We start from the raw sequence: 144179 nt of genomic DNA on the forward strand, positions 1-144179 counted from the left end.
TAAAGATTAAACAACATGTTGTCTGCAAAATTTCCTTAATTATATAGACACATGTAAGTCAAAAGTAAAAGGCTGAAAAAAGATACACCATACAAATACTGTATAAGAATGCTAGAGTAGCTTTTTTCATATTAGCAATATAGACTTCAGGGGCAAGGAATATTATCAAAGATAATAAGTAATCTTACAGATGATTAAAGTGTCAATTCATCAAAGGGACATAGTAATGAAATAAGCATGCACCTAATAACCAAGGTTCAAAATCCACAAGGCAAAAAACTCATAGAACTTAAAGAGATGTGAACAAATCCATCAATAGGTTGAAAGCCTCAACACTACTTGCCCATTAAACAGTAGGGCAAATATAAATAAAATAAGTAAAAATATAAAAAATTTGAACAACATTATGAAACAAACTTAGGTAATTGACATATACAGAAAATTTCAGTGAACAATGGCACAGGCACATTGTTTTAAAGTGCATATGGATTGTTCACCAAGAGAAATCAAATGTTTGGTCATTTGATAAGATTCTTGAATTGTATAGAGGTTATTATCTGATCAGAGTTGAACTAAATCAGAAATAAGTAACAAAATAAAATATCTAGAAAATTATTAACAACTTTGAAATACAAACAATGTGCCCATGGACTAAAGGAGAAATCACAAAGAAAATTATAAAGTATTTATAATTAAATGAAAACAAAGCACACCACAAATCAATATTTGTGGGATTCAGAGAAGGCTGAATAGAGCAGAACTTATAGCTTTAAATGCTTATCTTAAAAATGAAGAGAGATTTCAAAGTAAACTCTATGTTTCCACTGTAAAAATACTAAGTAAAAAAGCAAATTCAAACAAAATCGAAGAAACAAAAGAATTTTTGAGATCAATGAATAAAATAAATTTTAAAAACCAGAAAAATGTAATAAAATTCAAAGCTTGTTCCTTAAAAAATTTAATAAAATTGATAAACATCTAGCTATACTAATTAGTATAAAAATCTCAAATTACTAATATCAAGAATAGAGGGTCTTCAAACCTTTAGTGGACATGAAGGAAATATTTTTAATAATTTATAAGAAATGAATAAATGTCTTAAAAGATACAAATTACAAAAATTGAAAGAAAAATATATTGCTTCAGAAAATGTGAATTTTTTTATCTCTCTTAAAGAAGTTAAACTTATTTTTAAAAGCCTTCAAAACTGTAAGTTCTAGATGTATATGTAGTCACTGATGAATTTTACAAAATATTTAAGGGATAATTAATACCAATCTTATATAACATCTTTCAGAAAATAGACACAGAGGAAATACTTCCCAATTTACTTTTGAGGCAATTAATATTATAATATGAAATTGATACAAAGAAATTACAGGAAAAGACAATTACAGAGCAATAACAATTCTGAATGAAATCGTGTAAGTACTACAACTAATGTTTAAAATTTAAATCTGTAACATATAAAAATGGTAATGCATGTTGACTAAATGAGATGCCAGGAATTCAAGATAGGCCTAGCATTTGAAAGTCAATTAATATTATTCTCCATACTGAAAAACTAAGGGAATGTATATAATCATCTCATAAGATTCAAGAAAAAAATGACAAAAATGCAAAACCTATTTGTGATAAAAACTTTCAGCAAACTAGGAAGAAAATAAAAATTCACAAATTTTGAAGAGCAGCTATAGAAACTGTAGCTGGCATCCAGATTAATTGTGATAAACCAAACACTTTTTCTCTAAGTCTTTGAACAAGGTAAAGACAACTACTCCCACCACCTCTGTTCAAAGAGATATGCAGAACCCAGCCATTGAAATGAGGAAGGAAAATTAATCAAAGAAATATACATTGGAAAGAACAAATTAAACATTCTTTATTCAGAAAAACATGATTGTATATGTAAAAATTTACAGAAAAGCTACTGAAACGAATCAGGGAGTTTCATAGGTCACATGATACAGGCCAATTTACATAAACCAATTGCATTTCTGCACACTAGCCATGAAACATTAGAAAGAAAAATTAAAACAAAAGCTGGCCAATCTGAAAAGGCTACATACTACATATGATTCCAATTATAAGACATTGTGGGAAAAGACAAAACTATGGAGACACTGAAAAGATCAGTGGTTGCCAGGGATTAAGAGGAAGGGAGGAATGAAGAGGGGGAGTAAAGAGGATTTTTACAATGAAACTACTCTGTGTAATAAAATGATGAAGGATACATGTCATTATACATTCATCCAAACCCACAGAATGCACAACACTAAGAGTGAACCCTGATGTTAAGTATGGACTTCGGGTGATAATGATGTGTCAATGTAGGTTCACCAATTGCAACAGGTATACCACACTGGTGGGAGATGTTGATAATGGAGGAGGCCATGCATGTGTGGGGGTAAGGGAAATATGAGAAATCTCTGTACCTTCTGTTCCTTTTTGCTATGAACTAGTCTAAAAAATAAAGACTTGTTTAAAAGATAAAATTTTAAAAAATAAAAAATAAAATTTGTTCTTAGGAATAAATTGTTTTAAATATATGCAAGTATATTTTCTCTAAAATTGTCTATAGATTTCATGCAATCTCACTAAAAATGCCAGGATACTTTTTTGTGGATATCAACAATCAAATTCTGAAGTTCATATGGAAATGCAAACTATTTAGAAAATGAAAAACAATTTTGAAAGGATAAAAAAATCCACACCCACTAGAATAATGAAAATTAAAATATGTAGCAATTTTAATTAATTAAAGGATATTAATTAATTAATTATGAAGCAGTGGAAACTCTCCTGTATCACTAGTGAAAATGTGAAATGCTATTTTAGAGCGCTGTTTAGCATTTTCTTACAAACATAAATTCATCATATGACTCAGTAATTCCACTCCAATTTATTTACACCAAAGAAGTGAAACCAGCTGGGCGCGGTGGCTCACGCCTGTAATCCCAGCACTTTGGGAGGCCGAGGCGGGCGGATCACAAGGTCAGGAGATCGAGACCATGGTGAAACCCCGTCTCTACTAAAAATACAAAAAATTAGCCGGGCGCAGTGGCGGGCGCCTGTAGTCCCAGCTACTCGGGAGGCTGAGGCAGGAGAATGGCGTGAACCCGGGAGGCGGAGCTTGCAGTGAGCCGAGATTGCGCCACTGCACTCCAGCCTGGGCGACACAGCAAGACTCCGTCTCAAAAAAAAAAAAAAAAAAAAAAAAGAAGTGAAACCATATTTCTACACTTGTAAATTCATGTTTATAGAATAATATTTAGTTGTAATAGCCAAAGAAAAAGGAAGACCTCAAGTTCCAAGAAGTGAATAGACATACGATAGACAAAGCATGAATGAATCTAAAAAATATTATGCTGAACTAATGAATTCAGACACAAAGGATACATACTACATAAACTAATTTATGTGAAATTCTATAACATCAGATCTAATCTATAGTGACAAATAAAATTATCAGCAGTTGCCTGCACTCAGAAAAAGGGGATGAGAATTGACTTCAAAGGGGCACAGAGAAATTTTTTTAGAGCTGGAACTGCTCCAAATGTAAGGATATAGATATAGCAAAACATTGATTGTCCAATTCGTTGTGAATAAATTTTATCCGAAAAAATTAATTGAAAAAGATTTTTTTAAAAGAGAGAGAATGAGTGATTTCAGATTGGAGATGTTCTTTAACATTGTCCCTCATTCACCCCAACCCTGGATTTTACTGACTCATGCCCAGAGGATCTATGTTTTAATCTAGATTCCGCAATTAATTAGCTTTGTGACCTCAGATAACTCACTCACTTCTCTTAGCTTTCTCCTTATTAAATGAGAGAACTAGACTAAACAATCCCAAAGGTCCATCCACCACTGAAAAATCTAGAGTGAAAGAACGTACAGTTGAAACGGTAATAGGGTCATTAAAATGTTCTCTTTAGTTTATTTTGTATTTGCTTTAATAAATAAATCACATAATTCTTAAAATGCATTTATGTGACTGAGAATTCAGTGCTGGAAGATTTTTTCCAACACTGAATAATGTTACCTGAAAGGACGGGGGGAACCTCAAAAAAAAAAAAAAAAAAAGAAAAAGAAAAAGAAAAAAGAAAAGCAAACATGACTTAGGGTTCCAGTGCCTTAAGCGAAGAAGGCAGGTATTGCATTCTCTCTTTTGGGTTATTCACCATGGATCTTAAAGATGAATAAAAAGCTTACTTTTCCTTTCTGATTTTTAGTCACCAAAATGAATCATTACCAGATTTAAAAATGTGATAATTACATTATTCAGTTCTTCTAAGGACACAGAAACTTCTATTGAAAAGCAAAATAGAGTCCCTGGCCTGATTATTGTGTCTGAAATGTAATCTATAATGTGATTGTATAATCAATTCATCCCTGACTTCCCAACAACCACAATAAAAGCTGCTCAAACTGTGCAGTGCACTCTCTATATGGTTCTCTTTTCTATTTTATATCAGTAGGACCTGGATTAACTCCAGGTACTGCTCCACCTTTTTTTTCTTTTTTTTCTTTTTTTTCCTGGTTTAAGAACTTACATGATTCCAGTATGTGTTTTAAGGAATTGAAACACTTCCAATTAAAATACACTTCAGATGCACCCAAATACCAAATAGTTTTTAAACGTTTCCCTCTCTTTGTTATACAACTTTATAGTACAGGACAGTTTTAATCTGTAAAAAGCCTAACCCACTATCTGGTGGAGTCTGTATTCAAGAATTGCTTGAATTAGGACTGGGGCCGAGGGAAGGAAAGTGTGGCACTTGCCTTAGGTGCCTTATTACATGAGGTGCCAAATCTCATAATCAAGATAAATAATATTTTATACAATACTCTCTGTATCTGCAGGTTCTGCATCTGTGTACTCAACCATAATACAAATTTTAAAAATACGTATCACAACTGTTTACATAGCATTTACATTGTAATAGGAAGTATAAGTACTTTAGAGATAATTAAAAGTATAAGGGAAGATGTGCTTAGGTTATGTGCAAATACTTTGCACATTTTATATAAGGGACTTGAGCATCCACAGGTTTTGGTATCACAGGGTTCCTGGAATCTATCCCCCATGGACACTGAGGGATAACTGTATTCTAAACATCAAATTTAATGGAAAAATAAGATATCAAAATGTATTCATTCCCACTGAACAAAACTCTATGGTGAATGAGCTGCTTTATATTACCTTATTCTTACAAGTATATTTCAGATAGATCTTTTAGAAACTGGACTAGAAATAAGAAAATAATTCTATTTCATCTCCACTAAGAAGAAACAAAGTTTGAATTCCAAACTCAGAAAAACAGATTCCTATCCTTTTTTGTTAGTGTCATATTAAATCATTTGGGGGCAGTTCTTACCTGTTGATACGTATGGTATTTGTGAAACATGAATAAATCCTCTAGAATTGTTTATTTCAAAAGATATTTGAATTGCACTGGCATTTATTTACTGATGGTGTTAAAAATTACATAGTCATCCTTTTATTTTTTAGTAACATGCAATCTAATCAGTCCAGACAGACCTCTAATAATGCTTTAGTCCCACTCTTGAGTCTCATTAAGGAAGAAAAAACTGTCAGGGAACTTGTGCCTGTGCAAAAACTATAAAGGGAGGCAAAATATTACAACACATTCTACCTTCTGAAACCTACAACTGTATTTCTTGTATTCTAAATTAACTAAAACTTGGAAGTTTAAAGGGTGCTCATTACAATCATATTTCTTCTATATTTCAACATAGTTGCTTTCATTATGCACATTACCAGGGAAATATAATACAGTATAAGAAGCTTCTTTAAAATCCAATTAGATAAGAACTCAGGAACAATTAATGTTATTTTACCCCAGTAACCAAAGTAAATCAGCCAATGATAATAAATTCGGATATTTCAACTCTTGATCATTAACTATCTCAATATGCATTTGCCTCTGTTTTAAAAATAATTAATATATATGATGCACTCAGGATATTTTAAATAGTACATTGGTTCTGAGGCCAATAATTATAAAATAATGCCTAAGGCATAAAGTTACTGAGATACTGACATTGTGTCTAAGGCTGAGGGCATAATATCAAAATAGAGGTAACTTATATGAGCAATATTGTTTTTATATTTTGTTTGAAAATTTTATTTTTATGTGCAAGCCTGGTAATATTTTAATGTGAGCTTTAAATTGAATGTATGATCTTTATTTTTTAAATTGAATGTATCATCTTTATTTTTTATATTACAGCCATATACACAAAGTGACCTGCTGCTAACACAATATGTTTTATGTATGTAACCACCAATAAGCAGTAAAAGTACTATTTCAGTAAATATACATCCAGAAGCACATACATAGGTACAGCCTAGGTAGAGAGTTTATTCACACAATATCACTACATAGTTATTGAATCTACCCACAGCTATATTCTATCTGGATAAAGATACATTTTAAAAAACAATGAGAATAACTGGTGCAGCTTTATAAATTGTAGGCTTTTAATAGCCTAGGGGTAAAATTTTCCTGTTAGGGAGGTTAGTTGGTGAATATTCCATTTGTCTATAGACACTTGTGTGTAAGCATAATAGTGGATATCAATTCAAAATCTCCCCTGTCTGGCAGGCATAGATGGACACAGAGGAGGTAAGAGTGAGAGAAAATATCTGTATCTGCCCAGCCCAAAACTCGGTAAGGCCAGGTAACTGCTTGGCCTTGTCTCATGTTATTTCATGATTATTCCTCCTACAAAAAAGAAAAAAAGAAAAATGGTGAGTAGTACCAGGCTTTCTCCACTATAACTGTCACTGGAATCTGTTTTATCTATATTGTATTTGATGTCTTCTCTCTAGGTTTTAATACATTCTTACAGGTAAAACTCCCAAAATCTGGGAGATGTTTTTCTTGAACATTATCACCTTTACCCTGAGAATAATTTTTGGACTATACTGTCATATGTAACCAAGAGGTAAAGGATTATTAAATTTCTCTGAAACTTGTGTAATTTCATATTATATAATTTGACAGTGATTTGAAGTTCAAATTTCTGAAGAAAGCAACAGAGACCTTACATCATAAGGTGGAACCATGTCAGCTCCATAAGAGCTTCATAAATGTCATCCCTCCAAGATTAGCAGAGACTCACTAAAATAGGCCTCCTTCCTGTGCTTAACAATAAATTTATACCTTTTTAAATTACCTCAAGAATGATTCTTCAAAAAGAGTATTGTTGACCATTCAACAACATGGGTTGCAGTTCAGCATGGATCCACTTACATGGGGATTTTTGCAATAAATACAGTTGTCCCTACGTATTCATGGATTCCACAACCACAGTCAAATGTGGATGGAAAACAGAGTATTTGAGGCATTCAAAACTCACAAATACGGAGGGCCAACTTCTTATATCAGCAGTTCCACAGGTCTGACTGTGGACTTGGGTATGCATGGCTTTTGGTAACCAAGGGTAGTCCTGGAATCAATCCTCTTGGGATAACAAGGTACCAATCAAAATACTTACACAGCAAGTAGGGTTTATTCCAGGTATTCAAGGCTAGTTCAGCATTAGAAAATCAATCATGTAATGCATCATATCAATAGATGAAAGAGAAAAAAATCATACGATCACATCAATTGACAGATAAAGGATTTGACAAAATACAACACTATTCAGGATAAAAACCCTCAGCTAACAAAGAATGTAGGGAACTTCCTCAATATAACACCTACCAATAACCTACAATTAACACCATATTTAATGGTAAGAAACTAGACATGTTCTCCCTCAGATGAGGAACAAGGCAACTATGTCCTTGCTCATTAGTCCTATTCAACACTGTAGTTGAAATTCTAGCTAGTGCAATAAAGCAAGAAAAATAAACATAAGTTTATAGATTGGAAAGGAAGAAAGAGGACTGTGTCTATTCACAGGTGACAGGATTATCTGTGGTAAAATTCCAAAATCAACAATAACCAAAAACTCCTGGAACCAATAACTGAGTATAACTAGGTCTCAGAATATAAATTTCATATAGGAAAGGCTGGTAAAGAACAATTGGAACTTGAAATTTTAAAATTTTCGATACTTAGATATAAATCTGATTTTTAAATGTAGATACGATATACAAAAAATACAAAACTTGTGAGAAAAAAGAACATTAATATATGGAGAGAGATTCAGTGTTCAAGTCTTATTATTTTCATTCTCTTCTATTAAAAAAATTTAAAACTTAGGTCTTATTTTACATACAGTTTAAAACTGAAACCTGAGTTCAAATGCTGACTCTTCCATTTTGGTATCTGTGTGATTTTACTTGAGTTATTCAACTCCTGTTTCCCAATTTTCACATCCTTAAATCAGATAATAGTACCTTGTAGATTTATTTTCTGTATTGAATCAGTTAATATATCAGAAGCACATAACTGCCACCTGACAAATAGCAAATGCTCTATAAATATTGCTGTTACTTTCATTCTCATCATCATAACCATTACAATGGGAAACTATTCAAGAGTTTTAATCAAGGAAGACACTCTCTACTAGGTAGCATATTGTGTCTATTTGGAAAGAGGGTAAGACAAAGTATAAACAAAGTATGGTTAGGGCTCACCACTTTTAAATGAATCTGCATCATATAAGTTTTGTGAATCAGAAGTAAAGTCTAAGTTTGGTTGTTACACGGGCAGTAAAATAAAATGAAGTAAAAAAAAAATTATACTTTTACAAATGAAAATCCTGAATCATCTGATGAAGAGACTAATGTTTCAGAAACACAGGGGCACAAAAAATAAGACAAATAGGAATGCTTTATTATTTGATATTTCCAGCAAAAGAACTACAACATGGAAGAAAAACAAAATGTCATTCAACTTTCTTACACACATTTTACAATTTAATTTTTTTTATTACCTATGGGAAGGTGGAGACAGAAATCTCCATAATGGTTTCTATTGCTTTCGCCACTGAAGGTTTTAATTCAGCCCTAGTTCTGAAGTTATCATGTGGCCCCTGATGAGGAAAACTAAAAGTCCACTACACATTTTCCCATTTAAAGCATATCGCACCCATTGCTGTACATGGACCTTCATGAATCAGAGGGAAGAAAAACATTAGCTGAGAGTTCCAACCATTGAGTATCCACACCTCATTCAATTATTAAAAATTAAAAACTCACTATGTAGGCAATTTTGCTCATGACATTCATTTATAAAGATGAATAAGTAAATGTTACATCCAGCTGACTTAGGAATACAGTTTGAATTTAGCTATCCCTAAAAACTAAATAAATACATATTCTGTATCAACAATGTTTCAAAATGTGACCAACAGCAATTTGCCTACTCTGTCTTTTCTTCATGCACAAAATGTACATTGTGGCTGCTCATATGACTGACACTAAGCCAGTTTTAACCATCCAGTTTATTTTTACACCATCCAATTTAAATTATTTTTATGATCCACAGTCCATTAATGAAGGGGTGCATCACAGCCTGTGATGTGACATCTGGCAGTGTAGTAGGTGTCAACAGAATAATCAATTACTCCTGTGGCTAATTCCTGCCATGCCCTCTCCAAAAAAGTGGAGATAAAAGGAAGGTGATATTTAATTCACAGCAGAAAGAAAACCCATTTACTAAGATTCGCTGGCGTCTCCCTTTCATCCTCTTCCCCTTACCCTCTCCTCTCAACAACCCCCTGAGCCCCCTCAACACACAACACACACACACAAAACGGAAGTGACAGGGTTTGGCAATTACGCTGAATACAGGAGCTAATTTGTTGTTGTTGTTGTTGAGACAGAGTTTCGCTCTTGTTGCCCAGGCTAGAGTGCAATGGCACGATCTTGGCTCATCGCAACCTCCACCTCCTGGGTTCAAGCGATTGATTCTCCTGCCTCAGCCTCCTGAATAGCTGGAATTACAAGCATGCACCACCACGCACGGCTAATTTTGTATTTTTAGCAGAGATGAGGTTTCTCCACATTGGTCGGGCATGTCTTGAACTCCCTACCTCAGGTGATCCGCCCGCCTCAGCCTCCCAAAGTGCTGGAATTACAGGCATGAGCCGCCACGCCTGGCCTACAGGAGATAATTTTTAAATGAACTGATCAGTTTGACTGAAGAGGACTGTGATCCACCATGCTTCACTCCTCAGGGAGGACAGTTTTGACAGATGTAAATGCCACCAATAAGATAAAACAAAACAATGTGGTCCCTTCACCAACTGCTCCATCCTGTTTCTACCTGGACAGTGGAGATGCTGTAGGGTCAGCTAATAAGGCACTTTTTGCTGGTAGAATTGTTCAACAAGTTGCCCGTCTGAAAGGTCGGTGCTAGGTAGCAGTGAGCACTCCCTGGCTTTCTCCTTTAGTCATATTTAAATTTTACTTGGCTCATAGCATGCAAGTAATAACTCTAGTCTTTATATTTACACAACATTCTTGTAAATAATGAAAATCAGCATGCAATACTCTCAGGTGAACCATGTTTTTAAATAAATGAAAATTGAAAATAGGTTTCATTTCTCACTCAAACGGTTGCTGTAGTCTAGTACCTTATTATATCACCAGCATTATTGGAGCCAGAGGGGTATTATCTAGTGTAAAAATTTCAAGCTCACAATCAAGAAATTTGTGTTCTATTCCTACACCAGGCAGCGAAGATGACAACACTATGGGACATTTATTGAAAGGCACTATTCTAGGTACTTCACATGTATTATTTTGTGCACAAAATCCCGTGAGCTAATTCATCTTATTATTACATTTTACATAGGAAGTAACTGGGACACAGAGCAGGTAAACAACCCACCCAAAATCAAGCATTACTGAGTAGCGGAACTCAGGATTCAGTCAGGACACTCTGATTCCATTGCTTCCCATACACAGAAGCTGGGGTGGCTTTTACAATATATGTGTAGCGTAGGCACCAGCCAACCAGAATAGACGCTAGTCTTGGCTCAGGAATAGAGCCCAAGAAGCTCCTTGTGTAAAGGTATTAGCAGGTGCTGAAGTAGGAAGAAGAAATGGCAATCCTGGTGTGGGACCAGAGCAGCAGGAAAAGACAGAGAGACATTTGTCTGCAGCAACAGCTACCTACCAATCTATACAGAAATTTCTCAGTGTTTAAATAAGAAATATAGCCATATTGGTGACACAAAGTGAATATCAACCCTATGATATGTGCACCCCAAATTAATTTACCAACACAGATTCTAATAAAAACCTAGCAACAAATAGAAGTAACAGTCATATTCAGGCAATTCCTTTTAGTTTCACTGCCTGCCTCTTTTTGGCCTCAAGCACCTGGGAACGTGTTCATTTGCAACGTCAAAGTTGCTATCATCTTAAGAAGGTGACTGATCATATGTTAAACACAAGATGGTATGTCAGGATCTGGATTCGTTCTAATACCTTTTTAAAAAAAGTATATAGCTGGAGACTATATTACGTGAACCCTATTTAGAAAATTCCAAGATCTTTTAAAAATATCTGAACTTTGATAAAATCACAAAGGAATAAAAGACACGCTCAGGAATGACTCATAGTAGCACAAAAGATATTTAGCTATATAAGAAAGTTTCATGTTTGAAGAATAGTCACTTCTTTCCACTGATCAATGGAGAAAAATGTGCATTCATTTGCTGAGAGCAGAATATGCCCCCAAACAGCAAACCAGGTTTTATATAAGTTACTTTTCAAGTTAGCTAAGATTTTGTCAATCATTTGATGAGTTTTAGCTTAGGGATAAATTTGAAGCTGTTATTTTTCTGGTGAAGCCAGCAATAGGCAAATGTATGCTGAGGGAAGGAAAGAAACTGGAAAATTCAGCTAACTTAATAGAAATCTAACATTTGCTATTGCATTGAATAATTACGTTTTTCAGATCCTTTGAAGATGAAAGGTTTTGTATTAAAATTTTTTATTACCAGGCTATCATGAAAAAACAAATCCCTACAATGTCTGTGCATTTCTTGTTTTAAAATACGCAAGTGATCTGTTGCCTATCTTTATAACAGTGGTTTCTGTTCCAAAGAGCCTTAATCTGGAAAATATATGACATAAACTTAAACGACTGAGAATATTTAAAAATGAGCTATTCAAAAAAAAAAAAAACACGCTATTGATACTGTTAGACGTTATGGTAGTTTGACCACTTAACAAAGAGAAAGGCGGTGTTTTGTTGTATACAGCTCTGGTAACTTGGGCAGATGACTCACTCAAAGCCTTTGTTACACTCCTTATGACTCACACTTAGTAATGCTCACCCAATTACCTTTGCTAGTATATCTTCATCTTGTTAAAGTGTTTGAGAAATGCTTTGGAAATTCTAATAAGTTCAAATGAGCATTAAAAATGAGAGAGAGTAGAAGTATCTCTTGAGAAAGGTGAGTCCTTCCTATAAACTCTGTGTTTTATTATGGACTGGCAAGCAGTACTAGAATCCGGTGTAACACATGATGACCGGATCTATTTTGTATTCAGGGAAGTCAATGAGTTCTCTAAGTGGCACGAAGCTAAGTACACCCACATAGTTTCTGAGTACATCAGTTCTTCAGTGTACATTAAGCCTTTCCAGATTTAGCCACAGAGGTTGGCTGTTTGCCAGAATTCAGACTCTGTTCTGTTGTGCAGTGGGCTGAGTATTCCCAGGTGCCAGCAGAGTTTTATGCCTAGTCCTTATTTACAGTTTTTCTTAGGATTGCTTTGAAGTGTGAACAATCAAGTTGCAGCATGCTGTAAAGTTCTTTCCACATGAGCCCTTTATTTCATTTTCTGTTATAGCTCTGAAGCCTTCTCAAAACAGAAGTATTTATCTACAACCATTAAAATGCATTTGGGATGATAAATTCCTTATAAATACTTTGTACATAATTTTATTCTCTTTATGAATAAGACAAAAATATAAACAGCCAATTGTATTCTTTCTCTACTGCTTCTCCTCAAAAGGCGTAGTATTTAGCAAGGCATTTGACTATCAGTTATTAAAATGTATAAAATATTCTGTGGCTTAATACCTACAAGATGGGACTTGCAAACACCTTGTGTATAATCACAATTGTGTATTATTTGGAATTCTTAACAAAGCTTCTAATACTAATATGATAACTAATTTGTAGCACTAAAAAACACCTTTTTGGAAAGGAAGTACCTATCATAGCCTGCATACAAACCATGCCTAACATCCTTTTTCCTAACTACTATCATCTTCAGATATTCCAAACTGAATGCAGATTTGTTTCTAAACTCTATATTCCCTTAAGATCAAAAGTTCTGACTTGAATTGTACGCAAGGAGGCCAAAAAGCAGCCCAGCTCCCCAATGCTCTTTCCAAACACCACTCAGAGGTGACCAAAGCCTCAGCATCTGTGAACAGTCATTTGGAAAGCCTAGTGGGGTGAAACAGCCCCAGAAAAAAATGCAAACAAGGGGCTCCCCTAGAAGCCAGGTAATGAATAGATTTTTCAAATATATAAAGAACTTGGCATTTCCATTTAAAAGATGCTTTATGCAAGATACATTTTATCTTTTTTAACCCTGGATTTTGTGTTTGTTTGCCAAAAAATCACAGTCTACACTGGGAGAATAGAACTCAAAAATAGAAGTGGTCTAGTAACTGGTGGAGACCAGTGAGTTGGATAACCACATTAAAGGTTTGCACCTCTGCGTTATGCTCTTCCAATTTGCAGCTCTAACAAACTTTGATTTATGGTGCCAAGAGGGCCCTCTGTGGATGACTTCTGCTCCTTTCAGAACTTTTCATCTTTATCTTTAAATGTCACAATTCTAAATGATTTTTTCGGAGTTAGCCCCAGATAAATGATTCCTGGGAAGACCGCGGCGACGATCCTGAGCCCACTTGCACTTGTGGTTGATGGCACATTAAGCAATAATGCTGATAACGTGCAGCGATCAGTACCTATAGCATTTTCACCTGACCTCAAGATGAGGTTAATGCAGAAGACAAATAGAAGGGAAGCACATGCCCTATTTTTTCATCAGGCTGTTACATAAATAGCAGATAAACATGCCTCTGTTCACACCACATCAGAGCCGAAGAAAATGCTGCTCTGATAACTTCAAGCCATCAACGACTTAAAAATGCTGTTGTCAAATCAATTTTTTACAGCAGACTGACCTGTTTGCAGACCATTTTTAATAGCAGGAGAAGAGTTTAGGACTTGGAGTACACAAGTGATTTCCAAATGACATTTCAGATGTAAAATTTCAGTCTGCCAGCCTTTCCCTCTCTCGCGCCCCATCCACCCCCACATCCATACACATGCACACACGCCCCATCAACTTCCACTGACATTTCTTCATTACCATGAAAAAGCTCGGGCAGTCTTGGGGGATTTTGCAAAGCATCATTCCTCTTTTATACGTAGGCTCTCACTGATACCTCTACAAATGGTTTTCAAAATTTTATGCCCCAACAGGAGGTAGGGTTTGAGTTTTTAAAGTTGTAGAGACAGTGGCTTCTAAGTTTATCCCTTTGACTTCTCTGGCCATTATTACCCACCTAGTGTGTCCCCATCTCAGGAGCTAAAATGCCAAGTGACCTTTTTGGGTGAATGGTCACAAAAACTCATGGGTACATTTAATAAGAAGAAATGCGGGCTCAATAACATGGTGTGAGAAGATTGTCAGGAGTGTGTTCTTTTTTTTTTTTTTTTTTTCTTAACCCAAACACAGCCTCTGTAGATTTTTTTGAATGTTCAAGTTACACCTTCCTCTTCAAATGATAAAAGAATTCAGTGTGAAATTTGTTTTCATAAACTTTTGTGAAAGGTTCTGTCGTTCTCATATAATACTTCAGGAGTATATATAGAGAACACATTCAGCTGTTTCCCTTGATGCCTTAATGATCGAATCAGAGGAAAGGGCTGTATGGGTTTCGTTCTTATTTCTTACTCAATTCTCTCCTCTGTACCATATGAACTTGGCATATATGGACATCACCTTCTTCAGTAAAAATAAAAGCATGGAGTTATTTTTATTACAAAATTTAGTACCATGACAGCCAGCGAAAGTGTAGCCCACAGAAATCTGCCGTTAGAAAATCAGGAATCCTATAAAATGACACTAACTGGGGAGTTCAAGTGGCAAATAGGGATGGTGATTTTTCAATTCAACATCCAAATCTATTAGGATGTGGGATAAGCACTTTGCTGAAAATATTTTTACTTACTTTCAAGATATGAGAGGTAATGTCAGAATCATATGACATATTAAGAAAACCCTAGGTTACTCTAAAGCTACCTCCTTTCATATTTTAAGTTCAGCCTAAACATTTCTCTGTATGTAGTGAACTGATACCTAACTGGATATGTAAACCAACTAACCAACTGTTGTGTCAGTCTCTGAATTTTGGCCAATTAAAGGTGACCAACTGTTCAAACCATGTTCAAATAAGGCAAATACTGAGCTGTAACCAATCCACTGTTTGTGTACCTCACTTCCATTTTCTGTGCATCAGTTTCCTATTTCTGTCCGTAAATCTTCAACCATGTGGCTACACTGGAGTCTCTCTGAGCTTACTCTGTCTCAGGAGGCTGTCCAATTTGTGAATCATTCTTTGCTCAATTAAACTCTGTTAAATTTAAGGTTTTTCTTTTAATACCATATTGTGACAATATCAGCATTTCCATTAAAAGACGTTTTTCCCCTTGTAGGATGTATTAATGTCTAGTAAAAATTGGAGATATTAAAAAGTTAACACATAGTCTTGAAACTATATTTATTGCTGAAAAGTTCTCTTGGCTGTTTTTAAATGATAGTATTTCAACCACACAAAAAGTGTTTTTTGTTTTTTGTTTTTGTTTTTTTTTGGCTATTTTATTTTTTATTTCTGGCTTCATATGACTCAAGAACAGCTTCATTTTCAACTGTTAGCCCATGATGTTGGCTGGTGCCTTTAGACAATTTGGGGATAAAAATAAAATGACTAAGTTATTTTGTTTGGAAAAGCAGCTTCTGCACATTTGCTGTATTTTTTTTCAATAAATATTTCATAACTCTTTTTAAAACATGGCCTTATCCTTTAGCACATATGGGAGGCAGCTAAATCTAAATCAAGTGGATGTTCTAGAGCTCAGATTTCATCACTCAGGACCCAAATCTACTTTTCTGAAGTAGCTCAATACAGAGATCGGCATGACAATCCCCTTAATATCAGAAATTACTAATAGACACTTTACATTTTAAAACATTAAATTATTGTGTATCTATAGATCATGCTTCAGGGAAGGGCTGAAATGCCTCTGTTTTGCTGGCTGGGATATGTCTCTCAGTTTCTATTCCACTAAGCCATACTTCCAAATTATTGGATCAGTCCATCCACCTGGCAGTAAAACACATCATTCCTGTCTTTCTAGATTGAGCCAATGTAGGAAGATAGGGGGCATGTACAGAAGAATTTTTTTAAAAAGGAAAAAAGTGTGTGTGTGTGTGTGTGTATGCGCGTGCGTGCATGCGCATGCATACATATAAAATGAGAGATAAAGCAAATATAGCAAAATGTTAAATGTTAGTGTTTCCGACTAAAGAGTACACAGTGGTTATTTGCACTATTCTTGCAGTATTTCCGTAAACTTGAAATTATTCCAAAATAAACATTAAAAATATAAAAAAGTAAAAATAAAAAAGAATGAGAATCAAAGCTCCAATGATAATAACATATGCTTTCTGAAAATATCAAATAAAAATTGCAACAGCCAGACTTAAACAAAGAAAGAAGGCTTTACTCAATAGTATTTCAGTAGGGGTCAAGAATATTGCAATTGGAGAGACTAAACTCAACTCTATTGAAACAAGATGGGAAGGTTTTTAAGCTTTGAGGCAATGTAGTAGGAAAGTACCTGGGGGAATTGAGAGGAGGTTTGTCTGTGTGATTAGGCCATTTGTGTTTGCTAACTGGCAATTATCACTTAGGAAAGTTAGCTTCCTGCCCTCTTACAGAGAACGGGGGTAGGGACCTTATCTTTCCTGATGATTCCATTTCAAAGGGATGACTCCCAGGTCTTTGAGAAAGACATTCCTAGGTAGTAAAACTGGCAAGAGGCTGAGAGAAGATTTACATCTCAAAGGGACGGAGAAAGAATTTGCAACTACAAGCTTTCTAAAGTAAATATTCTAAGAAAAGGGTGATGGGGGGCTTAGAGGCAGGAAGAAATTTGTCTGAAGTGTAGTCAAGCTGAGGGGAATGTTAAGGCCTTCTTGGCCTTAACAGAAGTCAAATGTATTTGCCTGTTTTGCAAAGATGATAATAAGTTTGTCAAAAGCCATACTAATCTTGAGGGAAGAAAATCAAAGATGCAGTAGCCAATCTTAAAAGATTTTCAAGTTTCTGTCCATTTGTATTACTATGTCCCTCAAACCCACAAGTTCCCTTCCTTTCTCTAGCGGGCTTAGATGTAGAGGATAAAGGCGGACACAAAGAGTACCTTGAGTTTCTGCTGTAACACTTCCTTGTTTGTTTGTTTGTTTATTAAATGGCAATTTCTGCTTCTGTCTTTGGCAATCCCACCCTGTATGATGCTGACCTCATCTGTGCTAACACACAAGTGATTATAGCTTTCTTTATTACTCTTCAGCAAAGACAATCAAGTGCTTTTGGTTTATATCCTCTCCACAGGAACCTGACACAAAGACACTCTGCAAAGCCTGAGCCAAAAAAATATTTGGGAGTCAGCACACTTAAAACTGTACATCTCTCAAGAGACACTTCAAACTGATATCCCTGAAAATCCATCAGCAGCCTTCCACTCTATCACCTCTAAATCTGAAGTCTCTGTTTCCTTTTTTGATGCACTATTCAACTGCTAACAATTTTACTTGATCTACTAGCTCTACCAACACCTCTGCTAAAAAGCATCAAGTACCTTCAGCGACCTCATAACTACAGAGTTTTTGTTTTGATATGTCACCCTTAGCCTTTGGACAGAATTAACCACCTGTTTAGCAACCAGCTCTTCTTTGAGGCTTTTTCTCCCCCTTGGATTCTATGATAATGTGCTTTCTGGTTCTCTTCCTGCTTCCCTAGTTTTTTCTTTTCTATGTCTGTCATGGACCCTACTTTCTAGGTTTATGCCCTAAAGGTAGGAATACCCCAAGGATCTATCTTTACCTTCCTCTGGTCTTGATCTACACCTTCTTGTTGGGTTAGTTTGTCCACTTTTGTAGTTTCTACTACAACCTTTCTGCTGATGACTGTAACTACCATTTTCATGCTGATGACTGAAACTACCACTTTTATGGTGTTGCAAGTCAAACTGTCTTCAGTTTCTTTTCCTCTCAGCTCTAAACACTCTAGCTGCCTCTTAGACAAGGAGAACCTAAAATTCTGCTAACACTTCAAACTGAACATATACAAAACCCAATTAGACCATTTTCACCCCTCCGCACCTGCCTCTCACCTCATATTCTCCAGTCTACATGGAACATTCTATTCAAGTTTATCTGATAGGGCTGCACCTGTCTTAGAAAGACTCTGCTCCGGGTGAACTGCTCCAGCCCTGCCAGATGATTGCCCGCGCTCCAGTCATATTGTGCTCTTTCCTTTCACACTCGTGATGTTTCTTCCATGCTGAGCACTTACACCCAGGGGTTGAACTTCTACATTTTATTCCTGGTCCAGGGATGTAAGCTGCTTCCCAATTTCTCTGATTATAATTAATACCTATTCAGCACAACATTGCTTCTATCCTTTATAACACAACATTTTTCTTTGTGAGTTTTCTTTTTTTTATGTACATGGCTATCTCTTTCACCAAATGAAAAATTTCTTGATAGCAGAGCCTACATCCTACTCTTGTTTTTATCCTTACAATTGTCTTTCACAGAGTGGGTCTTCAGGACATGTGTGCTAAATGAAATAGTGCATTTTCCATAGGCAATTTGAATCTGTTCTGAATCCCTCATGAGGGTCTAAATAAGTAGGCTGTAGATACTAGAGAGCTAAAAATTAAACAGATCCACCAGATCTGTTGATTGGGTGGGGTTTGGGGACTGATAACTGCATATCAGTACATTTTCTGATATTTTCAACTGTTCTGATTCTGCTGACGATAGTAACTTAGTATTTTATGTTTCACATTATAAACCTCTAAGAGAGAGGAGGTGAGAAAAGCACTCTGCAATCTCTCCTGGTCAAAGGAAACTACCTAGCTATCCTAAGATTAGTTTTCAAAGCCCATTTAAAAGATGTAGCCAATGTAACGAAAATGTATTCATAAATGCTTTACCCAGTTGGCTCTAAGTAGATACAACTCACGAGAAGGGCTGCCCTCTCTTTTCATGTGGAAATATGTGGCAGAGAAGAAAATTAGCAAAATAATGTCACAGAAGTATCTCCTCTCAAATATGAGCAAACCGGACCAACGTTCAAGATAGTTTTGGAAGGTTTATTCCAGCCTGGCTGGATCACACAGGAGTGACATCATCACCCACTGGAAAAAAATGGGACGAATTACCATGGAATATTATAATCTGAAGTGGCTCCCAAAAGCTCTGCCATTGCCAGTGCAGGAAACTTGTCACAAATATAGCACACTTTAGGAGCCACAGATTTTCCTTCCTTTTGGGAAAACTGTACATATAAGTACTGGTTAATCTTAGAAGTTGATAATTATAATTCTTGCCCAAGTAAAAGTGCAGTACTAAACCAAATAATACTCTTCCTAAAGAACAGGATGTAGTTAATAATAGCTTCTTTTTATTGAACACCCACCATGGGCCAGATGCTTTATCTACATTTGTGTTTATTTTTACAAAAGCCCAGCAAAGTAAGTATAATTATCTCCATTTTATTTTTGTGGGAATTGAGGCTTACAGAGCAAAATAATGGGTAGACAATAAATTTGAACTTGAACTCAGGGTTTCCTGACTCCAGATTTTATGCCTTTTCAAATCTATTTTGCTGTCATAATAGAAATGCATCAAGGTACTAAAGGATTATTTTCAAGAGAAGATGTGAACCTGCTGCTGTCACTTAAAGCTCTTCAATTCTTATGGATGTAAAATGGAGATACATCCAAAAAAGGCTTAGAAAAAATAATGTACTGGGAAGTATCAAAGATAGGACAACTGCCTTGTTCTTCTCAGACTTTGTAAGACACCAATGTTGGTTAGGATGAACTCAGGACAAGTCCAGCCTAAGACAGCCAGAAAACAATAGTCAAGTTATCTACTTAACATTGTTTCTCCTCTATGAAAACCTGAGATGTCAATGCTATGGTAGGCCTGCCTAGGCCTATCCTATTTCTAAATGACACTAACAGAGGTAATACATTTTAACCCTTTATGTGTATCTCAGTCAGTCCCTGGCCTCTTGAAAGCAATATGTGATTGGCTTTTGGAATGTTATGCAGAGAAAGGTCTGAAAAGAATGTGCAGCTTCCTTAACCACTGCCCTTATCCCTCAAGAGTTCATAAATCTACTAGATTACAGTTTGTCCAATGTGTGGCCACCAGGCATGGCAAGTATTTTTCATAGCTCCTCCTTCCTGGGTGACCACTCTTTCCTATGACTCCCTCTCTGCGTGAGAGATCATCCCTGTGGCTCTTGCCATCCTTTCCCTTGACTTATCCTTCTTTCAAGATCTCCTGTGATCATCTATAATGCTTAGATTCATGATCCACATTCTCACCTGGAAATTAAAACTTGACAACTTTTAGAATTATTTTTTGCAGATAAACTAACTTGACTCATCACAGACCAGACACCCCAAATATTGAAATTAGCTTATTCTGGATTTGAGTTTTCCCAACTTCACATATGCTTATGACACTGGAAGGTCAAAAATTGATCTCTCCTATTCATGTCCTATAAAAAATGATTGTCTACCACCTACGTTAACTTCAAGTTTTTTTGGCCCAGGCTCTTTCTGTCTTCATCCCTCATATACTATAGCACAATTTCCTTGGGATATAAATTAATATATTTGATATATATTTAATAATTTTCATTTCTCAAAAATTATTTTCTGGTATGTTTTAATCACTACCAGCATTCATTTTATTTTTCAGGTTTTATAAACCCATGCAAAAATTTTTTAAAAGACCTTAGATTTTACAACCTCTGAAATAATTCATTATCAATTGGACAAGAATTTGAAAACAAGTGAATTAGGATCTGTATTCTAAATTCCTCAAACTCATCTTTTTTTTTTTTTTTTTTTTTTTGCTTTGGCTAATTAAAAATTTCATTCACAAAAGCTATATGATAACTTGTGACTGGGATTAAAATGATTAATCAGTCCCCTAGTATTGCAGGAATTACAAACTTTGGCTTGGAAAAGCATAAAACATTCTTAGAAAAGAAAAAGTATAAGATACAAGGAAAACAATGATCAAAACGTTTGCATGGATTAACAATGCTTTTAAATTAGGAAGACAGGAGGTGGGCGGGGGGCGGCGGAGAGTTTCCAACATCATTTTGCTGAATTAAAACTAAAATATTTAAAGTCCTAGAAGCAATGAAATCAGTTCATCTGGATTTCTAACTAAATTTCAGAAAAAGCCAAAAAGGCAAATAGGTGTCCAGTAGTGAAGAGTTCCTTAAATCAGTTCTTAGATCAGATGCACTGGATCACCATCCAAATTTGTTAAAACTTGTGAGAGCTCACAGTTTATAAAGTGTTTTTCACAGTGCCTACAGAACATGAGGCAACAGTAAATCGTGTTCCCATCTCTCTTATCCTTCATACTTCCTGCTGTGCATGAATGCGTGTGTGTGTCTGTGTGTGACGAGGGAGTGGGCATTTCTCCCTACCCCAGTATGTGGAGAGCCTTTCTTTAGTTTCTTGCTTTTGTTTAGTTTGCCCTAGAAATTCAATTTCCACATTAATATTGTACAGTTTCCACTGGCAATAGAACTCTCCTTCAAGGAATAAGCATCCTTTGAGAGTGTGGAAGCTATAGAACATAGATCAACAATCATGCACACACAAAGCACCCTCAGAAATGATGTAACTTTAAGGAAATATTGTAAATAGAAAGATATGACTTCATTAAAGAGTACTGGAAGTACTCATTTTTCAGGAATTTAGCTCTCCATAATTCTTTTATTTCTTTCACAAATTGGATAATTAATGTGAGTTAGTCAAAATCCTCTATGGTTACAATCTCTGTGATTCTTTAATATTATAACTCTATGGGCTCATTTCTCATTTTTCTCCATACCTCATTTAAGGCTTGAAGTCAGTGGGAATTACCTCAGGCAAGATGAATTAGAGACTATCTGCCTAATCACTTAAGGCAGACTGTCAATTTTTAGAAATTATTAAATACATCTACACCATCATATGAAAATGTGAGTTTTCATAAAAACCCACATTCTTATATTTCTAATACAGATAGGAAAATGCTTTCTAAAAACTTAAAGCCTCCTGGGATCATAGAATTTTGAAACTAAGAGTTTTACAAATTATTTATTTATTACTCATTTATACAAAAAATGTTATGAGAACTTTATGGACTAAAAACATAACCTCTTTGTCAAGTTATTTAAACTTTCCAAGCCTCAGTTTCTCGGTTGGTTGGATGAGAAAGGTTAAAAGGATGACATCTCATGCAACTCCAAGCTGTAATATTCCACAGTTCTGGGCTGGTAACTTGTCAAAAGTTACCTAGCTAATTAGTGGCACAGCCAAGGCTACACTCCAGAAGCTAGAATTTCCTGGTTACTCCTCTCCTGTCCTTTGCACTATAATACACTAAGCTTCTAAATTAAAAATAATAATAATTTTTTAATTCTCAAAATGCTGTCCTATGTCTATAAAAGGTCATGTCCAGCTCTGTAACTTAGCTTGAATAGTTACATATAAGCTCTATTAATTAAATGGCAAATGTTGCATATTATGTCTAAAAATTCAAAAGCTAAACTAATACTAGGTTAAGCTATGTACAATTCATATTTTCTTTCCTTATTTGTTTTACAAACGACATTTGGATATCACTTATAAATCCCAACCCTTCAAGTACAAATCTAGTAGAGTTTGAGGCTTATAGACAGCTCAGGGTGCTTCTGAGCTCAGGTCAGGGAGCATTTTGCAGGCCAACATATTGAAACCCTCTTTTATACTGCTGCCAAATTGAATGCTTGTTAGTGAACATGAGACACAAACTTGAAAGGGGAAACTCTTTCAATGCAGCTTAAGCCATATGCCATCCAATTGTCTTATGGGCAGTAGTGGGTCCCCTTTTTTCTGAGTGTGTAGAGAAGAGCATCATGTCTTTTGTGGCACCAGCCTGCCAGGCCCAGAGCCTTCTCCTTCAAGTGCCTCATTCAGTCTCCAAGTTGGCTGAATAAGGCACTTTACTGATGTTAACAGAGGGACAGACACATATGGAGACAGTCAGCCATCCAATCACTGCATTCTAAGAATAATTCTTTCTATCAGTATCATCCTATTCCATACAAATACCTCTCAAACTCATGATATACTTATACATATAGTAGTGTAGACTAGTGGTTAGGGTTTAGCCTCTGGGGGTAGACCACCTCCACTTAAATTCCGAATCTGCCACTAGTTGAGTGTCCTTGGAAGCAAATCGCATGACCTTCTGGGAAATTCATCTCTGCATATGCAAAATTGTGATAGTAGAATCCACCTCACAGGGCTGTCGTAGAGATTAAAGGATTTAGTTTTTGTAGGCTGTTTAGAACAGGCTTTGTTAGCTTTTATCATTAATGTTTTCTATATTGAATATTTTTCTATTGTTCGTTACCAGTGCTGTCATCCTCACGCTCTCTCACATCTAAAACTTAACATGTCTTCGCAGTTCCACCTCAACAATATCTTGTTAATGCAGCCCTTTCTTTATACTCCAGCTGTCTTGTATAGTTCTTACTGTCTGTATCACTCTGGTGGAATTTATTATATACTATACTCCTTTGTATTGCTCACTGCTCATTCTTTTCTTTGATGTTTTCATTTTTTGGTTTCCCCTTGAGATCTTTTCTTACTCTTCTTTGTATTCTTTTCTGCACTTAGTATTGATACCATGTGGTACATAATAATACGTAATCAATATTTATTAACCAGAGTTCTATTACATTTATTTATTCAAAATTCAAAATAGGTACGTTATTGGTACCTATTACATAATAGGCATCAGGTAAAATAACTGCAATACAGCATGAAAAAAGCAACAATCAAATCATGAGGAATTATACTGGCAGAAAGGAAGCAGCAATAACTCTGCTTGCAAGAGTCAGGAAAAGCATTGCAAAGTGTATTCTTCAATGGGATATTGAAGGATAACTAGGAGGTTTCCAGATTTATGGAGAGTAGTAGGATCAACAAAGAGAAAAAATATGCTTATTGGCTTAGAGCTGTGAAATAGTGTGGGGAAACTTAGAGGAATCACCAGGCAATGGAAGAAATGATGCTGGATAAGTAATGATCATAAGTTAATCTTAATTGAGAGCTTCCTAAGTTTTCAAGCACTCTGTGTGCATTATTTCTGATGCTCACAGTGGCTCTAAATAATATATTAACCCAGTTTTACAGATGAATGAAGTGAAGCTCAGAAGAGTAATAGGTTTGATAATAAGCATGGGTAGAACTGGAATTCCAGCCCATTGGTCTCCATTCCTGCACTGATTCTGTTGTCCAGCCCCCTAATGTGCCATGAGCATGCAGATGTATGTATTTCACCTTGCAACAGAGAGAGAGAAAGAGAGAGAGACAGAGAGATCTCAATGGAGAGCAAGGTCCCAGAAGAATCTCAGTATGCTAATAACAATTATAAAAAAGAACAAAATTGTCCTATGTTTCAGATAGGCAAATTAACTTTAGATTCTAGATTTGATACAAATGATTGGTTAGTGCTTATAATATTCTGCTTTCCTAGGATCCTTTCCTTCTATCAGTGACCAAAAGTCACACACAGTCCTTCAAATAACTTCAAGTCTTCTACAATCGATTCCTAGATAAATAATGAGGGAGACCTGTATTCTAATTTTATTCTGCTACCCACTTTGAATCAGCCAAAGTTTGAACATTATTGTGCCTACTTTTTTCAAAAATGTATAAGGAATTGTAGCCTGTATTGTAAAGATGGTTTCTTTTTTTTTTTTTTTTTTTTTTTTTTTGAGACGGAGTCTCGCTCTGTAGCCCAGGCTGGAGTGCAGTGGCCAGATCTCAGCTCACTGCAAGCTCCGCCTCCCGGGTTCACGCCATTCTCCGGCCTCAGCCTCCAGAGTAGCTGGGACTACAGGCGCCCGCCACCTCGCCCGGCTAGTTTTTTGTATTTCTTTAGTAGAGACGGGGTTTCACCGTGTTCGCCAGGATGGTCTCGATCTCCTGACCTCGTGATCCGCCCGTCTCGGCCTCCCAAAGTGCTGGGATTACAGGCTTGAGCCACCGCGCCCGGCCTGTAAAGATGGTTATTTCATTTTTTTTACAAACAAAAAAATTCCAGAAACTCATGGATATGCTTCAAAAGTATTATAAGAAACTTATCAAGCTAGAAATATTTTTTTCAAGAATCCTGATCATTCTAACTACAGAAAAAATTCTAGAATATTATAGCATTTAAAATCTTCAATAAATTCATAATAAACAGCACAGAGTAGATTCTCTGTGTTATGCTGAGGGTAATCTGACTCAAGCAGACAACAACAATTTCTTCTTAAATTAGAAGCTGCAAAGACATAGAACAGCCTTTGCTTGTTTCCAGAACTTTAGCTTGAGTGTAAGTTTTGGAGATATATGCCTGTGTTTATGAGTCTTTGAGTTATTCACTCATTCAACAAGATTTAACGTGCCATATACTTCCAGATATCATCAACTACTAGTAAATGCTAATTAACAAGCAAATAAACTGGAAAAATATCAAATGGAATACCTTAGTGAGTGATAATACAGAGAAAAAAATGGAATATTTGCTTAGTAATTTAAGTAAATGAATATTATTTTATAATATAAATTGGTCGTGTATTCGCTTAATATTTTTAAAGAAAAAAAAACAGAAAAATACTTAGCATTTTACTACCACATTCAGGAAAGTTGCAAGATTAGTTTGAAAGTTTAAAAGTCTTTAACCATTGAGTATAATTTGAGTTTGACATATTTAATCACTAGACTATATATTAGAATATATAGTTCATGTATTGTTTTAAGTAACCTGGGCTAAGATGAGCTTCTCTAGACTTTTTAGGTCTTCATACACATTCTAGTCACCAATATTAAATCTTCATACTAAAATATCAAAAATAAATGCTATATTTTCTAAATCTCCAAAAAGGCTGTCTTGGATGTAGGCCAGGCAGTGAATTCCCTGATACATGTGAATATACAGTAATAATTCCCTTCTCTGATTATAACTAGACTCACTCTTTTTTACTTTTGGGTCACAGTTATATCTTACATAATCCAGCAGAGGGTGCTTCCTTTTTAGGGTTGGATTAGAATTAAATATGATAGGAAAAAGTTAAAATCTTTTGATATTTCATTTCCAGTTGTTGATGAAATCAAATCCCCTTGCAGTGTAGTATATTTTCAGAAGTTTCCTAAGGATAATTATCTTCCTGCAGCATCACATGTTTTAACCAGCAGTTACATAACAACAGTGTATGTGCGCCTTTGACATGTTTACTGTCCTATTTTCCTCCTCGACTAGAAGTTATGATCCCTACTCAAAAGTTCCAGGTATATTCAACATAGGGACTTTTTTGTTTAGCAGTGCTCCTTCCACTCTGGGAATATATAAGAAGTGTTGCAGCCATTTACAAAAACTGTGTGTGTAAGTTGTGTGTGTGCATGTGTGTTTGGGAAGAAAAAAAGGAGCTTTCTTCGAGATAATTCTTCATAACAAAAGCATAGTTGCAGAGCATTCACGACATCATTGGCCATGTTAAGAGTAGATGAAAATGTGTAGCCTCTTCTCAAGAGCTAAATGGCCAGTAAGGAATAGTTCATTTCCTTCAGTGTGTGGCCCTGAATTTCTCTGCTGCATAAGAGTAGTTCCTGAAATTGTCATCTAAGGAGGATCCTAGTATTTTTTTTACATCCTTTTTCAGCTAGTCACCTAGCTCTGAAGTAGCTGGCCTTGCACAGAAGGTTCTGCTAAGGAATGTGAGGCACTCAAAATGGCTTTGAATCACACTTCTCAGAAGAGACAACCACAGGCATTACAAAGGAGAAAGCTGGAGTAGTCTCAGCTATCAAGCTAGCTTCAAGAGATTTTTCCCTCCCACCACTTTATATATGATAGTGCAGTCAAATTTAATAAATGGAGATTATATCTCCCTGAGTATCTTGCAAGCAGACAGATTTTGCTTTTGAATCCTCTTCCATCTCAAATTTTTACTGTTAAAAGTTGTACACCCGTATGGAAGACAGGCATTTCTGGAAATACAACATAGTAAGAAATCTGTATCTTTGAGTGCTGAGCTAGCCCACACTAGAAGCATAACACAAAGCTAAGAGAAAGAGCTGGTTTTGGTGAGCAAATGTTTTATATCTGCACACAAGAAAACTGAGGACAGCTCTAATTTTAAATCCCATTAGAAAATGCTGTGATTAACTGCAGGACCTCACTGATTGTTCAAGTAATAGATGAACATGCCACAGTGAAATATTTCCCCTTTTTATTTACAAACAAAAGAGGATTTTTATGTGGACAGAAATCAAAGCATTACTGAAGCACTGGTTGCCTAAGCTTAAATTCTTTCACATTAACACAGATTCTTTATTATGTAAAGTCAACATCTTCAATATTTTTGAATGGTTTTGAATGGTATAATCTGTAATATTTTGTGATTTCCCTTAAAATGGGTTGGTTTCTTCAGAAAGAATTATGTACCTACAACATAATGAAGTAATTAACTAGAGAACAAAAGGCTTTTCTTTTGTTTCAGACAAAACTTGCTTCTAAGACACAAGCTACACATGTATTATTTTTAGGACCATCAGCCTTGCCCTGGATGATGATTTTGTTGTCAGAAATGTTTTTATTATTTTCTGCAATACCAAAAAGACCTGACAAAACATTAATAGGACAATTGAGATAAAATGTGCTATATGTTGTTATGTTGCTTTTATAAATATTTTGGATTTGCCAATGTAATAGACTTTGATAAATCATAATATTTCTACAACTAAAAATCATTAATATCTATTTTGACTGATATGTATGTTAGGTAAAAACTACAAATTATATTGTAGACAAACGACTTAGAAATCATATGCAAACAATTCAAAATATATTTAATTAAAATGCATTTTAAAAGTCCTTAACTGAAATAAAAGTGCAATTTTTAAGAGTGTTGCCCCCACAATCCTTGGCTCACAGAATTATATATATACACATATATATTCACACATATATACATATATATACACATATATATATGTATATATAGATGGAGTCTAGCTCTGTCACCCAGGCTGGAGAGCAGTGGCACGATCTTGGCTCACTGCAGTCTCTGCTTCCCGGGTTCAAGCAATTCTCCTGCCTCAGTCTCCCAAGTAGCTGGAGTTACATGTGCCGGCCACCACAGCCAGCTAATTATTGAATTTTTAGTAGGGATGGGATTTCACCGTGTTGGCCAAGCTGGTCTTGAACTCCTGATCTCGTGATCTGCCCACCTTGGCCTCCCAAAGTGCTGGGATTGCAAGCATGAGCCACTGCACCCGGCCACAGAATTATATTAAACTTCACGATCACATTTTTCACTTCACAGCACATCCTATTCCCAAGTGTGAAACCCTTTGTTATATAAGATGTGCCGGAAGAAGTGAGAGGAGTAAAAGGTAAAGAACCCAAGGAAAAGTTCCAAAAATTGCAAACTGACAGCCTGCAAGAAGAGTTTGCCTCACTGACATACTTAATTAGCTTTTTGATGTTGACTAACATACTGCAATTTGGGAATTGGTTGCTGTGATGATATATGGCCCCAAGAATGTCTATATCCTAATGGCCAACACCTTTAAATGTTGCCTTATATGATAATACTGATTTTGCAGGTATGATTAAGGATTTTGAGATGGGAAGATCATCCTGGATTATCACAGTGGGTCTGATGTAATCAGAACGGTCTTTATGAGAGATGCCAGAGGAGTCAGACAGAAAGAGATGTGAAAACAGAGGCAGAGGGATGCAGAAAACTTTGAAGACGTTACCCTGCTGACTTTGAAGATACAAGAAGGGAGCCATGAGCCAAAGGATGTAGGTAACCTCTGGAATATGGCAAGGACAAGCAAATGGCTTCTTCCCTGGATCCTCTAGAAAGAGCGATCCTGCATACCCATTTTAGATTTCTGACCTCTAGAACTGTAAGACAATACATTTGTGTTGTTTTCAGTTGCTAAATGTGTGGAATTTTTTATAGCAGCAATAGCAAACTAATGCATTTGCCTATAATTTATCAAACTTAGAAGATTTCACGTACAGATTCAGACTTACTTGTTTTTACGTCTGTTGAGAACTGGAAAATCTAGTGAGGGCTGAGTGTCACCACCTCCTCCTGTCAATGACTGGTTAAAGCTGTTCCCTTTAGAGGTTAAGTCTTCTCTGGTCTATCAAGGCTATCAGATTCTGTTTTTAATATGAAACCTCTGGTAGATATTTGAATTTGTGACCCCTGCTATGTGTGATCTTATATTTTGCATTTTACTTAATAGTCATCTCATATTTAGCTTTTTACAGAATTATATCTAATTATCCACTTTTTACAAATGGCATTCTATTAAACTATTTTTATCAGGCTATTTTCACACTGCTATAAAGAAATACCTGAGACTGGGTAATTTATAAAGAAAAAAGGTTTAATTGGTTCACACTTCTGCAGACTGTACAGGAAGCATGGTGTTGACCTCTTCTTGGCTTCTGGGGAAGCCTCAGGAAACTTACAATCATAGTATAAAGCAAAAGGGGGAGCAGACACATCACATGGCCAGAGTAAGAGTGAAAGAGGGAGCCAGGAGGTGTCATGCACTTTTCAACAACTAGATCTCATGAGAACAGCACCAAGGGGATGATGCTAAACCATTCAAGAGAGATATAACCTCATGATCCAACTACCTCCGTCTAACATTGGGGATTACAATTCAACATGAGATTTGGGCTACCACACATATCCAAACTATATCACTATTGATCCTGAGATTAAGTAAATGAGAATATCATTTACTTAATCGTTTTCCACCATCCACTTCTGTTTGTCTTTTCTGTAAACTTTTTGAAGATTTTCTACTCTTGGTGAGCCATAATTACATTATTTGTAGCATACGTAGTGTATTCAATGAGTGGGATTCAGGAGTATCTGGAGGCAATCAATGTGCTCTTTTTCACTGCTAACTATCTCATCTACTATTCTTTCATGAAATCTCAGGCACATTGGGCACTCTTACATACTAACATAGTTTCATATCCCAGATACTAGAAAGTCCAGTGCAGGTTAATATTAAGCTTTCCCATTGCCCCTCAACTTTGGCGGGCTTTAAGCTGCAGTGAGGAAAAGCAGTGTATGTGAGAGACAGGGGCAACTGTCCCTCCAGAGGCACTAAGTGAAGTCATTTCCTTCCTTTTCCAGCTTCCAGAGCTGCATGCATTGCATTCATCAGCTCATGGTCCCTTCCTGAATCCCCTTCTAAGCCAGCAGCTTAGCACAGCTTCAGTCCTAACACTGCCTCCTCCTTTAGCCATATCTCCCTCTGCTTCCCTCGTATAGGGACACTTGTGATAACATTATTTGGCCCACCTGGATAATCTCAGCTACTCTCATTTCAAGATCCTTAACTTGATCACATCTGCAAAATCCTTGCTATATAAAGTAGCATTCATAGGTATCAGGAATTAGGACATGGACATCCTTCAGGGCCACAATTCAGCAAACTGCATTCAGCCTACAGAATTGAAGCCAAAACAACAAAAAAGATTTTATGCTAACTGGAATTCTAACTACCAAATTTTATGGTCCTCATCCTACTACTATTCTCTGTTGCATTTAAGATGCCTAACTATGTGTTCCTTCTTTAAACATTTTCTTTCATTGGATTTCGGATAGTTCTTTCCCATGGCTGTCTTTCTTTTCTACCTCTTCTAATAGATTCCATTCTCTTTCTCCCAACTTTTGACTCTGCATTTATCCCCACCCCATTCCTCTATACCTATGTCTCCCATTGTCATAATTCCTAATGAGTCTCAAATCTATATTTCAAGCTCCAGTCTCTTTTTCACCTGTATTTGCAACCACATTTTGGGCATAGTCCTCTGAAACTGTTTCCAAAAACGAACCTATTATCTTGCCTGGCAAACTTGTCAGTCTTCTCATATTTTTTTGTTTTCCTTCGTTTTACTCCCATTGGCACTATCATTGCTTAGGGCCTTAATTTTCTTTCATACCGGAGCTGCTGTAGCAGCCCTTAATTGGTAGCCCCATCCTCAGTCTTTTCTCACTCAAATCCATTTTTCACATCATGGCTAGATTAACATTTCCTTTTTTGGAGTGCAGTGGCACTATCTTGGCTCACTGAAACCTCTACTTCCCGAGTTCAACAGTTTGCCTGCCTCAGCCTCCCGTGTAGCTGGGATCAGAGGTGTGCGCCACCACCCGCACTAATTTATGTATTTTTAGTAGAGATAGGGTTTCGCCACGTTGGCCAGACTGGTTTTGAACTCCTAACTTCAAGAGATCCATCAGCCTCAGCTTTCTAAAGTTCTAGGATGACAGGCATGAGCCACCACACCCAATCTAGGTTAACATTTCTAAAACTCGAAAGTAGTCACATAATTCCATATGCAAAACACAAAAAACAAAAACAAAACTTAGAGGCTGGGTATGGTGGCTCACGCCTGTAATCCCAGCACTTTGGGAGGCCGAGGTGAGCGGATCACCTGAGGTCAGGAGTTTGAGACCAGCCTGACCGACATAGAGAAATCCTCTCTCTACTGAAAATACAAAATTAGCCAGGCGTGGTGGCCCGCGCCTGTAATCCCAGCTACTCCTGAGGCTGAGGCAGAAGAATTGCTTGAATCCAGGAGGTGGAGGTTGCGGTGAGCTGAGATGGTGCCATTGTACTCCAGCCTGGGCAACAAGAGAGAAACTCTTCTCAAAAAAAAAAAAAAAACAAAACAAAACTTTGATAACCACCTCCACCACCAAGATAAATTTAGAACTTTGACCCTCACATTGAATGTCATTTTTAATCTGTCCCTGCTCTAACTCTTCATGTTCTTTTATTATCATTTCTTTTCAACTCCTAGCCACACTACATGAATCTATTTCCAGGAAACATCTTGCACTTTTAGACTGGCTGGTATTTGGTCTTTTTTTTCCCTACGTTTTCCTAAATAACATTCCACTTAGATGAAACTCTCCTCATTTTTAAGGCACAACTTCAGTGTTCCTTCCTCTGAAATCCTTTTTCTATTTTCCCATAGCACTTTTTACATATATTCATAATAACGAACACTGCTGTTTTTATATATCTGTATCTACCAAAGAGTAAGTTGTAAGCTAAGTTTCTTTAGAGCATAGTGTTTCATTCCTCTTAGTATCCCTAGTAGCAAGCATGGCTCCTATAATCAACATTAAGAATATTCATCTATGTAACAAATACCTGAGTTTGACTGTTGTTTAAGTTTTCTGTGTCTAAATATCTTTACAAAATGGGGTGGTGTATAATAGTACACACCTGCATTAATTCTTATGAAACATTTAGAATACTGCTTGCCATGTAATAAGGAGTACAAAGTGTTAAATAAAAATAAATAAAAGCCGGATGCAGTCATGGGTATCTATAGTACCAGCTATTTGGGGAAGCCGAGACAGGAGGATTACTTGAGGCCAGGAATTTGAGGCTGCAGTGAGCTATAATCAACCCTGTAAATAGCCACTGCACTCCAGCCTAGGCAATGTAATGAGATCTTGTGTCTAAAAAAATAAAAATTAAAAACAAAAATAAAATGGTTAATCTTTAAAAAGTAAACAAGTGTTTACTGAATTACATTATTATATATAAAACAAAAATTTTAAAAAATTCATAAGCAACTTAGCATTAAAAAAAGGAAATAATTTAAATATGCATGAAAAGGGTGAAATTATTCAGAAAGAGTAAACTGGTACAAGATGTTTTTGTCATGAGATAAGAAGAATAGAAATATGAGGGCATTTCTCATCTTGTTCCCCTGATGCTGACTCTTAGCACAGTTACCTCCAAAAAAATAGAAAAAAAAATACACCTCTTCGGTTGAATTAAGTCCATGGGACCACAAAGCAAAATGAGAAATTATCCTTTTAATTAGCTTCAGTGAGTTTCAATTAAATTATTTTCTGAGAATTAATAATAGTGGAAGAATTTTCTAGGTCTCCCTTTTCAAAGAAACATTTAAGTCTCTTTAAAAATCAAAACCATTACCATGAAAATTTCTTGACCAGAACGAAGAATTCTCTAGATATCTGCAATTAAAAAAATAGAATTAAGAAGTCTAATATTGGCATGATGTTTCTAAATTACTAAGATCATCATATAATTTGCCCAGCAGTCATTCTTTGAGCAAGCTCCTTTTAAAGCCAGAATTTAAGCAGGAAATTGAATCTGCAAAAGGAAGATCAATGAAGCACTGTGTCTTCAAATACTCACAAATGAATGAATAAGTGTTCAAGGATAAGAAATCGTCAGATTTGTGGAGATGCAGGGTAGGAGAGGAGGCAGTAGAATGAGAATCAAGAATGGGTTCTTGTCTGCACTTATTCTATATTCAATACGTGACCCAGGGAAAGCTATCTAAACCTTTTTGGATCTCAGATTTCTCATTTCTGAGGTTGAAATAGACAATTTATATGATCTCTTTTAGCTCTAATTAACTTTGCTTCTATGTACAATAAAGAGTATATACATCTACAGCATTTAGGTGATGTTCTGACTAGTTTTTAAAATAACTATAACTGAGATGTTATTTTCAAACTTGTTAATGAAATCTCTTTTCTCCTTCCAAGTAAATACTTGGCCTTTTTGGTCTAAAGCATCCATTGGCTTAGTGGGATATTAGGATTTGTATGAAAATAGTTAATCTTTCACTTTTGATGTTTGAAATGAGATTTTTCTGCAAGGCAACATATCAGCAAGCCATGCTATTATCTTAAGAGAGGATTTACTAAATCCTATCAGCTACCATTTATCATGATAAGGGCTCAGTCTATAACGTTTATCACATAGAGTTCTCACATAATGTAGAAAGCATACCCCTCCAGACCATGACATATGTCTCTAGGGCTTACTGCTTTATGATATAAGGGAGACATAATGTGGAGGTTTGAGGGAAATCCCAGACCTTTAGCCACCAGGAAATCGGAAGGTCTATGATCTGGTCATCTGTTCTTTCTTGGATTCATCAGGAATTAGTTGCCCATATTGCTGACTCAGTTTACCTCTACTATCACATGACTATAAATTCCTAAATGGGACTGATCCTTTCCCCAGGCTGCCCAGGCAGCCAGTCCCATGGTGCTTGGCTAGAGGATCACGTTTACACTTATTTCCTGCCACCTCTGCTGACAATCTCTACTGGCCTGCTCAGCTTTCCCTCAGGGTACACAGATGATTCTAGATCATTTCCATACCACAGGGAAGTCAAATGGGGGGAAGGAATAGTTATTCAATGTGCCACTTCTTCCTATCTGATGCTTCCACCTGCAGGGCAGACCCTTGCTGACTCACAACAGGAAGTGAAGCAAAACACACTTGCTCTCAACTCTCACCTTAACCTTTGCAGCCTTCTTCATCTCAAGATTTCATGCTGTAAAAGGGAGGTCAGAACACAAGTATCTCACCACTTGCTTCTTTTTTTCCTCTTCCCTCAATCTTTAAAGTACAGTTGTCCCTTGCCTCTACTTTAAAAGACATTTTTTTTCCTCTTCTCTCTAGTGAGGGATTTACCTTAGTAATATCTTCTTTCTCCCAGACTCTATTCTAATGGATTAACTTTAATAGTGGGCAGGGTGTACAAAGAAAAACTGTCTTGCTAATAAGGAAGAATGGAGTTATTTTTAAAATATTACATACATTATAAAACTAGTGACTATGACTTCAATTCTCCATAAAATTCTGGTATATATTATAAAATGGATGCTTTTTACATACTTAAAAGAATTTGGGAAATAAAACAAGCACAGTGTATTTTTATTTGTGACATAATATAATTATAATATCTCCTAACATACTGTAACTTCTATTTCTTTAAAAAGGCAGAGAATGTGGACTGTGTGTTGGCACAGTTAAACTCAGTTTTTTAAATTATTATATCCCCAAAATACTAATTATTTTGTAAATTTGGAAATAACTTACTAATGGTACATCACAGGTCACTTTTCCTGCACATTCATCATCTCTATGTGTAATACAGAAACACTATTATTAATAGTAAGATCCAACATTTATTCAGTCCTTACTAAGGACCAGACACAAAGTAACACAAGCCACACATCTTTTATTTCATTAAATAACTAGCTAGTTCTTGATGTTAGAAAAATTCAAACTAATTTGAAAGATTAGAAAAGCAAGCAGAAACTATTAAGATGAGAATGGTCCAAGTGCAGTAGTATTTACAACTAAAATGATTACAAGCAGTTACAGATTTCCTTGTTCCTTTTCCATTTCCACTGTTGCATTTGACTAGATTTATTTTTTTTTTAATGATGCATTAGTCTGTGATGAATTCAGTCAGTCATTAAGATACCAGCTCAGTATGGTAAGAAATAATAATTATTATAATTTCAAAAAGAATCAAGTACACCTTTCCCTGACATGGTTTGGCTGTGTCCCAAGCCAAATCTCATTTTGAATTGTAATTCTCATAATCTTCACATGTCGTGGGAGGGACCAGGTGGAGATAATTGAATCATTGAGGCAGTCGCCATCCTGTTCTCATGATAGTGAGTTCTCACGAGATCTGATGGTTTTATAAGGGGCTTTTCCCTGTTTTGCTCGGCATTTCTCCTTGCTGCCATCATGTGAAGAAAGACATGTTTGGTCCTAATTCTGCCATGATTGAAAGTTTCCTGAGGCCTCTGCAGCCCTGCAGAAGTGTGAGTCAATTAAACCTCTTTCCTTTATAAATTACTCAGTCTTGGATGTGTCCTTATAGCAGTGTGAGAACAGATGAATACAGTAAATTGGTAAAGGGTATGGCAGCGCTGTTGTAAAGATACCCAAAAATGTGGAAGTGACTTTGGAACTAGGAACAGGGAGAGGCTGCAACAGCTTGGAGGGCTCAGAAGAAGATAAGGAAAATATTGGAAAGTTTAGCACTTCCTAGAGACTTGTTGAATGGCTATGACCAAAATGCTGATAGGGGTATGGACAATAAAGTCCAGGCTGAGGTGGTCTCAGATGGGGATGGGGAACTTGTTGGAAACTGGAGTAAAGGTCACTCTTGCTATGCAAAGAGACTGGCAGTATTTTACCCCTGCCCTAGAGATTTGTGGAACTTTGAACTTGAGAGAGATAATTTAGGATATCTGGCAGAAGAAATTTTTAAGTGATGAAATGTTCCAGAAGCAGCAGAACATGAAAGTTTGAAAAATTTGCAGCCTGACACTGCAATAGAAAAGAAAACCCCATTTTCTAGGAAGAAATTCAAGCTTACCACAGAAATTTACCTAAGTAATTAGCAGCCAAATGTTAATCACCAAGACAATGGGAAAATGTCTCCAGGACTGGGTCAAGGGTCTCCCTGCTCTATACAACCTCAGGGTATGGTGCCCTGAGTCTCAGCTGCTTCAGCTTTAGCCATAGCTAAAAAGGGTCAACTTACAGCTCAGGCCATTTCTTCAGAAGGTGCAAACCCCAAGCCTTGGCGCCTCCCACTTGGTGTTGAGCCTGCGGGTGCACAGAAGTCAAGAATTGATGTTTGGGAGCCTCCACCTAGATTTCAGAGGATGTATGGAAATGCCTGGATGTCCAGGCTGAAGTCTGATGCAGCAGTGGAGCCCTCATGGAGAACCTCTGCTAGGACAGTAGGGTAAGGAAATGTAGGGTCAGAGCCTCCACACAGAATCCTAACTAGGGCACTGCCTAGTGGAGTCATGAGAAGAGACCCAGACCTCCACACCCCAGATGGTAGATCCACAGACAGCTTGCACCGTGTGCCTGGAAAAGCTTCAGACATTCAACATCAGCTGTGGAAGCACCTAGGGCTGGGGCTTGTACCATGCAAAGCCACAAGGGTGGAGCTTTCCAAGGCTGTGGGGGCCCACCTCTTACATCAACATGACCTAGATGTCAGACATGCAGTCAAAGGAGATCATATTCAAACTTTAAGGTTTAATGACTGCCCTATTGGATTTCAGACTTCTGTGGGGCCTGTAGCCCCTTTGTTTTGGACAATTTCTCTCATTTAGAATGGGTGTCTTTTCCCAATTCCTGTACCCGCTTTGTATCCAGGAAGTAACTAATTTGCTTTTGATTAACAGGCACATAGGTGGAAGGGACTTGCCCTATCTCAGATGAGACTTTGGACTTGGAGTTTTGAGTTAATGCTGGTGTGAGTTAAGACTTTGGGGAACTGTTGGAAGGGCATAAATGTGTTTTGAATTGTGATGACATGAGACTTGGGAGGGGCCCAGGGGCAGAATGATATGGTTTGGCCGTGTCCACACCCAAATCTCATCTTGAGTTTTCGTTCCCATCATCCCAATATATCATGGGAAGGGCCAGGTGGAGATAATTGCATCATGAAAGCAGTTTCCCCATCCTGTTTTCATGATAGTGAGTTCTCACATGATCTTATTGTTTTATAAGGGGCTTGCCCCTTCTCTGGGCACTCATTCTCTCCTTGTTGTCACCATGTGAAGAAGAATGTGTTTGCTTCCCCTTCCACCATGATTGTAAGTTTTATGAGGCCTCCACATCCATACTGAACTATAAGTTAATTAAACCTCCTTTCTTTATAAATTACCCAGTCTCTGGTATGTCTTTATTACCAGTATGAGAACAGACTAATACACCATCCCCCATCCCTGAAAACATATGTTTATAATTTTGTAGGGAAACTAAAATTCATAAAAACAACTGCAATTAATTACAAAAAGTGAATAATGCTTTTAAAAAGAAGGAGATTCTTCAAACCCCTCACTGCACATTTTTCTATCTGCCTATTCTTACTGGATCTACTGAAAGAGAGGAGGGAGCTGCTAATCTGACAGGTCTAAGCACCTGTTGATGTCCTGGAGAGCAAGGGCTCTCTTTCTGGTCCATGAGCACTCTCTCATTGGCTTATTCTTATTTTCTGTATCTCTCTTTCCAGGCAAACTTGATCATTCTGGTCTCAACATAATAGATTTAAGTTAGTGGTGGGGGGAAACAGGAGCAATAACTCTGGAATTTCTATAAGATATTGAGGAGGAGCATCTCTCTAAATTCCCTTCCTCCTTTGAAGGATATGAGGATATAGACCTAGAAGAGCATCCAGGAAGTACCAGCTATAAAAGTCTGGGAAGAGCAAACTAACCCCTTGATAACAGATTTCTATTCATTGAACTGAAATTGTACACATAAAATGTGTATAACTGGCATGAAGTGACAGGGATTCTTGCTATGTAAAGTCTGGAAGATGTTCTTTCTTTCTTATTTATTTATTTTTTTCTGTCTACAATTCCTTCTTAGAGAAATCACTAAGTAACAAAAACATTTGGCTCTAAATGTGGGTGTTGAGCTGGTATTGTGATAGTCTAAGGTGCCCTATTAAGCCTTTGGATCACTGGGTCACAATGGAGCCTTTAGACTGGATTAACTGGAATTTAATGGTAAGAGGAAGCTACATTTATTTCAGCAATCCTTTGTCTAGATAAAAACGAATAGAAAAAGGCATTGTAAATGGATAATGTTGGCTCTTGGTTTTTCAGTGGGTGGAGGAACAAAGGATGTGATAGGAGAAAGTAATATATTAAAAGACTAAGAAACAATAAGGTAAACAGGAGTAACTAGTAGCAGAGAAAAGTACAGTAGAACTTAATTTGAAAACACAGTATTTAAAAATGAATATAAATTAAGATTAAAAAAGTAAAAATAAAATATTGGTTGTTACGTTAAATGTAAACAAGATAAAATCTGATTTTTGACAGCAGATGCCATCAAATTAGATGGTATAAAAAGGTTTTCGCTGGGCGCAGTGGCTCAAGCCTGTAGTCCCAGCACTTTGGGAGGCTAAGGTGGGCAGATCACCTGAGGTCAGGAGTTCAAGACCAGCCTAACCAACATGGAGAAACCCCATCTCTACTAAAAGTACAAAATTAGCTGGGTGTGGTGGTGCATACCTGTAATTTCAGCTACTCAGGAGACTGAGGCAGGGGAATTGCTTGAACCTGGGAGGTGAGGGTTGTGGTGAGCTGAGATAGCGCCATTCCACTCCAGCCTACGCAACAAGAGTGAAACTCCATCTCAAAAAAAAAAAAGTTTTATATCTTACTAGGCAACCTTACAGATAGTAGGACTAGCTACGAAATATCAGAAGACATAAAGAAAATATGAGTAGTGATATTACTTATAAACAAGATAGAATTTAAGATTAAGGTACAGATAGAAAAAAAGAGAATTATGTGAAAGTGAAAGCACCAAAATAAATAAAGAAGGTAAATATTTAAAGCAAGCATTATTAAAAACTTATGAACAACATTTTTTAAAGATACAGATGAATTAAATTCAATAAAATAATGAAATAGATATAAATAGAAACATACATTTTTAAATATCCATGGAATCACTTCAAAAATCTATTATGCAATTGACTACAAAAAAAACCCTTAAATCTTATAATGTAGAACATTTATGTTCTCTGATCAAAATTAATATTTACAGCATTTTCTTTGATAAAAATAAACTATACTTAAAAACAAATACTGTAAAATTACTAGCATATCTTATTAGAAAATAAGAAACTTCATCCTAAAAATATACTTAGTCCAAAGAGACTGTTAAAAAATTTTTAATTTAGAAAAAAACAAAAAATAAAACATTTTCTACCAAAACTTAATTTCAGCACATTGCTTAAACTATCCAAAGAAAAAAACAGATTTTAAAATATCTTCTTCTTAAAAAGAAAGATGAAAGATAAATGGGATTACACCTCATCTCAAGAAATTATAAAAATAAAAAAAACTAAAAGACACTAAAATAACAATATCTGAAAAATAAACAGTAAAAATAATAGGGTCAATGTTCTAAAAGTTGGTATATTTAAGGATCAGAAAATCAGATAAAACTCTAGTAATCCTCTTAAAGACAAAAAGGAATATTTTGAAAATAATTTTCAGATATGTTTGTTTATTTCTTTCAATCCACATGAATCTTTGTAATTGCTTTGACCAGTAGTACATGGTGGGGGTGACTTTAAGTGGCTTCTGAAGTTAGGTCACAAAAGGTAAAACAACTTCTGTCTGGCATTCTCTCTCTTTCTTCCTCTCTCTCTCTGTCTCTCCTCTTTTCTCCACATAACTAGATATTTAGTTTGCCTTGTAAAAATTTTGGCTATCCTGAAGACAACATATTTTTTCCAGCAAATATTTAGTTATACCTTTCTTAATATTCTGGGTAAAGAGTATGCCCTTTTTTGAGTATGAGAGATAATAAACAAAATAAATAAAAGAATCTAATATGTCAGATACTGACACGTGCTATGGAGAAAAATAAAGAGGAAAGACGTTAGAGAGAACCAGAGAGGAGTTGGAGTTTCAAATAGGGTGGTTAGGGAAGGCTTCTCTATGAAGTGAATTTTAGTCAGGACTTGAAGGAGATCAGAGACAAACCATGAGGTTATGTGGGTTAAAGTTCTCCAGCTAAAGAGGGAATTGCATCGCGTATTTGAGGAGCCACAACCAGGCCGGTGTGGCTGGGGTAGGAAGAATGAGAGGAATAGTAGTAGGAGACAGGGTCAGAAAGTTAATGGAGATTCACTGGATGACTTTGAGATGAAGAGTAACATTAGCTGACTTCAGTGCTAATATGAACTGAGAAGGTAGAGTATTGAGGGGATCATCTACAGGGATAACAAAATTATCATGAACTAAGCCATTGATAATATTAGAGAAAATGTAAAGAGGTAGAATTCAAAAAATAAGAAAGGGTGTGTAGTTAACTGCAAAAAGAGTATGATTAACTTTACCCTCTGAACCTGAGATTCAGAAAATATTCGATGGCATAGATAAATAAATGAGAAGTATAACTCTACAAGTAAAGTGGAAACTTTGGAGGAAATTCATGAAATAAGTATCACAGAAGAGATCAAAATAATGTTTTTAAAATTTGATTATTTAAAAAGACATAAACCAAGACTACATGGTTCACAGTTCCACCTAACTTGTAAAATACAGATAAAGCCAAGGTTTTGAGGCAATTCAAGTAGAATAGAAATAGAAAGAAGCTAATTAAAATCGATAAAGATTATTTAGCAAAAGCAATAGCAAGCATCAATCTATCTGATAATACAAAGCTATTTATTTTAAAAGAAGAACAAGAACAAGATGCTTGCTATCTATTATTATCTAACATCTCTTCAGAGATTTTTCTGTCTAGAATAGAGAAGAAAAACTAATCAGTATCATTTTGGAAAATTATCTCTTTTGCTAATAATATTACTGAATATCTAAGAAAACCCAAAAGATTCTATTAAAAACTACTTGAACATATGAGGAAATGTAAGTGGCTAGATTAAGACAAATATTCAAATATCAGTAATTTTCCTTTATACTAGCAAAAAGAAAATAGAAATAAAAAGGAAAATATTCCGTTCGCAATAGAAACAATTATAAAATATTCAAGAATAAATTTAACATGAAGTGTGCAGGATCCATAAAAATGAAACTATAAAATTCTGTCAAAACCTATAAAATAAGAACAGAATAAATAAGAAGGTATACCATGTTGTCGGAGATGATAATTTTAAATAAGAGCTGCAACAATACATATCCCATCTCTCAGTGTGACATTGGCACTCCTTTCCAGCGCAGGCATGTGAGCAAGAAGACTTTGAGTGGATTGAGTGGATACTAAACAAGGAGCAAGAAGACTCAGCCATTATCTGAGTGCAACTCCATGAGAGACCCCCCAAGCCAAGGCCTTCTAACCAAGACACTCCCAAATTTCTGAACCACAGAAACTGAAAGGATAATAACTACTCATTGTATTTTAAGTCACAACATTTTAGGATGGCTTATAATGCAACAAAAAGTAACTAATACATGTGTTTTTGTATTGAATGACTTACCATTATGCCAAATATATATTGTCCCTCAAATTAATGACTTAAATGCAATTTGCATAAACACCTAATAATATTGTACTTTGTGTTGTACTGAGATAAAATAATATCAAAATTTATAGGAATATCAAGTTTAGAATAACCCAAAATATTTAAAAATAAAATTAAAGTAATCAAAATAGAAACAGATTAATTGAAATGTTAGGACTGAGAAACACATTCAAATGTATAAGGAATTTAATAAATGACAAAGGTGATAATTATATTGAATGGAGAATAATGATTAACTTTAAAATGTTGCTGGTGTAGTAGACACCCATTTTGCAGCAAATGATGTTGAGCTCATTCTCATTCTAGATAAGGTAAAACCTTAAATATAAACATAAATAAAACCTCAAAAATATGTAATAAATATGTAAATATAATATGTAAAAAACAAATAATAAACATATTTGCTATATAAAAAATAAAATCATAAAAGGCAAAGTGATCATAAAGTAAAAAATGAGAGAACCATTTGTAATATATTAGATAATATCTATAGTATACCAAAACACCTCAGTTGATAAAGTAATTATAAATATACTTAAATTATATGAATAAGCAATTAAAAGAAAAGCAAATACAAATGACCAATGGACAGTAAAAAAATTCAACCAATATATAGGAAAACAATATATAGGAAAACAAATTAATTGTTTATTAAATTTTAGGTGTTAGGAATTCAACGTCAAGCAAAGAAGAACAGTTATTGCTCTTATGAAGCTTATATTTTAGTTGATAGTAGAATAAATTATATACAAGGAAAATATATAACCCAGACCGGGCACAGTGGCTCATGTCTGTAATCCTAGCACTTTGTGAGACTGAGGCTGATGGATCACGAGTTCAGGAGTTCAAGACCAGCCTGACCAACATGGTGAAACCCCGTTTCTAATAAAAATATTAAAATTATCCAGGCGTGGTGGCACACACCTGGAATCCCCACTACTCAGGAGGCTGAGGCAGGGCAATTGCTTGAACCCAGGAGGCAGAGACTGCAGTGAGCCAAGATCACGCTACTGCACTCCAGCCTGGGTGACAGAGTAAGACTCCGTCTCAAAAAAAAAAAAAAAAAAAAAAAAAGAAAAGAAAAGAAAAGAAAAGAAATAGCCTATGATAATTGGCACAAAATTTTAAAAATGTAAAATCTAGATAAGGAATAATGATGAGGGAGGTTGGCTGTTACAGATATATTAGTCTGGAATTACCTTAGTAAAGTGGATTTTTACCAGAATCCTCAATGAAGTAATAAAGCAGGCCAGCACATAACTGGAAGCTATTATATAACACTTATTAGATTGACCAATGTGAAAAAGTAAGTGGGAATATTTAATGATGTGGGTATTCAAGTAAATATGTCCTGTTACACATTACCAGTGAAAATGTGAACTGTTACAACTCATATGAAAGCCTAGCAAGATCTATTATAATTTCACATCCTTCAACTCAATAGTCTTTACTCCAGGAAATCTATTCCAGAGAAATAACAAGATCAGTACATTAAAGACGTATGTACAAAAATGTTTAATAAAATATTAGTCAGAGTAGCATATTACTTATTGTTTACAGTTCACTCCATTCCAAATAAAGACTTATATGTAAAAATAAAGCCTCAAAAATTCTGGAAGAATGTACATATATGTTTGCATGGACCATTGTTGTTAAAACAGAATACTCAGAATATATTTAGAAAGACATACTAACTACATAAAAAATTAAAATTATATAAGGCAAAGTTTTCATAAAGAAAGTAGAAAAAGTGAATAGTTGAATAAATTGTGGTGTATCTCTACCACAGAAGAGCCTGCACTGATTACAAAAAATCAGTTAGGTCTATACTTGTTCATATTGATAGATTTCTTCAGTGTATTCATGAATGAGGAAAAGAAAGAATCAAAGAGGTGTATACAAATATGATTCTGTTTAAATGATACAAAAGAGAAATCCACAACCATGCCCTGGGAAGAACCCTTGTTTAGTATTAACATTTATTCTCATGTTGAAGGACTTAAATTTTAATTCCTGGGGAGGTAGAATGATATTCATAATACATTTGGGAAGAATATACTGGATATTTTTGATTCATCTGAACCATTTTGTTTATTTGGAGTTTGAGCACCTTTGGGGAAAGTTCTGCTCTGCAACTCCTGGAGCAGCTGTAGCCCGTGGAGGAGGTCTGTGCTAATCCACCACAGCCCTTTTCTCTTGGAGTGGGCCTGCTCACAGGCACTCCTGCTCTTCTCTCTTCCTCTGTTCTACATCTTTCAGGGCAGGCCTTTGCCTCCCCTATAGACACACAGGATGATGAACCTGCTCCAGCTGAGCAGTTCCTGCTACTGGGAGGTTAAGTCACCCGGAATCTGAAGTTAAATTTGCAGACTCATTGGCTTTCACATGTTCCAACTTAGCCTTGTGTAAATTGTACTATATTGCTGGCCTGTCTTTGCTACTTTTATTTCTCAATTTGTTCAGAAACTAGGCAGTGAAAGAAGATTGCTCAACTCTCATCAAAGGGCCATATACAAATACTTATAGATGATAATATGACCACAGATCATGGATGAAGAATGTATAAGGTTCAAAGAAAAGATGAGAGAGTAAAGACATTGAGAGGGGAGTAAGATAAAAACTTTAAAATGCTATACTTTTAAAAATATAAATGGGAATCAAGAATAGAAGAGAATGTATGATGTGTCTCCATTTTTGTAAAATGGTAATGATTGTGTACATATGAAAGAGATTCTTGAAAATTATCATCACTAAAACATTAATGGTGGCATCTAAGTGTGGTAGAATTTCAAGCAATCTTTACTTTCTCCTATATACTTCTGAATAATGTTTGATTTTTTTTACAATATACATATTTTTTTGCATGTCTGTGGAATGAGTCAAAAACCTTCCCTGTAAGACTCAGATGACAAACAAGTAGAGGAAGAGAACAAGTACCTATTGTGAATATAGATGTGTGTGTGTGTGTGTGTGTGTCCTCTTCCCAGCCTTAAGTTCACACAGAAGTGTTTGTATGTATTTCTCAACTTTTTATTATATACAATTTAACATTTCAGTGTGAATTTCATTTAAAGCTGAGAAGGGAATTATATTATTCAAACATGATTTATTCTTCGTTATATCATTTAAATTCATTGAATAACAACTTCTGTTAAGCTAGGTCAGACAAAGTGGTTAGATATACCCTAGGTAGAAATGTGGAGAGAGGGTGAATGGTGTTTATGATATACATAAGAGCTTTAGCATTAACACTTTGTGTTTTGCACACACACATTTCAAACATATTGGAGCAACAATAAAGATGCAGATTCCATTGGCAAGGGGATAAGTGTTGCAATGCCAATGATGGTGGGTTTCGGGGAGAGTGGGAGATTGGGTAGCCTCATAAAAGTCAAAACAGAACAGCAGGACTCCCTTGCTGATGTGGTTTGGCTGTGTCCCCACAGAAATCTCATCTTGAATTATAGCTCCCATAGTTTCCATGTGTTGTGGGAGGGACCCAGTGGGAGATAATTGAATCATGGGGATGGTTTCCCCCATACTGTTCTCGTGGTAGTGAATAATTCTCACGAGATCTGATGGTTTATAAGGAATTTTCCCATTTGCTTGGCTCTCATTCTCTTTTGTCTGCCACCTTGATTGTGAGGCCTCCCCAGCCACGTGGAACTTGAATCCATTAAACCTCTTTTTCTTTGTAAATTACCCAGTCTTGGGTATGTCTTTATCAGCAGCATGAGAACAGACTAATACACTTGTGAGGTTTTGGAATCCTGCCTCAAGGGGCGCAACACAGTCTAATGGGTTAAATGAGTACACTAGCCCAAGATAGGGAGAAGGGACTCTTCTGTTCACTTTCTACAAACTATTTCCTCTTACTTGATGCCTATTGACACTTCAAGGAAAGGAAATTTGCCAATATGATCTAAGAGAGTCCAGGATATTTATCAAGGCTGAGTTTAGAAGGGCTACTATTCTCCAAAAGTCGACACAACCCAGAACTCTTTCTTCCCTTTTCCTGCTGAGTTGACCCAGGTGGGGCCATTCTCTGTGAGGTAGACTCAATCAGGTAGCTCCTTCCTTACCTCCTCCAAGCAATCAACTGGGTAGGTAAGTCAGACCAGATTCCACATTGTGGATGCCATCATGACTCTCCTTTCTCAACTAGGTAGGCAAATCCGAGAGTGGAGATCCTATTTTTAATTTGCAGCAATGAAAAAGAGAACATATAGCCTTGCTTAGGTCTATAGCCTAAGCTGCACAGGACTGTGCAACTACTAATAATGTATAACAATGATTCCCATTTTTCTGTTGCATGTAGCTTCCTCAGGAAGTCTGTGAAGAATAAGTGGTTGGGAGGACAAAATTTGACCATTCGTGGGTCCCAAGTTATAGTACTATCAAAATACTTTCAAAATATTACTCTTAAAACCTAACAGTACAGAAGAACTATTGAAGTGAGAGAATAAATGTAATCTCTCTCACCGAAATATCAAAATAATAAAACAGTAAAATCAGAATAGACGTCTCCTTACTCAACAACAGTTTGTATATTAAAAAACCTAGAGACTTTGGATGAACAAGATATAAATGGGTCAAACGCTTGCCAATTTAATCAATGTTCTATGGGATGGATAGAAACATGGTGCCCTGGAAAAAGATGTAAAGTTCTCACTCTTCTCTCTAAAAACTTCAAACATTTATATTTCATTTTTTACATTAAAATTTATGCATATTGTTGAAAATGAAAATGCATGCAAAATGCATTACTTAGTTAGAATAGGACATCTTAGAAATCAATTCATCACTATATTATTGAAGAATAAGGGGTATTTCTCCCAGAGGAAAAATGGTTTGGGAACCTCAGGGTAAAGATTTGTAGGGCTACAATTTAAAAATAACTTATTTAGGTTGCAGTGAGCTGAGATCGCACCACTGCACTCCAGCCTGAGCAACACAGCGAGACTCTGTCTCAAAAAAAAAAAAAAAAAAAAAAAAAAAAATTACTTAATTTAACTCCCAAAGATCAATGGGTAGCAATATAATCAAACAGTATTTTCTTAGTATAAAAGAACTTTCTAATGATCAGAGATCCTAAAAAGTAGCATGAGCTATTGCTAAGTTAGTATTTCTCTTCATCTCTCTTTCATAGTGACTCTCAGGGAAATAAAGGTGTGCATATATATAGACACACACATATATATGTGCATGTGTATATATTTATATACATGTATATACATATGTTTATATAAACATGTATATATTTATACACATGCACATATATAAATGACATAAACTACATAAGTTTACTATGTTTTCTCTGATAAAAAGATGTGTAGAACCTAATTTGTAATACTAAAATAAAATAGATAAAACTCTTTTTTTGATAAATTCCATATAGCCAATTTATTTTCACAGGATGTCTTTTTAAATTTTTGCCAAATGTATCCAGAGCCAACCCATGATTGCAATGATTGAATGGGTACAGTTACAACTTGAATGTTAGTTGATAATTTCATTTATATTAATAAGATAAAAGTGAAACAATGAACACATATTCATTAAGATGTGTTCATTGATTCAGAACTTTACTCATGTGTCAGCCATGTTAATGACTACCTCATTGAATTGTATAATAGTTTTTGAATACTGAAAGAATATTTTCTCAATTTTTGTTGCTAGTTACAATGTAACAGCTAAATGTAGCACCTCATAAATTTAGACTGCGTTATTAACATTATCTCCATCACTTTCTTAAGTCCAGGCAATCCACAAAACAATGAACCAATCCCTAATTTATTGTGTTTACCAATTTCCAAGCTTTGAATACTCCTACCATGGCCGATTTCAAGTTACAACGTAATATCATTGAAAATAGGGCAAAAAGAAACGTGCAGTAGTAGAATATTATAAAGTATTTTCACCATACAGATATAAAAGATTTAAATAACATCAAGATCACAGATAATAGTAAAATGTAATAACATAATTAACATGTAATGGCTTATGAGTATCTATTACCTTTAGTTAAATTTCTTTAATTATGAGTTTATAAAATTTATTTTTTAATAACAGTGTTTTCACATCTAAGATAAGGTTATAGGAAAAAGAGTTTTAACAACTGGCTAAAAAATTTCCTGAAAATTTAACAATCAGCTCTGTGGACCAGAACAAGCTGACTCCAGCACAACAATGGGATAGTGGTACTTTTTGTACATGAAACTTAACCACATACAGACCAAAGCACAGACTTCAGTGGAAAACACAGTGGAAGAAAAATTTAAGAGAAGCAACGTACCTATTTCTGAGTGTAGGAAAATCAGTCATAATTTATTCATCTTTACATTTGAAAATATCTATTAGTAGATTTGTCAACTAGCCTTATTAATTTCTATTCTTTGGCTTTATAGTTTCCAAATTACACACACATGCACACACACACACAATGTCATTAAAGAATTATAGGAGTGAGGTGTAGGAAAAGGATTCCAAGTAGACATTTGCAGATTTTAAATATTGTTTAGAGAAGAATCATAATCATATTTCCTAATGAATTTTCTAAATAGATCAACAGTACCAAAAAGGAGACTATCATAACTACTAATTTGAAATGTATAATAGGCAATTTAAGAAACGTCACATTCCTTAGTTCAGTATACCCACATACACTGTTTCATTATTTCCAAACAACATAATAAAAGATGGAAAAAATGGCCGGGTGTGGTGGCTCACTTTGGGAGGGGAAGGCAGGCGGATCACGGGGTCAGGAGATCGAGACCATCCCGGCTAACATGGTGAAACCCCGTCTCTACAAAAACTACAAAAAATTAGCCCGGTGTGGTGGCGGGCGCCTGTAGTCCCAGCTACTCGGGAGACTGAGGCAGGAGAACGGCGTGAACCCGGGAGGTGGAGCTTGCAGTGAGCCGAGAATGCACCACTGCACTCCAGTCTGGGCAACAGAGCAAGACTCTGTCTCAAAAAAAGAAAGAAAGAAAGAAAGAAAAGATGGAAAAAATATCCAGTTCATAACTGGAAGTCAATTACATTTTCAAATTTGATAGTTTTCTCTGCCCCAAAATTTACAAAACAATAAAAACAATTTAATTTAAAAAAATTAAAAAAAGGAAACTCCTACCTTATGCAATTTTTCGTTAACAATGATTAAGAAATTTAGATTTCAAATGTTACTGATATTCCTATAATACAAATAAGATTTATGTATATATCCTAGGCACAAATGTAAATTTTCTTATGGATGTTTTGGTTATCTGTAGAACAAATGTGCTCAATTTTAACCTGTGTTTTTGGTATAATGCAGACGTAGACCAATATATATTAATTACAATTGAATCATGTAGATTCATGTAATAGACATAGGAATTATGTGAGAATTAATGTCTACCATATTTTATATGTATGATACATTCAAATTATTATGAATAGTATACTGAAAATATTTACTTGTTATTTCCATAAGATAATTATGTTCATTTTTAAGACTTCAATAAGGCCATAAAATATGAAAATGCTAAATCTCTCTTCTAATGATACCGAAATTTAAATTTTACTGTCTGACTTTGGTGTCACTCTACCACTAGCTTCAGCATAACATCTTATCTTAATTTAGGGAAATAATACTGGAAGTTCAAAGGCAGCCAAAAGCAAATCTACTTTTTAACCTCATAATTATATGGAATTTATTTTTCTTGTATTCTTATATCCACACATTTTAATATATCTAAAAAGGATGGAAACTTGAAGCATTAACCTACATTTTTATGTTTTCAACCTAATTTGTCATACATTCCAATTAGTGTTGTCTCCAGCTACTTTTAGTTTTTCTATTGTATTTACTTACCTACAGTGGATTTTGAAAAGTTTGACAGCTATTAAAGTAGAGAATATCAGAGAGGTTAGTTAGTGCCCTTATTAAAATCCAAGAAGTCATTGAAATACAAAGAAGAAATTGGAATTGTTTCATTCCTACTCAATTTATTAAGAAGCATCAGAATTTGGTTGGGATTTATATTTTAAATAGCATTTTACATATCTATTCCTTTTTTTGTGTATGTATAATGGCATTTTGGATCCTTTGAACCTGTCAATTTTAAAGCCAGTTTCTTTGAAAATACCCGAAGAACTAATTGCTCGGATGTGTTAAATATGGAACCATACTGCATATTTCTTATACATGTTAAATGCCACTATCAATTCTTCTCTAGAAAATTTATTTCTACCTGCAGTGCCCATTCATGTTGTTTGTTAATAAGAAAATTTGCCACAAATATTAATTTTTAGATACATCAAATGACAAAAGCCTTTTTATGAACTTTTAAATAAAATATATGAACAAAATACACATATATATATGTATGTGAGTATATGTACATACACATACAAACATGTATATATCATATATACACATCTAGCATTTTAAATCTTTTAAGATACTTCCTAGTTCTTAAAAGGTTTTCACATCTTGAAAAGTATTTTAATATCCTATTTTGTTCTAGCTATTATCAGAATTTGACACATGAGCCTCTTAAATATTGCTTTCAACTTTTTAAGAACCTTTGGATTTTCCAGACTTGGATTACCTTATTATAAAATTTATTGAAGGCTAATAATTATTAGGACATGTGGCAGGCAGTTATCACAAGGAACATCATACTGTTGGCTCTATGTACAAGTTACAATAGGGCAAATGGTACAATTAGAGGCACATTCTTTGGTGCATAACAATGGAAGCCTTAGTGACACTGCAAGATTAAGAAAAGGCTAAAACATCTTTAAAACTACTCATTACTACCAGTCAAAATGTGCATATTTGACCTTTATGGTAATCAGAAGAAATTCTGCCAATGCAGTAGGCGGCTAAATAATCATCACTTTCCACACACAGTTTTCCTCGAAGTGACCTAACGTTAACGTAGTTGATCCTGAAGCTGACACAGACATTGAGTCATCTCATCAGTGGTCACAGTGAAAGGCCACCATCTTCATCACCTAGGTTACAATGACAGGATAAAAGGAGTGTTGCAGATTTTTCTATGTAAGAGATGGTAGGACTGTTCTGTATATTTTGAAGGTTACAAAGTTACTTAGACACCTGTCTCTCAGGTGCAGATTCACTCTGTATTATGATAATTGTGCAAGTTGCATCAAAAATAATTGCTTAGTTTATTACCTTGTTGTCTTATTAAAGCTTTATGCTGGATTCAGAAATCTCTTATTCTTGATCTTTGTTCTTTTCTATAAGTCTACTATTAACCATACTTACTTTAATTTAAATATATTAACAATTGCAATGAAGAATCTCAAAGCTAAATTGTTATCTCCAAACAACATAAAAACTATAACTAGAGCTAATACAGTAACTCTAACATCTGAGGAATAAAAGATCCTGAATCATGCAGAATAAATTAAAAGGCTTCCTTAATGCCCCTCCCTCAAATATTACACCTGAAGATCTAGAAATCTGTAGCTACAGTGGTTATCATTCTTGAATAATCGGCACTTAAAATCAAATAAAACTAATTTTTGTGTTGGCGAGCTCATCATTCTCCAATTTTCATAGTAAAACATCATATCAAGTTACTACAAGATAATTATGTCATAGATGTTATTTCCCTGACGGTTTTTGAGGAGAATAATGTACCCTGTAGAAACAGAATAATTTAACAGTCATCAAAATTAGAGCAGGGATACAGAAACTTTTTTAAAAGGTAGCCAAAGTAAGAGTTCTTTTTTTAAGGCGCAAAACCAAAATTCCCCAATAACCCTGGCTTGGTTGTCACTTAAGAGTAGTCATTCATAATTCCTCATAATGTATACAATATTAATCTATGTGTACCTAGAAAATCTGGCAACTTCCTGTACTTCAAAGTCATTGCCTTTGCTATGAGACCTAGAAAGTGCTTCAGGATTCATTATGACATGTGGAATATATAAGCAATAAGGCATGACAGGGAGTGTGGTTATCATAAGATAATCACACCCCTGGGTCATTACAAAGCAAGAGGTGCAGTGGCGCACCTCTCATTCCCCCTGGGGTGTGATTACAGCACGATAAGCACACTTCATGCCATCACCTTATTGCTTTTATAAAAAGTCTTTGTTGGAAAAAAAAAATTGTAATTTTTTTTTCCCTTAGATAAGATAAAGTTGGCAGTTTACAACGTTAACAGTAGTTTCAGCTAAGCCAGATAGTTTATGTGTATTAATCTGCTCCTTTAAAATGTACAGCTGCCAATGCCACTCAGAATTCACTCTAAGACAGAGCCTATTATGTATTTGTGTGTTCGAATGATTCACCTTAGGATAGAAGTGTGCCATTATCACAAAAAGTGTAATATCTACAAAGAAGAGTTGAAAGAAACAATTTGTTCCAAATTGTTATCTTTTTTCTAAAGTATATTCTCATTTGAAAAGATGTACAGATTGGATTAAGTAAAATGCAACATAAAGTAGTTGATATCCAAGCACTGTGCTGTAAGATATTTATAATTTCTAATTTTCTCCATTTAGTTCATTTCTCCCAAAATTCAGACGACATCTCAGTTTGAGGTACTAGATAAGTTACCACATCTCAATGCTGTCATTCAAATTATATCCTAAGGGCCCTATTGTGATCTTACAAATTGATAAATTCTTGTCTTATATAATATGTCTCCTATTACTTAACACTAGTCCTCTTTGCTTTATCCAATATTCTAACATCTTAAGGCAAACCTCAATTAATGACCATCATATATAATCCAAACAATAATTACATTATGACATTGGATTTTTCTATATATATTTGGAACATTTATTTTCATAAAATTCTTGTGCAGAAGATAATAGGTAGATAATGTTATTCGCATTTTATGGAAGAATAAGACAAGGCATTAAAAAAACTAAGTTAAATGGTTAATTCAGTTAGTCCCAAAGTTCATGTCCTACTTCCAATAATAAATACTATTTTAAAAATAAGTACATTTACAGAAAATTACTTTTAACAAATATCTCAACCTTCTTTAGATTCAGTTTCCTCATCTGTAAAATAAGAATGTGAAAGTAGATGGTCTTTATAATACATCTCAATCCTGCTATTTTGAGAATTACTTTCTTGTACAATAGTAGTAACTATTATGGGACAATTAACTTTAGGCAGTTACCTCTATCCTCAAAGACTGAAACATCGTATAGTCAATAGTTTGGGGGGTGGGGGAAGGTATGTTACTAATGAAAGGAGGAAATAGGTGAAACATAAAACATTGAAACTGAGAGCAATCTGACTTCAGCTTTTTCTATTTCCACAGGTAAAATTTAGATATTTGTTGTTGTTGCTGGATTTGAAGGAAAGGATGCTCTTTATGCTAAGATCACTCCTCATTATTCTCAAGAAGAAAAAAATATTGTGTGCACATTTTGGAGAATGAAAATTGGGGGTCTCTTCTATGTTGGTCATTTTTGCTTCTGCATAAAATGATAGAGATAATTAGTCATAACCCTGGTGTAGACAATGTGAGTTCATAGGCAATGCCCCTTTTTACCTGACTTTAAGGCATCAGTAAACTTCACAAGGACCTGCTACATTTCTCCTGAGCCATCACTAGCATAGAATATCTTTCCATTAATAGAGACTATTACAAATCTTCTAAAACATCATCTATGCCTGTAGGTAACTGGTCCTTGATTGGTGCTCTCCCACCTACCCTCTCCACTGCTCGGTTTTTCATATCACGCTGTTCTTCTTTTTATTTTTGTTTTGCTTTCGGATCCTAGTTAGTCACAGTACACTTCTGGCATTCCTCATCTCCCACACCAAATCAGAGGTGGCTTTTGCTGCCCTTCCCAGAAACACCTCCCAATTTCATAAACATATCTATCTTCATACCTCTGAGTTGAAGATTTTTCTATCACTTAATGACAAAATAAAAAAAAAGAATAATAGATATACCACCCTGCCCCCCCACAATCTGACACAAATACCTTTCTCTCCTTGAAGACACAACCCTTTTATTATCTCTCTAACCTGCTTCATAATAAAATGGGAAAGAATCGCTCTACCTAATTCAATGGGAACACTGTTACTCTACTACTTTGATGGGATATTTTGCATGGAAGTGGATATTTCTCTAAAACTAGAAATAAATTCTCTCACATTTCTCTATAATTAGAAATTGAAGCAAGTGGAATATTTTCTTTTTAGCTGTGAATAATGTCCACTTACCTCCACTTAATCTATTGAGTCAGTGGGTAACTTTTGGATAAGAAAAACAGTTCTTCACAGGCTTTACGTTCCATGTTTCTAAATAATAGGAAGTAAAGCTTGCATAGTAATCATATAAGAATTAGTTCATGAATCATTGGGTTCCTCAGACTGAAATGGATGGGCAGCCCACCAAGAGGCTATTTTTACATGTAAAATGAAAAGAACTCTAGAACTGGAAACACAGAAACCTGATGTGAGATAAAGAGTACCATAACCCTTCACTGATATTACAGACTTACATCACTTTACATATTCAGAGCTCCTTGAACAAAGTAGGCTTAAGGGGACCTGCATCAATTGCACTGGCATAAGGAAACACCCAGACTTTTCAGGATTGTGACCCTTGCTCTGAACACTCTCTAATTCCCAGGGATTCAGAATACCAATATACGGCACTTAAAATGGAAACTTACCAGACTCAGGTGAGAAAGACAATTTCAACCTGAATTTTTTTTTTAAATGGTAACAGTGGAAGCTAATTTGACTGCAGGGAACCAACCAATTTCATGGACTCTTTGTGGACATATATATTATTCTACCACTTTAAGAAAGAAATTTGACATTGTGTATCGAATGCCTTTTTTAAAGTTTATGCACTCTTAGCATCTAATTACACTTTCTGTAGAAATCATTTAAAATCACAAATAAATAATAAGGTTTGACTCACAAAGATAAGTATTTATTTTAAAATTGCTTGAAAATAGCATAAACAATCAATGATTAAATATTACATTTGTATAAAATATATTGTGATTATAAATGTCTTAAAACTGTTTAAACTACATTATTAAATGAAAAGTACATCTACAATCATCCAATCTTCGACAAACCTGACAAAAACAAGCAATGGGGAAAGGATCTCCTATTCAATAAATGGTGCTGGGAAAACTGGCTAGCCATATGCAGAAAACTGAAACTGGACCCTTTCCTTAAACCTTATACAAAAATGAACTCAAGATGGATTAGAGACTTAAATGTAAAACCCAAAACCATAAAACCCCTAGAAGAAAACCTAGGCAATACCATTTAGGACATAAGCATGGGCAAAGACTTCATGATGAAAACACCAAAGCAATTGAAACAAAAGCCAAAATTGACAAATGAAATCTAATTAAACTAAAGCGCTTCTGCACAGCAAAAGAAACTGTCATCAGAGTGAACGGGCAACCTATAGAATAGGAGAAAATTTTTGCAAGCTACCCATCTGACAAAGGCCTAATATCCAGAATCTACAAGGAACTTAAACAAATTTATAAGAAAAAACAATCAGCCCCATCAAAAAATGGACAAAGGATATGAACAGACACTTTTCAAAAGAGGATATTTATGGGGCCAACAAACATGAAAGAAAGCTCAGCATCACCGATCATTAGAGAAATGCAAATCAAAACCAAAATGAGATACCATTTCAAGCCAGTCAAAATGGTGATTATTAAAATGTCAAAAAACAATAGATGCTGGCAAGGCTAAGGAGAAATAGAAATACTTTTACACTGTTGGTGGGAATGTAAATTAGATCAACCATTGTGGAAGACAGTGTGGCGATTACTCAAGGATTAGAACCAGAAATACCATTTGACCCACCAATCTCATTGCTGGGTATATATCCAAAGGAACATAAATCATTTTTCTATAAAGACACATGCACACGTATGTTTATTTCAGCACTATTTCCAATAGCGAAGACATGGAATCAACCCAAATGCCCATCAATAGACTGCATAAAGAAAATGTGGTACATATACACCATGGAACACTACACAGCCATAAAAAAGGAATGAGATCATATCCTTTGCAGGGACATGGATGTAGCTGGAAGCCATCATTCTCAGCAAATTAACACAGAAACAGAAAATCAAACACTGCATGTTCTCACTCATAAGTGGGAGGTGAACAATGAAAACAGATGGACACAAGGAGGGGAACAACACACACCAGAGCCTGTTGTGGGGTGAGGGGAGGGAACTTACAGGACAGGTCAATAGGTGCAGCAAACCACCATGGTGCATGTATACCTATGCAACACATCTGCACCTTTGGCATATCTATCACGGGACTTAAAGTAAAAAATAATAAAACATAAATAAAGAAAATTTTAAAAAAGAAAAAGTTGAATATGAAATTATAAAGTTTGATTGAAGCTATATAAAAATATAAATATCAATGATCTAAAGTTTGATGGTATTTATCTTTTGTATAACTACTAATAGAATTACAGATATTAACATGCTATGGTTTGAATGTTTATCCTCACCAAAACTCATGATAAATTTAATTGCCATTGTAACAGTATTGAGAAGTGAGACATTTAAAACATGATTAGACCATAAGGGCTCCACTCTCATAGATGGTATTTGTACCATCATAAAATGACCAGTTTGGCCCCATCTTGACCTCTGTCACCCTCTCACCTTCCATGATGTAATTATGCAGAAAGAAGGATCTCGTCAGATGTTGGCACCTTGATATTGGACTTTCCAGCCTCTAGAACTGTGAGTCAATAAATTTCTGTTTATTATAAATTACTCAGTCTTGGTTATTCTGTTATAGTGGCACAAAATGAACTAAGACATGAATATATAATACATTTCCTTATTTTCTTCTTTTTCTTCTTTTTCTTCTTCTACTTTCCATATTAAGTTTTATTAATTTTAAAATGCTAATTTAAAATTTATTTGTAATGAGTATGATAGAGACATAATTTAGAAAGCTAGAGACATCATTTTATTATATTTTATTACTACAAAAATATAGAACATGAAATAAACCATATATTTTAACTACAACTATATTACTAGTCCATAAATCTGTAATAATACTTTCCTCATTTTGTGTTGATTTACATCAGTAAAATACTTTAGGATTTCAAAGACATAATGTATGATTTTATAATTTTTCCCAGAGACCACGAAACCCATATCTAAAATTTGTACAGACACAACCATATTAACTTTGATGCCAATCCCCAGAAATATATACTTAATACTTCCTCATGAGAAATGAGTAATAAGAAAAATGCATATACAACACATACATAGATATTTTCACATAAAGAGTATGCTATTAAAATAAAAGGCTATGAAAAGTTTCAGTGAAACAGAAATTCACTGAAACTCTTTTAGTAAAGAAAGTAGTCATTGTATTGGCAATTTATGTTGGTTTAACTCTTTTGGAAATAAATTTGATCATATATAAAATAACCCCTAAAATGTACATCTGTACTCTACTTCCAGGACTGAGAAAGTAACATAATTCTGTTTTATTTTCTCATAATAAAAAAAAAGAATTTTGAAAAAATACATATAAAACATGTGTTTCAGGCAAGCAGACAATGAAGGACCAAGATTCCTGGAAAAGGATATAAATGGATGAAGTCTATGATCATCCCAGCTTTCTATCTAGAGGTAATTTTCAGATCCCTTTGCAAAGAAGGCAAGCCAATCAAAGTTCAGTGCTTTCTCTAAATTAAGAAAACAGACTGGATTTCAGGAAGACTAAGATAACTAGAAATGGTGGAACATTGTACCATATTGGATAGAGGTATGCAGAGATAGACTTAGAGGAATCTGAAAATGGATCCCATTGAGTCTTTGTCTGAATATCAATCTGTACATGCAATGTGTGAAATTTGACAAGGCCAAGCAAAATACAAAATCGGGGAAGAACAATTTCTGGGGAGCTGGAAGACAAACAATTCCTAGAGGAAGTCAAACAAATCCCACACAAAGGAATGATTTGAGTTCTAACAAGCCAGAATGGAAGTTGGAGCATTTAGTAGAAATTCAAGAATATAAGCTAACTATAACAAAAATATAACTCTGTATCTGTCCTTAGAAGGCTTTAAAGTAAACTTGAAAAGAATCAAATTAATCTGCAAGCATGTTAGTGTCCACTCAGAACAAAGACATTCCTTTTTAAATAAATGCAATAAAACCAGGCATCCTTCACTGTAAAATACACAATGTACAACATCTAGTTAAAAAATAAGCTATATGTAAAGAAGCAAAATAAATTATCCCAATAAGGAGTAAATTCAATCACTAAAAACAGAACCAGAAAAGACTGAGATGATGGATTTGAAGAAAAGGACATTAGATGCTTTATGATAATGTACTCAATATGCCCAAATATTTAAGGCAAACTTAAATGTGATGAGGAGGAAAACATAAAATGCAAAAGAAGGAAACAAATTGAAGTCCTAGAAGTAATAAAATAAAATATCATAATTGAATTTTTTGCTGGATACAATTAAGAACAGAATAGACACTACAGAAAAGCTCAGTGAACTTGACAGCTTGCCAAGGAAAACAGTAAAAATGAACCATCAAGAGAAATTATGCTAGAAAAATTATACAGTTTTAGTGATCTGTGGGATAAAGCCAAGTAGACTAACATATGCATACTGGGAGTCCCAGGAAGCTCAGGGGAAGAGGAAGGATCAAGAAAAATATTTTATTGAATATAGACTGAAAATTTTCCAAATTTGATTATAATAATAAGCACATGAGTCCAAGAAACTCAGTGAATCTCAAGAAGAATGAGAGCAAAAAAATTACATCGAGGACTATCATAATCAAAGTACTTAAAAAATAGAAAAGAGAAAATCTTTAAAACTGTCAGAGAAAGACACATTACATACACAATGAAACACAGATAAGAATTACAACAGATTTCTTGGCACAAACTATAAACACATAATTCAATGAAATAACATCTTTAAAATTTCAAAAAGAAAAGCTATCAACTTAGAATTCTAAATAAAATGAAAATACATTTCAAAAGTGAAGGTTGAATAAGGATGTTTTTCAGACAAATAAAGGCAGAGAGATTTCATCACCATTGGATCTATACTCCAAAAAATACAAATGAAAGTTCTTAAAGCAGAAAGAAAATGATACTCTATAAAAACTTGGATTTATACAAAGAGATGGAAAGCATCAGACAGAGGAAGTATATAGATAAATATAAGAATTACTTCTCTTATTTTAAATTTCTGCTTTAGGAAAAAATAATGACAATATATTTTGTGGTTTATGAAACAGGTAGAAATCAATGTATAAAGTAAAACAATAGCAGTAAATAGAAGTAAAACAATAACACAAAGGACGGAAGCAGAGTAATGAAAGTATACTGTTTTAACTTTCTTACATTATAAATAAAGATATATAATTCAAAGAAAGGGTATGATACACCCAAGATGCATTTTTGTCTATTCCAAAGCAATTAATAAAAAAAAATACAAAAAATCATAGCTAATAAGTCAATAGAGAAAATATTTTAAACTATATGCAATTAATCCAAAATGAAATAGAAAAAGAAATGATGAATAAAACATAGAACTAATAGGAAAAGATAGCAAGATAACAGATTTGAACTCAGTAATAGTTGATTATACTGAATGTAAATGGCTTACATGCCTTATCTATAAGGTAAGGACTGTCAGTTTGGATAAATATTTAAAAACTTACTATGAGCTCTTTACAAGAAAATCACTTGAAATATAAAGCAAAGACAGGTAAATGTAAAGAGTAGAAAAGAATATGCCATCAAATACTAATAAGAAAGCTGCTATGTTTTTATTAACACTTCATATCAGAAAATAAAGAATTCATAATAAATTTTAAAAATTCCAAGGACAAAAATAGATATTTCACAGTGATAAGATCTATGTATCAAGAAAACAAAAATTCTTTATTTGTATGTCCCTAACAATATGGATTTAAATATATGAAGTAAAACAAACAACTGACAGAAGATTTTAATACTCCTCTTTCAGTAACTGACAGAATAATCAGATAAAAATCAGCAAGGATATAAATGACTTAACCTCTCTCAACAAAACTGATGTTACTGACATTAATATACCACTACACCTGAAAACAGCATGTTACACACACTTTTCAAGTATATATGGAACATTCATCAAGATAATCAAAATAATGAGCTAGAAAATATACCTCAATAACTTTTAAAAGATTATAATAATATGAAATTTTTTCTGTTCTTACTTTTGTGACTTTTAACTTTATCAAATATTTCTTCATTCATTGATACAATCACATCATTTTCTCTTTATTCTACAAATGAGGTACATTAAATTATTTGATTATTTAATTTTCACACAATTATAAATTTCCAAAGTAAACTGTACTTGGTCTTGATTATGTTAATACATACGCACACACGCACACACACACCACACACACGTTTGCTTTTGTTAAATCTATTGTTTTCATCTCTATGGTTTATTTCCTTCTAATTTCTTTAGACTTAATTTGCTATACATTTCTAATTTCTTGAGATGAAAGTTTAAATCTTTGATTCGCAGTCTTTCATCTATAACATGCATTTAAGGATAAAATTTTTCTGTTGACATAGTTTTATCTCTATACCACAGTTTTTGTAAGTAATATTTTATTTTTGTTCACTTGAAACTAACTTCTGTTTGATTCCTTCTTTGAAACTTAGGTTGTTTAGATGTGTGTTTTGTGATTTGTGTTTATATGACAATTTTGTAGTTATCTCTTGTTATTGATTTCAAGCTTAATTCCACTGTAATTACAGAATACACTTGTTATACTAATGCTTTGAAATTTGTTGCAACTTGCTTTATGGCCTAGCATATAATCAGTTTCAATGAAAATCCATGTGCATTTAAAAATGTCTATTCTGAAGCTGTTGATTACAGTATTCTATTAATATATGTGTCATTTAGCTTGGGGGGGGTAAAAGTCATGTTAAGTCTATCTTACCTATGTTACTGTTTTACTTTGTTTTGATCAACATGTTCTATCTGCTACTGCTAGATAGTGTAGTATAATAAAATCTTACGCTATATTTCCCTCAGCAAACTAACACAAGAACAGAAAACCAAACACCGCATATTCTCACTTGTAAGTGAGGACTGAACAATGAGAACACATGGACACGGGGAGGGGAACAACACACACTGGAGCCTGTCATTGGGGTGCAGGCAGGGGGAGGGAGAGCATCAGAGAAAATAGCTAATGCATACTAGACTTAATACCTAGGTTGATAGGTACAGCAAGCCACCACGGCACATGTTTGTCTATCTAACAAACCTGTGCATGCTGCACAGGTACCACAAAACCTAAAATAAAAAATAAAAATTAAAAAATTATGAATTTGTTTACTTTACCTTCATTTCTCTAAAATTTTATTCTATTAAAAAATTGAATGTTTTTGGTACCTATAGAATTGGAATTGTTAAATATTTCTCATTAAAAAGTGTCTCTATTAATCCATGGAATTCTTAAAATTCTATTGACTAGTATGATATATGATTTACATCATTTTAATTTCAACATTTATGTGTCATATTTCTATTTGATTTCTTCTTTGAAATTAGGTAGTTTAGATGTGTGTTTTGTGATTTGTGTTTATGTGCCTCTTGTAGTCTATGGTTGTGTTTCTTTTGAATTTTGATGTAATTTGTAGATCTTTTCATTGAATCACTTAGCTATGTTATATTTAATTACTCATATTTCCTATAAATCTGTGGTCTTATTATTGTCTCATTTCTTCCACCTGTTCATTCTCGCTCTCCCTTTCTCTCCTTTACTTTTGAATTGACAATTTGATACAGTATTTTTATTGCTTAATTTTTACCTTCTATTAATTTGGTAGCTATATGTTCTTTTATTATTCTTTTAGTTCTTACCCCAGAATTTGTAATGCACATTCTTTATTAAGCAAAGGCAAAAATAGGTCAGTTCTTTCACGTCTTCCCAGACAAAATAAGGGCCTGAGAATATTTCTTTTTACCCACTCTTGATTTCTATATTCTTGACATGAGTTTTATTTCCTTATATATTTGAAATCCCATAAGGCACTATTTTTGTTTCATATTATTAAAATTCATTTATATTTACATATATACTTTTTTTTTTTTTGGTGTTCTTTCCCAGTTTTTTGAAGCTTCCATCTGAGGCTCTTCCACCTAAACAATACCCACTAGCATTTTATTTAGTATAGGCTTAATGGTGATAACATGTCTCACTTTTTCGTTCATCAGTGTTTATTTTGATATATATTTAATGTAACAAAAATGACTATTATATTGCATGAAATTGGATACTCTTATAAACACATCTATGCCTACTATTTGTCTAAAAGGACATTGGATATGATGCATTTTGAGCTTTTTACCTCTGCAACTTTCAGTACCTAATTCTGTAAGACCCATGTATAAGTTTAAGGGAATTGTCTAAGAAATGATAAAATAGTGGATGAGTATAGAAAAACAATTATCTTTAGTAAATAATTTATAGGCCTAATGCAGAATTAGACAACATCTGACCAGTCTAGTAAAGTAATAATTCATCCACATGCTTGTAGATTAAAATTGTGCTTCTTGTCAACAGTTGGTCATCTAGAATTTGGTTTTGGAGTACTGTGCAAGATAATGCTGGAAGAGAATAGAAAAGCAAGCTTCTACAACAGCACCATAGTATGTGTAGTATAGAATCATTGAGGTTAACACTCCTATGCCCTCTAAGTCAAAGACAGATATTAATGTTCAAATTGCAAGCCTGGCATGAGTTCCTCAGTATAAACTGATTAAAACAAGCACGATACATATATCAATTAATACATAATTACATATTTTCTGTCTTTGCCTCATACTCTAATTCCTGAAAAAGTATTACATTTGTATATTTGATGTTCTTTGTGCATCTGGTAAAATTTAGCTATGAATCCATCTGGGATTTTTTTGGTTGGTAGGTTTTTAAATTACCAATTCAGTTTCAGAGTTCAATATTGGTCTATTTAGGGTTTCAATCTCTTCCACATTTAATCTTGGGAGATTATGTATTTTCAGGATTTATCCATTTCCTCTAGGTTTCCTAATTGATGTAAATAGAGCTATTCATAGTATTCTCTGATAATCTTTTTTTTCTATGGGTTTGGCTGTAATGTCATCTGTCATTTTTTATTGTACTTATTTGGGTCTTATTTTTTTCTTTGTTAATCTAGCTAGTGGTCATCCATTTTGTTTATTTTTACAAAGAACAAATTCTTGGTTTCATTGATCTTTATATGGATTTTTACATCTAAATTTCATTTAGTTCTTCTTTAATTTCTTTTCTTCTGGTAGCTTTGGGGTTGGTTTGTTATTTTCTTCCTAGTTCCTTTAAGTACAAAATTAGATTGTTAATTTGAGATCTTTCTAACTTCTTCATGAAGGCATTAGTTCTATAAACTTTCCTGTTAACATTGCTTTATTGCATCATGGAGATTTTGGTAAGTTGTGTTCCTATTTTCATTAATTTCAAATAATTTAATTTCTACCTTAATTTCAATGTTCACTTAGTAGTCATTCAGGAGCAAGTTGTTTAATTTCCACAAATTTGTGTAGTTTCAGGAGAGGTTCTTGATATTGATTTCTATTTCACTGTGATCTGAGACTGTGCTTGATATAATTTCAATTTTTTAAATTTATTGACACTTGCTTTATGATTAAGCATGTGATTGAGCTTAGAATGTGTTCCATGTGCAGATGAGAAAAATACATGTTCTGTGGTTGCTGGATAGAGTGCTCTGTAGATGCCTATTAGGTTTAAGAGTCTAGTTTAAATCCAGAATTTGTTGGTTTTCTGTCTCAATGATCTAACACTGTCAGTGGGGTGTTGAAGTCTTTCACTATTATGTAATTGTCTAAGTCTTTTTGCAAGACAAGAAGAACTTGTTTTATGACTCTAGGTGCTCCAATGTTGGGTGCATCTATGTCTAGGATAATTAAGTCTTCTTGTTAAATTGTAACCTTTATCATCATGTAATGTTCTTCTTTGTCCTCCGTAATTTTTATTGCTTTAAAATCTGTTTTAGCTTATATAAGAATAGTGACTCCTGTCCTTTTTTGTTTTCTATTTGCATGGTAGATCCTATTCCATCTCTTACTTTGAGCCTGTGGGTGTTGCTACAAGTGAGATGGGTCTCAAAGACATGCAGATATTTGGGTCTTACCTTTTTATCCAGCTTGCTACTCTCTGCCTTTTAGGTGGGGGCATTTAGCCTATTTACATTCAGAGTTGGTATTGATATGTGAGATTTTAATCCCATCATTGTGTTGTTAACTGCTTGTTATATAGACTTGATTGTGTGATTGCTTTATAGTGCCCATGGGCTATGTGATTATGTTTTTGTGTTATCAGGTATTGTTCTTTTGGTTTCATAATCTGCACTTCCTGAAGGATCTCTTGTAAGGATGGTCTAGTTGAAACGAATTCTTGGTGCTTGCTTGTCTAAGAAGTTGTTTTTCTCCCTCAGATATGAAGCTTAGTTTGGCAGGATATGATATTCCTGACTGGATTTTTTTTTTTTTTTTTTTTTTGAATGCTGAAAATGGGCCCAGTCTTTTCTGGCTTGTAAGGTTTCTGTTGAGGGATCTGCTGTTAACCTAATGGGATTCTTTCTGTACATGACATGACTCTTTTCTCTAGCTGCATTTAAATTTTTATTTTTTGCACTGACCTTGGTGAATCTGATAATTATGTGCCTTGGGGATAGTCATCTTGTAGAGTATTTAGCCAGGATTCTCTGTATTTGTTGGATTTGCCTGTCAGTCTTTCTAGCAAGATCAGGGAAAACTTTTAAACTACATCCAAGTTGTTTATTGCCTGAGGAATGCCAGTGAGTCACAGGTTTGGTCTCTTAACATAATCTAATATTTCTCAGAGGTTTTGTTCCTTTAAAAAATTTTTAATCTTTATTTTTGTCTGACTTGATTTGAAGAACTGGTCTTTGAGCTCAGAGATTGATTTCCTCAGCTGGCTTTATTTCTTGATGTTTTCAGAGGACCAAGCCTCTGTGCATTTTTATTTATGGCTGAATTTTTGCCCTTGTGTTTTCAGGAGAAGCTTGATTCATGGACGATAGGAAAAATAGCTCTTTCTCTGAGAGAAGCACGAGGCAAAACAGAGTGGATGCAGAATCACAGACTGAGAGAGTGGAAAAACTACAGAAATAAGAGACACAATGTTTCTGCTAACATTGAGAACATGGTATATACCCTGTCCCTCTACCTTCAATAGATTACTTTAGTATTTTTAGAATAATGAAATTCAATCCACCCTTCATAATAATACGATTACCTTAACTTGTAGAGGAGCTATAGTTTAAGAATTAAGAGCATGGACTCTGAATGCAGAAACTGCTGCCCATGTGACTAAGGCAGTTACTTAGTCTTTTTGTGTCTCAGTCTCTTTAGAGGAAGGAATAACTATTTGACAGGGTTGTTGTGAGGTTTTAGGGCTTTAATAGAGATGAGTGATAAAACTGCCCAACGTTTAGTACAAATTTGAGACACTAAGAATTTGATTCCAGATCACTGCAATAAAGCAAATATTGCATATTACAATAAAGGTAGTCACATGTAATTTTGGTTTCCCAGTGCATATAAAAGTTATGTTTATACTGTGCTGCAGTCTAATAAGTGTGCAAGAGCATTATATCTAAAACACAATGTACATACCTTACTTTAAAAGTATTTTATTGCTAAAAAATGATAATCATCTGAGCCTTTGGTGAGTCATAACCTTTTAGTTGGTGGAAGGTCAAGCCTGGATGTTGATGGTTGCTGACTGGTCATGGTAGTAGTTGCTAAAGATTAGGGTAGGTGTGGCAATTTCTTAAATTAACATAACAATGAAATTTTTTGCATTTGTTGACTTTTTATTTCATGAAAGACATCTCTATGGAATGAAATGCTGTTTGGCAGCATTTTACCCACAGTAGAATTTCTTCTAAAATAGGAGCCAATCTTCTCAAACCCTGTTGCTGCTTTATCAATTAAGTTTATGTAATACTCTAAATCCTTTGTTGTCATTTTAACAATGTTCACAGTATCTTCACCAGGTGTAGATTCCATCTAAAGAAACCACCCTTTACTCATCTATAAGAAGCAATTTCTCATATATTAAAGTTTTATCATGAGAGTACAGCAATCCAGTCACATTTTCAGGCCCTACTTTGCATTCTAGTTATCTTGCTATTTGTACCACATCTGTAACTACAGAAGTCTAGAACCCCTCAGTCATCCATGAGTGTTGTGATCAACTTCTTTCCAACTCCTGTTCATATTGATATTTTGACCTCCTCCCAGGAAGCATAAATGTTTGTAATAATGCCATCTAGAATGGTGAATTGTTTTCAGAAGATTTTTAATTGACTTTGCCCAGATCCAGCAGATAAATAACTGTCAGCTAGAGCCTTATAAAATGTATTTCTCAGAAAACAATAGTTGAAAGTCAAAATTACTTCTTGATCCATGGGCTACAGAATAGATATTGCTGTGTTCAGTAGACATGAAAGAAACATCAGTCTTTTTGTATATTTCCATCAGAGCTCTTGGATAATCAGGTTCTTTGTCACAGAACAGAACTAGGAATCTTTTCTTTACTGTGAAGTCTCAACAATGGGCTTAAAATATTCAGTAAACCATGCTATAAATACATGTGCTACCACTCAGGCTTTGTTTCATTTATAAATTACAGGCAGATTAAATTTAGCATAATTCTAAGTGGCCCTAGAGTTTTTGGAATGGTCAATGGGCATGGCTTCAATTAAAAGCCACAAGCTGCATTAACCCCTAATAAGAAATTTAGACCATCCTTTGAAGTTTTGAAACCAGGCATTGGCTTCTCCTCTCAAGCTATGAAAGTCCTAGATACCGTCTTCTTCCTGATGAAGACTGTTTTGTCTACTTTGAAAATCTGTTTTTTAATGTTGCCATCTTCATGAAAGATTTCAGCTAGATCTTCTAGATAACTTGCTACAGCTTCTACATTAGCACTTCCTCCTTCGCCTTGTACTTTTATGTCATGGAGATAGCTTCTTCCCTTAAACCTCATGTGTGAATCTCTGCTAGCTTCCAACTGTTCATGTGCAGCTTCCTAACCTCTCTCAGCCCAACACAATTGAAGGGAGTTAAGGTTTTTCTCTGGGTTAGGCTTTGGCTTAAGGGAATGCTGGGACTGGTTTGTTCTTCTATCCCGACCACTAACACTTCTCCATATCAGCAAAAAACCTTTTGTGTTTTCTTATCATTCATGTGATCGCTGGAGTAGCACTTTTCATTTCCTTTAAGAACTTTATTTTTATTTTGCATTCACTTCTTGGTTAACTGTTTGGAACAGGAGGACTAGCTCAGCTTTCAACTTGTCTTCCTCACTAAGCTTAATAGTTTCTAGCTTTCAATTTAAAGAGAGACATGTGACTCTTTCATTCACTTGAACACATAGAAGTCATTGTAGAAGTATTAATTGGCCTAATTTCAGTATTTTTTGTCTCAGGGAATGGAGAGACCTGAGGGAAAGGAAAAAGATGGGGGAATGGCCAGTGAATAGAGCAATAAGAATACACATATATTTATTGATTGTTCACCATCTTGTATGAGCATGGTTTGTAGTACCCCCAAACTGTTACAAAAGTAACATCAAATATCAGCGATCACAGACCACCATAACAGATATAATTTACAAGTTTGATATATTGCAAGAATTACCAATGTGTGACACAAATGTGCTTAAAGCAGGGTTGTCACAAACCTTTAATTTGTAAAAAAAAAAAAAACAAAAAAAAAACAAAAAAAAACACCATAGTATCTGCAAAGCATAATAAAGCAAAGCACAATTAAAAAAAAGAAGTGCCTATATATGTTAGCTATTATTACTGGGGTTACTTATTTATCCGCCCTCATAATTCATTGAACCAATATTTAGTTTTTGTTTTGTTTTTTTGAGATGGAGTGTCTCTCTGTTGCCCAGGCTGGAGTGCAGTGGCGTGATCTTAGCTCACTGCAACCTCCGCCTCCCAGGTTCAAGCGATTCTCTTGTCTCAGACTCCTGAGTACCTGGGTCTACAGGCGTGTGCCACCACGCCCAGCTTTTTTGTATTTTCAGTAGAGACGGGGTTTCACCGTGTTAGCCCAGATGGTCTCAATATCCTGACCTCGTGATCTGCCTGCCTCAGCCTCCCAAAGTGCTGGGATTACAGGCGTTAGCTACCCTGCCCAACCCAGTATTTAGTTTTTATTAAACTTTTTATTTTGAAATGATTGTAGATTCACATGCAGTTGTCAGAAATAACAGAAAGATTCCATGGACCTTTCACCTAGTTTCCCCAGTGATAAAATCTTGCAAAATTATAGTACAATTTCACAATCAAGATCTTGACATTGATACAGTCAAAATTTACCCTTTTGTAAATACAAACTCTTTCCACCCTTACCTTCTTCTTACCCTATGGACATTGCTTATTTGTCCCCTCTTTAAAAAAAAAAAAAAAAGTGTCATTTCAAGAAGGTTATATAAATGGACTAATAACATTATATAACCTTTTGAAATTGGCTCCTATCACTTATGTAATTCTCTTGAGATTTATCCAACTTGTTGCATGTATAGTTGTTCCCCTTTTCTTTTTGACGAGTAGTAGTCCATGATATGGATATATCACAATTTTTCTTTAACCATTCACCCGTTGAAGGACATCTAGGTTGATTCTTGTTTTGGGCTATTACAAATAAAGCTGTTTAAAAAAATATATTTGCACAGGCTTTTGTGCGAATATAAATTTTCTTTTCTCTGGGATTAGTGTCTATAACAGAATTTTATGGTACTAGGGTACAAACTCGTGTGGGACTCTATGTTCTCTAATCTGTCCCATCAATCTTTGCTGATTCCCACGCCAATATCATATAGGATTGATTACTGTAGACATGTAAATCTTGAAATTGGGTAGACTGATTCCACCTAACTTTATAAAAATGAAGTCGCATGCTTCATTTTTTTAAAAAGCTGTCAAACTGTTTTTAAAATGGCAAACCATTTTACATTACAATATATGAGTGATTAAGCTTTCTTACATCCTTGTCAGCATTCTCTGTTATCACTATTTGTTATTTTAGCCATTCTCACAGATATTTAAGTGATATTTCATTGTGATTTTAATTTAAATTTCCTTAATGATTAACAATGCTGAATGTCCTTTCATGTGTTCATTTGTTATCTGTATGTCTGTTTCAGTGAAATATCTGTTCATATCTTTTGTCCATTCTGGTTTTTCGCTGTTTTTCACTGTTGAGTTTAGAGTATTCTTTATATATTCTAGATATTAATTATTAACAAAGTAGTTTTCAAATATTTTTCTCTCAGTCTGTAGTCTCTTATGGAGCAAAGTTTTCAGATTTTGATGAAGGAAAATATATCACTTTTTTTTATTTAGTAGATTATGCTTTTGGTGTCAACTCTAAGAACTGTTTGCCTAGCCCTAGATCCTAAAGATTGTCTTCTATTAAATAGTTTTATGTTTTACATTTAAGTCTATTGATTCATTTGAGTTAATTTTTGCATATGAAGTGGTGGTCAAGGTTTTTTTCTTTTTAATTGCCTGGGATATCTAAGTTGTTCCAGCACAATTTGTTGAAAAGACTGTCCTTGCTATACTGAATTGCTTTTGAACCGTTATCAAAAATCAGTTGACCAAACTCGTGGGGGACTCTTTCTGTGTTCTCTATTCTGTCCCATTAATCTTTGCTGATTCCCATGCCAGTATCACACAGGATTGATTACTGCAGACGTGTAAATCTTGAAATTGGATAGACTGATTCCCCCTAACTTCTTGTTTTAGCTATTTTATTTCCTTTGTTTTTCTCTAAACATTTTAGAATGATCTTTATTATATCTACAAAAAATATTGCTTGGATTTTGACAGGAATTATGTTAAACCTGTATATCAATTTGGGGAGACTTGATATTGTTACTATATTTAAACACCTATTTTACACGTAACACACTGGAAGATCCTGTGAGCCTACATTTGTGATATAACTTCACTTTTATGATACAGTAAATTCAAAATCTAATCAGTCAATAACATATCTGAATAAAAACAAGATAGTAGTTGATTAGTAATATGCCAGAATATGTCAGGAACACAAGGCAAGTTCCAGATGCTTGATACAGAAAATTAAGAGTTTTTCAAAGTTCACTTCTTTCCTCTTTGGTTTCACCACCTTTTCTTCCTTTCATGAACATACCAGATTGTTTTCTCCTTAGTGAGTTTGTATTTGTCAATCCCTAAAAAACTTCACTCTCAGCCTTTATGTGGTTGGCTCTTTTTATTTTCAGTTGTCAGTTTAAATGACACTTCTTCAATGAAGTCTTCCCTGATTATCCAGTCTAAGTAACCTACCATGCACTATAACATCAACCTATTTTATTTATAGCACTTACCTTTATAATACTTACCACTATCTCCTTTTTTATTATAAATAGTATACCTGCTGTCCCCCAAAATTGTTCACTAGAACCTGATGTCTTTAACAGCAGGGACCATTTTGTTTCTGTTTGCTACTAAATCCCTTCTTCCTAGCACAGAGCCTGATAAACAGTGGGTGCTATCTTTCTGTCAAATGGGTGAATGGATGAATGAGTACAGTTTGTTTTAGGCAAAGACGACAGAAGGCAATTTGAAGAGACTATGGCTTAATCAAATGCTTGAAGGCAAGAATAATGCTTTGAGCTCCAGTGAGCAAAGCAGTATAAGAAGGAAAATAGTTTTTAATGAAAATGTTGTGCTTAATTGTGGAGGGCTTTGAACCTCTAAAGTAGGTACTTTTACTTTAGCTTGAAGGTAATAGACATGCTTTTAACAAGGTTGACATACTGATTTAAGAAAATTAAGAGGTAACAATACAATAAATTAGGGTGAGGACCAGAGACCTGAAACAGAAGCCGGATTGTAGTTGGGAATAATAATTGTGATAATATTGCTGTGATATGAGAAGACTTAGATGGTGGTGGTGTTAGTCATCATAGAAAGGAAACTCAGCTTAGAGAAAACTTGAAAGTTGCGCCTTCTTCAGCTACACCTGCTTACCTGTCTGATCAGTTAAAAGCAATGGCGCTGATGAATCTGTGAAATAATTTTATAACTCATCAGTGTCACATTTCTTTTATTTTTGTTTGCAAATATATCCTTCCCATGTTGAGAATTTTTTACAGGTAGACTTCTTCTCCCTGACTGTTAACGAGGCTGATTTCTTCCAGTTTAGTTGTACACAAAGTCATTTTGTGTTAATAAACTTATTTCCTCACTTTAGAATAGGAGATATTTGTTGAATTGACCTAGAAAAGGCTATTTATTTGAAATAGAAGACAATCATAGGAACTTTATTTACTTCTAGGCACTCCACTGTGTCATACTGAGAATGTTTTATACATTTAGACCTTATTCTATTTTAGTATATCACTTGATTTAAAATGGGAAATAATGCTCACTGGGGTCCCTGATCTTCTATCCCAGGAGGTTTTGTGGTTCATTGTTCATTTTGCTCAATATGTGCTCCTGCAGTTGTATATGGCAGTCTTATAAAGTGGGGTCAGCCTGGGATAGCAACAAAGGGCTTTTCTTGTGAAGGGCTGCTCTTAGCTCATCTGTTTTACTCACACCCCAAACAAAAATTCCAAAACCATCCACTGGCATCAGGATTTCTAGGCCAGAGTCTTTTGCCATGAATAATTGCCATGATTTTCAAGGACTGTTCTATATTCTTTTCAGTCAATTCTTAAACCTATCAAAATAACGTTCTTTGATACCAACTACCAAGAAGCAGTTGCTATAGGAAAACCAAATAGTCCTGACATTTCTACTTACCAGGTTTCACTTACAGTTCATTTCAGAGTGTGACAATTAGAAGCAACAAGGAAGGGCTTTGTTTTGTTTTTCCAGGTTCATTTCAAGGAACACTACACACAGCCTGCCTACACAGTTGTTTGGTTAAAGAAAATGTTTCCACTTACACTACAGCTGCATTGTAATGGAAAATTGCTCCGGGTGCCAAACCCACCAAGAACATTAACATCACCAAAGACGACCTCTGCACTTGACTACTGTACATTTTTCCCTACAATTTTTCAGCCACAAGTTATAAAGTGTAACGGACCTCTGGAAGTAGGACTAAAGCAGTCAACATCAATTTATCCCCACTCTCTCTTGATAAGCAGAAAGATGCTTTCTGAAATGTAAGGTAAATAGTTTCACAGGGAAACAAGGCAAGGAAATTCTTTCAGAATTTGGCTGACTGGCCTCAGATTCACACCTTTGCACTGAGGTTTACTCTACAGAGTATTCATAATGGTTATTAAAGACGACTTGGAAGGTTAAAAAGACCAATAGAGACACTGTAGTTTCTAGGGCTGTTTTGATATTCCTTACTAGAGTTTCCTATTAGGTAGTATTAAAGATATTATTACTCATACATATTATTGTTAGTTAAATTACAGTATACCTCTCATTCAATTTCACACTGGAGAAATTTGAAAACTTCTAACAGACAAGGAAATTATTGTGTAAGGACTTGAATGTTAAAAACTAATCCAAGAAATGAATGATTTATCTTCAGTATGCATGAAAGGCACCATATTATTAGTCTAATACATAAATAACAGAAATGAATTATCTCATATCTATATGTAGCTTTGTCTGGATATATCAGCTCCTGGGATCATATTTATGAGTTCATGAACATAGTGTAATTACAAAATATTCATTATGGTTTCATTGTACAAAAGTGGAGAAATTATCTCCATACTTAAACTTTAAGGGAAAACCCTCAGTTCAGTAAAAAGGTTTTGGCTTTTTGTTTTAGAGGGATTTACAGTACTCATCAGTGGATAGAGCTCACATTAGCATCCGGTGACATTGCTTTGTCTGTATATATTCCTAGCTGTCAACAGAATGTCGTGAGGCAATTGCATCCTGATTCTATAGCTATCTTCTGTTCTTTTATAATACACAAGGGTCTAATTTTCCATCAGCAAAGCATGAAATCATGTAAGAATGCCACATAACCAGCATGTGCAAACAAGTAGCACTTTTTCTACACATAAAAATGCTTCATAAAATAACAGATAAATTAAATCTTCTTGTTCAAGTAAAGAGCTTGGAAATCAAGACCTTTTATTTAAAAAAAGTTGTTTTTTTTTTGTTTTGTTTTGTTTTTTTTTTTTGCACAGAGCTGACACTGTCATGTAATTCAACTAAATTTTTTCACCACCTTACATGTTAATATGTGTGACCATTTTATTTTTCTTTGATTTACAGTGGAACTGTTTTATATCAGGAATGTTTTATGGTTATGAATAACAGGCATGTTAACTTCATTAAGATCAGTATTTAGCAATTATCAAATTAACAAAGTGATGACTGGAGGGTATGACTTGTATCCAAATATATTAGCTTTAACATTCATTCAACACTTTGTAGTCAAAGGACATAGAAACCAAGTATTCCATCTTTATTTATTCATATTTTGGGTACATTGGGACAGGCAGTCAAAGTAAACATGAATCCTCAAAAATGACATTATAAAATATACTAAATGATGCATTCAAGATTTCCCTTCCCTCTCTGGAACATATCTAAGTTTGACAAACTGTTTGAAATTATCAATTCAATGATGCCCTTAAAAGGGTTAGCTTTGGCATATATTTAAAATACATTCAAGACATATGTCTATTCTGCTGGAAGAACTACAGAAAGCTCAGTTTAACATCAGTGAGATGATTGAAACTGCTTAAATTATCATTCTCTATATGCATCTCATATTTCTACAACTTCAGGGTATTTTTAAACATTCTTTCTACATAATGTACAATTTACTTAGCACGTGGCATTCATATGTCTAGCTGTAAAATAACTTGTTGTAATTTAAGCAAACATGTTTTAAATAAAAGGTAGCTAAGGCTTCTAATCTCTGATGTACTGAGTGCAATGAAAGCTTCCATAAAAATGGATTTCCTGGGCAGCCAAAGACCATAGAGGCTCCCCTTAAGAACTACATTAATATACAATTTACCCTCGTGCATTTCTATAAATCTGACCAACTTAACCAATGATGTGATGCCATTAACCAACTAAAAACAGAGGAGCAGGAAAAAATAGGGCACTTATTTTTTCCTATGAAATCATTTTTGTTTGCTTCTATTTTTCAAACATTAGCAATCGATTTAACAGTAATGTTCCAAATGCTCTTTTTAAAAATAGATTTAGTGAGTTATAATTGACATCAAATACAATGTGTATGTTTAAAGGGCACAATTTGATAAGTTTTGACATATGTGTACATTGGTAAAATCATCACAATAAAGATAATGAACATATTCTACTTCTCCAAAAGTTTCATTGTATCACTTTATAATTCCTTTCTTCCTATCCACCCTACAGCCCCCACTTGGTCCCCAGGAGTCTAAGTAGCAAATCTTCCACAAACGTGTCTCTTAGATGGCATATAGACAATGCATTGCACAGATATCAGTTTTCCGACACTGAACATTAGTTTGCATTTTCCAGAATTTTATATAAATGAAATGTACTATGTACATTTTTTGTCTGATTTCTTTCACTTTCCATAATTATTTTGAGAATCATACCTATTGAATAGAAATAGGAACACATATCAATAGTTCATTTTTTTTATTGTTGTTCCATTTTATAGATGTACCATGACCCGTTTATCCATTCACCTGTTGAAGGATGGTGGGTTGCTTCCACTCTGGAGCTGCTAAATGAAGGTGCTATGAGCATTCATGTATAAGTCTTTGTATAGACTTGTGCTTTCATTTTCTTCGAGTAATTGACTAAACATGAAATAGCTGGATCGTATGTTAAATGTACCTCTAACTTTAAGAAAATGCCAAGCAATTTTCCAAAGTAATTGCAGCATTTTACATCCCTCCAAGAAATGTATGAGAGACTCACTTTCTTTATATCATCACTAATACTTGGTATGGTCAGTCTTTTTCACTTTTATTATTCTAATAAGTATATACGGGTATTTCATTGTGGTTTCAATTGGTATTTCCCTATTGATGCTGGGCATTTTTTTCCATCTGTTTCTTTGCCATCCATATATTCTCTTTAGTAAAATGTCTGTTCCAACATTTTGCCCATTTTTATGGGGTTGTTTTCTTATTACCTTTAAAAATCCTTTCTATATTTTGGACGCGAGTGTTTTTATCAGAGGTATGACTTGTTAATATTTGCTCCTGCTATGTGATAATGAAGACAACTTTAGTCCAAAACCATGACAAGGTAATCTGGGAGTGTTTTCAAATTTTAGTGTTTGGCAGGAGAGTAAAGTCAACTTTCAATTAAAGGAAATCTATAATTGAGCAAAAAATCACTTCCTGCCACCTACAAATCCTGGAAAGAGACCTGAAATGGCTGATAATTGTTTCGTCTTTAATTTGTAAGTTAGTCAATATTACAGTCAAATGAAATAAGTTGTAAGGCTTCTTCTAATTTCCCACCAAATTTTGAATATACCTCTATTAAAAGCTTTTGTGGGATTGTGAAAGCTTGTTTCCACATCTATAATCCCACTGTTCTTGTGTTTCTTGGGGCAGATGCCTTGCTTCTTTGAACTTCATATCTCTACAATCTAACACAATGCTTGACACTAGCAGGTACTCAACAAGGGTTTAGTGAATAAATTAAAAGACCCTTATTCTGTATTGTCAGTACATTTTGCAAAAATCAACTGACGCTTTCAACTTCCTCTTTCTCCTTCCAAGCTGTACTAATCGGTATCAGTCCCAGACACTGAGTGATAACCTAAGAAAAAGTAGTTATGTAGAGTTCAGAAATGGCTATTGCCAACCTAAGAAAAAGTAGTTATCTAGAGTTCAGAAATGACTGTTGCCATGATCACTAAATAAAGAAAACACATGTTTAGCTCCTAACTAAGTACTGAAACAGAAAATAAAGTGCTACAAACTCTTTTGTATTCTAAATACCAGAATCAGGCTGGTCTATGTCAAAGAATGAATAAGATTATTTTCCACAGAGAAAAGCAATCCTCTGGAGATTGTTAAAATAATTTTTCACAATGTCTAGGAATTCTGGCCCCCATCTTCCCTTACAGACATATTTTCTCTAGGCTAATGCTTTTAATTTATTTGCTTTTATACTGTAGTATTTGTTTTCCTGAATGGGCATTAAAACAAAGCCCGGTGGCCTATTCTTTTGACCAATGAGGTGAATCGGCTTCTATAGTCCTTTATGAACCTGCAGTGCCCATCCTATAAACCAAATTCTCTCAGAGTAGTAGAAGCTGTGAAATGCCTACAAGAGATTTATTAAGCCAAAAGTCTCCTAAGTTGACACACAGATAGCATAACAAAATAGTTGCATATATATGTTTTTTCAAATATATAGGTAACAGGCTGAAGCCATTTCAGCAGTGAGCCATGGGGTAGGAATCCTTTTGGCTCTTGGTCACATTGTAGCCTGGAGATAAACAGTGTCTGATCGATCTGAGTATTCCAAGTGCCAGACAGGGGGCATGAGAAGGAAACAGATCATTTGCTTCCTGCCCAGGCCATGGAGCTGGGCAGACCCCTCCACTACCTGTGGAGCTCCACCATCACCTCTCAGGGCCATTGATTGTGTTCTCCACTGGGGGATCTGAGAGTGACTTGGTGGTCCAACTCTGCCCAGCTTTGTCCCCCACCTTCAGGGCTGAGCAGGAAGCTCAGGCCACTGTGCATTCTATGGACCAACCCACTGCTTGAGGCAAAAGATGCATTTTCCGAGCAAACAAAAATTAAGCATATACCCATCTGTTATTCTTGCAGCTGACTTTTACCTGAAAGTACCATCTACTGACTTGAAAGTCAACAGCACAATCCAATACAAACTTTGCTAACACAAGGGCACTGTGCTGGAGAATGAGATAACCTCTTGAGACCTCTGCTATCCTAGCCCTGCAGAAGGAAGTGAGCCTGCTCACTCATCTAGTATATCACTACTATAACCAGCATTTGAGACAAACCCAACACTAAGCCTATCTATAACCCAGAAACTTATTCAGTGTCTTCACCACTGAACACACCCAGAGTCAAAGCCAAATGACCCTACATAACATACATTATAATTACACCCTGAAGGGAAAAAATCCTATCCAAATGAAAGTAAATTTAAAAATAACAAGATGAGATAGTTTTTCCAGATGAGAAGGAATTGGCAAAACAATTCTGGGAGAATAAAAAACAAAAAACTAAAACAAAAAGAAAATGGTATTACCACACTCCCAAAAAAATCACACTAAGTCTCTAGCTATTGATCCTCACCCAAATGAAATCTTAGAAATACCAGATAAAGAGTGCAAAATATTGATTTTGAGAAAGGTCAGTGTGACCCAAGACAAAGTCAGAAAACCAATGCAGGATATGAATGAAAAAATTACCAAAGAGATATGTATTATACCAAGCAGAAACAGCTATGCTTATATCAGATATACAACTTCTAGAAATAAAAACTTAATTAAAAGAATAATACACAATTGAAATATTTAACAATAGATAAAGCCATGCAGAATAAAGAATTTCAGAGCTTGAAGACCGGTCTTTCAAATTAATCCAGTCAGAAAGACAAAAATAAAGAAAAAGAATTTTTTAAAAGTGACTTAAAGAGACATAGGATTATGTAAAACATCTAAACCTATGAATCAGGAATACCTGAGGGAAAATAAAAAGTTCGAAAAACCTATTTGAAAAAATAATTGAGGAAAACTTTACTATTCTTGCTAGAGATGTAGACATCCAGATACAAGAGGCTCAGAGGACTCCAGAGAAATACATTTCAAGATAGACTTCACTAAAACATATAGTCATCAGGTTATCTAAAGTTAGCATTAAGGAAAAATCCTAAAATCAGCAAGGGAAAAGTATTCAATTACTTATAGAGGAAATCCTGTCAGGCTGATACTGGGCTTCACAGCAGAAATCTTACAAGCCAGAAGAGATTGGGATCCTATTTTCAGATTTCTTAAAGAAGAAAAAAATCTGTTAACTATAAGCTTTGCATCATACTAAAATAAGCTTCATAACTAAAGGAGTAATAAAATGTTTCCCAGATAAGCCCATGCTAAGGGAATTCATCACCACTAGACCTACAAGAAATATTCAACAGACTTCTAAACATGAAAACAAAAAGTTGATACCTACCAACTTAAAAACACAAAGGTATAAAACTCACAGAGCTTATAAAACAATTACACAAATAAGACTGCAAAGCAACTAGATAGCAATTAACATTATGACAGGAAAAAACTCTCACATAATTTTATTTATTTATTTTATTATACTTTATGTTCCAGGGTACATGTGCACAATGTGCAGGTTTGTTATATATGTATACATGTGCCATGTTGGTGTGCTGTGTGCTGCACCCATTAACTTGTCATTTACATTAGATATATCTCCTAATGCTATCCCTCCCCCCTACCCCCACCCCATAACAGGCCCTGGTGTGTGATGTTCCCCTTACTGTGTCCAAGTACTCTCATTGTTCAGTTCCCACCTATGAGTGAAAACATGCGACGTTTGGTTTTCTGTTCTTGTGATAGTTTGCTGAGAATGATGGTTTCCAGCTGCATCCATGTCCCTACAAAAGACATGAACTCATCCCTTTTTATGGTTGCATTGTATTCCGTGGTGTATATGTGCCACATTTTCTTAATCCAGTCTATCCTTGATGGACATTTGGGTTGGTTCCAAGTCTTTGCTATTGTGAATAGTGCCACAATAAACATACATGTGCATGTGTCTTTATAGCAGCATGATTTATAATCCTTTGGGTATATACCCAGTTATGGGATGGCTGGGTCAAATGGTATTTCTAGTTCTAGATCCTTGAGGAATCGCCACAGTGTCTTCTACAATGGTTGAACTAGTTTATAGTCCCACCAACATTGTAAAAGTGTTCCTATTTCTCCACATCCTCTCCAGAACCTGTTGTTTCCTGACTTTTTAATGATTGCCATTCTAACTGGTGTGAGATGATATCTCATTGTGGTTTTGATTTGCATTTCTCTGATGGCTAGTGATGAGTGTTTTTTCATGTGTCTGTTGGCTGCATAAATGTCTTCTTTTGAGAAGTGTCTGTTCATATCCTTTACCCACTTTTTGATGGGATTGTTTTTTTCTTGTAAATTTGTTTGAGTTCTTTGTAGGTTCTGGATATTAGCCCTTTGTCAGATGACTGGATTGCAAAAATTTTCTCCCATTCTGTAGGTTGCCTGTTCACTCTGATGGTAGTTTCCTTTGCTGTGCAGAAGTTCTTTAGTTTAATTAGATCCCATTTGTCAATTTCGGCTTTTGTTGCCATTGCTTTTGATGTTTTAGACATGAAGTCCTTGCCCATGCCTATGTCCTAAATGGTATTGCCTATGTTTTCTTCTAGGGTTTTTATGGTTTTAGGTCTAACATTTAAGTCTCTAATTCATCTTGAATTAATTTTTGTATAAGGAGTAAGGAAAGGATCCAGTTTCAGCTTTTTGCTTATGGCTAGCCATTTTCCCAGCAGCATTTATTAAATAGGGAATGCTTTCCCCATTTCTTGTTTTTGTCAGGTTTGTCAAAGATCAGATTGTTGTAGATGTGAGGTATTATTTCTGAGGACTCTGTTCTCTTCCATTGGTCTATATCTCTGTTTTGGTACCAGTACGATGCTGTTTTGATTACTGTAGCCTTGTAGTATAGTTTGAAGTCAGGTAGCATGATGCCTCCAGCTTTGTTCTTTTGACTTAGGATTGTCTTGGCAATGCACGCTCTTTTTTGGTTCCATATGAACTTTAAAGTAGTTTTTTCCAATTCTGTGAAGAAAGTCATTGGTAGTTTAATGGAGATGGCATTGAATCTATAAATTACCTTGGGCAGTATGGCCATTTTCACGATATTGATTCTTCCTATCCATGAGCATGGAATGTTCTTCCATTTGTTTGTGTCCTCTTTTATTTCATTGAGCAGTGCTTTGTAGTTCTCCTTGAAGAGGTCCTTCACATCCGTTGTAAGTTGGATTCCTAGATATTTTATTCTCTTTGTAGCAATTGTGAATGGGAGTTGATTCATGATTTGATTCTGTCTGTTATTGGTGTACAAGAATGCTTGTGAATTTTGCACATTAATTTTGTATCCTGAGACTTTTCTGAGGTTGCTTATCAACTTGAGGAGATTTTGGGCTGAGACAATGGGGTTTTCTAAATAGACAATCATGTCATCTGCAAACAGGGACAATTTGACTTCTTCTTTTCCTAACTGAATACTCTTTATTTCTTGCTATTGCCTGATTGCCCTGGCCAGAACTTCCAACACTATGTTGAATAGGAGTGGTGAGAGAGGGCATCCCTGTCTTGTGCCAGTTTTTAAGGGGAATGCTTCCAGTTTTTGCCCATTCAGTATGATATTGGCTGTGTGTTTTTCATAAGTAGCTCTTATTATTTTGAGATAGGTTCCATCAATACCAAATTTATTGAGAGTTTTTAGCATGAAGGGCTGTTGAATTTTGTCACAGGCCTTTTTTGCATCTATTGAGATAATCATGTGGTTTTTGTCTGTGGTTCTGTTTATATGGTGGATTAAGTCTATTGATTTGCACATGTTGAAACAGCCTTGTATCCCAGGGATGAAGCCCACTTGATCATATTGGTTAAGCTTTTTGATGTGCTGCTGGATTTGGTTTGCCAGTATTTTATTGAGGATTTTTGCATCAGTGTTCATCAGGGATATTGGTCTAAAACTATCTTTTTTGTTGTGTCTCTGCCAGGCTTTGGTATCAGGATGATGTTGGCCTCATAAAAAGAGTTAGGGAGGATTCCCTCTTTTTCTATTGGTTGGAATAATTTCAGAAGGAATGGTACCAGCTCCTTCTTGTACCTCTAGTGGAATTCAGCTGTGAATCCGTGTGGTCCTGGACTTTTTTTGGTTGGTAGGCTATTAATTATTGCCTCAATTTCAGAGCCTGCTATTGGTCAATTCAGGGATTCAACTTCTTCCTGATTTAGTCTCGGGAGAGTGTATGTGTCCAGGAATTTATCCATTTATTCTAAGTTTTTAGTTTATTTGAATAGAGGTGTTTATAGTATTCTCTGAGGGTAGATTGTATTTCTGTGGGGTCGGTGGTGATATCCCCTTTATCATTTTTTTATCGAGTCTATTTGATTCTTCTCTCTTTTCTTCTTTATTAGTCTTGCTAGCGGTCTATCAATTTTGTTGATCTTTTCAAAAAACCAGCTTCTGGATTCATTGATTTTTTGAAGGGTTTTCTGTGTCTCTATCTCCTTCAGTTCTGCTCTGATAGTTATTTCTTGCCTTCTGCTAGCTTTCAAATGTGTTTGCTCTTGCTTCTCTAGTTCTTTTAATTGTGATGTTAGGGTATCAGTTTTAGATCTTTCCTCCTTTCTCTTGTGATCATTTAGTGCTATAAATTTCCCTCTACACACTGCTTTAAATCTGTCCCAGAGATTCTGGTATGTTGTATCTTTGTTCTCATTGGTTTCAAAGAACATCTTTATTTCTGCCTTCATTTCGTTGTGTACCCAGTAGTCATTCAGGAGCAGGTTGTTCAGTTTCCATGTAGTTGAGCGGTTTTGATTGAGTTTCTTAGTCCTGAGCTCTAGTTTGATTGCACTGTGGTCTGAGAGACAGTTTGTTATAATTTCTGTGCTTTTACATTTGCTGAGGAGTGTGTTACTTCCAACTATGTGGTCAATTTTGGAATAAGTGCAATGTGGTGCTGAGAAGAATGTATATTCTGTTGATTTGGGGTGGAGAGTTCGGTAGATGTCTATTAGGTCCACTTGATGCAGAGTTGAGTTCAATTCCTGTATATCCTTGTTAACTTTCTGTCTTGTTGATATGTCTAATGTTGACAGTGGGGTGTTAAAGTCTCCCACTATTATTGTGTGGGAGTCTAAGTCTCTTTGTAAGTCTCTAAAGACTTGCTTTATGAATCTGGGTGCTTCTGTATTGGGTGCATATATATTTATGGTAGTTTAGCTCTTCTTGTTAAATTGATCCCTCTACCATTATGTAATGTCCTTCTTTGTCTCTTTTGATCTTTGTTGGTTTAAAGTCTGTTTTACCAGAGACTAGGATTGCAATTCCTGCCTTTTTTTGTTTTTCATTTGTTTGGTAGATCTTCCTCCATCCCTTTATTTTGAGCCTATGTGTGGCTTTGCACGTGAGATGGGTCTCCTGAATACAGCAAACTGATGAGTCTTGAGTCTTTATCCAGTTTGCCAGTCTGTGTCTTGTAATTGGAGCATTTAGCCCATTTACATTTAAGGTTAATATTGTTATGTGTGAACTTGATCCTGTCATTATGAGTTTAGCTGGTTATTTTGCTCGTTAGTTGATGCAGTTTCTTTCTAGCATTGATGGTCTTTGCATTTTGGCTTGTTTTTGCAATGGCTGGTACCAGTTGTTCCTTTCCATGCTTAGTGCTTCCTTCAGGAGCTCTTGTAGGGCAGGCCTGGTGGTGACAAAATCAGCATTTCCTTGTCTGTAAAGGATTTTATTTCTCCTTCACTTATGAAACTTAATTTGGCTGGATATGAAATTCTGGGTTGATAATTCTTTTCTTAAGAATGTTGAATATTGGCCCTCATCCTCTTCTGGCTTGTAGAGTTTCCGCTGAGAGATCTGCTGTTAGTCTGATGGGCTTCCCTTTGTGGGTAACATGACCTTTCTCTCTGACTGCCCTTAACGTTTTTTCCTTCATTTCAACTTTGGTGAATCTGACAATTATGTGTCTTGGAGTTGTTCTTCTCAAGGAGTGTCTTTGTGGCGTGCTCTGTATATCCTGAATTTGAATGTTGGCCTGCCTTGCTAGGTTGGGGAAGTTCTCCTGGATAACAGCCTGCAGAGTGTTTTCCAATTTGGTTCCATCTCCCCGTCACTTTCAGGTACACCAATCAGATGTAGATTTGGTATTTTCACATAATCCCATATTTCCTGGAGGTTTTGTTCATTTCTTTTTACTTTTTTTTCTCTAAACTTCTCTTCTCGCTTCATTTCATTCATTTGATCTTCAATCTCTGATAATCTTTCTTCCAGTTGATAGCGTCTGTTACTGAAGCTTGTGCATTTGTCACATAGTTCTCACGTCATGGTTTTCATCTCTATCAGGTCATTTATGGACTTCTCTGCATTGGTTATTCTAGTTGTCCATTTGTCAAATATTTTTTCAAGGTTTTTAGTTTCTTTGCACTGGGTTCATAGTTCCTCCTTTAGCTCTAAGAAGTTTCATCGACTAAAGCCTTCTCTCAACTCGTCAAAGTCATTCTCCCTCCAGCTTTGTTCAGTTGCTGGCAAGGAGCTGCATTCCTTCGGAAGGGGAGAGGCGCTTTGATTTTTTGAATTTCCAGCTTTTCTGCACTGCTTTTTCCCCATCTTTGTGGTTTCATCTACCTTTGGTCTTTGATGATGGTGACATACAGATGGGGTTTTGGTATGGATGTCCTTTCGTTTGTTAGTTTTCCTTCTAACAGTCAGGACCCTCAGCTGCAGGTCTGTTCAAGTTTGCTTGAGGTCCACTCCAGTTAGGCTACTCCCAGTTAGGCTCTCTAGTTAGGCTACTTGGGGGTCAGGGACCCACTTGAGCAGGCAGTCTGTTCGTTCTCAGATCTCAACCTCCATGCTGGGAGAATCACTACTCTCTTCAAAGCTGTCACACAGGGACATTTACATCTACAGAGGTTTCTGCTGCTTTTTGTTTAGCTATGCCCTGTCCCCAGAGGTGGAGTCTACAGAGGCAGGCAGGCCTCCTTGAGCTGCAGTGGGCTCCACCCAGTTCACTTTTTTCACCTACTTAAGCCTCAGCAGTGGTGAGCACCCCTCACCCAGCCTCGCTGCCACCTTGCAGTTAGATCTCAGACTGCTGTGTTAGCAATAAGGGAGGCTTCGTGGGTGTGGGACCCTCTGAGCCAGGTGCGGGATATCATCTCCTGGTGTGCCGTTTGCTAAGACCTTTGGTAAAGCACAGTATTAGGGTGGGAGTGACCTGATTTTCCAGGTGTTGTGTGTCACAGTTTCCCTTGGCTAGGAAAAGGAATTCCCTTCCCCCTTGTGCTTCTCAGGTGAGGCAATGCCTCACCCTGCTTTGGCTCTCACTCGTTGGGCTGCACCCACTGTCCTGCGCCAACTGTCCGACACACCCCAGTGAGATGAACCTGGTACCTCAGTCGGAAATGCAGAAATCACCCGTCTTCTGTGTTGCTCATACTGGGAGCTGGAGGCTGGAGCTGTTCCTATTCAGCCATCTTGGCATCCGGTGAAAATCACATAACTTTAAACATAAATGAATTAAATGCTCCACTTAAAAGATATAGACTAATGAAATTGATTTTTTTTAAATGTTCTAATTACATGGCTGCTAACAAGAAACTTATCTAATTGGTAGGCACTTGCAGACTGAAGGTAAATTATGGAAAAAGATATTCCACAAAAATGGAAACTAATACCAAGCAGAAATAGCTTTGTTGATATAAAACAAACTTTAAATCAACAATAACAAAAAAGACAAAGAAGGTCATTATATAATGGCAAAGATCATTATCAGCACTAAACAGATCAAGGCAGAAAATCAACAAAGAACACTAAACTTGAATTAGACTCTAGACCAAATTGACCTAGCAGAAATTTACAGAACAGTGTACCCAACAACTGCAGAATATCATTTTTCTCATCAATGCATGAAATATTTCTAAGATTAGGCCACAACACATCTCTCAATAAATTTATTAAAAAGAGAAATCATATCAGGTATCTTCCTAGACTACAGTGGAATAAAACTAGAAATCAATTATAAGAGGTATGCTCAAAACTATACAAATACATGGAAATTAAAAACCTGCTCTTGAATGATTGTTGGGTCATGGTGAAATTGAAATGGAAATTTAAAATTGTTAAAATAAAAAAATAGAGATACAACATACCAATATCTCTAGGATATAGAAAAGCAGTGCTAAGAAGGAATTTTAGAGTATTAAATGTCTACATCAAAAAGATAGAAAGATCACAAATTAAAAACCTAAAGTTGTACCTCAAGGAACTGAAAAAAAAAAAAAAAAAAAAAAAAAAAAAAAACAAGCAAAAACAAAGCCAAAGCTAACAAAAGAAAATAAATAGCAAATATCAAAGTAGAACTAAATGAAATTGAAAAAATACAAAGGATTAATAAAACAAAATGTTTCTGTTGATATCTTGTATTTCTGTGAACTTCTCTATAAACTAGAAAAACTAGAGGAAATGGATAAATTTCTGTAAACCCAAAACCTCCCAAGATTGAACTAGAAAGAAATAGAAATTCTGAACAGACCAGTAATGAGTGATGAGATAGAATCAGTAATAAAAGAATACTTCCTGCTTCTTCAAAAATAGCACAGGACAAGAAGGATTCACAGCTGAATTCTATCAGATGTACAAAGAAGAACTAGTACCAGTTTTACAGAAATTATTCCAAAAGCTTGGAAAGGAGGGAAATCTCCCTAACTCATTCTACAAATCCATTATCACCTTGATGCCAAAGCCAGGCAAAGAAAGAATTATAACCCAATATGCCTGATGAACATAGATGCCAAAATCCTCAATGTACAAACAAACTGAACCCAACAGCACATCAAAAGTATAATACATTAAATCAAGTGGGTTTTATTCTAGGGACACAAAGATGGTTCAATATACACAAATCAATAAATGCAATTCACCAAATAGAATTTAAGCCAAAAAAAAAAAAAAAAAAAAAAAAACACCATATGATGAGGTCAATAGACACAGATAGAGCATTTGATAAATGTCATCATTTCTTCATGATAAAAACCATCACAAAACAAATAAAAATAATAAAAAATAATAAAGGCAAATAAAATAAAGGCAAATAAAAAATAATAAAAGTCATATATGACAGACTCATAGCCAACATCATACTGAGCAGGAAAAAGTTAAAATTCCCCCTATTAGCTGGAACAAGAAAAGGTTGCCACTTTCACTCCTATTCAATGTAGTACTCAAACTCTTGACCTTAAAGAAATCAGGCAAGAGAAAAAAACTAAGGCATAAAAAGTGGAAAACATGAAGTCAAATTATCGCTGGTTGTTTACGATATAATCTTATATCTAGAAAACCCTAAAGACTCCTTCAAATGACTCCAAATTTGGTAAGTGAATTCAGCAAAGTTTCAGGATAAAAAAAAAATCAACATAAAAATTAGCTGGGCATGGTGGTGGGTGCCTGTAGTCCCAGCTACTCAAGAGGCTGAGGCAGGAGAAAGGTGTGAACCTGGGAGGCGGAGCTTGCAGTGGGCAGAGATCGCACCACTGCACTCCAGCCTGGGTGACAGAGACTCCATCTCAAAAAAAAAAAAAAAAAAAAAAAAAAAAAAAAAAATCATTACCATTTTCATAAGCCAATAAAAAGCTAAGAACCAAGTTAATACCTTAATCCCATTTACAATAGCTACAAATACCCCCAAATTCTAAGAATACATTAATCAAGGATGTGAAAGTTCTCTTAAAGGAAAACTACAAAACACTGATGAAAGAAATCACTGATGACACAAACAAATGGAAAAACAACCCACACTTATTGATTAGAAGAATCAATATCATTAAAATGATGATATTGTCCAAAGCAATACTGAACCACACTATCCATATGCTTGGATAGCCATAAACAGAAGAATAAAGCTGGGCCCATATTTCTCACCATATACAAAAATTAACACAAGATGGTGATACGGTTTAGCTGTGTCCCCACCCAAATCTCATCTTGAATTGTAACTCCCACAGTATCCACATGTCATGGAAGGAGCCCAGTGGGAGGTGATTGAATTATGGAAGGTTTTTCCTGAGCTGTTCTCAGCAGAGTGAATGAGTCTCATGAGATCTAATGGTTTTTCAAAAATGGGAGTTTCCCTGCACAAGCTCTCTCTCTCTTGCCTGCCACCATCCATGTAAATTCTGACTTGCTCCTCCTTGCTTTCCACCATGTTTGTGAGGCCTCCCCAGTCATGTGGAACCGTAAGTCCATTAAACCTCTTTCTTTTGTAAATTGCCCAGTCTCAGGTATGTTTTCATCAGCAGTGTGAAAACAGACTAATAGAATATTGGTACCATTAGAGTAGAGTGTTGCTGAAAACACACCCAAAAATGTGAAACCAACTTTGGAAATGGGTAATAGGCAGAGGCTGGAACAGTTTGGAGGGCTCAGAAGAAGTGAGAAAAATGTGAGAAAGTTTGGAACTTCCTGGAGACATGTTGAATGGCTTTGACAAAAATGCCCATAATGATATGAACAATAAAGTCCAGGCTGAGGTGGTCTCAGATGGAGATGAGGAATTTGTTGGGAACTGAAGCAAAGGCAACTCTTGTTATATTTTAGCAAAGAGACTGGCAGCATTTTGCCCCTGTCCTAGAGATTCTTGGAACTTTGAATTTGAGAGACACAATTTAGGGTATTTGACAGAAAAAATTTCTAAGAAGCAAAGCATTCCAAAGGTGACTTGGATGCTGTTAAAGGCATTAAGTTTTGTAAGGGAAGCAGAGAGTAAGAGTTCAGAAAATTTGCAGCCTGACAATGTGATGGAAAAGAAAATCCCTTTTTCCGAGGAGAAATTCAAGCCAGCTTTAGAAATTTGCATAAATAATGAGGAGCTGAATGTTAATCCCCAAGACAATGGGGAAAATGTCTCTAGGGCCTGTCAGAGGTCTTCATGGAAGACCCTCCTATCACGGGCCCAGAGGCCTAGAAGGTAAATATGGTTTCATGTGCTGGGCCAGAGTCCCCTTGCTGTATGTAGCCTAGGGACTTGGTACCCTGTGTCCCAACTGTTCTAGCCATGAGTAAAAGGAGCCAAGGTTACAACGTAGGTCATGGCTTCAAAGGGTACAAGTCCCAAGCCTTGGCAGCTTCCATGTGGTGTTGAGCCTGCAGGTACACAGAAGTCAAGAACTGAGGCTTGGAAACCTCCGTCTAGATTTCAGAGGATGTATGGATGTATGGAAATGCCAGGCAGTTTGCTGTGGGGGCGTGGGGAGCTCTCATGGAGAACCTCTGCTAGGGCAGCGTGGAAGGGAAATGTGAGATCGGAGCTCGCACATAGAGTTCCTACTGTGTGGGGATCACCTTGTGGAGCTGTGAGAAGAGGGCCACCATCCTCTAGACCCCAGTATGGTAGATCCACCAATAGTTTGCATCATGTGCCTGGAAAAGTTGCAGACACTCAACACCAGCCCATAAAAGCAGCCAGTAGGGAGGCTGTACCCTGCAGAGCCACAGGGCTGGAGCTGCCCAAGACCATGGAAACCTACCTCTTGCATCAGTGTGACCTGGATACAAGACATGGAATCAAAAGAGATCATTTTAGAGTTTTAAGATTTGACTGCCCTGCTGGAATTTGGACTTGCATGGGGGCCTGTAGTCCCTTTGTTTAGGCCAATTTCTCCCATTTGGAATGACTGTATTTACCCAATCAATGCCTGTACCCTGATTGTATCTAGGAAATAGCTAACTTGCTTTTGATTTTATAGGTTCATAGGCAGAAGGAACTTGCCTTGTCTCAGATGAGACTTTGGACTGTAGACTTTTGAGTTAATGCTGAAATGAGTTAAGACTTTGGGGAACTGTTGGAAAGGCATGATTGGTTTTGAAATGTGAGGACATGAGATTTGGGAGGGGCTGGGGCAGAATGATATGGTTTGGCTGTGTCCCTACCCAAACCTCATTTTGAATTGTAACTCCCACAATTCTCACGCATCATGGGAGGAGCTAGGTGGGAGGTGATTGAGCTATAGGGACTGGTCTTTCCAATGCTGTTCTCATGATAGTGAATGGGTCTCCCAAGATCTGATGGTTTTAAAAATGGGAGTTTCCCTGCATAAGCTCTCTCTCGCCTGCTGCCATCTATGTAAGATGTGACTTGCTCTTCCTTGCCTTATACCATGATTGTGAGGCCTCCCCAGCCACGTGGAACTATAAGTCCATTAAACTTCTTTCTTTTGTATATTGCCCAGTCCCAGCTATGTCTTTATCAGCAGTGTGAAAATTGAGTAATACTATGGATTAAAGACTTAAGGTTAAGATCCGAAACTATAAAAATTCTAGAAGAAAACCTAGGAAAAACTCTTCTGGACATTGGCCTTGACCAAAAAAAAAATTATGACTAAGACCCAAAAGGCAAATGCAACAAAAATAAAAATAGACAAATAGGACTTAATTAAACTAAAAAGCTTCTGCACAGCAGAAGTTATTATTAACAGAGTAAAGAGACAACCTACGGAATGGGAGAAAATATTTGCAAAGTAGGCATCGAACAATGGACTAATACCCAGAATCTGCAAGGAACTGAAACAATCCAACAAGGAAAAACAACTAAATGCATTAAAAAGTGGGCAAAGGACATGACCAGACTCATTTAAATTTCATTTTTTAGACTTTATTATATGTGAAGCTGTCTTAAGACTTCAGATAATGCCAAATAAATGCCATGTACAAATGGTACCTTTGGTTGGAAACAAATATATGCTAATCATTATTAACTGAGTCCTGGTTAATTTGGCATAAGTGCTATGAAATACAGATTAGTTTTTAATCTCTGGGGGGAAAAATGACATTTAAAGGAGATTAGGCTGAAACGGTTTAAGCATTTTACAGAACTAATAATTTACTCATCAATTAATGAAACAATCAAAATACATATTAGTCAAAAATACTAATTTAGAAATATATTATAGGCCTTGAATGCCAAAAATAAAATCTTGACTTTCTGAAGTTATGCTTTCCCCATTTATTTTTATAAACGTTTAGATGTACTGCCCTACTTTTGCTACATACGAGGAAATGTGCCAAGGAAAAAATATGCTCAAGAATGATTGTAAGGCCATAAGTTTTCAAGTTATCAAGAATTTAAATTATTCTAAAAAGTGTAGGACTGTTCATGAATAGGACAAAATGGAAACTATTAATAATATCCAAGAAAAATTTTCTTCATAAATTTTGAGGCAATTCCATCAAAAACTTAGATGAATGATATAAATAAGAAAACCGTTGAGTGAAAATAGAAGCCTAAACTATGGTAGAAAGTATGCAAGCACTGAGTGTACTCTACAGTTGTTTACAATGTACAAAAGCAGCGTGTCATCAAAGTAAGTTGTGTACATCTCACCAGGTTTCTCCTAGATTTCTATTAGTCAGCCAAAGAAAATGCAAAATATTTTTTCAAAGCAGATTATTGATATGAAAGAATTACTTCAACAAGATAACAGTAGAAATGGAATGAGAAAGAGGTGATGACCGAAATAATTGAAAGTAATAATGAAGCAGGAAGAAAGGCATAAGCTCAAATTCAATTTTTTTAAATTTGTAAACCTGTGGTCGTTAAAATTGGCCTGAAATTATTCATTTTGTTTCTTAACTTGTAAACAACGGAAGCTGTCTAATTTTTAGTCTGTAAGTCAGCAGTCCCCAGCCTTTTTGGCACCAGGGACCAATTTCGTCGAAGACAATTTTTCTGTGGAGAGGATGGGGGAGGTTTTTGAGATGAAACTCTTCTACCTCGGATCATCACGTGTTAGATACTCATAAGGAACGCACAACCTAGATCACGGTAGGGTTTGTGCTCCTATAAGAATCTAATGCCTCACTGAGCTGACAGGAGGCAGAGCTCAGGTGGTAATGCTCACTGGCCTGCCGCTCACTTCCTGTTTTGCAGCCTGGTTCCTAACAGGCCATGAACTGGTACATGGACTGTGGGAAGCCTTGCTCTAAATAACTGCACCTTCAGAATTCCAAACATTTCTTCAATTTATGGAAGCATAGAACAAGAGAATGCCTACTTGCAGCCTAAAGTGGGAGGGAGACCATTGATGGCACTGGATAAATTCATTCTTGGAAAGCAAGTCAGGTATCAACGGCTACTCTTCATTTCATTCGGAGAGGGGAAGGAAAAAAGTATCCATTTTTTCAGAATGCCCCTTCAGCTCTGTACCTGCAGTGTAAAGGTAAAAAAGAGATGGCAACGACACAAACACTATCAGGCCACTGATCGCCTGAGGGAGAAATGTCCATCCAGGAAACTAGATGGCTATAGGATTATGATAAGAAGTACTCAAATCCTTGTGTACACTAAGTTCTTTCTGTAGCTGAATAAAAATATAATTTAAATTCATGTAAAGGGTATTCAGCCTCCGAAAAAGGAGGACGCCTGACCAATTGATGTTTGCTTCGTTCATTGGTGGAGGGTATACTATACTACTGGCCCTGTAACAGAAAGATGAATTGGATACAATCCCTGCCCCCTGGGGACTCTAGTCTGCTCTGGTAGACAGGCAGGCTCCTGAACATGCTTTTGCCAATGAAGAATTAAAATCTCTCAGTATACTCCACTTCTTTCTCCTTCTATTTCGTCTCTAAAAGCAGAGTCTTCATTCCCCAGGTATATAAATTCTATTTCTTGTGTCTAAGGAAGAGTGATCTCATGATTGCATTAAATAAAAATAGTAGTCTTTACTAGCTTGCTACTGGGTAACAGAGACAAATCTTCTCGTTTTTATTGTTATTTTTGCTTTTGCACAAGATCTTATTGTACATACTTTTCAGAAAACATGATTTGAACTGCAGAACACTAACATTCCTGTAATGATGAGACTTGTTACATGGAAGCCCCCTGACACACTGCTAAATATTAGTCTATTCTTCTCCCTCCAGATAGAATGTCATTGGCAAATGAGAATCAATTGTACTTACAAAAACTGTAATTCAAAAAATTCAAAATGTCCCTGAGTAACTTCAATTCTTCCCTAGGCAGGAAATTTCTATCTTTAACTTCTCATGTTTAAGTTATGCCTTTTTCCTTCTGACCATATGGATTTCAAATGGCAAATCACTCTCTGTAATTTATCATGTCTTTAAAAGCATAAAATGTAATCATATTTACTATGTCCTATGCAAATGCAATGATAATTAGTATCTCAATAGTGAATAACATTCAGAGATATCTCTGAATTCAGGTATATTTCTTTACTAGTTGGGTATTTCAATTTTAGAGAAAGGGTTTTCTGCCTTAATTTCAAATGCCTAGGTAGTTTTCTGTAATTTCTAGGTGAGATTTTTCAAAATTATGTGCATAATGTTAGGATTAGGGAATTGAAATTTAGGAAAGCTTGTATTTGTGAATTTGATGGTAACTGCGTTTTTTAAAAAGGGTTTCACTCTATAGAATCAAAAAGAATATGGCAAAATAAGTTTCTTTTTAACCACCTGATAAACGCCGAAATTATCAAGACAACGAGGGACCTGGTTCAAAAAATTCATTTAAAACATACTTCAGGTGACTTAAAAATACACTCTTTAAAATAATTTGTGGTGGGGATAATTTTGGTAAGAAAATCTTACTTTGACTGTATGAGTTGTTATTTTTGCAAAACAAAAGGACTATTATAAGTACAAATAGTTTCCAGGAAAGACCTTTTTCCTCATAGAGCTATCTTTATAAAGGTACCTTAATGATTGCTTTGTGAAGTTGATTGTTATTGTCATGTCCAAGAGGAGGTCTGACATTTTATCAATATCACAGCATTTTAAAGGAACATAGGAAAGCACCGTGTGTCACTTCCAAAGATTTTTATTAAACAGAGAATTAAACTGACAATTTACACATCAACATAAGCTGATGCTCATAACACATTGGGTCTAGTCAAACTATTCTGAGCATTTATAAGCTATTGATTCAGAGGTGTATACATATTTTCATAATTTATCATTTTAGAGACTATGCACTTTTCCTCCTAACGTTCTAAAATCTCGTGGCAGGATTTTTATTATATGCAAATTAGCAGCATTTGATTAGGTCCTGAGGCGGCTTCACCTGGGTGTTCAGAGAAATAGCAATGGGAAGTGAGGAAGAATATTTCATCACTGAAGTGTGTTTTCCCTGGGGGGACACCACCATTTGATTTTGACATTTATTTGTCCTGTGCGATAAAGGACAAAACTACAGTTACACTTTTTTTTTTAATACCGTGCAGTGGGCATCATGTCAGAAAAAATTAAATCAAAATAGTATTTTTGCATACAAAACAAGATCCAAAACCAAACTGATTAAACAAATCCCTGGTTAAAATCATAGCGCATTAAAAAATCCTATTTAACTAATGCTTAATGTTGAGTATATATAAAAAGAATCCATGAGAAACCAAACTGAAGAAACAAGATTACATCTATATAGCTTCGTAGTGTTCTCTTGGGTCTCTATAACAAAACAGATTTGAAAATACAGGTTCATTCAGTACTTAATTACCAAGTTCTTGTTTGCCTTACACCATTTTTAGGATCCTGAAACAAAATTACTACCTGATAGATAATGATTGCTGAAACAATGAATAAGTATGTGCCAAATATATTTTCTCGTATTTTAAATTTTGCAATCTTTTTAAAATTTGAAATCTATACCACTTTATACTTTTCTGTCAAGAAATAATTGAGTTACTTTTTAAAATTGAACTTGATCATATCTTTTAAAATTTGAAAATATATTTTATTTGTCTATTGATCAAAATATAACAACCTTTGTAAGTGATTACCTTGAACAAGAAATACAAGGAAAAAGACTAAGAACAGTCAATGACAGCTACAAGTTTTCTTAAGCATGGAGTTAGCTTTTATTCTCTAATTATCCTCACATACAGCAATTATAAACTGGTAAAGAACTAACACATTAAAGCTTTTTTCAGAAATATTCTAAAATTTGTGTTTTTCCAAATCTATGATTCTCTGTAAAGCATCTCAACTGAAGAAAATAGTCACAAAACACCTTCCTGTTTTGATAATTAAATAAAACTAAAATTACCAGAACACCAAACATCCTAGAATTGATGCATTTCTGTGGATTTCAGGAAAAAGTACCTTTTTTTCTGTTATGTCTTATATATCTGCATTATGTGTTTTTTTCTAAATATCATAAATTTAAATATAAGTAATAATTATATATCTAACACATAAAAAGTTGGCTATGATGTCAATAATGCCGAAGAGAAAACTGAAACAGTAGTATGTGCTAATAGCGAAAAGTGAAGTGAAATAGAATCTTCTCTAATTAAGGCAATCTTAAGTCATGAATGATGTAGCTATCATGAATTATTAAGGGTGGTCCCAGTAATTTAACTAAAAATAATCCTTTTACTATATTCCCAAAAGCCAAGTGTTCTAATAATTTAAAGGTTTGAAATCTCTCCTTTACTTCGAAGGGAAGCAAAATTAAGTTATCTTTTAAAAGGCCAAATGTTGAACCATAAACTCCTTTTTATCCGTAAAAGTATCCCTTGTTTAGTTTTAATTGGAAATATTTATAACAAACTTGGAAATTATTCATGTGATTAAAAGGAGCATTTTATATAACGAATTAAATAGTAAGCCAGACGAGTCTTTATTTTCTTCATTTTTTTCCCCCCCTTCTGATAGAGTGAACCAATTCATCATGTGTTTTCTGGAATGGCTCTGAAGAGGGGACTCCAAAGAAGGAAGAATTAAAGAATAATTGGTCCAGCTCTTTATACATCAAGTAATGGATGATTAAAGCTTTCTTAGATTAATTCACGTAGCTAAAATACAACTACCACACAACTACTGCTCTGAGATCAAGCCAGTTCTTTTTTTCGTGTCCTTTTTGTTGTTCTTGCTTTTAGGACAACTTGGTTCAACTTACTTCTATCTAGATGATTTGTTCAATGGGTTTAGAAATTGATTTCTGTTAACAGGGCCAATGAATAGGAGCCAGTGATAGAACAATGCTAAAAGGATCAGGTGAGATAATTGAATGTGACTAAGCTTCATGAATAGGCAAGTGCAATACCAACATAATGTTTTTATTATAAATTTAAGAGATCTAAAAGATGTTGAAGAGAGGTTGAAAGTCAAGAGGGAACCAAATGCATGCCATACAAGCTATTTAATCTGCATAATTTGAACTTCATCTCCCTGTGAGGCTGTAAAGTTCTTGTGAGCTGAGAAACATCTCATACCCCCTATGGTGATTTAGCGCCTGCATGGCCATGATAACCACCCCATGGTCCCGGGTTACTTGGAGCTCTTCAGAGCATCATGCTTACAAGACTCCTGAGATACATGTAAAGAAAAAAAGGAATTGTCATTAAAAGTTGTATAGATGTTATGACTAGAATTTTGGCCATAGCTTATCCTTTGGAAAACTGAGAAATGCTATAATGTAGGGAAGCACATGCTGGCAATATTTAACAAACTAGCATGATAGGAAAAACGGAAGTGAATTTGGCTTTAGTATGGTAAAGAAAACACTATTGTCGCCCCTGCCTTTTCTCACTTGGGTATTTTCCCTTTGATCGGATTTGCCACTGTTGACATGGGAGGCACTCACTAAATTCTGACAGAAGAAAATTGATCAAGCACACAAATGCCCTTTATTCCTGTCCAGGTGCTGTTTAATGTGTTTACCTAAGAGTCAGACAATTTCCTTAAGGAAATCATGCACATTCCATACTAATCCTGGTCCTAGCCCTAGTTAGGCCTAGTTGATGTGGCCCAGACTTGCAAAAGGAAAAACCACCACAGCAGTGGCCCTGTGAAAACACAAAGTGGACACCAGCCCCTGATAGATACCACAACACTAACCACAGGAACTTCTAACCAAGTCCAAGGTAGGGGATATGTTTGTACCTATGTTCAATGTTATTTCTAACTACAGCTCTAGAATACCAAATATTCTACCTGCATATCCACCTAAAGGCTTGAGGAAAGAATCACAGGTGTAGTTTGTTAGAAGTACATAACCCACTGACAGCCCAGTGAATTGTCTTTAGAAGCTTCAAATGATTTATCTTTTCTAAAAATTAAACATCTATCTTCAAGAAAACCATTTGTGTGGAGAATTTACAAATAGTTTCTCACCTTCAGCCATTCCATTCACTAGTTCCAGTATGTCTCCAGGAAATATAACCTATCAATTATAACAAAAATATTTTATCCAGGTAATTAAATCTTTTAGTAATGATATAATGTTTTCTTTTCAGATTAAAAAGTGAGCACAGGCTGGGTGCAGTGGGTCATGCCTGTAGTCTCAGCACTTTGGGAGGTCGAGGTAGGCAGACTGCTGGAGCTCAGGAGTTTGAGACCAGCCTGGACAACATGGAAAAATCCTGCTTCTACAAAAGGCACAAAAAATTAGCTGGGTGTGCACAACTGTAGTCTCAGTTACTTGGAGGCCGAGGTGGGAGAACTGCTTGAGTCTGAGACGTCAAGACTGCAGTGAGCCATAATAGCACCACGGCCCTCCAGCATGGGCAACAGAGCAAGACCCTATCTCAACACAAACAGAAACAAGCAAACAAAAAACTGAGGACAGGAATGTAAAGGGTCTTTTTGTCCACATTTTCCTTGAGTTACATTTTATAATACAAGTAGGTACAGAAAAATGAAGAGAGCTGGTTAATCAAGTTTAAAACATTAAACACAAATAGCTCTTCCCTCTTAAAGTATTTATTAACAAAAACAGGCCAAAGATATCAATTATTGGTTAGCTCTGAAAGGTGGTGTGATTAATAGTTTGAAAGAATGTTAGGTATAGCTAATGGCATTTGTAAAATAAAAGAGAAAAATTTGGGACAAGTTTATCAATTATTTGTTGAGTTTCAGTAATATGGTAGACATTGTGAAGCATTTAAATGTGGTTCCTCTCCTTATTTTTTTTAAAGTACTCTAGTTTTTTGTTAACAGATCCGGCTAGTTCCTGCAGCTTTGAAAAAGAATTTAAAGCCCATAAATTTCGCAAATCCTAAGCAAGAAGCATATATTAGTTCTTCAAAGCATATTGATTTTTTTTAAAAACATGGATTTTAGCTTTCATGTGATAAAACTTTTAGTGATTTTCTTACCATGTCTTGTTAAGGCTTAAGTTCCTCATTTACATATTTGATGTCTCTCAGGAGACAGACAAGCTTCAAGTTAATTATCTATGTAGCTGTAAGAACTCTTGTTTCCTGGTTAAGAACTCTTCAAAAGAAAACTAATAGTTATTAAATGTTACACTGAGTCACCAAAAGTAATCAGGATACACAATGAGAGGCACTAAACAGACACTTAAATTTAATAAAAACCTCAACTTTTTAGAAGATAAATGAAAAAAAAATCAATTAAATCTCTTACAGTAATTTTCAGGGAAAACAGCCAGCAGAAACCAAACAGCTGAAATCTCTGCTCTAGAAAGTGATTAGGCACTGCTGGAGGCTTAAAGAAATTATTGTAAATTTCTGGAAATAGACCCAGTGAACTCAGATCTGTAATAGAGTTGTAACTAAAGAAATGCCAGTTAAAAAAATAAAAAAGTCTGGCATCTTTTCCACTGAATGTGTGCCACCATGCAGGGGTGTATGTGTGTGCATGTGTGTGTGTGTGTGTACACATATATAATACATCATATATAATATAAAATACATATACAAAGTATGTGCTATTTATAGACAAACATATGCTTTATTTTATATAAGGAAATATATGTGGGGTTAAATCATAATCATTGAATCTGAAAGTCTATTAAAGATCAGTTTCATGGAATAAGAAAAAGAAAGAAGGGCAACCATAAGACAGACTTGAGTTGGGAAATTGAAACCACAGCTATCAGGTGAGTTAATTAATCTGGGTATCGTTCAGTAAATGAAAGTGTGCCATCTATTTCACAAGGGCCCACTGTGTCTTGCATATGAAATAAATTTACCCTGTTTGATTAAGGATTACTGATTGCCTCCAATTTATTATATGTATCCTATAATTAAGTCACAATGAATTCGAATGAAATGGGGATGGTCTCCTCCACAAAGAAGACAACAAGCTCATTCTAGGAAGACCTTGGGGGTCATTCAAGAAGCAATTAAATGTTCTCTAGGGTACATTAAAAGGAAAAAAGCTTGATGGGCTGAATGGCCTCTCCTTATATTCATCCTTCTCAATATTCTGCTCCTATGGAGACAAATGAAACCATGTCATAAAATAATATAAGGCACTATCAGCAAGGAAAACAATGCTGTCTGCTCTTATATACTAAGGAGAATGTTGTTGAGAAAATAATCTATACTACACAGAGGATGAAGAGGAGCATGAGCTAAAGTGATAAGCTATGTCAGAATCTGTTCAGAGATGGAAGAAGGGTCTAAACAAATCAGTGGGCTCTGAAGGGGTGCACATGATCCTTGAGAATTATACATTTTTTCTGTTTACCAGTAGCAAATACCTAGAATAAATGCTTTTTAGCAAGTGAAATAGAAAAAGCAAGATCAGTAACTGTTGTGCCTACAAATACATTTCTCTATAGTTTTAGAAACACTCTTATAAGTAGGCACCATAAAAGCAAATTTACACTGAGAGCTATTGAAAATGCCAAAGAAGACAAATATGATGGCAATATAGGAGAGAAAGACTGAACTCAGGTCCACTGAAACCAAAGGTAGGGGAATCCCTAAGCACTAGGGTGAGTTACAGGAAACTACTGGAAGACTTAAAGGGGAGATTTGTGAATCTGATTAGACATCTGTATTTGCTAATTAGCATTACGGAAGTTAGGCTTCCACCTTCCCACAGAGACTGAGAGATAGAGACCTTATCTTTCTTGATAATTATATATTTTTAGAAGATTTACATTTCAAAGGGGCAGAGAAAGAATTTACAATTGCAAGTTTTTTCAAAGTAAATACTTTAAGAGGAGGGAAGTCAGGTGCCATAGTCAGGAAGAAACCTATCTAAAGATTAGTCAGGTTTTAGAGTGTGGGTCCACTACTCTGAGATCAGTCTGGCCTCACAGAGAAATGGAAGCATCATCGCTTTAACTGTTCCCTTAATAAATGCACCTCTTTGAAAAATGGAGGTCCTAAAATATGCCAGTCTGCAAATAGTTATGAAAATATTAATCACTGAAGTAACTAAAATATAATTAGATCAGTTTTTTACATTAAAAATTGTTAATTTTGTTTATATACATATCAAATAATAAAAACTTTATCACCTAGTATACGACCCAAAAATTACTCAAAAGACTTTTTTTTTTTTTTTAATAATCCCAGAATGAGCACATTTGTATGTAGAAGCCACATTTTGTAATGGAAAAATAAATTTTAAAAAGAATCTGAATAACACAGCCCAAAAAGTCATTTTTTCCATAAGCTTAGGAACATGATTTACCTTTGCTGAGATTTATTTTCCTCGTCTTTAAAGAAGAAAACCTGCTCTGCTTACATCACTGGAGATGAGAGAATGATGGAAAAACATTTAAAACGTGTAGTCAAAGGTGACACAAGAGAGAAAAGCAGAGGTCAGGTCAGAATGGATCTAAAAGCTCTATTTCGGAATTTGTTCCAGAAATCTAAAAGCAATAAGAAGGCATTGAAGAATTTTTAAGCAAGAAAGTGGCATTATATGATGGCCATATGAGGAAAAAATACTGTAACAGCAGTGTGGAGACTGTGTTAGTACAGCACAATACCAGAGACTATAAAACATGTAGTACTGGGGGCGGATCCAGGGGTGGTAGCTACAGAGGCTTAGAAAATCTGGAGGCTCTCCACAAAATAAAAAATATATAAAGTTCTAAGATCAGGTCATTTTCAAAGGCCTTTGGAAATACAGAACCCTAAAGCTAAAGCTTTATTGGCATAGCAATAAATTAGCCTCTGAAAAGGCTGTTAAATACTAGTGAGGACCTGATCATGGTAAACTGATCCAGAATAGTAAAAGTGGGGATGGAGAGGCTGGACAGATTCAAGAGACGATAAGGGGGTAGAATCACTAGGACATGATGCTACAGTATGTCAAGGTAGAGAATGAGGGTTTCTGGCTGAGTGGATTCAAACACCTGGGTGACAGCATCAGCCTCAGAAAAGAGGGAACACCTCTTCTAGAACAGGGAAGATGGAAAGCTTGAGTGGAGATAGATGGGCGTGAATTCTGTTGGCAAGTTGAAGGTTCCCACATCCGATGGTGAATCTGTTATGAAGAGAATTGCAGTATAAGAGGACACTATTTCAGGAAAGAGGGAGAAGGCGGAAATGTCAGTACTGCACAGAAGGCAAAGAGGATGAGCACGTAGAAGCACCTCATTTCTGAAGGAACCACTGCATACATCTTTGTAAAAGAGCAGATTCATGCAATGAAAGCAGATTCATGCAGTGGATGGGAAAGTGAACGAAGTATGCAGCAAGTTCAGCCAACTCTTTGGAGACTTCTGCTGGTAAGGGAAAGGAGGGTGATGGAACCATAGTTGGAGAGGAGCATGGGGTTGAGAAGGGCATTTAAAGAGCTGGTGATGACTAGGTGAAGAGGTTGAAGATACATGCAAGATTAATCATCTTAACAGCAGCACCACATAAAAGGATGGGACTCAAAGCACAATGGGTAGGGTAATCCTTAAGTAGAAGGTGACTTTTCTGATAGAAGAAAAATAAGAAATTATAGTTGTTCATGCAGTTAAGTCCATAGGGAAGGTAAAATTAGAGTTCATTTGTTTTTGACTTTTGTCTGAGTCTAGAGTCAAAATCATCTGCTGAAAATGAGACTATGGAGTGGAAGGGATGGAGGCAGAAGTCAGAGGCTCATGGAGAAGATTTGAAATAAGCACCAGGGGAAATGGAGGAAAAACTAAAGAAAGGCACCAGAAGAAACAGCAGGCAACACTGATGACCAGATGAAGTTAAAAACCAAGAATTTGTGGTGGCAACAATCCACGCAGTTATATATCTGTATGTGTGTCTTTCCAACAGTTCATCAAGCGATGTGTTGCTATAAAGAAAGCATATAACTGGATTGATCCAGGGTTGAAATTTTACCTGGTCAATAAGACAGAAAGACAATGCTCAAGAGTTCTGAAGATACAGACACAGGATGGTTACAATAATGGACCATCCCATTCAATCAAGAATAAGGAAGAAATGAAAAGTAGATGTAGATTGATATATGGGAAATAAGTAGAAGAGTAAAAAGACAAGATATCCCTAAGAAAGTGAAGGTCAAGAAGAGAGTTAGGGCTGGGCACCATGGCTCAGACTTCTATCCCAGCACTTTGGGAGGTTGAGGTAGATGGATTACTTGAGGCCAGATGTTCAAAACCTGGGCAACATAGCAAGACCTCATCTCTCAAAAACAAACAACAACAACAAAGAAAACAGCCAGGGAAAAACATGCAATGCATGCCTGTAGTCCTAACAACTATGGAGGCTGAGGTAAGAGGGTTGCTTGTGCTCAGAATTTAGAGGCTGCAGTGAGCTATGACTGTGCTACTGCACTCCAGCCTGGACAAGAGAGTGAGACTCAGTCTCTAAAAGAGAAAAAGAAAAAGAAAAGAGTGGGTGATTTGATGAAAAGTTAGAAAGACAGAAAGTTGTTATCATAGTAGGGAGGGTTTCAACACATTAGTCAACAGGAGGAACCATTACAAGTATTCCAATGTCTGGAATGTGGTTACAGAGGCACCTGAAATAAACTGGGTGTAAAAGTCACTAGAAGGAAGACAAAGAGGAAACGTGCTAAAATACTGTATTTAAACATTGATGTGAAAATTTACATCATTCCAGATGATGGAAGGAGTTGGATTGGTAAGGAAAATAGTAACTCAGGTCTAAACAACTGAATGACTGGTAGTCTATAAATTGGTTGAAGTCAGCCAGGCACGTTGATGGCTCACGCCTGTTATCCCAGCACTTTGGGAGGCTGAGGCGAGCAGATCACCCAAGGTCAGGAGCTTGAGACCAGCCAGGTCAACATGGTGAAAATCCGTCTCCACTACAAATACAAAAATTAGCTGGACATGGTGGCAGGTGCCTGTAATCCCAGATACACTGGAGGCAGAGGCAGGAGAATCCCTTGAACCAATAAAGCAGAGGTTTTAGTGAGGTGACATAATGCCATTGCACTCCAGCCTGGACGACAAGAGTGAAACTCCACCTCAATAAATAAATAAATAAATAAATAAATAAATAAATAAATAAGTAGGTTGAAGCAACTAAAGAGCTTTAAAGGACTGAGGATTTTTATTTTTGTGGTGGGGGTGGGGGATGATCTGGATGGGACACTGGGAAGTGAGGAGGATGCTTACCCCACCCTAAGGCATTTGTGGTGTGAGAGAATGTGTAATCTCACTCACATGGGCAGCCCTGAAACCTCTAACTTTAGGGACTGCCAGGTCTCTAGGATGATTAAGAAGGAAAGGAAACATTCCACAAAGGGTTTAGGGTTACAGGAGTAACAGTATTCAGTTGGCCAAGTGAAATGTCTCAGGAGAGAAGTACAGTGGAAACAGGAGCCAGACGAGGTGAAGCACCGGGCAGTATGGGAAAGAAGGTACCAGGGACAGAGTAAAAGGATTTGAATATCCAGTGATGGCAGGAATGACGGGTTTATTTGTTTCCTAAAATGTTCTGATAAAGTAACTATGGGTAGCCAGACAGTGGGCCAATCCCAAAGCATTCAGATCATTTCCAGTAGAAAGGAAAGCAGATAGAAAGGAGAAAAATAAATCGGGTTTCCGGAAAAAAGATGACAGGGAATCAAACCGATTTTATGAGTTCACCGTTTGGTTTAGGAGGATCCCTGGTTGTCATGTAGCCTTTGTTAATTCTTTTTGAGGCTCAAATATAAACAAAAGAACTGTCTGTGATTTGTGTTTTTTTTTTTTTTTTTTTTTTTTTTGAGACGGAGTTTCACTCTTGTTGCCCAGGCTGGAGTATAATGGCATAATCTCAGCTCACTGCAACCTCCACCTCCCGGGTTCAAGTGATTCTCCTACCTCAGCCTCCGGAGTAACTGGGATTACAGACATCCACCACCATGCCTGGCTAATTTTTGTCTTTTTAGTAGAGATGGGGCTTCACCATGTTGGCTAGGCTGGTCTTGAACTCCTGACCTCAGGTGATCCACCGGCCTCAGCCTCCCAAAGTGCTGGGATTACAGGCATGGGCCAGTGTGCCCGGCTTGTATATACTTTTTAAGCCGGGCTTTTCATAGGTTATATCTAAAATCGGTGTCAAGAAATATCCACTCACTGGATCTTGTCACGCAAGCTGTTGTCATCAACCACAGCATCTCACTGTCCTCAACCTCTTACATAAACTCATTCATTCCAATCACCATGGTCTGTTCCCTAGCTTCAGAACACATCCTCTCTTTATTTCTGATCTAGAATATTCGTTATTGTCTCTCTGCCTTTCCAAACTCTACCTTCTTTCAGGATCAGGCTCTAGTACCCAGTCATCCATAAGCCCTTCCCTGAAGAGCAGCCCTCAGAGCATTTTTTAAGTCCTATATATGTAAATGATTTACACAGATAAATGTAGTGATCTACACAGATGCTCCCTTGCCTTGTTGTTTTACCTTCAATATACGTCCCCTACCTTTCCAAACAGATTGTGAACCCCTCAAGGGCAGGAGGCGTATCCTATGCCCGTTCCCATCCTCGGTTCACATCTTGGTGCTCTCCCATAGCAGGGCTGCAATAGAATGGCCATGTCGCAAGAGAATCGGGGCCTGTGCATTGGGCTAGAAAAACTGCCTTAACAAAAAGAGTGCCTCTCAGGAGGAACTTCAGGTTTCATAACAAGCTAGTGCACTATTTAGGAGCAGAATGGCCTTTTTATATTCTTTAAATTATACAAGTTAGTTAGAGGACCAGCCCTGGTGGGAGGAGGATTATCATAAAATGTATATTTAAAAATAAGAATAGTTATATTTTGAAAATTTAATGTTGAGTCTTGCTAACAGTAACCTTATGAGAAAATATCCAAGTAATTATTGGGCAATTCTTTTGAGTGATCCATTAATATTTACTAAATTAATGAAATCTGAAGATTCAGTCCTAATAATGGCATGAAAGTTGCTTTTCATCCAAGGATGTTCTTTGAACAGCTGCCTCACATCTGAGCACACATCCGTGCTTACAAAAGGAAAAAATAAAAGGGAAGATGAGTAAAGAGGCCACCTGCCTAAGCCAGTCTGGACGTGAGCACTCTGTGCTGAGCAGCTGCTGTAGAGCTTCTTCTTCACAGCTGGAAAATGACTGTAGATTAAGGGGGTGATCACACAGCTGGCTAGTGAGGTTGCTGTGTCAGTACCCTCTAGTCCTCTCCCTGGGCTCTGCTTACTTAGCTCTGGCTATATCAGGAATGGCAGGTGCAGGAAAGAATCAAACTCCCCAGAAGACAATGGTCAAATCAACTGTGAAAGTTTTCCATGTATGTGTAAATTCTCAATACTTTCTTTGGGGCATAGGCTAATATCCCCAGTAATCACTCTTCCCAGACCACATTTTTAAGGTGAGACGTAGGATCAAAAAACAAAATATAATATAAAATTAAAATTAAAATCCAAGAAACTTAGTAATGAATTAATATCTAAAATTGGGAAATAGGTTGTTTCCTATGGGGCTGTATCCTCTGAGTTTTTTGACACAAATTTCAGGCAATAGAAAATAAATGGAGACTAATAGAACTCAATTTATAAATTAGGTTAATTTAAGAACTTAAAGAGACAACAAATGCACAAAAAATAAAAATGTGGGGCAAAAAATATGCTCAGAGTTTCCATGAAGTCACAACTTTAACACTGCAACAGCTCAAACATGTATAGTTGTTATGTGAAAGGCACAGAAGGAAAGGGGGCTAGAATGGAATGGAAATGTTTAAAAATCAAATTGTTATTCACACAACATGGAATGCACTTAAAACTGCTGCTACATAAAGGGATTTCTATTATCCAAGAAAATACAAACATTTATCTCTCTGCTCTAAGGTTACCTGTTTGAATGCTCTAAATACCAACTTCTGCCTCCAGGCTACTGGCACAGAATCAGGTCAAGAGGTATGAGCACTTATAATTTTTTCCTTCCTGTTTAAAGAAAGCACAGATTATTTTCAAAAAATCTCCCTTGGACTTCAGGTTTTTAAATCTAAACTTAGGTTAAATCTGAAAAACTGGTTTTCTCTCACTATATACTTTCTGCCCAAATGCTGGTTTACTACATCATGTAGGTGTTCAGACTTGAACTCTGAGGGATAGAATGTAACAGTCTCTAAAGTTCAGTAAAATAAGGTTTTCATGGGAAAAATTAGTGGAGGAAATATAAAGCTAATAAAAGCAATTATGGGTAAAATTCTGTGTGACTTTGGAATGAAGAAGGACTTCTTAAGGCCCAAAAAGACCAGTAGGGCAAAGATTAAACTAAAATTTAGAATTTCTGTTTGTCAAAACTACCACAGACTAATGGTTGGCAGACCAGGAGGGTGAAAGAACTTTTCAAAACCAAGAGTTAATTAGGAATTAATATTAGCACCCTAAGAGGAATTCTCATAAGAAGTCAAGAAAAAGACTGAAAGCATGATAGAAAAAAAAAATGAGCAAAAGACAGGAAGAAGAATTCAGTTTGGAATGCAAATAGCTGAACAAATATGAAGAATTGCTCAACTTGACTAATTACTAGAAAAAAGTTCAAATTAAAATACCCCTTTGCATCCGTCAGAGTCACAAAAATTAGCAGCTGAGTAATACCAAGAGTTAGCCAAAATGTAGAAATGAAACTAGCACAGTCATTCTGGAGAATAATCTGGCAGTATTTAGTAAAAATCAACTAAATACTGAGTGGTGCAACCGATGACCTAGTAATTCATCTCCAGAGTATTTCCAGAAAGAATCACTCACATAGTTGCCTAAAAACACGTTAAGTATGGCAAATGCATACCATAAAATATTATGCCTTGCTTAGAAGGAATGAACTAGAAATACAAATAAAGATGGAAAGATCTTAAAAACATAGTTTAAGTAAAAGAAAAAAGAAAATAAAAGATCTAAAGTATCATGCCATTTATATGAGTTAAAATGCATAAACACAAAAAATACGGTGTATAAAAGAAAAAAGTGAAATCTATGGAAACAAATGAGTGGCTTTAAGAAAATTCCAGGACTTAAATACTGTAAATTTTAATTAAAGCTAAGCTCAAATTTAATCTTAAAGCACTATAGTTGTTATTATATTTTCTCATATTCCCTGCTGTATTGTAAACGTAGAGTGGTAAGCTATATTAGTTCTTTCTTTACAGAGAGGTCACAGCTCTTCCAAGATCAGGATTTCTTGGGTCCCACCTTTCTCAATTCTGCTATAGGAAAGCAAAAGCTAGAGGCAATCTGAGTCAGGGACAGGGTTGAACAGAAACTTTTACCCCTACTTTCTGTGAGAATTTATCACTCTGAAAAGTTTTCAATAAAGTTAATAAAATGTATTAAATGCCCATCATAAATAAACCCCTGTAAAATAGGGGTTATGTCACTGTCAAAACTATCTTTTTTTTGACAAAAACAGAAATAGTGTTTGTCACTACAAAAGTTTTTCACACCCAATGTCCAAATATATAACAAAATTTTATTAAATGTATTAAATTTATATTAAAATAAGCCAACAGTCTGTATTGTAAATAGACATGCCATGGAGTAGAAAGCTGAAATGCAATAAATAAAATTAAATACATAAAGACATAAAAGAGCCCACACAGAGAAAGCATTTAAGTGCAATATAGTCCAGTAATGCTTATAATGCTGACTGCAATGCAATAAACTTCCACAAATCAATCAACTACATAGACATAAAGCTGCCTTTATTACGCTATCCCGTACTTTATGCACATAAACTCCAAAGAAATATTTGAGCTTAAGAAAGAAGTTTGCAGCAATATCCAAATTCATTCATATAAAGTGAGGTAAAAGTTGCTATACATTTGGAAAATAAGAAGTACAATAAAATTTAATAAGAAATTTCCCTTGAACATTGGTGCTTAAGGTAAATTAAATTAAATTTTTAATTATAAGAGGAAGAGACAGTAGAAGATGTCATTATAGATTCTGAAAAGGATTCAAGATATTTTAAGGGTTGATGTCATTGCTTCCCTATATTGTCTAATTTCACTACAAAAGGTAAAACTTTAATTTTATTTAATGAAGACATATCATTAGCTCTATTCTTGTACTCATTTGACTTGACCGGGATCATATGGGATTCCCAACTAGCAAAAGGGAGAGAGAAGAAAAGAGAGATGAAATTTTTCTGTGGCAATAACTGAGAAAAATCCAAAGGAAAAAATGGAGAGATTGAAAATGCTTAAGAAGAAGTAGAGTATAGTGTTTTAGAAAGCAGGTCCCTAAGTTAAAGGGCCAACCCCATCCTGTCTCCCTTGCTTACCGATGATTAGAACTTCGGCAAATTATTTAGCCCCTAGTGCCTAGTCCTGCAGTAGCTGTTTCTAGAAGATGAGAATGCAGGCTGGGAGATACCTTTCTTTTTTCTTTTAGATTGTAACTAGATTGTAATTAGTGTGGTTGAATCCAAATATCTCATCCCCTCACAGAGTGTTAGATAATATATTGGTATTACATTTTTCTGATTATATTTTCTGACTTTCTGTACTTCATAAGCTTAGTGATCACAGGTCATTTTTACATCAATATACTATAAAATAAATTAATTTAAAATAAATGTGAATAACCAAGAAAGAATAGGCAATCAGCAATTCGAAAGCAATTAGAACTTAATATTATAAAATATTTGGCAAGCATATACAATTGACTTGGAGGAGAGGTCTTCTAGAAACTAGATTGTAATTAATGTGGTAATTTTGTTGGTCACAATTTTGGCATAGGAAAGGAAAAACATGGTTGAGCAGTACTCAAAAACATGTACAGGACAGTGCTCTATACACAGACTGTTGGCCAAGACAACAGGGGAGCTGAGTGCAGCCCAGATTTCACTGGCCAAAATGTACATATCCCTCAAAGGTGCTTCATTTTCTAATTCATTCAAAGGTATCACAGAGTGCAATATATGCAGTACAATATATAGTGCAGAAGTCCTGTTTCCCACTTAAATTCCAGAAGATAGTTTCTAAAATTCTCTTTTTCTTAAAGAGCTAGTAAACACTTAGCCAGAAAATATCCTCCCTTGCAAAAGAACAGGCATTAAATCTAAGGATGTAAATAGACTTTTTTTTCTACTGTGGTTACTGCTGAAAAATGACACAAGTTTTCTTAGGCTCAAGGATGCCTCAGTGCATCAGATCTGTATCACCTCGGCCTCAGTTTCACTGTTGTCTGAGGTCATTGAACTGTACGTTAGGCTCTTATTCTGTGAAAAAAGACAATAACCGCTTCCAACCACTAGAAGATGCCATTTTGACAATGGGCTAATTCAAAGTAATGGTACCCTTGCCACCCCAGCTTCTGGGAGTTATTCCCAAAAGTTTTATTAGTAATAATTTTGTTTGACAGCTGATAAAATTTCTCAAATGAATTGATAACTTTCTCCTCTCAATAATTTAACTATGCTTTGGACCTTGGCTGAAAGAAAACTCTGAATCTGACTTCCTCTTGATCCAAATAATGACTCCAAGCTCAGCAGTCTTCCAAATCAACCTAAAATAAATACTAAAGTTTCATTCTTTCATATAAAGGTGTAGAACTGTGTATTTTTATGTTATCATGTTTCGATATCTCTACGAATGTATAATATATGTAATTATTTTAAGCAGAATATTTAACCAATCCAAATATCCCATTCCCTCACAGAGTGTTAGATAATACACTGGTTTTATGTTTTCTGATTTATCTCATTTCTTTTCATTAAAGCTTTTGGTTTTTAAGGACTTATTTTTCCTTAGCTAATTCTTCAATATGGTCACAGTATGAAACACCCTACAGATGATCAAGCAACGCCTGACACAGTGGCTGAGAGCAGCAGATGCTGTGGAGCCAGAGAAACCTCTGTACTTAATAGTCTAGACTCATAATTGACTTAAATAAGCAAGTTAATTAAATTTTGTAAGCCTCAGTTTCCTTTTCTCTAAAATTGAAAACATAAACCCTGGACCATCAAACAAATGCCTTGGAACAGGTCTTGGCACAGTCTGTAGCTGTTTTACCCCTAGAGACAAACACCCCATCTGGGCAACAGTGGCTACAAACGGTACTGGCAGAAAGTGGGAACAGTGGTGCAACCAAAAATTATTTTTAATCCTCAATAATTTGGAGAATAAGTCATTCAGTAAATTGTTTTTAGCAAATTAGCTTTAGGCAAATTGGTCATTTGGCAAATTGGCTTTCAGCAAAAAGGTGTCAGCTAATTGACTTTCTGTGAATTATTTTACATAAATTGGTCTGTTTCCTCTCTAAAGTAATGTTTGAAATTAGTGGGCATTACTTCTCACAAAAGAAATAATCAGTGGCCTCAATATGTTGAGGTTTAATAAAAATAGTATATGTCAATAGCGACAGCTCTCTAGGGATATCACAAAAGAATCCAGAAATATATCTGTTTCCTTTGATTATCAGTAACAAATTTCGAGGGGAAGGTTCCCTCCTACATTCCCAAATGCTTGCACCTGATGGAAAAGTATACCAGCTGTGGATCCCTTTTCCCCAGATTAAATGCATAAAAGTATACCACCTGGAGGTCCTTTTCGCCCAGATTAAATGCATAAAACGACAACACCTGAAGATTCCTTGCCCCAAAGTAGACTACGCTCCACAACACAGCTGAGCTGGATCACAGCATGATTATTCTCTGTATTCAGGCCACCTTCTAACTCAATCCTAACTCAGTATTACCCTATTGTGTTACTTTCTATAGCAATTATTAAGATGGTCAAAATAAATGATTTCCTCCATTTCTCCCTGATAGAAATAGCCAGTCTATGTCCATTTTTATTCATTTGTTTTGCTCCTATTGTGTTGCCAAGCTAGCTATTTTAAGCAATTAATCAATTTGTGAAGTTAAAGTATTGGGGGCAAAGACGAAAGGGAATCAATCTTCAGGGGAACAAATATTTAGTTTCTATTGCAGTGAATTTTGGTTTTGCTTTCTGAAAAGCTATTAAAGATTTTCTCTCTTTTTTGTCAGCCAGCAAAATTCCTCAACCTGTCTCTTCTTTTTCTGGTCCAGACCTTCTCCCATGTATTTGGAACTAACCCTCAGCAGTGATTGTTCCAAGACGTAGGCCATGACAAGCAAAACTGACAGTACTGTCCTAGAATAAGTAAATGAAAACTGAGACAAATAAACTCCTTTTTACCAGGAGAGCTGAGATAGGCTATATAGAGAGTGCAACCAAGCAGAGAGCTGCAGAGATGGGAGATGAACAGAACAAGGTTAGATCAGGTAGTACTGGATTCCTGGTTCCAGTCCTTATTGAATATTTGTCTTTGCATTAGTCCGTTTTCCTGTTGTTATAAGGAAATACCCGAGAATGTGCAATTTATAAAGGAAAGAGGTTTAATTGACTCACAGTTCAGCATGACTGGAGAGGCCTCAGGAAACTTAGAATCACGGCAGAAGGGGAAGGACAATGAGAAGGGGAAGCAAGGCACCTTCTTCACAAGGCAGCAGGAAAAAAGAGTGCTGAGTAAAGGGGGCAGAGCCCCTTATAAAACCACCAGATCTTGTGAGAACTCACTCATTATCACAGAAACAGCATGGGGGAACCGCCCCCATGATTCAATTACCTCCACCTGCCCTGTCCCTTGACATGTGGGAATTACGGGGATTACAATTCAAGATGAGATTTGGGTGGGGACACAAAGCCTAACCATATCAGTCTTTGAAAGAACAACTATCTTAGTATCTTTCCTGGCTACATAAAGCAATTCCTTCTTCCTTAATCTGGTTAAGTTTGATGTCTATAAACTTCAGTTAAAAGATGAATTAATACTATCTTTATCTAAGAAAACAGAGCTTACCCTGCACCCCCTCCAAAGCTGGTTAAAACCTGACCACAGAAAAATCCCCATCTCTAATGGGGCATAATACAGGAAGCATGTTCATCAGAGCCCCAGAAAAGGGGAAAGTTGGTACAACATGTCAAGTCTCATGGCTTGGAAGGGACCAAAGATGACTATGTTTCATAGCTATACAAACATTTGTCAACATTTTTAGTTGATCTGTCTTGAAGACTGGAAAAAAACAATTTTCTCTCCTCACTATGACAAAATCCCTCCTTTTTCTGCCAGCAGATAGCAAGAAATATGGGTATCTCACTATGATATAGAAATAAAAGGATTTCTCACAAGGGTCAAAAATACAAAACTCTTCTACATATGTGTGCAATGTGTATGCTTATGAGCTTTGGGATGAGGTTATTAAATGGTTCTCCTGTGGAGGCTGCAAGTCATGAGCCTGTTTCTATGGAAGGTGAGTTCTCTCCTGAGGGGTCCTCTGTCAATCAATCACCAAGAAAAAGTCTTTAGACAAGAAATGTGAAAGCAAAAAGAGGCAACTTTGTTTCTGCCTCTAGATTATTCTGTTGACTTGGAGAGTTCTAGTTGTTTGTAAAGGTGTTTCCACGAAGCGGTGGTCAAATATGTCTTCTGTCATTTAAGGACAGGCATATAGGGAGCTACTAAAGAGCTGTGGTATCCTTGTCGGAAAATACAAGCTGAAATTATGTTCTTCCCCAGAAGCCAAATAGTCTAGTTTATGCTATTTAAAAAAATTTATTTCTACTTTGTTATCCTTTAATAAAGTTCTGTCTGACTGCTGGATTTCAACTGCACTGCAGGTTGTAAAGGTAAAGATTACATGTTCACTGCTGGGTCAGAGTGGAATACCCAGAACAATACTACACCCTCTTCTCAGGACAAAATTAGGATAAGGGTTAGAGTTAGGAATATAATAGGGGTAAATATGGAAAAAATTCCCCAAAAGAAGACCATAAAATCCACCTGCCGCTATTGAATAACTGGTTCTACTTCTTTATACCTACCTTGAGAAAACTTGGTTTTCTTTTATGTAAAAGAGAAAAATGGGCCATTATTCTAAGTGAAGTAACTCAGAAATGGAAAACCAAATATTGTATGTTCTCACTTGTAACTGGGAGCAAAGCTATGAGGACGCAAAGGTATAAGAATGATATAATGAATTTTGGGGAGTTGGGGAAGGGGGAGGGTAGTGAGGGATAAAATACTACATACTGGGTACAGTGTACACTGCTCAGGTGACAGGTGCACCAAAATCTCAGACATCACCACTAAAAACTTCTCTATGTAACCAAAAACCACTTGCAGCCCAAAAACTTTGAAATAAAAATTTTAAAATCTGTTAATTCTTGAGACAAAATACCCCAAGTTTGCAAAGTTTTTAAACAGAAGAGCACTAAAATTCAACATATTTCCAGGTTCTTTGGATATATACAGTGGCATAATTTAAGAAACAACTCCACTACTATTTGTTAGACTATAAAGGACTAAGAAAAATAGTGGCTGAAATTTTGTTTAAAACATTGTAATTATTTTAAACCATTGTAAAATAACAAATAAAAAACCTTTTAATGAGTTCATTATATTTGGGGGTATGTTAAATGGTATTTTCCAATTATATGATTAGAATGAACAAGTCAAGTTTCAATGCAGTTACTCCATTATTATAAATGAGAGCTAGAGTTGCCATTGGCTTTGGCTAAGGTCTCTTCAAAAACTAATCTTCTAATGCATCATAAATTACAGTAAATTCCTCTATAATTAATACTTGAAGATGAAAAATTGTATGCATTCATTAAATTTGAGTAAATTATGGTATATTATACATAAATTTCCCTTTCTATTTTTGTTTTTGAAAGGGAAGAGAAAACAGCTGAAATCCTGCTACACTGGGTCTTTAACTCTTCCTGCTATGCAAACATGCACAGACATCTTTAAAAAATATGAAATGAAAACAAAATAGGCATTTTCTGGTCTAATGAGCCATTTCCTTCAAAATAAATTCCTCAAATGGAAGTATTACATGTCTCATGCTAAGCATAAAAACAATGCTTTATGTATTTTCACGGTCATTGCAATATCTCACTAATATACCGACTTTTGAGAGTCAAGCATAAAGCCAGAGCAAATGTTCTAACAATTGGATTCTTCACTTCTAATAATAATAGCCCTTCAAACAAGCAACATGAATAAAAGCTAGGGGGAAAGAGAAATTTAGCAACAGTTGAGTGTCCCACTGCTGGAGAGTTTTCAGTGGGTTGGGTTTTATTTGTCACATAATGTCTCCAATTTAGTTACTTCGGTAAATTAGACTTTCAGGTGGATTTTATTTAGGTTATCCACAAAATACCTTGCCCAAATGAAAGCAGCGAAAGATGGTATTGAATAAAGTGATACTGTTTACCTGATTGACTACCTGGCCCTACCAATCTCCCAGTGTTGTTGTAAGGATCAAATGAAGCAGCATATACTTAAAGAGTTAGTAAACATTTCAGAAATGCAGTCAAAACCGGGGCCAGTGAGACATCAGGATACTGTTGTTGGGGCTGAGTAGTCACTGGAAGGACACACAAGAACATCGGAGATGCTCATAACATTTTATTTCTTAATATTGATGCTGATTACACGGGTGTGTTTGGTTTGTAAAAATTCAGTGAGGTGTACACTAATGTATGCATGCTTTATGTCTGTTATTCTTCATGAAATTTTTTAATAACATTATTACTAACATGAGATGATCTTGTCTTTCAGTTGTGTCAAACTTGAATGCCTACAGGGGCTAGTCAGGACAAGTGAATGAACATGCCTGGCTGGCCTCCTTTGAATGGATGAGCAAATGTCCTATCTAAAGGAGCACTATGGCTCAGCTCCATCCTTTGTGGTCATGTAGGACTCATGTGCCCCATGGTGCTAGACTTTCAAGAAAGGACCCAAATTCAGATTTTGCACTGTGAACACCCAGGGACAAGGAAGCTGGCTGCTGTTGACCTCAGTGTTGTCAACACTAAGAATCAGTCTCCATGGTAAAAGTCATCAAGTGTGAAGTGGCAAAAAGGGAGAATCATAGGCAATACCCTGACACGGATCAGTTACGCAGCTAGTGAATCTCCTTGAAGCTATCTACACAATCACTAGGACAATTGTTCTGGCAATATTATGATAAATGGAAAACCATTGTTCCTGGGCTTATGTACTACCGCTGGAAAAGAAGATATGACTAGTGACACTAGATGATTTCTCATCCTGCCCATAAAAAAGTACATGTTTAAGTTGTTTTTCTAACGAATCTCCTGTCATTCAGAAATATCATGCAAAGCAACATTGTACAAAGAAGTACTGTGAAGTAGGGCGTCATTGTCCTAACAGTTCCTTTATTCTAATGGCACATAATTTGGTGTTTGAGATGATAAGGATGTGATATTGACAAATAAGAAAGAGAGGAAGAGAAGGAAGGAAGGAAGGAAGGAAGGAAGGAAGGAAGGAAGGAAGGAAGGAAGGAAGGAAAAGAAAGGAGGGAGGGAGAGAAGGAGGGAGGTAGGTTGGGAAAAGCTGACCCTAATCAAGTGTATTCAGAGTGTGGTTATGGGAAAGGGAATTAGTGGAATGCCAGGTTCTCAAACAGGGAAACCTCAGGAGCATGCTTGAAGAAAGTAGTGTATCAGATATTGGCCCACCACTTGTGAAGATAAGGAAAAGATACAGTATTCTCTCCTTATCCTTAGGAGATACTTTCCAACTGCCCCCAATGGATGCCAGAAGCCCTAGATAATACCAAACCCTATATACAGTCTGTTTTTTTCCTATACACACATACCTATGATAAAGCTTATTTTACAAATTAGTCACAGTAATAGATTAACAATAACTAATAATAAAATAGAGCAATTGTAAAAATATACTGTAGTAAAAGTTATGTGAATACGGTCTCGCTCTCAAAATATCTTATTGCACTATGCTCACCTATTTTCAGACCACTTTTGATCACAGGTTACTGAAACTGCAGAAAGCAAAACCACAGATAATGGAGACTACTGAATTTTCTGTAGCTGTTGTCAGAGTTCCACCCTTTCCTGCTCTACGCCACCCAGGCTCTCTGCATGCTTTGCTCGAGATGATGGAACTTTCTTCACTCAGTGCCAATTTTTACTTAGATTAGTTTTCCCTAAAATCATTTTTGTAGCAAACAGTCACTTCCATGTTTTATTTGTTTAAGGTGTGAGAGTTTGAACTTTTCAGCTATTAAAACAATCCTTTGAAGATAAGCCCAAATTTTTGAAAAGGATCCTGTAAAGGCCAAATAAAATAAACCTACTTTGTTGATCTTAATTACTGTACTCTGAGAAGATGCAAACATTCCAGGCTCCCTTCTCAAGTTACGCAATTCTCCTTTTCCCTACTCTTAATATAATGGGGAATGGTTGAAGGGGACTGTAGAGAAGCCATCAAGTTACCTCCCTTCCCTACTTTAAAGACTAAAGTGGCCATCACTATATTTCACAAATACATACCTACTGTTGAACAAAAACATGTTGAATATTTATGTCAATAACAAATATTAATATTTATGGCATCTTCTAACTCAGAGCTACCACATCACCCTAACAAGATGTTTTATTTATGACAAATCTCTCATTTTGTTCTGTCTCACCTTTAACAAAAATTCTTAAAAATGAATGTATTTGTGTTTGCATGTTTATTTTAAACCACAAGTAATGTATGGTGAAGAGTTGAAAACAGAAGAAATTAGGTATATTGCCACAAATTTTGATGTGTAGTCTTGTTTAGTTTAAGGAAGTAGCCAACGGGCACAGTTTTGCTATTTCCTGAAAAGAATTGACTCTGGTGGTTCTGCTCAGCAGCGTTTTTTTCCAGCTCAAAATAGAGGATTTCCTGAGGGAAGGGTGGATGCAAGTCTCTCCCATGCAGTAGAAACAGTAAAAGAAGGCTGCGTTGGCCACTGGAGCCTATGCAAATACCAAGTTGGTATGTGGCCATGAGAGAACCAAAGTAGTTAAACATGCGAAGGACAAGTATCTACCATGCGATCCTGTTTGGGAAGAAAGCAGAAAAACATATTTTAATGTGAAAACAAATTCCACTAGAAAATAGTGATTCATGAGGGGATAGGCATTTGCAGAAAGTACAGTAAACCCTAGTAATAATAAGCAAATATTCAGTTACAGTTAAAGGAAGTCTATAAGCCTCTGAAACATGCAAAGCAACACAGACTGAATCTTTCCCAAGACAAGCAGCAGCGACGTTAGGAGAAACAACGACAGCACAGAACACTGGAGAAGATGACCAACTGCAAATAAAGAGAGATGGAAGGTAGACTGAGACACACCCCAAGCAAAGTTAGTAAAATATTACAACCCCCCTGCTAAGAAGATGCTGATTTTTTAAAAATCATTTTTGCATTCACAATGTACAATCTTCCCATTTCCAAAAAGGATTTGGTTTATGAATTTTACCACAGTTATTTGTAATTTGTTGTATATTTTAAGCTGAGCTAAAAATCTGGTTGAAATTTTTATACATATTGAGATAGTTGTTGATAATTCATTTCATCTTAACATCTTATAAATTGTCTGTAGGTAATGTACCTACCTTGAGCAGATTCTGAGCTTTATTCTGTTTGAAACATGAACAGATGAAGATTTAATGCTCATGTGCCATAGATATCAGATAATGACCAAACATTCTAGCTAAATGTCTTGACTCAGTCCTTGGCAAGTTGTGTGACAATCAATAGGTCACTATCTCTGAGACCTTGTTGCCTCATTGTTAAGATACCGATACCTTCATTGCTTGTCCACAGTTGTGTTTTAGAATCAGAAGATCAAATATACAACAAAACATAATACAAAATTTTTGTATTATTATATACAAAATATACAAATACAAATATACAAAAGTCATTAATGTCCATTAATACAAATGTTATGTAATTTTTACCCATTTTTCAAGGAGTCCCATCCTAAATGAATCCCTTGCTTTGTCGTTTATTGGGCATGTATTGTTATTGGGAATTATTCCATACTCTTTACAAGCATTATCATATTTAATTTCTTCCAGTGATATTCTGAAATAGCTGTTTTTATGATACAGAGGAAAAACTAGACAGAAAAAAGTTAGATAGCTTAACTACAGTCAGTAGTTAATAGAAATAGGAAACAAACTCAGTCTGGCCTGATATCTGTTTCGGCTAACCACTAATATTTGCTGCTTACAATATGGTTAATGCTCTATGAGTGCTTATAACATATTATAGCTATTAATTTGTCCATCAGACCTTCTTGTAGCCAAATGAAGTTTGCAATAGATATGATTTTAGGTCAAATAACTTGAATCGTTGTTAACTTTCCATATCATATCAACAATCTAATCTATAAACCATAACTGTTTTCCTAGCACTATTATTTGATTATATTCAACTTTGAAAGGAAATATATTTAACTTTAATAACAGGACAGAAGTAAGACTTATTAAATGTCAAAAAGTAATGGAAGGTAAATAAGATGCTACTCCAATAGGAGCTAGCTTATTTCTCCATGCTCATAAAAGTGAGTGTTCAGTAAACAAGCATGGCACCAGACACCAAGATAGAAAGATGAGCAAAAGAGGGCCCATGCCCTGAGAACATCACAGGCTAGCTGCATAAAGAGACATGTGAACAAACAGTGGTAGCACAGTGGGATGCTTACCATAACAGAAATAGGCAATGAGAACCCTCAAGGAAAAGCACATACGTGCAGCCCAGCGGGTGTGGTTAGCAAATGCTTTACAGAGAATACAGCAGTTGAGCTGGGCTCTAAAAGAGACAAATATTGACAGAGAGAGATGAGAAAGATATATCAGGCAGAGGGAATTTCATGGACAATAGTACAGAAGAATAAAGGTAGACAACGTGTTTGGAAAATACCAGACAATGGGAGAAAGTTTCTCATGGCCGTCCCTTTTCTTCATGTCTCATGAGCTAAGGGAGTTTAGATAGGGCTCATGGAGGTGAAAGAAAGCTAATGTGACACTGTGGGTGGGGCCATTTGGGCCAATTCAATGTTTTTTTAACATCTGAATGCACAGTAGAAATTGATATGTTATATGCTGGTACTTCTCCATCCCAAAAGTGCCGGTGGAGATTCTTCTAATTAGGAAGAGCTACGTGTAGAGAAGTGCTGGTATCTTTGGAGCCCCAAAAATCTCCTCATCCTTTTGAGCTTAAAGTTTCTGTGGCTAATGATTTAGCCAATGGGAGCGTCTGGCAAAGGGTGGCAACCTTCACCTATATCACTTTCTTGACATGACTAGCAAGTACATCCTGTTGAAAACCATATAATGCTTAGTGCTAGGTTCTTACCTACATGGACCACTTGATCCAAGAAGGCCTTGCAACTCTTTGACCTGATAGGTCAAACTTGGGCTCAATGACTTGACCCAATAACTTGCCTTCAATAATAAAAGACAGAAAGGACCTAACAGGCCTTCCTTGTCAAATGGAAATGAAATAGCCAAGAACAGAGCCATGGTATCTCAGCTTTATATGAAACAGAGGCAGCCTTCCCTTTGGGAAAAACTTTTTCCCCACTCCGACACATTTGAAACAGAGCTGCTGACTCAATCGTGTTCTGGATTCACAGAGATCACCCTAAATGTCTAGGTCTGGTTCACTGATAGTTTGTCTAAACTGAATTATGATGTTGTCCACTGGGCTGCTGTGGCTGCCCAACCCAGAACCATCTACAGTAGAACCAAAATAGATTTAGTCATTCTGCTGAATGGGCAGAGCTCAAAGTTCTGGCCAGTACTTTGCTTGATGAATCTTGGTATATTTTTTACAACTCCTGGGTTGTTGCCAATGGGCTAGATATTTGGTCTGCCGCTTGGAAAACTGCAGACTAGCAGATTAAAGACACCGCTCTTCAGAATTGCAAACTGTGGAAACCAACCATGGCTTTGGATTAAACTGTCTTGGTGACTCATGTATGTGCCTTAGTAAGTGTCAGCTTTTGATGAGACCAACTGGAGTCAAGTAGCTGATACAGCCTGAACCACTCAGATTGCTGTGATTGCTGCCTGAACCCCTTATCTTAATGGAAACACATCTACAATTGAAAGCCAACCACAAACTAAAGGACTCTGTGTTGCCTACCACATGCCAGACTTGTGGCTGCTGCCAAAAATTGACTTATTTATCTCACAGTCAGAAAGGACACATTGAAAGGGGTATTGCTCCATCTCACTCCTAGCAGATTAACTACATCAGACTTTTGACTACCTTCTTGGGGTTGTTGGCCATGTCTCACCACTGGAACACAGGTTAGAGTGTTGATATACTTGTCATGTCTACTCTGGCTATAACATTATGGTCCTTGACATTTTCTGGCTATAACATTATGGTCCTTGATGCAAGTTATTGTGTCATGTATTTGGCTTTTCAAAAAATTTCCATTATGACAATGTTTCAACTCTTACTGGAAAAGCCACTCCATGCTGGACTCCATATAGTCTAGAAATTTGATAGTCCTACCATACATCCACAGGTATCTGATAATATTGAGCACTGGAAACATTTCCTCAAAAATTAAGCCAAAAATATTTCTGACTCTACCTTCCTTACCTCCTCCTGGTCCACAATGTTAGTAAGGTAGTTAGGTCATTGAAGACAATTATCTCCAAAAAGAGACCTGTTCCTCTCACCTGCTCTATGTGTAACACACAGGTCAAAGAGGTTGGGGAGCTATATAGATTTATTTGGCAAAATTGGCATTTTGCTCTGCCCATTCATGAACATGGCGTATCTTTCTTTCCCCTAAATGTTACCTCAGGCAGGACTGGTTTCTGTACTCTCTGAACATCAGCATGGTTAAAAGGGGCCCTAGGGGATTCAAACTTAATTATGGTCAGCCACTGGGATTCTCTTATTGGATATATGTATATAGTCCTAGATTATGAGAATAATGAATATTTGCATAAGTATACTCTAAGCTAAGTGTGCTATGGTAGCCCACCTTGGCAAAAGTGGGCAATGTAATGTGTCTCTATGAGTTTTATAAAACTGCACTGTTGTATAGTATTTGATACTTCCAAATGAAAGATCTGGATGCAAATAGAAGATGACTGAAAAACAAATGTCATAATTGCTACCTGAATGGGAAATGCTGATTTTGTGCCAGTGAAGGGAGAGCAACAACCTTAGCACTTGGATGGGGAATGAATAAAAATCTTAGGGGAGCGGTAGGGACATTGAGACATGCTGTTTGTCAGAGCCACTCTGGCGGATCCTCCTAAATGAAAACACCCTGATGCACATCTCCCAAACTGTTGCAAGAGCCTTATATTAAACTGACTTTCTGCATCTGTCATTCCTACCAGACTGCTCCTACCATGATTTGAACATTGTCCCCTCATAGAGAGAAGTTCATCAGAAAGAGTACAGAGTCCTAGCTTCTGCACCTCACATACAAATCATCTTTCAACACCCCCATTTATCAATTTGCATTTACCATTTGTCACAGCTTAATCATTGCATGGAGCAGACAAATGTCACCAGGCAGATGACAAGACAAACAGAACAAGTTAGACTGGCTCCCCCTCCAAACACAAAGACTAGTCTCAACCATTTGAACTAAGTTGGGAAAACTAATACTGACCAGCTGGCCTGGAGGCTCCATCAATCTGTACCCTCCAACTGGTGTAGGTCCCACTTGGGAGGCCCAATAATTTTAAATAGCATTATCTCCACAGCACTATGACACTTTCAGGAATGGACTTCTTATATAAAAGCCAGTCATGAATTTATTTCCCCCCTAAAAACACAGTGACATATACTTTAGAGGTATTCACAAGAGACCTCCAAGTGTTTAAAGAACTACCACCAGTGGATCAAGAGAACCTCAGATAACTGTAGGAATCTCTTTAAAGTGAGACTACCCAGGCATGCTTTCAGGAGGAATGACTGTTTTACATCCTGTGGGCTGTTATCCCTGGACGGAAGTTATCCACATAGAATAGGTAATATAGAACTTGTCCTTGAGTTTAGCTGAAGGGATTAATGACACCACTGGAGTTGACAATGGAGTGTATTCACCTTGGGAAAAACTTGCCAGACGCCAAGACAGTATAGAAACAAGGGTGGATATTAATGGAACACAAATCTTTGTCAGTCCCACAAGCATCTGCTTATCCTGGAAGTAAAGGCACTGGTTGCCTTTGTTCTTTGAAGGATGTTTGTTTATCAAAGAGCCTTGGAAGACAGAGATGATATCTCCCTCCAGGAATGATTATTGTCCAGAAAAATAAACATAATGTCTCCCTTCAGAGCAAAGGCTGGCATGCCTATCATTATAAAATGCTAAGTATCCTAAGCTCAGGGGTTTTCTCCCGCACTGCAACCAAATGCATGTGCTGGTGTCATCTACTATCTTAGATCTAATTGCTAATCTATGCCCTTCCTCCACAGCCTTCCTCCATTCTTGGTATTTTTATTGTTTTCCATTCACACTGACAGTTGGCTCTGTCTTCATGGCCCTTCGCAGCTCTTCACTCATCCTCTTTGAATGTCTCCTTCATGTTGTGCTTCCTTGAGCTGCCCTACTTGGTTAGCTCTAGAACTCCTCTGTTTCATCACGCTTTGAGAAAATGCTTCTGAATCTGACTTCTCTCAATAGAACAAAATACAACATCCAGGATGAAAAAACCAGTAACATCAAGACTGAGAAACTGGAAAGTGTTTTGATCAACATTTTCATTTTAGGACTGTTTTCTATTTGATTGGGAAGTGTTCGAATGGCAACAGTGACAAATCCTGTGGCAAATCTTCGTGCAAAGGTAAGTGACGGCTATAAAATATAAACTTAGTGTTAGGCTACCAATGTGGCTCCATAAAGTCCACAATTTACATTTCAGGTAGGCAGGATCATTGACAGCAAAGCATTCTTCTGTGGAAGCCGTGTCCATGTCCCTAGTCTCCATGGTTTAAAGAAGTGCAGTCTAGTTGCAATTAAAGTTAGGCTTTGGGTTCAGGCAGGCAAGGATTCTATTACCAGGTCTGTCATTTACAAGCTGTGTAACCTTGGGCAAATTACTTATTCTCCTTTAACCTCAGTGTTGTAACCTATAAAAAAGAAATTATAAAGGTGCCAATGCCAGGGGTCATTAAATAATGAAGTATGTAAACCATAATAGTTGACAATTGTATATGTTTATTAAATGTTAGCAACTCTCGTAAGTCTCATGTATAGGCAGAAAGCAAAGACTGGATTTGAACCCAGACTTTTGATTCAATGTTTATATAAAAACAGTCAATATGAAGTGATCCTAACTAAAAGATGATTTATTTGTATGACTATTGTAAGCTCAGAATGTCATAAGAGATGTGAAAGCACATTAAAATTGCTATAAAAATATGACATTATTATTATTAAACACATAAGTAAACAAACAGATGTGGTTATTAATCTCAGACCAAGAGATTCTATTATTCAAAGCACTTTCAGAACACATGGTTATATAATGTAAAAGATGAAATTACTTGGAAAGTGTTTGAGAAATTAGACATCTTTAAAAGCTCTCATTCTAATAGCACTATTTGGATGATAGATCATAAAAAGATTTCATAGCTATTTCTCTGTTAGAAGATGTTCTCATTCACAACGTAATCTTTCACAATATATGTTATTTACCAGATACTTAGATTTTAATCTAATCTTGGAGTATTAACGTTTAAAATGAATATTGCAAAAACCCTAAGAAGTAACTCTCAAGCAGATAGAAACAACCAAAGTACCTGTAATAAAAGTCACATAAACTTCTGCAGTACAAATTGGGTTAGTATTTTATATCCTTTATGGGTAGTAAATGCTCTATTTTATCATGTAAATTCATTTCTAGCTACTCCATATAAATCAGAAACCTGATACAACACATCATAACACTCTGCTCCATAAATACTTTTTGAGTCATACTTTGTTGACCTTTCCATCGTATGTGTTTATCAAACGCATTCACAAAACCTACTTGTAAAATACATATTTATGGACACTTGTTGTCAAAATTTCACTAGCTGTGTTCTAAGCATTCCAGAGGTGTCAGCATTTCTCCCACATAATCTATGTCCATATGAAGCCATGAAGTCATCAAATCAAGCCTTTCACAAACGTATTTTCTCCCAACCTCCTTTACATCTGATTTTTTTTCCCAGAGACTTGAAATCTTTCTCAGTCATTCCATTGTGATGACAACTATAACAGAAAAGAATGTCACAATGTTTAGGTGTTGTAGGGACAAAAGAACTATGAAAACAGTGGGATCCTAGAGCAAGGCATGATCAATAGGGTATCCTTTAAAAGTGATAGTCTCTAAATATTTCTTTTTCATGCACTTAGGATAGAGGCTAAGAATTTCATTGTGAAAACGGGAAAGGGGCCACTGCTCTGGATGGTTAGACTAATGCAAAGCTCAGTACCTCCTCTTAGTCCAGGTAAATCAGTTTGGGCTTAAAAATCCACACAGTATTCAGCAAAACCAAAGCCCCTCAGAGAACTACATCTACCACCTGAGAAGCCGCTGGATTTTATTACACCCTCCAAGCTAAAACAAAATATTTCTTTCTGCTTCATAGAATATTTTTCGTAAGAGAAAATAAGGAAACACCATTTTCACCATCTTGTTATGTTTCCAGAGATATCTGATGCCACGATAATGTTTTGACATACTTAAAAGACTAGTTCTCTAGCCAACTTCCTGACTGACTCCTTTTTCATTCTGCTCTAGGTGTTAAGAATTCAGTGATGAAAACATGATGTCTCCTAGGCATGGAAATAACATTCTAGTGACTTCTTCGTGACAATTAGATTATGTAGAATTTAGCAGCAATTTTTTTAACTTTTACTCTAGTAGTTTGTTGGACTCTTTTTCCTTATTTCCAATTTTTTGAATTATGAGTTAATTTTTTTCCTTCTAATTCTTATCAGTTTTACTCTCCATATAATTTGCATTGTATTTCCATTTTAAAAACCAATAAAATAAAAATTATATAAATGCTGAAGCATCAAAATTTCTCTCATTCCCAAACTCCCTTTATTTCTTGGTAAAATTGTAGCATACACTAACAAACGCTGTCCAGCCGAGAAACAGCAGTATTGGAATCCTCAGCCCAATTTTTCATTAGAAAAAGTATAGAACATCTTACCCATGCTCACTGTCATACTCATTTACCAAAACTGACAAAAGGACTTATTTATTGCAGAAAATATGGAAAAATCCAGGGTATTTTCCCCACACACAAAAAAGGTCTTTTTTGGTGCCTATAAATCTTAATTTTTTGTGCCTATTATTATGACCAATTTCTTTATCATTAAATAGCTAATCACCATCAGTATACTTGATAATCAGGTAGTGATTTACAGTATAGAAAACACTGCTAGCACTCCAATCAACTACATTGAGTTTGAGTCTTTTTATGTCAGACAAACTTAGTGACAAGAGTTTGGCTTAAAACAAGGAAGTCCACAATTTAGTGGAAAACTATTGTATATATATATACACACATATATATACACACACACACATATATACACACACACATATATACATATACGTCAAACTATCTGGTGTGTGTATGTTTGTGTGTGTGTGTATATGTGTATAGATAGAGAGAGAGAGGAGTTGATCATATTGTCATCCCATAAAATTAATTTTCAACAATTTTCTCTGTTTTCAAATTTCACGATAGCTTCCTTTCATTTTTGCTTTATCATTTCTATTTATTTTCAGGTCTTTGGTGTTTCTTTAATTTCATATATATTACCTACTATGTGACAAGCACACTGTGCCAAGTTCCAAATATAAAAGAGTAATTCAAATGAGTACCTGCCTTCACTGAAATTATAGTGTAGTATGAAAACAAACATTAAAGAAATTCATGGTTTAATAAATGTGTAATTTCAAATTAATTGCTATAAAGGAAAAGAGCAAGCAAACATATGAAAAAATAACTGAAACAATAGAATGTAAATATTTTTAGTGTAAAAAGTTGGCACAGCTTAAATGTCCATCAAAGGATTTTACCTAGAAGTAAATAAATAGACTATAATTGATATATGAAGGAAATAAAACACCTTAATTCGCACATTAAAGAGCCGACCTCCAACAATAGGCAACCAGATGTTAAGTAAAACAAAATGCCATTTACTGAATGCTTATTATGCTCCACATTTTATGGTGGACACTTCACATATATTAGTTGAGTTTCATAACAACACTATAAGGTAAGCATTATTTTTCCCATTTTATAGATTTGGTATTAACTAATTTCTTTCTTTTTCTGCACATACATGCACACACACACATGAATATAACCAAACAAGCAGAGTCAGCACATTTGGCTAAAATGTATTTATTCATTCAGAAAAAAACAATATTTATCAAACATCTACTATGTGCCAGGCGTTGTTCCAAACATTTGGCATAGATCAGTGAATAAAACAATCAAAGATCTATGTGTTCATGGAGTTTACATCCTTGTGAACAGAAACATACAATAAGTAAACAAACAAAAGTAATAAAATATAAATTATATAGTACGGTTATGTTATAACAAGAAAACATGTGGCTTTATTATGAGAACATAAGTGGCTTAAGTTAAGGAGAATGGGAGCACAGTGGTGACAGGCGCTTGCAATTCTAGGTAGGGGAAAGAGTAGGCACACATTTAAGCTGATATTTAATGAAGATAACCTGGACAAGGCGAAGGAGTTGGCAGGAGTCTGTCTGGAGTCATAGAGCTCCAGGCAGAGAGAACAGCAAGTGCAGATTCCTCAATCTGTGGGCTTGTATGCTGTGTACCAGGAAAGATCAAAGAGCAGAGTGTGGCTAGAACCAAGTAAGCAGGGAAGAAAGAAGAAATAGAATCAGTAGGGGAAAAAATTCTGTATAATTTTTTTTGTTTAAATAATATTTAATATATATATAAAATTCCTTTTTGTTTAAATAATATTTAGCTCTCATTTATTACAGGAAATGAAAGTATTCATTGCAGACAACTCCTAGATATATATCTTCCATCTTCCATAAATATATATATATAAAATATACACTTATATATATTTTATATATTGTATTTTTAATGTCTTACACATTTATATATAATATTATAAATAATATATAGTATATATATATGTATATACATTATATATTTTTGTATTCCATAAGTGATCATATTTTCATATATATTTATATATACAAATATATTTTTATATATATAATATATAATAGAGTATATTTTGGAACCAAATAAAGGAATCACACTCTACCTAGTATTTTATAAACCAACATAATATTTGTATGCAACCAGCCAAATTGTACACATTTATATTATTCCAACTGTTACCCAATGTCTTAGCCAGCTTAGGCGGCCTTAACGAAATACCATAAACTGGATGGCTTAAATAGCACAAACTTATTCCTCGCAGTTCTGGAGGCTGGAAGTTTGGGATCTCAGTGCCTGCATGGTTGGGCTCTGGCAAGGGTTCACTTCCTGGCTTGTGGATAAGTGCTTTCTCCCTCTATCCTCACATGGTGGAGAGAGAGAGTGTGTGAGCATGTTTCTGGTATCTCTTCTAATAAGAGCACTAATTCCATCATGATGTCCTCACCCTCATGATCTCATCTAAACCTAATTACCTCCCAAGGTCCTTATCCCCAGTACTACCACACTAGGGATTAGAGTTTCAACATATGAATTTTGAGGAGATACAATTCAGTCCATAGCATTCTATTATTTCTGCACATTGAGGCTTAATTGATTTTTTAATGCTATAAATAACCCAGAGAAAACATAAATAGTGGAAAATTAGAAACTAAAAGAAACGTTTAAAAAATAAGTCATAAAGGATTACAGAATTGCTATTTATTGGGAAAACAAAATCACCAACTTTTGAAAAATCAGATATTATGGATATTAATTTTTATAATAATAATTCGTCTACTAAATCTGAAAGCCAAACAAATTGCTTCAATTATACTTTTCTTGAATGTACTGCTTTTTACAAAATTATTTTCAATTGAACCACATGTTTTTTTTTTTTGTTAATATGACCTATGTCAATTGATGCCAAGTGAAATGGGGAATTGAGATGTATTTCCATGAAATTGCAGCTTTGATGACCTAAATTATTTCTCTGGCTCAAATTAGGTAAATAAAGCCTATTATCACTTAAAATTCAGAAGGGACTCCACTGGGCCCATAATATATACTTAATAAACACTTGTTGATTGGTTGGTTAGCATAGACAAGAAGGCATGGAATTTAATGGAAATGACACTGTTTTCAGTCATTGATGAAAGCCTTGCTATACCTTGCAAGAAATATTGGCACTATATTCAGTGAAGGACAGCATGCAACAGCCCCAACCACACAAAATAAGTCAACAAAGTCAAGAAGTTCTAGGTATTCTCATTCTGGTCAGACTTATCAATAGGAAACTGACAATAACATTACTGCTATTTACATATTGGTGCCACACTGGCATGGATTTGCATAATGTATTGAGGCTCTATGCTCTAGAGAGTTGCATTGTAACATATTGGTGCTTAATGAACTCTGAAAAAATTGATTTTCCACAGAGTAAATTAAGGAATGCATTATAGCTGTTAAAGCAATCTTAAGGGAAATCCGAAGCTTCCACTGCAGCACCATGCTTAGTAAGTAATAAATTACATGTTATAGTTATTTGCCTTAATTCATGCTAATTTTGTCCAATTAATGTATCACAGTAATTCAGAAGCCTGTCACAGGAGAGCTAATTATTTATTGGATTTTTGTGTTCAGCTCCCTAGGAGTCTACTAGCAAACAAACTTGCGACTGTCTTTCTCTCAAGTCCATAGTGACATTCTTAGGTCTCACTGTAGGAAAGTAAAATTTTTGCTTCTGTTTCCAGTTTTAAAAATGAATTTTGCGGTATCTAAGGCCTGTTCTTGGTTTTTTGATTGATGAAATAGTTTGACAGCCTGCTGTTCTGTTAGGACAAGACCTACTTTCTTCCCTATCAAACTATTTCATCTTATGAGTCTGTATATTTTGGAACTCTCATTAAGGAAAAAGACAGTTTTTAAAAAACTATGCACCCAAGGTGAATCGAAAAAGTGCAGCAATTATCTGGATAATTCACACCAGAATTCCCCATTTATATTCCTTTTACTATTTTCAGAGCACTTCAACAGATTGTGTAGATACCTGTGTTCACCTCATCTGCACAGTCTTGGTTCTAAACCTAAAAAAAGGCCACATGCAGTATGCTAAAATGTTGTTTGAAAAAAGACTGAATCTAACTCACAATGACAATTGATACCAGCTTTGTAAAAGTAGATTTTTATTTTACTGTGGTGCACTGCTAATTCACAGGCCCCCAAATGAATTATTTATGAGATTAATTTGTTCAATTCATACCTATAAATAATGTCGCAGTTGCTAAATAATTTGCACACTTTGATAAGATGCAGAGATCAGAGTCAAAGAGGCAGCACTTCGCCAGCTGAAAAATGTTCACTATCTTCTGGAATCCTGACAAACCCAGGCATTTGCAGACAGTTATTTGTAGAGAGTAGGAAGCATTTGATCTCCTGTTTTGCTCCCTCCTATGAGTATCAGGAGACACTTGTCTGCTGATTATCATCTTCCAGCCAAATGAAAAAGAGGTGATACCTCTTTAAATCCATGATGCAATGATGTTTACCAGCAAGTCCTATCACAGTGATCCAAGCTGACAGTAGGTAAAGCACACCACTGTTTGTGCCACACACAGAAAAACTTTACAACCCTCTTTAATTTGATGGGAGGAGGAAATGACATCTTTCTGCCCAGCCACTTTATACTAGCTTGTTTGCCTTTAACCAATTGAGTATCTGAGAAGCAGCACACTTCTCCAAGCTATGTACAAATTTATACTTTAATGCATGATTACTTCAAAGGAAACTGCCACCACATACTGTATAATGTTATTTTTCCTTCCTCTCAGTTGTTTTTATTACCCATTCAAAACTGGAAATAAAAATTATTTTCTTACCAATTAGCTGTCTTCTCCATATGGCACTGAGGTTTCAACCTCCTTCTTTCTTTCTTTCTTTCTTTCTTTCTTTCTTTCTTTCTTTCTTTCTTTCTTTCTTTCTTTCTTTCTTTCTTTCTTCTTCTTTCTTTCTCTTTGTTTGTTTGTTTGTTTCTTTCATTATTCTATTTAAAACTATAATATAAAAGGTTAAAGTGAACATGTCACTTCCTTGTTCCTTTCCTTATAGGACAGTGGTATTATGAATGATATTACTTGTTGGGAAAATAAATTTGCAACCATAGGTTTAGCCTTTGTTAATTTTGACAAGTTGAAATAAATAAAATAAAGTAAAACAAAATACCTGCCTTATTACTGAATAGAAGTGCTCCAAGGTAAATGCAGACGTGAAAGACTCATGTGGATTATTTTATATGTATTCATATTCCTTCTAAGGTCTAAACTCTCCTAACATACACCACCCCACTGCATAGTATTGAAACCTTGCACTGTGTTGAGTGTCTTTTTTAATGAAAGACTTAAACATTTTTGCCCTCCTGATTCATCCTTTGCATACATTTTCTTTCCATCCAATTTTATAGGACCATGACACTAAAATCTTGAGTCCTCACTGCATGCTAACTGAGATAATAAAAGTTCAACTTCAACTTCATCCACCCTGTGTATTTTATATTAGTTAATTTTTTTTCTTGATTCCTAAAAATCTTAGTACATTAATAAGTTAGTGATGCAGGACATGCAAGTCTCAAACTGGGGCTTAGCCTGGGAGGGTTCTTGGCTTTGCTCAGGAAAGAATTTAACACTGAGCTGGTGGTAGAAGAAAACAGCTTTATTGAGGCAGCGGTGTTACAGTTCCATGACTGCTCCTACAGACCAGGGCTCCATAGTGTGCTGAGAATAGCAGCTTAGACAGAGTTCTGCAGTCATAATTATAACCACTTTAAATTACATGTAAATTAAAGGGGATTATGCAGAAATTTCTAGAAAAAGAGTAGTAACTTCCAGGTCATCAAGTTATTGCCATGGAAAGGGATGGTAACGTCTGAGTGTTGCCATGACAATGGTAAGCTTACATGGCATGTTGGTGGGCATGTCTTAAGGAAAGCTGCTTCCACCTTGTTCTTGTTTTAGCTAGTCCTCAATCCGATGTGATGTCTGGCCCCACCTCTGGAGTTAAGTCCTGCCTCCTATGCCAGTACGACCAGCCAGGCCATAGCATCTGTTTTGCTGATCCTTGAGAACACAAAACCTGGCATGCAGGGTCTTCTCACTACAGATCTCTTCAGCTCAGATAACTTAAGTGTTTGTCCTGTGTTTTACAGGTTCTTTTCCTTCTCGGCATTCTGACTTTACCTCCCTGGACTTGTTTGGGAAACAATAACTCTCCAATCCTTGTCAGGCGGATAGGACAGGGTTGGAGGTGGACTGAGCAGAAACTGCCTTGGTCTATGGCTGGCTGTAGGACCCCTGGTCCTGAGATGCTTCACCTTTAAAGCATGGCCAGCCAGAGCAGATAATTACTAAACTTCCGGGTGCAATGTTTTGTTTTTCTCTAAAGGAAAGTGATGACAGGGCTTAACAAGTAATACCAAGATTCTTCCTGTCCTGCAGAGACAGACCCAGGCCCAGGAAGGAATAAAAAATGTTATTCTTTCCCTCAACCTTTTTAAATAGGGAAAAAAAAAAGGATACTATTGGGGTTTTTTTTTTTTCTGTTTGTTTGTTGTTTGACAAATTTAACTAAGTCTTGTTCTTTTTCTGAGGTACCCATGGTCTAGGTTATCATTTCCTCCTCCATTTTTAGTAGCATTTTAAGCTCTGGAACTTAAAAATTTTCGTGTCCCAAAGTCTAAGATAATGGTGCCAAAGATCTATTTGTCCACCTCCACTCAGCAGGTCTGAGAATTCTGCACCTCAAGGAGGTGGGGCAAGGTCAAATTCAGCATCCTCCTGTAGGAATCAGAGACAGCAGCACAGTGCTGAACACTTCTCTCTCTCTCTCTTTTGTTTTTTGTTTTCTTTTTTTTAGAGACAAGGTCTCCTTCTGCCACCCAGGCTGGAGTGCAGTGGCGAGTCACGGGCAAGATCATTATATACTATGGCCCTGAACTCCTGGGTTCAAACGACCCTCCTGACTTAACATCCTGAGTAACTGGGGCTACAGGTGTGTGCCACTGCACCTGGCTTCTCTCTTTTTTTTTTCATAGTATGGCTCACACTCCACAAAGTAAAACCAATTATTGAATGTTCCCAACACAAAGAAAGATAAATGTTTGAGATGATGGATACGCTAATTACTCTGATCTGATCACTATACATTATCTGTATCACATCATCATTGTGTACCCCATATGTACAATGATTATGTCGATAAAAAATTTAAAATTTTTTTAAAAAGGAACACCAATTAGCAGACACAGAAAAACCTAATTTACCTAACTTTATTTTTCAGTGAAACAGAAAGAACGTACCATTGAAACTTTAAAAATAATACATCTATTTTAAGCAGGACCATTTGCTTTCTGTTCTTTGATGTAAACCTAAGCTTTTCATGCTATAATATGTTGTCAATATTTTCCCATCTTATTACATCTGCTGTGACAACAACACTTTAAGGATATTTAAATCATTTTCAATCTTTCTCCATTATAAACAATACTCTAATTACCATTCCTAAAATGTATCTGTGTTAGGAACTTAAGGCTATCTATAAAGGCCCTGGTCCCACACAGACTACTGGAATCACAATCTTTGAGTATGGAACCCAGTACCTGTATTATTTAAGAGTGCCCCCGGTTGATTCTAATGAAAAACAGGTAAAGCAGAGGCTGTGAAAGATGTTAATAATTTTTGACCTTAGGTTTTGACTCTTTAAATGCTCAGGGACACATAATACTTCTATTTAGCATTTTTATTATTTTTACTTAGAAACAAAATTAATATTTTGTGCATGAGATTCCTAACTAACATTTCTTTCTTCAGCAATCCTCCTGTCAACCACTTAAATATAAGATCATGATGACGGAGGTGCTTTTATAATACTATTTGTTGCCCACTTTCCCTTTTCTGGGAAATATCTTAGAAGCATGTAATGCTGGTGGTTTAGAAGTGTGGTCCTCAACCTTTCTGGCACCAGGGACCGGTTCTGTGGAAGACAATCCACGGCGGAGGTGAAGCTCAGGCGGTAATGCTCGCTTGTCCACCGTTCACCTCCTGCTGTGCAGCTCGGTCCCTAAGAGGCCACAGACTGGTATTGGTAGACAGCCAGGGGGTTCGGGACCTCTGGTTTAGAATAAACAGGAAGAATTACAAGTGGTTTTTATGCAGTCTTCTACTACTAAGAAATGAATGACTAATACATCCTATTTCCTGTGCCATAAAATATAGAAACCTTTAAGTGGTGCTGGATGGTTAGTGGTCAGGATAGCAATGTTGTCCCCTTGCTCCTTCTGGGATAGGACAACAGGATTCTTCAATGACTGCTCTTTAATATAGTGGGGAAAAAACGTTAAAAGCTCGGCAATAAAACAAGCACATTTAAGAAATAATTGTTAATGCAGCAAATATCCATGTGTTTATAATTTAATTAAAATATTTATTGTGGAATATTAAGAATCACTTACTCTCCTCTGTGCTGAAGCTACCATAGAAAATGGGACAGTGAAGGTTCTTACTCTCATGGAACTTGAAATCTAGTAGGAAAGGTAGGCAGAAAGGAGGAAGTGAAGAAAGAATGGAAAGAAGGAAGAAATGTCAGCTGGATCCTGTGTTGAAAATTAGAGATATTATGGAGGAAGTCCTAAACAGATTCTTTAGATTGTGTTGTCAGGAAAGCTTCTTGGTAGAAGTGACATTTAAGGTAAGATCTGAATGGCAGGAAAAAACACCAATCAATCATGGGACAATCAGAGGCTAAGAATGTTTCTGGATAAGAAAAGAGTTAGAGCAAAGAAAATTCTAAGATGAAAACAAACAAACAAAAAAAAAATAAAACCTGAAAGAAGAACTAGCACATAGTCTACACAAAAGATCATAATTATCTCGATGTCTCTTAGAAATTAATAGGTCACATTTACTAACAAATCCTTCATGGCTAGTATAAGCATTACGCTCCCTAGTAACAAACCACAAGTGACAGCTGACATCTACATCATTGTTGGGGTTCAATTCCTGCAACTCTTCATTGGTCCTAATCTGCTGATGTTCAGACTCCCCTCCTAATATCCACATTCTTGGCTCTGTGCCTCAGTTTTGCACTCTCCTTGTCCCACCAGTAGGCTTTTTGCTTTCCCTCTAGGCAGCTCCAGTCTCAATTTCCCTGCTTAAATTTTGGCTTTGTCCATTAACCAAGGCAGGTTCAGCAAGTGCTTTGCATTAGCCCCAGCCCTAATTATATTTTTCCACCCTTTTGACTGACCTTCCAAAGCAGTGTACCCCCTCTTCCACCCCATTCCTGTGTTCCACCTGCAGCAAAGAGAGGCAAATTTTATATTAAAATGTAAGGAAATTCTGTAATCAGGACTGGACTGCTATAAACACAATTCTTCTTAAAACATGCACATGTACAGAACCCAGCAAGAATTTCTTTGTAGCAATGGTTCGGTTCAACAAATGGCAGAAAAGAAGAATAAGACTACATAAACACCATGATCTGTTATGAGTCACTTGGTTTATTAGGTAGAGTCTGATAATTGTAACTATCAAGAATGAGCTTAGTAAATTGAGAAGGCTTTTCTTGTTTCTGCACTTAAGAAGTTTTGATTTTATTAGATTTCAAAATTGTAGAGAAAAAAAAATCTTCCACTTCCAGTTACAGAGAGGGTATTAGGCTGCATAGATCCGATTGTCCGCCTTTTGTAGTGACACTGAACTGCTTAACCAGATGTCCAGCATTAGGCCTGCTTACTCTACCATACGTGAAGTTAAAATGCCATGCTCACATCAACTGCATTGTAAAGACAAAAGATAAATGCCATTTTGATAATGAACATAACCCACTTGAGTCCATGATTTTAGCATATTAAGGGTCAGACCTATGTAAATTTATTACATATTTCTATGAGCATGTGTTTTCATTTTTTGAAGTTTATTGAGTGTGACAATAGCAAGACTAACTCTAAAAGTCAATTTTTTAAAATGCAATTGTCAACATGGCACAATTTGGCACTTCCTGCACAGAAGTGCTGTTTATTCAAATTGCTTCCTCCTGGTATGGGGTAATGAGCACTGGATTTGGAATACCGTATTTGATAATGACTTCCAAGTTTTGTTCTCCTGCATAGATCTTGCTGCCGATCTAGAGGTATATATGTTACTCTACTCACATCTGAGTATTCCTCTAGGTATTTCATACCCCACTTGTCTAAAAGAGAAGTCAGTATTTCTCACTACTGTACACACACACACATAGTCACACAGACATATGTTACTTTTCCTTATTGTAGTTACTGAACATGCCTCAAGGGGTTTACACCTGCTGTTCTTTCTGCCTGGAATGCCCTTCTCCCAGATTTCTACATGGCTCACTCTCTCCTCTCCTTCCTTCTAAGATCTCTTCTAAGAGAAACGTTCCCTGGCCACCTATTTAAAAATGTAATTCATTCACAGTATTCTCTATCCCCCCCTTTTCCTTTGTTTCTTGATAACCCTTAAAACTATCTGATACACTATATGTTTCATGTATTTATTTTTGTCTAGCAATCTGCCTTCAAAAAGGGAGTAAATTTTTGTCTGGGTGATATTAAGTAAATTAAATTCAAGAAGCCCAGATTCCTTTTTGTAAAATGCCAATAATAATAATTATATCTAACTCACAGGATGTTATGAACAGTAAATAGGTAGTACAGTGTATGTAAAACACTTCATACAATGTTCATACCTTACATGTAGTCCAATAAAGATTAGCTAATTCTCTTTATTTTCTTCATCTGTAAAGTGAAGACAGTGCTGCAGTGGGTTGAATGACCCCTAAAAGATAGGTTCACATCCTAATCCTGGGAACCTCTGAATGTTACCTGAATTGAGAACAGGGTCTTCACAGATGTAATTAAGCTACAGGTCTTGAGATGAAGAGATCATCCTCAAATACGTGTGTGGGCCCCAAATTCAATGACAACTGTCCTTATAAAAGATACACAGAGGGGACACAGACAAGAGGGGAGGTGGCAATGTGACCACGCAGACAGAGATTAGAGTGACCAGCCACAAGTCAAGGAATGCAACAGCCACCAGAAGACGGAATGGATTTTCTCTAAGAGACCCCAGGGGTAGTGCACCTTTGCTAGATTTTGGAATTCGAGTCTCCAGAATTGGGGTGGGGAATACATTTCTGTTGTTTTAAGCCTCTGAATGTGTGCTGGTGATTACAACTTCCCTAGGAAACTAATACACCATTTCATAGACTCCTTGTGAAATTAAAGAAGTTAATGTGTGATGAGTCCTTCGTGCCTGTAAATACCACATTAAATGGACATCAATTGTTTTTAGTTACCAGCCAAATTGTAACTCAGTTATATACTGGGAGTCCTCTGACTTTGAATGTATTGTGAAATGGAATAAAGAAAGCCCCCATGGTTGATTTCTTCAATCTAAACTTTAAGCTGATTTGTTTCGTTTCCATCTGTCTACAATAATTCCTTTAGGAAATCTGTTGCTCTGTTGTTAACTTTAACTGTATTTGCTGTTAAGTTCCCTAGGATTGCAGAACAAAGGGCACTGTGGCAATGTGAGAACGTATTGTTCTCTGTTATATTCTAAAGGGATGTATTAATGATGGAGTTGTAAGCTAAACTTACAATTTCTAGGGTTTTATTGTGTTCAATCTCCAATGTATCTGCCCTTTTAAAAGAATTGTCTTTTTCCCCCCAAAAAATGAATCCAGTTAAACACTAATATTTTGGAAGTATTCCATTTAAACTTTCACTCATACATTATATCTGGGTAATAAAATATAAGCAGGAATGCCATCATTTAACACTTTATCTCTGAAATGGCAGAGTCAGATGACATTAGGTTTTTGTATTTTCCAGGATGTATACTGAGCATGACACTGCTCTGCATTTCTCTTCAAATAATTTACGTTATCCTTATACAAATCACCATTTTACCCTTTTAATTCAGGACTGTGATTTGCCATTTCAGTTAAATGCCCAATTAATTCATTAAAAAGAACAAATTGTTTGACTGGCTGATCCAACAATCCAGCCACAGTGAACTGCAGGTGTATGAACCTGGAGAAATGTGCTAGGTCAAGCACTGCCCGGTACCCCAGTCACAAAGCACCACTGTTCTCTCCTCATCCAATAAGCTCCTATCTGGGAACTGGGCGCGGTGGCTCACGCCTGTAATCCCAGCACTTTGGGAGGCCGAGGGGGCCGGATCACAAGGTCAGGAGATCGAGACCATCCTGGCTAACACGGTGAAATCCCGTCTCTACTAAAAATACAAAAAAAAAAAAAAAAAAATGAGCCGGGCGTGGTGGTGCGCACCTGTAGTCCCAGCTACTCGGAGGCTGAGGCAGGAGAATGGCGTGAACCCAAGAGGCGGAGCTTTCAGTGAACCGAGATCGCGCCACTGCACTCCAGCCTAGGAGACAGAGCGAGACTCCTCCAGCCTGGGAGACAGAGCGAGACTCCGCCAAAAAAAAAAAAAAAAAAAAAAAAAAAAAAGCTCCTATCTGGGAAGAATGGAAGGAGTGGGAGACAGAGAGCACATCACTGACCTCCAAATTCCCAAGAGGCCAGGATTACAGTAAAGGAGAAAATAAATCGGTGTATTTTTCTATTTCAATTTCCTTATTAGAAAGGGACCACACAGAGTGAGCATCAGTAACAAAATAAAACTGTGAAAACAAGATTTTGGCAGGAAAGAGAGGTGTAAGGAGGAAGGTGAGAAGGGCATATTTGGAAGCATTCCACCTCATTTTCCCTCGGAATAGTCAGTCAATTACGTAAATCAAGAAAACACTTTAAAACATAGATTGTCTTTGAAGATCATTTATTATATATGTACAAGGTCAGCTTGGCAATCTATGGAAGCACAAGCAAACGTGTAATAAGTGTACTTGAATTGTTAAGAAATGAAATAACATGTTTAAAAACTCATTTGAATACATGACATCCCAGAAGGCTTTTGTGCTTCCTTGAGTACTTTAAAACCAAGGTTAGGAGAATATTGTTTCTGGATACACCATTAAACTTTATTTCGAAAACAAAACTCGTTTTCTATTTAAACTATGGTAGCATTCCCCCAACAGTGTAGAATTATCCACATAGCTACACAAATGCAGAGTACTATAGGTGTATGATAAAATGGTTTGAAAATAATTTATTTCTTATCAGTATATTCTAGTGATTTGTTTCATAATCATATTTGATACAGAATTCAGTGAATGTAATGGTGGCGAATACTTATGTAACATGGACAAAATATTGCTTCTAAAGTGGTAAATGAAAACTTCTAAAATATCAGATTTTAGATGAAAGTCGTATTTGTGGGGAAAGGTAAACATTAGTTTTGGAAGAACAAATGAAATGTTTCTTAACAGGGTTGGCAAGATGCGTGGAAAGTATTCCTCATGCACATTTTTTCCCCTGAACAAGGGATAGTTTGTGAAGAGAGAAATTACAGTAGGCAAAACAAGTTGGGATAGATTGTAAGCAACAGTTTAATGAGTAAACCATTCACAAATTTCCAGAAACTATTAGGCATTGAGAAGAATTGTCACTAAATATATGGTAGTGATTACCTTTAAAACCTCATTCAACTTAGAAATATGTATTTCATTATTGCTGTTATTTTTCTGAGTATTTTTGTATGTGTACAAAATTTTCCCAGAGCCTGGAGACTGTATTTTTTCTCCATAAAATATGTGGATTATCAGTGTGTTTGACTTTTGTAAACATGATTAGCATCCATAATTCAGACAGACACATGTTTAAAATGGCAGAAAATTCCAATTATTCAGCAGAATGAATTGATAACAGGAACTTAAGCATTTATCACATGCCTGACATTAGACTAGATGGAAATATTGAGAAATATGGCATGGCTACTGTTCTCAAGAACTTCACCCACTTCACTGAAGAATAAAAAATAACACACACGAACTTTACCCATTTCACTGAAGAATAAAAAATAACACACAAGAACTAAGTAATACATGGGTACATGTCACATATAAGCGTCACAGGAGTTCAAAGAAGAGAGAATAAAGATGACATCAGGAAGGGCTAAGATTATGCTGACTGCAAAGGAATGCATGAATTAACTATGTCCATCATTGTGAAGGGAGGAAGAATATCCACTAAGTGGAAAGAAAGGGTGTTACTTGGAAAGAAATGCATATTCAGTATTACTATATATAGTACAGACAGGGTTTCACCATGTTGGCCAGGCTGGTCTCAAACTCCTGACTTCAGGTGATCCACCCGCCTTGGCCTCCCAACATAAAACAGATTTGTTATAACCATGACCACTCTCCCAACTTTCCCTCCCCGGTGTATGCAGGCAGGCATGCTCTTCTCATGCTGTTAAAGGTAGTTAGTTGGAAAACACACCGTCAGTAGGTGTAGGACCCAGTATTAAGGGTTCAACATATCCCATGACTTGGTAACTTCTTCTGCATTGGTAGTCTAATTATAAAAACAAGACTTAATTCCTTCTTCCAGTTATGCACACGACAATCAGGTAAAATCAATAATAGTTAAATTAAGTGTTTTTTCCACAAGTGTAAAGAATGCAGTTAAATGTGTGCTTTTTTGATTTTCACTTGTGTGCCTCTTCCAGCATATGTTCTAACTTGGCTATTAGCGAAATGGGAATTAGACTTCAAAATCTCAAGTCAAGTGGTACTGAATGATTCCTTCCCAATTGTGGGTCCCCATTTTTCTTTCGTGGCTCTGAAAGTCATGCAAAAGTCTGTGTTGCCTGGCCTCTGGAGAGGTTAGCAACTGCAGGTCCAAAATTGTCTATTTGCAGAGGACATAAAGTGAAGTGAGAATTTTTATGTCTGACCAGCTCATAGATCGAGTGGCTGCATCCTGTTGTGTTGGAATGAGAGAACGAGGTAGAAGAACTTAAAAATGTGTGGCTTCTACCTCACTCTGTTTTCCACAGTACTCTTAATCAAACTCAGATCTGTTGTCCCAAGTTATTTTTACCTTGACATAGTGAGGTATGATTTTAAGTGCCAGTAATATGATTGTTTCCACAATACTGTGACATTTGCTTTCTTAAAAATGATACATGTGGGCCACCCCAAGGTCTCTACTGTCAGTGTCATTTTTAGTGATGTCAAAAAAGCCACTGCCAGCTTTGACAAAGAAGACAAGTCTACAAATATAATCACCACTACTGCCCAAGTCACTGGAGAATATGGCAGTGTTTGGAAGAGCTAAAAGTAAATTATTTAGTACTTAGTGTGCCTTTGTGTTCAACATACCACCACCTGGATAATGTGGTTTAACTCTATAGAAAGCAGCAAGACAATTAATAAGGAAATGCACATATAGTTTCTAGCTATTAATGATTTTGCTGAATTTGAATAGAGTTTCAACTGAATCTGATATTTTGATGGAAGCAATGATGAATAGGAGAAAATAGCAAATAAACAACAACAACAAAAAAAAAACAAAGAGGGTGGAAGATGTGGTGACAGTATCTGGTGATGTCTTTAACAACTTAGTTTCCACACCCTTCAAATCAAGACAGTACCAGAAAAAGGAAAAAGTCAACCCCATATGTACAGTACTTTGATGTAATAACCTTTTCAGTCAGTTGCTAGAACTAATAATTTGTAACAAGTAATAGCTCATATGTAACCCATAAGATAGACAGCAAAGTGGAAATTGCTTACATTGAACATTCTTTCCAAGTGAGTAAAATAGCATAAGGAATAATGATCAAGGCTAAATAGCAGCAGGAGAGGGAAACTGACCTTTTAAAAAAAGAAGCCAATACCAGTATTTAGAAAACTACCAGAGAAAGGGTAAATAAAGGCCAGTTCACATGGGAAGGGAATGGCCAAAACCTTTCACAAGGTCAAGTCGTCATCAGAGCGCTAAGGGAAACGTGCAGGTCTCTGTGTGTGTTCACCTGGAATCTGCTCTGAAGCATGAGAACATTGTTCCTTCTCTATTTCCTTCATCACTGCCCCCAGAGACAGCACCACTTAAAGGTGGTAGAAAGAGACAGGAGAGAAGTGAGAAGGGCTGAAAAATGCCTGAGAGGCAGACAACATTCCCTCCTGCACAGCTTTTGCCTCTTCTAGGAAGAAGAGAGGAGAATCGCTTTGCATTGGATATAAAAGTTAAATTTTAAATAAAAAGGGCAAATTCTTGAACTCAAGAATTAGCCTTTTCTAATTGCCAAAAATAGCAGAAAAGTTAGGAAATATGGCCAAAATCCTGTTAAGGGAAGAAAAGACAGAAGGGGCTCAATATAGAACAGTCATAATTTATTTAAAAAATAAAGTCTTTTCATATTTACCAATATTTCCCACTAAAGCAGTTATATCTTCTTGTGAATGAGTGAAGAGGCATTTTCTTACATCTTTCTTATCAATTAGCAACATGACACTCTGCTTTTGTTGTCTATTTGATCCTGATGTTTCACACACATAAAACTGGACTAATTGCTAAAACTTACTCTCCATGTCTACACTCACCACACCTCCATTTTTGACTTGATTTTCAAAACAGCTTTATTGAGATAGAATTCACATACTATGCAATTCATCCATTGAAAATATATAAGGTGTAATATAGGTTCTTAGTATAATACAGAGTTGTGCAACCATTACCACAATTTTATAAAATTTTTATCATACAGAAACTCCACAGTTGTTAATTATAATTTCCCCTGCCAGCCCTAAGCAATCACTAATTGACTTTCTGTCTATTTAGATTTCCCTATTCTGAATATTTTATACATGGTCATATGCTGCTTAACAGTTTCAGTGAACAACAGACCATATATACAACAGTGGTCCCATAGGATTATAATGGAGCCGGAAAATCATTACTACCTAGGGACATCATTGCATTCTTAATGTCATAGTGCAACACACTATCCACATGTTTGTGGGGATGCTGCTGTAAACAAACCTACTGCACTGATAGCCATATAAAAGTCCAGCACATACAATTATGTATGGTATATAACACTTGATCATAAATGACTAGATTATACATTATTGCCTTATGTGTTTACTATACCATAGCTTTTTATTTTAGAGTATATTCTCTCTCTCTCTCTCTCTCTCTCTCTCTCTCTCTCTATATATATATATATATATATATATATATATATACGTACATATACATATTTTTTTTTTAAGTCCACTGTAAAACAGCCACAGGCAGGTCCTTCAGGAGGTATTTCAGAAGAAGGCATTGTTAGCATAGAAGATGACAGCTCTGTGCATGTTATCACGCCTGAAAATCTTTCAGTGGGACAAGAGGTGTAGGTGGGAGACAGTGATATCGATGATCCTGACCCCATGTAGGCCTAGGCTAATGTGCGTGTTTGTGCCTTTTTTTTTTAAACAAAGAAGTTCAAAAGTTAAAAATAAAGAATAAAAAATTGTAAAGACTAAAAGACATATAGAATAGGGATATTAAAAAGAAAATATTTTTGTATAGCTGTACAATGTATTTGCATTTTAACCTGAGTAGTATTACAAAATAATCAAAAAGTTAAAAAAAATCAAGAGGTTATTAAATAAAAAAGTTGTAGTAAGCTAAGGTTGTTATTGCAGAAAGAAATGTTTTAAATAAATTTAGTGTGGCCTAAGTGTACAGTGTTTATGGAGCCTACGGAATGTACAGTAATGTCCTAGGCCTTCATGTTCATTCACCACTCACTGCCTCACCCAAAGAAACTTCCAGTACTGAAAACTCTATTCAAAATAGGTGCTCTATACAGATGTACTCTTTTCAAATCTTTTATTCCAAATTTTTACTGTACCTTTTCTATGTTTAGATATATTTGGACACACAAATACCATTGTGTTACAATTGCCCACAGTATTCAGTACAGTAACACGCGGTACAGGTTTGTAACCTAGGAGTCATAGGCCCTATTATGCTGTAGTAGGCTATATACCATCTAGGTTTGTGAAGTACAATCTATAATGTTTGCACAAGGAGAAAATGGCTCAATGATGCACTTCTCAGAACAAATCTCTGTTGTTAAGCAATGCATAACTGTATATGGAATCATACAATATGTGGTTTTTGTGACTGATTTTTAGTGTAATGTTTGAAGGTTCATTCATGTTGTAGAGTAAATCAGAACTTCATTCCTTTTTGTAGTCCAATGACATTGTATTACAAAGATATACCAAATTTTGTTCATCCATTCTTTAGTTGATAAACATTTGAATTGTTTCCACCTTTTGGCTGCTATGTATGATACTGCTATGAATTCTGGTGTACAAATTTTATGTGGACTCATGTTTTGTTTCTCACAGGTATATATCTAGAGGTGAAACTACTGGGTTGTGAGGAAGTTCTGTTTAACCTTTTTTAAAAAATGCCAGACTGTTTCCAGAGAAACTGTACCTTCTACAATTTCTTTACATTCTCACCAACACTTACTGTTACCTTTCTTTTTATCGTAGTCATTCCAATTCATATCAGTGGTATCTAATCGTGGTTTTGATTTGCATTTCTGTGATGGTTAATTATAGGGGCATCTTTTCATCTATCTAATGCCATTTGTATCTCTTCTTTGGAGAAATGTCTAGTTTAATCCTTTGCCTCTATTTTAATTCTATGAGATTTTTTATCCACTTTTTTGATGGTGTACTTCAGACTAGAAAACATTTTTAATTTTTGTCTCATTTATCTGTCTAGCTATTGTCATTGCTTGTACTTTTACTGTCATATCTAGGAGATTATTACCTAGTGAAGATTTATGAGATTCTGGCTATGTTTTCTTCTAAGAGTTTAATAAGTCAGCTGTTACATTTAGGTCTTTGATCCATTTTGAATTAATTTTTATATATGGTGTGATATAAGAGACTAACTTTATTTTTTTCAAACACAGATATGCAGTTGTCCCAGTACCATTTGTTGACAGGACTCTTCTTTTCCCCAGTGAATTAATGTATTGACAGAGACTAGATTTTAATGTGACTTCTTAGCTGAATTTTTCTCTCTATAATAAGCTTTTGGCCTTGGCTCCAAGTTCTTGAGCCCACATTTTTTCTTACAACAAAATTTGGCACCCTAACTTTTTTGAGTAAATTTCTCTCTTCTCTCGCTGACCTAAAAAGTTAAGCTACTAACAAGCAATAGCTGGTTGTTTTTCCCTCCATTCCTACAGCACTACCCACAGAAACCATTATAGCTTTGCTATGGTGCAACCTTTAAAATACAGTTGAGCTCACTCCTGGTCTAGCCCATAGCCAATGATTAACAATCCAATTTCTTCAAAAGTTACTTCTGTAACATCACTCATATATACAGTTGACTCTTGAGCAACACACGTTTGAGCTGCAAAGATACACTTATATGTGGATTTTTTTTAAATAAATATATTAGAAAATTGGAAATCTGTGACAATTTGAAAAAAACTTACAGATGAACCATATAACTTAAAATATTTTTTAAAAATAAAAAGAAGTTTAGGTATGCTATGAATACATAAAATATACTAGATATGAGTCTATTTTATCATATATCACCATAAAATACATACAAATCTTTCACAAAATGTTAAAATTTATCAAAGCTTACTATTGCGGCCCACAGCCTGCAATGCAACGGGGCTCTCTCTTTGTTCCCAGGTGGATTGGCAGGTAGAGAAATAATAGACACACACAAGATAGTGAAAGCTGCGTCCAGGGGAGTCACCACCTTCTGGTTCCATGGTGCCAACAATGCACTGGATGTGCCAGCATTTATTATTAAGTTTAGTGAGGGCAGGGGTAGGTTAGTGAGGCATT

The 144179-nt window shown here is 35.7% G+C and overlaps 1 long non-coding RNA gene across 2 annotated transcripts; it reads left to right on the top strand.

Moving 5' to 3' along the window:
• The first annotated feature begins 12267 nt into the window (after positions 1 to 12267).
• LOC105475776 (uncharacterized) lies at positions 12268 to 113997 on the top strand. Of its 2 annotated transcripts, none has more exons than XR_011621637.1 (3): positions 12268 to 12393; positions 28984 to 29185; positions 113918 to 113997. It is a non-coding gene; the product is annotated as an uncharacterized lncRNA (long non-coding RNA). The 2 variants fall into 2 exon arrangements; XR_011621636.1 differs by lacking the exon at positions 113918 to 113997 and adding an exon at positions 94838 to 94978.
• Positions 113998 to 144179: the final 30182 nt, after the last annotated feature.

This window comes from Macaca nemestrina, chromosome 4 (assembly GCF_043159975.1).
Source record: "Macaca nemestrina isolate mMacNem1 chromosome 4, mMacNem.hap1, whole genome shotgun sequence".
In the NCBI taxonomy this organism is placed as follows: domain Eukaryota; kingdom Metazoa; phylum Chordata; class Mammalia; order Primates; family Cercopithecidae; genus Macaca; species Macaca nemestrina.